At 45.7% G+C, this 143,772-nt stretch overlaps 4 protein-coding genes and 1 pseudogene across 8 annotated transcripts; 1 reads left to right on the top strand and 4 right to left on the bottom strand.

Moving 5' to 3' along the window:
• Positions 1-26,168: 26,168 nt before the first annotated feature.
• Positions 26,169-27,894, bottom strand: LOC311584784 (xyloside xylosyltransferase 1-like; annotated as a pseudogene). Its single transcript has one exon. The product of its transcript is annotated as a xyloside xylosyltransferase 1-like (transcript).
• A 12,085-nt stretch (positions 27,895-39,979) lies between these two features.
• LOC311584782 (olfactory receptor 10H2-like) lies at positions 39,980-42,083 on the top strand. Its single transcript, XM_084759418.1, has 3 exons — positions 39,980-40,014; positions 40,775-40,896; positions 40,989-42,083. Exon 3 carries the CDS (start codon positions 41,000-41,002, stop codon positions 41,948-41,950), a length of 951 nt encoding a protein of 316 aa, XP_084615544.1. The 5' UTR covers positions 39,980-40,014; positions 40,775-40,896; positions 40,989-40,999; the 3' UTR covers positions 41,951-42,083.
• A 16,495-nt stretch (positions 42,084-58,578) lies between these two features.
• On the bottom strand, positions 58,579-63,842 carry LOC311584200 (cytochrome P450 4F4-like; the record flags this gene model as incomplete). The annotated part of the gene is made up of 5 exons (XM_084758301.1): positions 63,600-63,842; positions 60,564-60,708; positions 58,936-58,989; positions 58,681-58,847; positions 58,579-58,590 (listed from the first exon to the last, which is right to left on the bottom strand). Exons 1-5 carry the CDS (start codon positions 63,795-63,797, stop codon positions 58,579-58,581), a joined length of 576 nt encoding a protein of 191 aa, XP_084614427.1. The 5' UTR covers positions 63,798-63,842.
• Positions 63,843-73,242: 9,400 nt separating this feature from the next.
• Positions 73,243-92,549, bottom strand: LOC311584776 (cytochrome P450 4F4-like). 4 transcript variants are annotated; one of them, XM_084759407.1, is made up of 14 exons: positions 92,276-92,549; positions 91,553-91,769; positions 89,809-90,007; positions 87,277-87,421; positions 83,324-83,377; positions 83,105-83,232; positions 81,241-81,362; positions 79,327-79,591; positions 76,261-76,327; positions 75,957-76,086; positions 74,595-74,728; positions 74,441-74,505; positions 74,221-74,303; positions 73,243-73,885 (listed from the first exon to the last, which is right to left on the bottom strand). In XM_084759407.1, exons 3-14 carry the CDS (start codon positions 90,004-90,006, stop codon positions 73,696-73,698), a joined length of 1,581 nt encoding a protein of 526 aa, XP_084615533.1. In that variant the 5' UTR covers position 90,007; positions 91,553-91,769; positions 92,276-92,549; the 3' UTR covers positions 73,243-73,695. The 4 variants fall into 4 exon arrangements, with proteins under 4 accessions (XP_084615533.1, XP_084615534.1, XP_084615532.1 ...); XM_084759408.1 differs by lacking the exons at positions 91,553-91,769; positions 92,276-92,549 and adding an exon at positions 90,696-90,810; XM_084759406.1 differs by lacking the exons at positions 91,553-91,769; positions 92,276-92,549 and adding an exon at positions 90,386-90,493.
• A 10,302-nt stretch (positions 92,550-102,851) lies between these two features.
• Positions 102,852-141,665, bottom strand: LOC311584199 (uncharacterized protein). The gene is made up of 29 exons (XM_084758300.1): positions 141,527-141,665; positions 141,084-141,282; positions 136,864-137,005; positions 134,805-134,858; positions 134,588-134,715; positions 133,114-133,235; positions 130,356-130,626; positions 129,949-130,015; positions 129,633-129,759; positions 127,030-127,163; positions 126,893-126,957; positions 126,645-126,727; positions 126,244-126,417; positions 122,276-122,375; positions 121,366-121,441; positions 121,013-121,191; positions 120,293-120,324; positions 114,990-115,188; positions 111,648-111,792; positions 109,379-109,432; positions 109,165-109,292; positions 107,892-108,013; positions 106,384-106,660; positions 105,999-106,065; positions 105,675-105,804; positions 104,005-104,138; positions 103,850-103,914; positions 103,603-103,685; positions 102,852-103,362 (listed from the first exon to the last, which is right to left on the bottom strand). Exons 2-29 carry the CDS (start codon positions 141,279-141,281, stop codon positions 103,185-103,187), a joined length of 3,534 nt encoding a protein of 1,177 aa, XP_084614426.1. The 5' UTR covers position 141,282; positions 141,527-141,665; the 3' UTR covers positions 102,852-103,184.
• Between the last annotated feature and the right edge of the window lie 2,107 nt (positions 141,666-143,772).

Here is a 143,772-nt window from a genome sequence, read left to right as displayed (position 1 = left end):
GACATTGCCAGACTCACTGGAAAGGGGCATCCACATGCATGGGTGGCTTGGGTTGGTCCCTGTCATAGCTGTGATTGTTCTTGTATTGTTCCTAGACATTATTTTAACACAGAGATAAGCCATGACTGTATGAGGAAGAAATACTTCAATAGGGGAAAACTCCAAGGGGTGTGTCCATGGACTTCCATAGGTTTGGGCTGGGGCTGTGTATTGTGTTTGTTTGTTTGTTTGTTTAAGAAAGAGGAAAGTGTGATAAGCAAGGATAAACAAGAGCAAACAAGGAGAAAATGCCTCAAGTGTTAAAAGGGGGAATTACTTCCTTGATTGGAGTACATTCTCTTTTCTTCTGAGGTCCTCTTGTTTTGAGCTTTTACAGTAAGGGACTAATGTGTCTTGTCTCAGGGTGGGAGGAAGTCACAGATCACAGGCTTTGAACAGAGAGACAAACTTCAGGAAATGTAGCAGTCAGGTATTTTGTTTCTTCTCCTTAGTTCAGGGATTTGATGTTGGGACTGTTAGAACCCAAGAGTTGCCACACAAACCAGTTGAGCACCAACCTCAGTGAGATATTGATGGTTGTTTAGAACATCATGTCCCAAGACTGGCCATGTCAGGTACATGATAGACTCGGGAGCTGAACTGTGATATTGGGCTGCTTCTAAGGCAGCTTTTTATAAGAAAACCCCTAACCAGGTAACCAGGTAGGAAGCAATGGGGAGGGCAGCATTACATCATTTTGACAAGTTAACCACAAGAAGAATTGATTTTGTTCTGAGCACAATGTCTAGGTAGCTAGACAAAGCATTTTAAGCTGATTGGCTAGGGTTTAGGGTAGGAGAGCTCTTGGGGGCTTTCCAGCTCTCTGGAATTAAGAAACATAGTGGCCTTAATTCGAATAGAACATCATTTATCTTTAACCCAAGCAGAACATGCATTTATCACCTATCGTTTTACTCTAAGCAGCAAGCATCGAACCTTCCTGGTTCCAGGCACGTAGGGCCTGAGAACTTGAACTTAACTTCACCTTATAATCAAAATGGAGATTTAGTCAAAATGGCTTCTGATGTACTAAGAGCTGGTGTTAACACAGGAGCTACAGTCATGCTGGGAACTAAAGTAGGTCTCATCAGAGGGACTACAGAGCTTGAGCCGGTTAAACAGGTTCCAACAGGGACAAATAATGGGACTCTGGAAAACCTTTTTTGTGGGATTCTCTGAGATGACAAGTCTTATCTATCCAGGACAATATATTATTTCCTAGAACAAAAAGTACCAGTTGGGCTGGGCAGTGGTGGTGCACACCTTTGATCCCAGCACTCAGAAGGCAGAGGCAGGCAGATCGCTGTGAGTCCAAGGTCTACAGAAAGAGCTCCAAGACAGCCAGGGATACACAGAGAAACCCTGTCCTGTGACCCCACACTAACCTCTGCCTCTTCCCACATTCTACCCTGACCTCCATTCTCTTCTCAGAATCCCTTTCTGAGCACCCCTCACACTGGCTCCCGTTCACTTAGCTGCAGATTCCCCTTCGGTTCTTCCCCTCCAGCAGGCGCCACTTACTCAGGGTGGAGGAAATAACCCTTCCTGGGTCTACAATCCTTTCACCACTAGTGACCTGTGCAACTGAAAAACAAGAAACAAAATCCCCCTTTCTCTGAAAAACCTCAAGGATTTATCTTTCTTTTGGAAACTGTGTTTTATAACCACTCAAAGTGGAGAGAAAGCCAATTGACTTTTTTAGTTGATACTGAGGCTCAATTATCAGTTCTTCAATATCCAGAAGGTTCTCTGACCAACAGGCCGACCTTAGTTCGTAGGCTACCAGAGCCTTTATCCCTGGACTACAGGACAACAAGTAGACCTGGGGAAAGGTACTGTGGCCTATTCCTTTATTGTTATTGCTGAATGTCCGATCCCAAAGGAAGGTGAACTCATGACTCAGTGGTCAAACATATGTGTAACCCTCCCCCCTGGGAGAGGAAGACCTCGCCAACAAACCCAGATGTTGATCAAGTGCCACTTCATTCACATTATAAGAGCTTCAACATAGATAGCCCAACACAGGACCTAAAACTAACCAGGGGCTAGCAACACATTGGGCTCCAGTAATTGCACACTTACAGCCATGTTATAGTTCCTGGCCAGGTCAAATAGTATCCAGCATCTTCAGAAGCCATGACAGGCATCAAAATTCACACCAACCAGCTACAGGATACAGGAATCCTGGTTCCCTGTCAGCCCCCATAGAATACTCAGCTGTTGCCTGTGTGGAAGCCAGTTACTACTCTAGAGCAGCCCAGGACCTAAGAGAGGGAAGCAGACAGGTGGAAGCTATTCATCCCATAGTGTCCAACCCATACAACATCCTCAGTACGTTATCACCAGAAAAAACAGGTATGTACAGTCCTGGACTTGAGAGATGCATTCTTTAGTCTTCCTCTGGACCCCAGAGCCAACCTCTGTTTGCCTTTGAATGGATGAACCTAGATACAGGTTTTAATGGAAAATTGGCATGGACTTGTAAACCGAAAGGGTTTAAGAATTTCTCCATTCATTACAGTTAAGCAAACTCTGCTCTCAGCCCCAGCGTTAACCCGGCCTGATATCTCCAAGCTTTTCTAGCTGTTTGTAGATGAACATGACGCTATTAACAAGGAAGTGCTAACCCAAAGACTTAGGATACATCATCGTGTTGTGGCCTGCTTATTGGAGAAACTAGATCCTGTAACTACCAGATGCCCCCCCCCCTTGCTTGAATTATTGCATCTACTGCTCTACTAACTAAGGACTCCAACAAATTGATTTTGGGACAAAATTTGATCATTACAACCCCCGCCCCCGCCTGTGCAATAGAGAGCCTGTTAAAAAGCCCTCCTGACTGATGCCTAACTAATGCTATAAGCCTTCTAACTAAACCAACCAAAAGCTACCTTTTTGCCCAGCCCTCAGCTTTCAAACCAGCCACTCTGCTCTCAGAGACAGTCGAGGGTTTTCTACATGATGACACACACCTTCAGAGGCTGAGATCTAACCTGACCCATAATCCCTTGGGAAGCCCCTGAAGTGGAACTGTTCACCAAAGGAAGCAGTTTTATAGAACATGGAGAACAGCTGGCTAGGGCAGCAGTAGTGACCTAAGAGGGAGTTCTGTTGGCACAGGCTCTCCCTTTCGGGACATCTGCTCAAAGGGCTGAATTGATAACTCTGATACAAGCTTTCAAACTGGGAAAATGTAAGATTGTTAACATTACACTCATAGCCCATAACCCTTCCAGCACCAGAACTGCCTGACTTTCCTATATATTCTACTGAGGACTATAATTTTTTCCCAACCTTGATCAAAAAAGGATGGAGATACACCACCAATGGGCAGATCATCCTTCCCAACGTCCTTGGAAAGACTTTAGCCGAACAACTTCATGAAAGTACTCACCTGGTTAAGACTAAGCTAACCACTCTTTTAAAACAGAAATTACCTTATTCCCTTCCTGGACTCAAGGCTCCAAAATATTGTCTCCAGATGTCCTGCCTGCCAGGCTACAAATCCTCTGTCCCAATCTAATTGGAACCAGGGAAAGAGGTAAAGAAATACTGCTCCTGGAATCTCCCAGGAGGTTGACTTCACTAAGGTAAGATTAGGACAATGTGGGTATAAATACTTGTATTTGTGGACACTGTCTCTGGATAGACTGTGGCTTTCTCTACTAAATTGGAAACAATTCAGATTGTTGTTCCTTTTCCTTTACGTGATGGGCCTATCCCCCTCATGGGTAGCCCCAAACTATTACTGACCTAAAAATCTATAACTGGGAACTGAAAGATATACAAACAGGTCCGATAATAACCGAGGGCCTACAGTGCTCTCATACAGCCTCATCCATTTTTAAAATTGACCCCTGTACCTTATGGTCTGAGTTAGGTCAATATCTTACAACCCTAGGTACCTCAATGTTGGGAGCATCATCAGCCAAAGTGTTCTGCTATGGATGTGGAAATCTAGATTTTAAAAAGTCTTTATGGGAATCATCCTTTTATTCATGCTTTACTGGACCTGATTCCATTTGTAACACTGGGAGTGAATACCATCTCCATCATTGGGCATGTGAGATATGCGCCCCAGATAGAAGGAAGATAGAGATCCTTACCTTTCCATCATCATAGAGGCCAATAAGACATGTAAAGCACCCAAACATTGCAACCCCATGACTATAACCCTGAGGACTTGGGATGCATTTGTCCCTGGAAATATTTGGGAAGGAGGACAAACTTGGGGTTTTAGATAGGCTGAGACCCAGGAAAAGAATTTACTATCCAAAGACAACCTTTTAGTCTCAGGCCCAACCCCATTGAGGCCAAATAGGGAGATCCTCATTCATTCATTACCTAGACCAAAACTGAAGCCAAAACCCCTGACAGAGTCAGAGACCAACACCAAACCCATAGTCTAAAAGCCAAGCCCCTGTTTCAAAACCTCCCAAAGGCAGGCAGCTGGTTATCATGACTCCAAAGACAGACGGTCATGGAGATGCCACCCAAGGGAGGAACAATTGCTTACTCCCATGAGCTCCTCCTTAAGATCCTTACTGTTACTTTTCTTACTTCAGTGCTACCCAACCTAGCATGGATTGTTGGCTATGTTTAGACCCTAGCCCCCCCCCACTATATAGATATTGCTGTTATTGCTCCCCCAGGACAGGACTCAGATGTAAGCATGATACCTTTATGCCAGGCAGATAACAAATAGTCTTATTATGTACCTATCGCCCTATGAGATGTCCAAAGAACAGGAACCTGCTTAAAATCTGCTGTTTCCCCCTTATCTGAATCTCCCTACAATTTTTATTGTGATGATAAATGGAACCCTCCTAATGAGCCCCCGGCCCACCACCACTTTCTTCCCCTGCCCCTTTAGCATTATTACCCCTTGCCTGACCCTCACCAGTTTTTCCACAAATTCTGAACTTTGAATCTTGGTTCATATTATACCCTAAGTTTTGTATTTCAATAGATCAGTGGGCTGTACCCACACTGGCCTAACTCGGTCCGCTTGGTTCCAAAGAGGCCACCTCCCCCATTCTGGTACCCTGCTTGCGGGTGCTGGCATTGCTTGAGACAGCTTCACTTATAGTTGGGGAAAAACATCTGCAACTCCTAAGTGAACAAGTAGACAAAGATCTAAGCCACCTTAACTTTCCATACAACAATTAGAAAAACAAATAGACTCCCTGGCAGAAGTAACATTACAAAATAGGCGGGGCTTGTGTCTGTTATTCCCCAAGGAAGGAGGCCTTTGCATGGCCAGAGGAGAAACCTGTTGCTTCTGTGCCATTCATTCTGGGATAGTCAGGGATACCTTAGCAAAAGCAAAACAAAACCTGTTGGGTAGGGAGGAACAAAAGAGACAGACCAATAACCAGTTCCGGAATCTCTTTTATTTGTCCCCTTGGCTAACCACCTTGTTCACTGCCTTAACAGGACCACTGACCCTCCTTTTCTTCTTGTTTCTTTTTTTTTTTTTAAGTATATTTATTTATTATGTATACAGTGTTTTGCCTGCATATACAACTGCACTCCAGAAGAGGGCACCAGATCTTATTGTAGATAGTCGTGAGCCACCATGTGGTTGCTGGGAATTGAACTCAGGACCTTTGGAAGAACAGTCAGTGCTCTTAACCTCTGAGCCATCTCTCCAGCCCTCTTCTTGTTTCTTTCTTTCTTTTTAAAGATTTATTATGTATACAATAATCTGCCTGCATGTACACCTTCACACCAGAAGAGGGCACTAGATCTCATCACAGATGGCTGTAAGCCACCATGTGGTTGCGGGGGATTGAACTCAGGACCTCTGGAAAAGCAGTCAGTGCTCTTAACTTCTGGGCCATCTCTCCAGCTCTCTTATTGTTTCCTTCTTTTTTTTTCAAGTTTTTATTTATTTATTATTTATACATTATCCTGCCCGCCACAGGAAGGCACTGGATCTCATTACAGATGGTCATGAGCCACCATGTGGTTGCTGGGAATTGAACTTGGGACTTTTGGAAGAGCAGCTGGTGCTTTTAACCTCTGAGCCATTTCTCCAGATCCCCCCTCCCCCTTTCTTGTTTCTTATATGGCCTTTCATTCTCAATGCTTTGGTTAAATTTATTCAATCAAGATTTAACTTGGTTAACTCATGGTCCTAAAAACACAATATATAATACTTTATACTCTGAAACAGATAATCAAAGGTTTGAATAATGTACAAAGACAAGGGGGGAATGTAAAAAGGAACCAGACTGAAGCCATTTTGAATAAAACTTCCATTTTGAATAGAGGTCAAACAAATTTTAAGTTCCTAAGCCCTCCCTGGGTAACTTGACATCTGGTTGGCAAGTTGAGACATGAATGCTAGACAAGTCACCCTGCCACAGTTGAATAAACCAACCAATGGGAGCAGGATATGTGTACCACAGAGACATGTTCTTAAGCACGTCCCTTATCCTGATTGGTGGGAAAATGTAACTGTAACTTGCCACAGATGTTTGTGGCTTTCAAGCTTAAAAGTTCTGTAACATTTTGTAAGGTCACAGTTCAGTAGTGCATTGCTGACAATAATTTTTTGTCATTTGTATCGACCTGGTATATGAGTTTTGTTGGATCTAAATGGACCTCATAACAAAATATTATGCATATTTCCAATTACAGACCAGTTATCCTTGACTCACGTGTTTAGATACTGTGATTTCTGACTCTGATACACCATTTTTTATTAATTATTCCAATTTTCTGTTTCAAGATGTCCAATTTAAGATAGTTTTCCCATATGAATTGTTTTCATTCTGTGTTAAAGGAGCTTTTAAAGACATTGCAAAGTAGGCATAAAGTTATTGTGTCATTCAAATGCTGATTTCTATACCACCCATATCTGGTTTCAATCCTTGTTCTGAGAATCTCCTGTCTCAATGTTGTGTAAACACTGTTCCCAAATTGTCCCCTGATACGTCAATAAAGCAGCGTACAGCCAGTTATTGAGCAGGAGAAAGAATAAGGCTGGACTTCCTGCCAGCCAGGGGAGGAGAAGTTAGAGGAGGAAGTAAGGGATTCAGCCACGGGAGAGGTCCAGAGAGATTAGGAGAAGGAGCTGGAGCAGAAAAGCTACAAAGTGCAAGAATCTCCAGGACGTACACAGGGAGGAAGCCAGATTAGCTTAGAGGGTTAAAAATAGAGTAATACCTGCTCAGAGATTGTACTGTGAAACTTATTATTAAACAAATATAAGACAGTCACAATTATTTGTTTGATAGTTGGATTAAGAAAGAAACTAAGAAAGAGTTTTGTAAAAATAACATTAACATTGCTAAATGTTTTTTAAAATTTGTATTGTATTTTTATTATGTGTCTGTATAGGTCAAAGGACAACTTGTGGGAGTTAGATTTCTCCTTTCACCCTGTGGGTCCTGAGGATGAAACTCAGGTACCAAAGCTTTGGTAGCAGATGTCTTTATCCATTGAGCCATCTCACTTTAGAGTAATGCAGTTTTAGTCTTTTATCTATATTGGGCAAGTTATCACTTTCTTATTAAACTATTGATTGTTTATTGCAGCTACTTTGTTTGGTAAAATAAATTTTGCTATATTTACCACTTGTCTTGCTTGTTTCTTGCTGCTGTGGTAAATATCCTGTCACACAAAACTTAAGGGAGAAAGAATTTACTCTAACTCACAGATCAAGAATACAATTCCTCATTTTCCAAAAATCAAGGGACTTGAGCATCTGGTCAAATGACATTCACAGTCAGGAAGTTCTCATGTCATTTTCTTCATTTTCTACAGTCCAGGATCCCCTGTCCAGGGAATTGTCTTGCCTGCAATTAATTGCTTAGTTCCCTATCAATTAATATAGTCAACATAATCCCTCAGAGATGACCTCAAGAACAAACCTTAATCTAGATGATTCTTCCCATCTGTGAGTGGAGGCTTATCTCACAGATCGTTCTTGATTCGGTTGCTAATAATCCTAACCATTGTCATGGCTAATCTTAGCTATCAGCTCAGCCACATTAGAGAGCGAAGCTCACCAAGGTACTAAGCCTTCGTCAGGGGAGTTCAGCCTTCCTGGATGAGACTGACACCCAGTTAGTTCACTCCAGTTACTTTATTCAATTAGTATACAAGTTTAGTTGGGACTAGGAAAGATTCCAACTACCAGTTATCTTGCCCTTGCTGTCCATGAGAGCAGACAACAACCGACACAAATCTCAGTCCCCTTCTGACCATGGCTAGCCACAACCAAAACAGCAAACTCCAGGTTTGCCAGGAGTGTCTTAGGACCAAGGTTGGTGCAGCTTCAAGCTCTCATGTAGAGCAACGTACAGATTCTCTAGAGAGGCAACCTTTCTTCAGATTTCAGACAGTTTCAAAACAATTGCCCAGCCTCTGCTGATTGACCAAGCGTAGCAAAAGCCTACTGAAACATTTCACTTAGAGCCAGACATAAAGGGTTTACCAGACCTTTCACTACACTGCATCTAGAGTCAGTTAAAAGCCAAGCAGCTCTGCACACCCGTGAAGGATTTCTTTTTGTTTGTTTCACTCTTTTTAAAAAAAATTTTTTTTATTAATTTATTCTTGTTACATCTCAATGGTTATTCTATCCCTTGTATCCTCCTATTCTTCCCTCCCTCCCATTTTCCCCTTATTCCCCTCCCCTATGACTGTTCCTGAGGGGGATTTCCTCCCCCTGTATATGCTCATTGGGTATCAAGTCTCTTCTTGGTAACCTGCTATCCTTCCTCTGAGTGCCACCAGGTCTCCCCCTCCAGGGGACGTGGTCAAAGGTGAGGCACCAGAGTATGTGAGAAAGTCATATCCCACTCTCCACTCTACTGTGGAGAGTGTTCTGTCCATTGGCTAGATCAGGGTAGGGGTTTAAAGTTTACCGCCTGTATTGTCCTTGGCTGGTGCCTTAGTTTGAGCGGGACCCCTGGGCCCAAATCTGCCTTTCATAATGTTCTACTTGTAGATTTCTAGGACCCTCTGGATCCTTCTACTTTGCTATTCTCCCATGCTTCTCTCACCTAGAGTCCCAATAGGATGTCCTCCCCTCTGTCCCAGTTTCCTGGTAAGTGATAGAAGTCCAATGTGCTATCCATTGTGCCACAGAGCCAGCCATTAAGGATTTCTTGGTTGAGTCATTTGAGGTCAGAAGACCCATGGAAATCTGGGCCGTTCCTTCTGGTGGCAGTTCTCATAAAAGAATGTGGGAGAAGGAAGCTTTTGCTTGTTGCCCACTTGCCCTCATTTTCGCTGGCAAGTTCTTCTCGACTGCGCCTTAAAACCAACTTCTTCAGGATTCCAATGCAGGCTGGAGGCCAGCTGAGCCAACTGAACACCTATGACATTCTTGGCCTTTGTGTTGTGTGACAGCCTTTGTTTGACCAGCCAGACCGCAGCCTGTAAGCCACTCTAATAACTCCTCTAATCATGACTAACGCAACCATAACACGACTTAAAAGTTTGTCATAGAAATTATAGAATGTTATTCATTTCTGTGAAAGGTCACATAGCGCTAGGCTAAAGATGTTCTTCTGTAGAACGTACTCAAACTTATGGCGCACAACGAAAGCAGTGCTAAGGGGGACAAATGTTCACAGCACTACGTGGCTTCATAAAGAAACTGGAAAGATCTCATCCAAGCAATTTCAAAGCACACCTGCAAGCTCTAGAACAAAAAAGAAGCAAACACACCCAAGAGGAGTGGATGGCAGGAAATAACCGAACTCAGGGCTGAAATCCGTAACTTAGAAACCAAGAATTAAAAGATCGAGCGCTGTTTCTTTGAGAAGACAGACAAACCTTCCCAAGCTAACTAAAAGGCAGAGATACAGCATCCAAATTAACAAAATCAGAAATAAAAAAAGGGGGCAATAATGCTCTCTCCAGCCCAGCAAGATGCCCGGGGGAAAGAAGGCCAAAGAGGAAGAAGGTGGCCCCAAACCCCGCCACCATGAAGAAACAGGATGCCAAAAAGGTGGTAAATCCTTTTCTTCAGCACTGGGCAGGATATCCAGGCCAAAAGAGATCTCATTTGCTTCGTTAAATGGCCCCTGCTACATCAGGCTGCCCCAGTAAAGGGCCAGTCTCTGTAAGCCGCTCAAAGTTTCTCCCACCATTAACTAGTTCACCCAGGCCCTGGACCCACAAACAGCTACCCAGCTGCTTAAGTTTGCCCACAAGTACAGGCCAGAGACAAAGCAGAAGAAGAAGCAAAGGCTACTGGCCCGTGCTGAGAAGAAAGCTGCTGGGAAAAAGGATGGCTCAACTAAGAGAGACCACCTGACCTTAGAACAGGAGTCAATACAGTCAGCATCTTGGTGGAGAACAAGAAGGCCCAGCTGGTGGTGATTGTCCATGACTTAGACCCCATTGAGCTGGTGATTTTCCTACTTGCCCCATGTAAAAAGATGGGCATCCCCTATTGCATCATCAAGGGAAAGGCCAGGCTGGGACGGCTGGTCCACAGGAAGACTTGTATCATCACTGTTACCTTCACACAGGTTAAGGGTGCTCTGGCTAAGCTGGTGGAAGCTACTAGGACCAGTTACAATGACAGATATGATGAGATACTAGGGAAGAAACGTCTTAGGTCCTAAATCTGTGGCTTGCATTGCCAAGCTGGAAAAGGCAACGGCTTGAGAAATGGCCACTAATGTGGGTTAAATGTATCCTACTAAGGTTTCTGTACATAAATACAATTACAAAAATTTTAAAAGGGGGGAGGGTGTTACAACAGACACTGAGGAAATCCAAATAATCACTATGTCTTATTTCAAAAGCCTGTATTCCACAAAATTGGAAAATCTAAAGGAAATGGACTATTTTCTTGATAGATTTCACTTACCAAAGTTAAATCAAGATCAGGTAAACAGTGTAAACAGTCTTATATCCCTTAAGGAAATAGAAGCAGTCATTAAAAAAAAAAAAAAAAAAAAAAAGCCCAGGGCCAAATGGTTGTAGTGCAGAATTCTACCAGACTTTCCAAGAAGAGCTAATACTAATGCTCCTCAAATCTTCCACAAAATACAAACAAAGAGCATTGCCAAACTCATTCTATGAAGCCACAGTCACCCTGATGCCTAAATCACACAAAGATTCAACAAAGAGAGAGGATTTCAGACCAATTTCTCTCATGAACATTGATGCAAAAATACTCAATAAAATACTCACTGACAAACCCAAGAACACATCAAATATATCATCCATCATGATCAAGTAGGCTTCATCCCAGAGATGCAGGGATGGTTCAGCACACGAAAATCTATCGATGTAATTCAGCATATAACAAACTGAAAGAAAAAAAAAATCACACAATCATTTCATTAGACGCAGAAAAAGCCTTTGACAAAATCCATCACCACTTCATGATAAAAGTCTTCAAGAGATCACAGATACAAGGCCCATACCTAAACATAATAAAAGCAATCTACAGCAAGCCAATAGACAACATCAAATTAAATGGAGAGAAACTCAAAGCAATACCACTAAATTCAGGGACAAGACAAGGCTGCCCACTTTCTTCATACCTCTTCAATATAGTACTTGAAGGTTTTGCCAGAACAATAAGACAACTAAAAAAGATCAAAAGGATACAAATTAGAAAGGAAGAAGTTAAAGTATCCCTGGTCCCAGATGATATGGTAGTGTACATAAGTGACTCCCAAAACTCCACCAGAGAACTCCTACAGCTGAAAAACACCTTCAGCAAAGTGGCTGGATAAAAAAATTAATGACAACAAAAACCAGTAGCCCTCCTGAATACAAATGACAATTGAGCTGAGAAAGAATTTAGGAAAACAACACCCTTCACAACAGCCACAAATAATATGAAGTATCTTGGTGTAACTTTAACCAAGCAAATGAAAGATATATAGGACAAGAATTTCAAGTTTCTGAAAAAAAAGAATTTGAAGAAGATACCAGAAGATGGAAAGATGGTCATTGATGTTAATCAGTATGATTAACAAAGTAAAAATGGTCATCTTACCAAAAGCAATCTATATATTCCATGCAATTCCCATCAAAATACGAACACAATTTTTTTCCAGACCTTGAAAGAATAATTCTAAATTTTATATGGAAAAACAAAAAAAACTCAGCATAGCTAGAACAGCCCTATACAATAAAAGAACTTCTGGACGTATCTCCATCCCTGATTTCAAGCTGTACTACAGAACAACAGTAATAAAAACAAAACACACTGGTTTATCAATGCAATCTAACTGAAGACCCAGAAATAAACCCACACACTTGATTTTTGACAAAGAAGCCAAAACCACACAATGGGAAAAAAGAAAGCAACTTCAACAAATGGTGCTGGTATAAATGGATGTCTACCTGTAGAAAAATGTAAATAAATGGATATTTATCACCCTACACAAAACTCAAGACCAAGTGGATCAAAACTTCAACATAAAACCAGAAACACTAAATCTTTTAGATAACAAAGTGGGAACCAGCACTGAGCTCATTGGTACAGGCAACAACTTCCTCAACAGAACACAGCCTTAGGGGTGGGAGAGTGGGAGCAGCGGCGGGCGGCGGATAGTTTCACAGTGTATAAACTGTCTAGCCAGAAGTTTTGGCCTTGGGAGAGAGACGCTGCACAACACGTGGGGATGCCACTCTTCTGTAGTAGCCATATTAAACGCCTGTGTCTACGGTGAGGAGAGATTGCTGGTTTTCCTCCTCCGGATCTGCGTCACTTCCACCAGCTGCTGGAATCATAGGACACCTGGTGGCTGAAAATGGTGGCTGCAGCCGGGCGTCCTGGGTGTGAGGAGGAGGCTGTGGCAAGCGACCACAGCGGTCGGGTTGTAACCTCCCCCTCGAAGCTGTAGTCTAGCTCCGCTTGGTCGCGCTGCTCCGGTTCCTCTGGCGGCAGCAGGGCTGCTGCCCTACCCCGACTCAGCGCTCAGTGCTGCGGGTTCTCTAGACAGCTGGGTGCCCGCAGCTGGAGTCTCCACAGTCTGTGGCTGAGGTTGGTCAGGAGAGTCTCGCTAAGGTTGAGGCTTCGTGCGAGAGGTGTGGTGATCTCGGGTTCTGAAGGTTTTTTTTTTGTTTACATCTATACACCAGAAAATGGCATCAGACAGTTGTGAGCTGCCATGTGGGTGCTGGGAATTGAACTCAGCACCTTTGGAAGAGCAGTGAGTGCTCTTAATCACTGAGCCATCTCTCCAGCCGCCCCCCCCCCCCGCCGCGCCCCCGACGATTTTCTAACAATGTAATCACTAATATTTACTGGCAAATCACACATAAATGTTTCACGCAATTATATGCAATAGAGCGTGCCACAGAGTGGCTAAGAAAGGGTTAAACAAGATCAAAGAGTCTGTCCTAAGTCAAAGGCAGAGAGTTGAAATTGGAGCAAGGAATGCAGAGGTGGCAAATGTGTGTGCAGAGAGTGGCTGGCTGTTAGCTTGAGGGGAGCTGAGTGGCCCAGGCAGGAGAAGCTGTGGGACTGAAGTGGCAGGAATCCTTGCCTGTGCTAAGTTTCCTGGCTCTTGACAGTTGACAGGAGATCAATCTGTGTTTCTGCCACACTTTGGTCTTGGGGGGTCTTCCTTCTTTTCTAGTCGCAGAAAATGGGTTGTACCTCATGTGGGTAATAATCTCACCTGGCCGGAGCTTCTGATATGATTTATATTTTCAGAAACTATTTATTGGTATAAATAGTTGTTGAGTTTGTGTCTCCTGGTGTGCTGCGAGAGGGTGGCTTGTTTACGTGTGTAAGCAAGGTACAAGGGTTACTTTTCTTGGCACATGTTCTAAAATGAAGCAAACCAGGGAAGGTTGTTGCTTAATCAAAGGAGGCATTAATTCTAGGCTTGACACAACAACAAAGCTGATATTTCCTGTAGCACAGAGTAAACCAGAGCTGGCAGCCTGTCTTCCTCACCCTGTCCCTCTGTTATCTCAGTGGCATCTGCTTTTATAGGAGCCTCAGAGACCTAAGGGAAACTTTGTAAATACTATAAGCCTGTGCCTTTCCCGAAGTGATTCTTAGCACTAGTAACAGTGACCTGAATTCCCAATATTGCTAAACTAATTTGTGGATGCAAATGGGGTATGAACTGAGTTGCCCTCTGTAGTCATTGCTATTGCTTTTGGACTGTTTCTTAGACATATTTACTTTTTTCTTTTTCTTTCTTTTTATTTTATTTATTTATTTTGAGACAAGGTCTCACTATGTAGCACTGGTTGGCCTGGAACTCTGCCTGCCTCTACCTCACCAAATGCTAGAATTAAAGGTGTGGCCACAGTGCCTGGATTTAGAAATCCTGGTAGAGGTCGGCCATGACTGCATGTTAAAGGTGTGTTGCAGTAAAGGAAAGTCCAAGTGTTATGTCCACAAAGTTCCCTGGGGCTATGCTATTGGAGAAACTGAGGTTCTGTCTGTCTGTCTCTCTCTCTCCTGTTCTTGGTCTCATTAATAAAATAATTTAGAAAAGGGCACAAAGACAATTCTGCATAAAAATTTAAGAGAAAACAGGTGCGGGAGTTTGGATGAGAGTGTCCCCATAGGCTCCTGTTTCATCCTCAGTTGGTAGAGTTGTTTGGGGAGACATGTATGAGATTGCCCTTTTTGGAGGACGTGTGTCACTGGAGGTGGGCTTTGAGAGTTTAAAGACTCATGCCACTATCAAGTGTTGTGTGCTTGTGGTTCAAGATGTGAGCTCTCAGCCTTCTGCGCCTGCTGTCGTGTCTGCCACTTGCTGCCGTGCTTCTCCACCATGAGCTTCTGGAATCATAAGCCCAAACAAACCTAGGTCATGGTGTTTCATCACAGTAACAGAGAAGTCGCTAACACACCAAGCAACATGTACATCTTGGCAGCTGCCGGAGTGGGAGGAATAGGAAGATGGAGATGAGGGAGAAGGGAGCCATGCTTTTTACAGTGCAGATCGGTAAGCAGCAGCACGGTGGAAAGTTGGGGGCTAGGGGAGTATTGCGAGTCAGAGACTGAATGAGAGGGCCCAGAGCATCAGGGAAAGCACACACAGTGTTAGTTCGCAGGCTGATCTGCTAGCCTGCTAGAGGAGCTGAGCTGCCTCTAGGTTGCTTAGCAACCTCCGACATCCTCATCTGCTGCCCACCAGAGGCACCAGATATAAAGGACCAACCAGCCACCTCTCATTCTCTCCTCTCTCTCTCTCTCTCTCTCTCTCTCTCTCTCCCCCCCCTCCCTTCTTGGCCCACTCAGGCCCTTACTCCTCCCCCCTTCCTTTATCTCCCCATGCTTCTACAATAAATAGCTTCACACCAGATATGCTGTGTTTTATGCTTAATAAGATGATAAGATACCAGATGTCAGTCAGGCAAGAGATATTAGATTATATGAGGTTTACTAAATGCGCATGGGGAGAAAAAGAAAGAAGAGAGGAGAGGTACCCGAGAGAGAGAGAGAGAGAGAGAGAGAGAGAGAGAGAGAGAGAGAGAGAGAGAGAGATTCCTTTTATATGGTCCTGGGCAGGGCCACACCCCCATGGCCGGTAGGCAATGACATCACAGGTAGGCCAACTGAACAGAATTCTAACACTGTCTCTCACTCTATTTACTTTTAATGACATGTGCTTTAGTCAGTATCTAAGAGAAAAAGACAGATTAAAAAAAGAAAAGAAAAGTCACGAATACTAAATACTAAAAGCTAAATACTACTACAATTTGTATTTAGCTATGCTGTAGCTCTCCCTGATTCCCTGGGGATCATGGCCATTGGTCCCAGACTGACCCAGAGAACAAGAGAACAAAGGGAGCAGGGGGATGTGGCGAAGGAGGGTGGAGGGGGGGGATGGCCAACAGGGCCTGGGGGGGGGGGCGCATGAGCATACCAGAAATGACCTTCCAGGATCAGCTGAGGGGAGGCAGATCGATTTTATTAGGAGCATAGAAGGGTTAAATAGGACTTTGGGGAGGGGGTAGGGAAATCCAGGGTAAGTAACTGTCATTGGCTAGGGGCTTAAGGTACTGAGATGCCTAATTTACATAGAGAGGTATTCCAGGAATCCCAGATGCGGGCTAAACAGGTTCTACTAGAGGAAAGAGAGTTGGACCAGTAATTTCCCTAAGGGCTCCATCCCTCAAGTAGAGGATGTGAGGATTCAGGCTCCGCAGATCAGGCAGAGAAGAGGGAGCCCTGTTGACAAAAGGAGTCTGCCTTTTTTCACCAAGCTCAGGGCTTTCCAGTAATGTCAGACTTTGACCTTTGCAGTAAGATTTCCTGACATTATGCTCAAACCATTTTTGCAGAGCATATAGTCTGAATGTGTTAAAAATTTACAGATCATGCTACCACTTGTTATATAGCAAATCATTAATAACCCAAAATCTTAGTAATAGTTTTGTTTTCTCCATTTTTAATGGCAACCATGTGGATGGAGGAGAAACCATGTGGATGTAAAGAAGATCATCAGTGTGCAAAAACCTTCAACAGCCATTTCAAAGCATGCTGTGGATCCAAAATCACATCCAGAAGTGCCCATAAGTTAAACTCGAGTGTTCAGACATACACTATTAATTTTATATCTCTAAGTGTACTCCTTAAAGCTCATCCAGGATACAAACCATATGAAGATCAAGAATATGGAAAGAAATGCATAAACGTAAGGAATTAAAAAAAAATAAGGAATTTGAGACCATCTCCAGTTCCCCTCGACCTTCCAGAAGCATAAAGGGACTCAGGGTTAGGGTTAGGGTTAGGGTTAATACGTATAAAATAACCACCGTGGTAAGAGTTTTAACAATTCAAGTAAGGGCAAATCATGCAAGGACTTTCATTAGAGAAGAAACGCCATGAGTATAAGCACTGTGAGAAGTTTTTATTTCTTCAGTTCCTTTCAAAGACATGAAGAATGTCACAGTCAAAAGAAATTCTTTGTATATGTAAACAATGTGAGAATACCTTCACTCCCCCTCCCCCCCATTCAGAAAGAAAGGAAGAAAGGAAGGGAGGGAGGGAGGAAGAGAGGGAGGGAGGGAGAGAGGGAGAGGGAGAGAGAGAGAGAGAGAGAGAGAGAGAGAGAGAGAGAGAGAGAATTCACACTGGCATACAAGGTATGTGAAAAATTCTTGTCTTTGAAAGACATGAAGTAATTCACAGTGGCAAGAGACCCTGGTTGTGAGCAATGTGGGAAAAGCCTTCAAATGGCTGGGTAGTTTTCAAAGATATAAAAAGAAGCAACACTGAAGAAATCCTGTCCCTGCACACAATGTGAGAAAACTGCAGTTCTGCTTACTTGAAAAGAAAATGGAAAGAAAGGTCACAGTAGAGTGAAACCTTTAGCTAAAAAGTGAGCAGCAGAGGTTAGAAGTGAACGGCGGAGCTGTGCAGAGGGATGAAATCACACTATGCAACAGATCCACTTAAGAGGTTTAATAAGGAGATACAGGAACTGTCTCTGGAGATACATGTGTGTGGGGAGAGAGAGTGAGAGAGAGAGAGAGAGAGAGAGAGAGAGAGAGATAAAGAGGTAGAGAGAGAGAGATAGAAAAGTAGAGAGAGCACCGCCATGTGGAGGGTGTCTTTCATATGGCCCGGGGGCAGGGCCACGCCCCCGTGGCAGGTAAGCAATGACATCACAGGTAGGCAGACTGAAGCAGAATCCTAACATTCTTTCCTTTTCCTATATTCAAAAAATGAGGAACCTTGGACTGGTTTTACATAAGGCAAGTTAAAGTATATAAATGTGGGTAATGGAGAAAAGAGATAGAAAAAAAGCAATATCCATTCTTCTATTGAGGGACACTTAGGCTGTTTCCATGTTCTGGCTATTATGAATAAGGCTGCTATGAACATGGTTAAGCAAATTTTCTTGTTGTGTGCTGGAGCATCTTCTGGATATATTCCAAGGAGTGGAATAGCTGGGTCTTGAGGAAGCCCTATTCCCATTTTTCTGAGATAGCACCAGATAGATTTCCAAAGTGGCTGTACTAGTTTGCATTCCCACCAGCAATGAAGGAGTGTTCCTCTCTCCCCACATCCTCGCCAGCATGTGGTGTCGCTTGAATTTTTGATCTTAGCCATTCTGATGGGTGTAAGATGGAATCTCAGAGTTGTTTTGATTTGCATTTCCCTGATGATTAAGGAGGTTGAGCATTTCTTTAAGTGTTTCTCAGCCATTTGATATTCCTTTGTTGAGAATTCTCTGTTTAGTTCCTAGCCCCATTACTATTCAGCTATTAAAAACAAGGAATTCCTGAAATTTGTGGATAAATGGATTGAGCTAGAAATGATCATAATGAGTGAGTTAACCCAGAAGCAGAAAGACTCAAATGGTATATACTCACTTATATCTGCATACTAGCCCAAGGGGCATGTCCCACGAAAGCCTTCACTTACCAGGAAACTGAGACAGAGGGGAGGACATTCTAGTGGGACTCTAGATGAGAGAAGCATGGGAGAATGGCAAAGTAGAAGGATCCAGAGGGTCCTAGAAGCCTACAAGTAGAACATTATGATAGGCAGATTTGGGCACAGGGGTCCCGCTCAAACTAAGGCACCAGCCAAGGACAATATAGGCGGTAAACCTTAAACCCCTACCCAGATCTAGACAATGGTCAGAACATTCTCCACAGTAGAGTGGAGAGTGGGATATTACTTTCTCACATACTCTGGTGTCTCACCTTTGACCATGTCCCCTGGAGGGGGAGACCTGGTGGCACTCAGAGGAAGGACAGCAGGTTACCAAGAAGAGACTTGATACCCTATGAACATATACAGGGGGAGGTAATCCCCCTCAGGAACAGTCATAGGGGAGGGGAATAAGGGGAAAATGGGAGGGAGGGAAGAATGGGAGGATACAAGGGATGGGATAACCATTGAGATGTAACAAGAATAAATTAATAAAGGAGAAAAAAATAAATAAAATAAAATAAAAAGAAACTTCAAAAAAAAAAAAAAAGAAAAGAAAAAAGAAATAGCAGCAAAATGTTTAAATTATATAGTGAGGGGGAAGGAAAAGTTCTGTCCTGAAAGTTTAAGGTAGAGGGCAGATTATGTCAACCATGTCCTGTAGCAGATAGGGACTGAGGAATGCTGAGGGAGCCTGGAACACACCATTTCAGTCTTTTGTAAATGGATAAGGGGTGAAGTAATCACTTTAACTACTTCCTGCTTACAGTAGGGTGGTGATAGGGGATTTAAAAGGCTGAAATGTTGGCCAGGTTCCCGAAGAACAGGCTGTTGTATTTGCCTTAGCTGGGAAGGGTAATGCAGGTCCAGCTAAGAGGAACAATGCAGGTCCAGCAGGCATGATTTCTGAGGTTGGACGGGAGCACTTGTGGTAGCTGTTTTGAAGATGTCTCAGGTTTAGGAGGTCTGGCAGGATACTGGAATGTATATGTGGGCAGAAGACAAAGTTAGTAGGCCAGGGAGAAAATTTTCTTTAGGTGTAACATTTGAAACTCTTGGGAGAGCTAAGAGAAAAGGCTTAAGACAATGTTGACACTTTGTGAGAATTTTGGGAGAGCAAAGAAAAACTCTAGATATGGGAGTTTCGTTTTATTTACCTGATTGTTGGCAATAATTAAAACAGTTTAGTTCTGGCTCTGTTCAAGTTTGGTTGTAGAGGCATGTAAGCTTTAAGGTGGGTGTTCCCAAAGGCATGTCAGGAAGAACGGATGACTGGACATTTCCCATGAGGAGGTGAGGTCAGTTAGCCGTCAGGGCATCCCCCAAAATGGACAGTGACCCAAGGAACTGGTACAGAGCAGTTAGTAACTCGTCAGCACTAACCAGCAACCAACAGCCTAGCTTAACAGATGAGCTAGCCACAAGCCTAACTCAACAGATGAGTTAGCCGCAGGAAGGCAGCGGCTGTCACTGAACAGCAGAGAAAACTACATCAGGAAACTCACCCAATGGGGACAAGCCTACTTGAGGGTCAGTGAAGAGGTTGGGTACCTCCACTCCCAATGAACCAGAGAGGTGTTGACAGTCTCTCGGACAAAGGGAAGCGTTTTTGCGACTAAGAAGGGAGAATTTAGCTGGTGTTGGGTGAAGAAAGATGGCAATGAGGTAGTTAGGGAAAGGGGAGTCCCAAAACCAGGGAAAAGGAGAAGGAATCCCACCCATAGAGATATGTAATAGTTGAGAAACGCAGGCTTTGGATTGTATTACTTCTCTGGACTTAATTTGACCTGAGAGGTGGATTTCCTGTAGTTTACAAGAATCCTTTTGAGTTTATAAAGGGAGATAAATTTCAGACACATTAGCATCATCACTGTTTGAAATCCGAAGTGAAATACACATTGTTAGACATGAACACATTGTAGGAAAAGACAATAGACACACAGTGTAGTATAGGCTTGGGAAAAGAACTTTGTGTTAAGAGTACAAATACTCTGAGTTAAGTTCGGAAAGGCAGAAATCTATTTGGCCTCTGTGGAACAGTAACAAAAGGAAAATTAAAATCTTGGAACAATGGTGGGATTGTATAGTGGAATGATTTACCATAATTAGATTAATAAATTAGAGCTCCATTGACCAGTCTCAATACTTTGAACAGTTAATACAATAGCATAGTAACAGAAGAAATAAAGCATTTGTTTAGACATGTTGGCCTTTATAACTTACATTTACTAACTTTAAAACATGTTCTTAAAACACCTTCTTGGAAGCCTTAAGCAATAGGTGAAATTGATAGTTAAAGTTTGGTCTCCTGCACATGAAGAGGCTGGGAAGGTACCTACCTGAAGTCTCCCATGCTAGAAGCTGGCCATGTGACTATGTAACCTGAGTATGAATTTGAAACAGGCCTGTAGCATTATCCTGGATGGCAAGGCTGTTGAATTTAAGAGCCATTTGTACTCTGCCAGGTCAAGGAGCTTGAAGGCTGGACGTGTCCACAGCTCTTGTGCTCCTTGAACCTCCAGTGACTAGGCACAGAGAACAAGCCTGCATGAGAGCATTGACATCCATAGGCCAAATTTGTCAGCAGGCTAGGCTGTGGGATCAGCATCCCATTCTGGCTGCAGCAGCTGTGAGACCTGTGTCTCCTTTTGGCTGTATCTGAAACAGGTCCCTGGCAGAGCTGGCTCAGGCTGGACCCCGGTGGGAAGGGGTGTTGCAGATCTCTATTTTTTTTTCCAGGAGTGGTGGCTAAGGCCTGGAGTAAAGTTTATCATAACAGAGCCTATGAGGAAGGCTCCTTTCGGGTTTTAAAGATTTTACCCACATACCCTAAATAGGAGAGAAAAGAGATAGGAACAGAAGAGATAGACTTTTTTATACTCAGTTCCTTGGAGGATTCTAATAGACCAGTTAAACAGTAAACCAGCAATTCAGGGAAGGTGACTGTAACTGCTGCAGTGGGGGCCCAGAGCAGCAGCCAGAAACCAGAGCTGCACCTGGAACCCGGAGCTACAGCTGGAGCCTGGAGCCTCGAAGCCTTTGCTGAAGTGGTTCTCTCTAGGAGCATCTTGAAGTGGAGTGATGAACAGCCAAAACCAAAAGAGCCCCACCTCTTGTTGGATATGTATGTATGTATGTATGTATGTATGTATGTATGTATATGTGTATGTGTATATGTATACGTATATGTGTGTGTATGTGTGTATACACACAGTCTGTTTTCAGCAGAAAAACACCACCCAACCTCACACAACTCTGTTTCACATACCACACTTGGGATCAAAACCAAAACATGTTTACATCCACTACAGCACATGGTTTGGTTCCTGCTTGCTGCAGAGTGTGGCTGTGTGGCTAGCATACCCTACCTTCTACCCTGAATTGCCCAGTCCAGGGGCAGGACTCCCCCTCTTCCAGAGGCCCTCCACTGTATAATCCAGACATTTTTGTACCCACCCCTTTCTGCATCCCTCCTCTCTCTCTCTCTCTCTCTCTCTCTCTCTCTCTCTCTCTCTCTCTCTCTCTGTCTCTCTCTCTCCTCTCTGTGCATGCTTGGTGGTCTTTCTGTCTCTCTCTCTGTCCCCTTTCCCTAGCCAAGGTATTTGTCTTTAAAAGTGTCAAATGCAGAGATGGCTTGAGTTATCCAGATAATACGCAAAGGGCAAGCTTTAGGAATAGCCAAGGACACAAACAAAGCCACTGCCCTCATGGGGGCAGCCAGCTCTAGGGTTTGACTACTTGGCCATCAGAAACGTAGCAGGGAAGCCCTCAGCATAGAGGAGGCTGCTGCAGTGCAGGGCTGTTTTGAAAGTGAGTCAGTGGCAGGGTGTCCTCATTGAGAGCTCTGCCTTCAGGAACAGACACTGATTGTCCCTGAAGGCCGTGGAGAAAAGCGCCTTTTGGGCCACAGACAAATCTATAGCCGAACCGTTCCCCAGCCACCTTCCACATGATGCCCTTTTCATTTTAACAGCATCGAGATCGGCTCAGATTGAAGTTCATGACTGACCAATTCTTCTGGATGCCTCAACACTGGTCCTATCAGCTTAAATTCGATACCTCGCTCCGTCAAGGCAGTGAAGTAGGGATTGGCAGGGTCACCAAGAAAGGTGACAAGGAACTGACACGACTGAAGGGAGCCTCGCCTCTGCCAAGGCGCCCTCATCTTGATGCATGGTGAGCTCCTGCTTGGCCCTGCCTTCCGTTATTTCAGGCACCGTCCAAATGTCATCAACGTTGTCCTCAAGCCATGCTGCCAATCAGTCAGTCTCCACATGCGCAAAAACCTCAACAGGGAATAGAATTCATAGTTCTTCTGATAGATGATTAATAAACAAAACCCAAAGCCAGATGTGGTGGTGCACGCCTTGAATACCAGCACCTCGGAGGCAGGGGTACGTGGATCCCTGCCTTTGAGGCCAGCCTGGTCTACAGAGTGAGTTTCAGGACAGTCAGGACTACGTAGAGAAACCCTGTCTTGAACCACACTGCCCGCCCCCCACCTAAATAAATTTAACAAAATTTTACTAATGTGCTTTTATTTAAAAAAAAAAAAAAGAATAGAAATGGTGGAGAAAACATGAATATGAAAAAGGTATGGAGAAATAAGTCACTCACGCCAACTGTGTGTCTGATACGTCATGAAAGACACAAGCCAGAAGCATCAGCAACATGAGGAAGAAAGTGTAAGCAATTTGAGAACACTTCATTTTCCTCTCAGGGCAATCAAAAGCATGAAAGTTCACATACTGGGGAGCAACCTACGGATCACCCTGGAATGATCTTTGTTTTAGTACTGGTAACAATCATGAGATGATCCACACTGGAGGAAAAGACCATAATATAATATAATATAATATAATATAATATAATATAATATAATATAATATAAATTATATATACATATATATAATAAATATAAGCGGCATTGAAAAGTATTTCTTTCGTCCAGTTCCTTTACAATACACCAGCAATTTCACAGTGGAGAGAAGCCCTATGTGTGCAAGCAATGATTTCATTACAGTTGCCTTTGATGCCACCAGTCAACACATAGTGGTTGTGTGTGTGAGCCGTGTGGGAGAGCCTTTACTTCCAATTACATTCAAATGCATGAGTGAATTCCCACTGAAGAGAAGCCCTATGTATGCACCCAGTGTGAGAGCCTTTTTGCAAGCATCAAACGATTCACCACGAGTAAGCTTAAATACAGAACTGGGGAAGGCTTCATCATCACCTAACAGCGCTCCCCCATGGAGAGAAATGCTATGAGGAGAAAACATGTGGGAACACCTCTCAGTTCAACTCGTAGACTTCTGGAGAGCACGTATGTCTAGAAGAGACAAACATACAAAAGTCTTCTGTTTGCACACAGGTATGAGATCCTTTGGTTGTTAAAAACCACAAGAAAATTAAGCCTAGCAGCCATCAGTGCCGTTCCTGTAGATGTTCCTAATATGTTCAGTACTATTAGTGAAAGTCATAGGAAGGTCTTGACTTAAGTTATTTTTTTAGATGCTCCAGATAATATACAGTCTGAATAAATGAACCAAAAGCTATAAACATATTGTGGTTATTTGGAGAATGTAAGGTATTTTTCTCCTTTAGTTTCCAGGAAGGGAAACCCAAGACACTATTGAATTGATTATCCTCCCATTTCTGTTTTTTGGAATATTTGGATTAAATATGTCTGTTTCTACATGTAGTATGCATAGCTCAGAGTAGCTATCTAGACTGTCTATTTATAATTTTAGCTCTGGAAAAGACGTGTGAACTATATAAGAGGCAAGTGACTTTGTTGAAACCCAGAGATATATTCCAGTAAGAATTATAGCTGAAAAATAACCATAAGGACAGAAAGTGCACTGTACTAATGGGATATAATATGATTAAGCTTATTAAAGTGACAGTGTATGGGCTTAGTGAGTTGTGTGTTTTATATCAACTCATGGAGGGTATTTTTTTCTTTCATTTGAAATTGGTTACTATTTCACAGTGAGTTATAATGCATCAGTAGGCACATGTGTTAACCTTAAACCATTGTAGCTAATGGGACATTGAAATGATATCTTGTGAATATTAGGATTAGGGCCTAGGCTATATCTCAGTTGGTGGAGTGCTTGCCTTGCATGCATGAAGCCCCGGGTTTGACTCCTAGCACTGCATAGACCAAGCATGGTAGCATACACTTGTAATCACAGCACTCGGACAGGAAGATCCGAAATCCAAGGCTGTCTTTTGTTACATAGTGAGTTTGAGGTCAGCTCAGTACCAATAAGACCCCATCTTCTAAAAAAAAAAAGCTATCATTCATTTTCATAAAAATACTTTTTTAAAATGTACTTCATATTTTCCACTTTTGTGTATGTTTATTTTTCGTGCTGTTGTTTCTTGTAAGTAGTATCTGTCTCTTTAGAATCTGAACAATTTTCAAACGATTTGTAATTAACGATGTTATTTTTTAATCTATTCAAAAGATAGACATAAATATCCCATCATAACCTTTGATCAGAGATGATTTATAACTTTATAGACTTGGAGAGAAGGTTCAATCAATAGTTAGGAGCACACACTGCTCCTGCAGAGGACCCAAGTTCAGTTCCCAGCACCTAAACTCCATCACTGCCTGCAGGTCTAGAACCTAACACCCTCTTCTGAATTTTTCAGACTCCTATACCCGCCTGTGCCCACATACACATACATATACATATAAATCGCACTAAAATATATCCCTTAAAAAGTGTATAAGTTCACCTAGTTTTTAGTTCCATGTTGAATCTCATTATTGGGCTGGCGAGATTGCTAAGCAGGTACAACACTTGCAGACAAGCCTGGTGATTTGAGTTCAGTCCCTGTGGCCCACATAACGGAAGGAGAGAACCATATCCCTCAAGTCATCCCGTGATGTCACACACATGCTGCATCATGAGCATCCCCCTCCCCAATACGACAAGGAAATAAATAAAGTTTCATTTTATTTTTGAAATTATTATACACATACAATCTTGGCATTTTTTCAATCATGTAAAATTTGCATTTCATGCATATATTTTATGCCTTTTCTTCTGGTTGCAATTTCTCCTTTTGTCACTACGGTGAAACATACTAGTGTTAGCACCTCATTGCAGACACTTAGGTACTTTCTTAGCTACTAAAGGAATACTAACGTATTTCCTAAAGTCAACATACAGAGATGCTTCTTGGATCCCCATTAGGGAGGCAAACAAAACCCATGGTGAGGTGAAAATGGAGCAGAAAGCATTACTTTCTGGCAGGGAGCATCAAGCCTTGGACTAGTATGCTTGGAACGGTCGCTCAGGCCAAGCACATATTCTGAGATTTGGAAAAACTAGGGTTTTTTTCTTCTGTGCATTCTCTTTGTTCTCTAAGTGTGTGTGTGTGTGTGTGTGTGTGTGTGTGTCTTTAGTAACCAGTTGTGCAGTGTAGTTTCAGAAACAAACAACTCATGAGAACATAAGCATGTACCTTAAGCACCTCTCTTTCTCTCTCTTAGGAAGTCCACATCCACAACCCAGGGTATGACTGTCCTTTTCTGCAATACTTCTCTTTTCTACTTAACCCCCCTATGCAAATCTATTTTTTTAAAAATCTCTTCTTTAAAAAAAAAAAACCCAATTCTGTTTCATATTGACTCACTGAAGTTATTTCTGTACTGAAGTCACAACTGCATCTTTACCTGAATAGAAGTCTGGAAATGACGCCTCAGGCTGCTGCAGGCGGCACAGGTATAGAAATATTATTTATTTCTGTGAAGGGATGGGGTTTGGCATGGTGTAATAGGAAATTATGGGTTTGCTTATTTTTTTTTCCCAGAGATCGCAATGAGACCAGTAGGTCACCCCTTTCCAAGCCCACCCAGTTGTATTTGTGAACTCTTAGGCTGCTCCCGTGTCCAGATAATTCTAGTGCGTGCCTTGGCATGGCCAATCTCTGTTCTTTGATGGTGGATTTCATCCCTTAGTAGAGTCAGGTCACCTGGAGCATGTGAATGGACAAGGGAAAATGGGGTTCTGAGATATAATGGGGAGATACGAGCTGTGAATGCTACAATAAGGGCATAAATATGTGCTCAGGCCTTATCTGAAGAGGTACGGCGCCTGAAGCCTGCACTGAGCTAGGTGCACATCCTGAGGAGGTGCAAAGCCTCCTGGGAAAGGATGTGACATTCCTTTGGCCGCTTAAGCTCTGGGCTGCTTGTTAAAACCCTAACTCATTCATTCAGTGCTCACTGGGAACTACAGCAGCACTGCTTGTTCTTTCTAACAAAACAGAAGCCTGTCGCTCTAAATGCTTACGGTATTTTTGCCCCCCCCCAAAAAAAAGTGTGGGGGGGCATTAGGGTGCACCTCCTGGTCCAATTACTATTTTTACTGTTTTTCTTGTTTTACTGCTTAAAAATCTGGATGTGTCTTACGGTCAGGTGCGTCTTATAGCCCAAAAAGTACGGTTCTTGATCTAGCAAAAGCAAGTTATTTAAAGAGGGTTTAATTCCATGTGTAGGGTGCAATTTTCCTTCCTTCCGTATTTTCAACTACTTACTGGAAGTCATCTGTGTCTGTCCTTCATGATGCCCAGGAGGGCAACAGCCTGTGAGCACCAGGAGTGCTCAGCAAAGCTTCTTTGCATGGCCGCTGGACAGGGACTGGCCAGCTGGGAGGCCTGCAGCACCCTGGATCCTAAAGGGTACCCCTGCAGAGTCAACTCTTTCCTCCCCAGGCTCAGATGCCCCATGGGCACAGTGGGTAAGCTGGTGCCTAATCCTCCGGGACAGGAGTGGTGCTGTTTCCATGGTAGATCTCGACATGGCCCTCACAGTGAAAGTGAGCCTGGAAGACATCGCTGTAGCCGTGGTCCTTCCACCAGGTACACGACTGCCGGTACCAGGTGCAGTCCAGCACGTGGGAGAGCTCAGGATGCTTCAAGCCAATCATGGTAAAGAAGTCCTGGTCCGCCGAGGTGGCTCCCGGAAGTGGTACTCGTCTGAAAGCTGCTGTACTCACGCAGGCTCCAGCAAACGGCCGTGGAGCAGATTGGTGCACGGCCTCCAGGTTCAGCAGCATTACTCCACTGTTGAAGCCAGGAAGCCCTTCAGGAGCAGGGTCCCCAACTCTGCTCTTGGGGTTCCCATGGCAGAATGTGTGCCTGTAGACGGGCTGCATCTTTCTGGCTGTGCCGTTAGCAGCACGTGGCAGGAAGTTGTCAAACTCCCCGAACAGCTCTCGGATCTTATACTTCCAGTCAAGGTGCAACTGAACGATCTGCAGGATCTCTGCCATCTTGGTATCACTCTGGCGCCTGTTTCTTCACCCGCGTTCGGATAGTGGCTTCCGGTTTCCTTTTTAAATACTGGAGAGCGTGGGATAATCAAGAATCATGCGCTCTAGAGGAGACTCATCTGGTGAGCATCAGTAGCCAAGCAGAGCTAGTGAGGAGAGAAGCTTAGTGAATTCTTCTCTGTCGTTGCACCATCTTGTCCCCGTGATAGCAATCGGTGTGACAGAGGCTACAGCTGCCACTATTTATTCATCACGGTTCATTCATGCCAAGTTCTGAGCAGGGGCATGCTGTGGCCTTTTCTATCTGAATAGCATTCTATTTGGTCTCCTTATGGGAATTCGACTTCTCTACAATCTAATTAAATTCTTTATTTGGTCTTTTCTGCCCACTCACTCACAGCAATGCTCAACTAGACAGTCTACCCCACCGCAGGTGTAGCGCCCACATGTGAAGGCTCTCCATGGCCAAAGGATCACTCACCTCTGGGTTTGTGGTAGCTAGATGTTGGTGGGACACCTCACAGGAGGCCATGTATGTCTGTAGAGCTGAAACGATTCAAAGGAACATCCACCGGACATTGGCCAAACTCAACACCTGTAATAATAATCTTAGCTGCCATTTAGCCAATGCTCCTCATACTGCGCTGGACTCTGATTCCTTCTTAAACTGACAGGTATGTGTCATTGCTGTCACCATTCCACAGGTCTCCGGTGTTTGTGACCTGACCACATAACCTTTTTATTTTTTATTTTATTTTATTAATTTATCCATATTACATCTCAATGGTTATCCCATCCCTTGTATCCTCCCATTCCTCCCTCCCTCCCATTTTCTCCTTACTCCCCTCCCCTGTGACTGTGACTGAGGGGGATTTCCTCCCCCTGTATATGCTCATAGGGTATCAAATTTCTTCTTGGTAACCTGCTACCCTTCCTCTGAGTGCCACCAGGTCTCCCAATCCAGGGACGGACCACGTAACCTTTAACCTTAACCATAAAGAGAGCGTACTCAAGTCTCCCTAAAGTCAAGTGCATATTAACTCTTTTATGGAGTCACCTTAATTTCTAGTTCTATCTATGGCCACTCCTGTTTCATGACTTAAGCCATCCTCTTCCCACACAGATTTTTCGTCTCGCTTAGCATAATTAATTTGAGTTGCTGAGTTGGCCTCAGGAGACAGTATCTAAAGGACAAGCACGTGTGGCAAGATGACTCAGCTCCCACCTTTGTGCGGGTGTTACTTGCTGGATTCAGAACCCTTCGGTCCTGGTGAGGTCCCACGCAGAATGTGGAAAGTTTCTGTAATTAGTAGTTTCTCAACTATGTCAAGAATCTAATTTTGGCACAAACAAAACCACTTGGTCACTTCTCATGTTGTCCTGGTTAATTTTATTGTGATTTTTTGCATGTGTGTGTGTGTGTATGTGTGTAAATGTATGTTTGTCTCAACTTTAGATTAGACAAATGTATTCGTGTGAGTATGTATACCATGCTTTTATTATGGATTGAACATTAAGCAGAAGTCCAGTGTGTGTGTGTGGTTCTGGGATAGAGCCAAAGGCCATCCAGCTCAAGCACTGATCTATATCTAGAACAATAAATTCCTTGTTTAAGAAAAGCACACTGGAGTAATGGCTCAGTTGTTAAAAGCGTTTGTTACATTGGCAGAGGACCTGGGCTCAGCTTCCAACGCAGCTGCTAACAACCATCTGTAATTCCAGTTCCAAATGATTTGATGCCCTCTTCTGGCCACTGTGAGAACTGCACACAACTGGTACACTGACATATATGCAGATAAAACAGCCTTACGCATAAAATAAAAATAAATGAATCTAAAACAACAACAATAACAACAACAAAACACCTGGGCAGTGGTGGTATACACCTTTAATCCAACACTCAGGAGACAGAGGCAAGTTGGTCTCTGTGAGTTCAAAGCCAGTCTGGTTTACAGAGAGAGAAAAACCCTGTCTCAAAAAGCCAAAAATAAATAGATAAATAAATAAATAAATAATCTAAAGAGAGATAGTATGTGCAATACTTCTAATGTATTAACGAATGGTGTGAAGCTTCAGGAACAAAATTAACAATGTCTTGGTTAACGTTAGTGAAGACAAGGGCATCTTCACATGTCACCCTCAAAGCACACGGGCAGAAACACTGCTGCAGGACCCCAGCCTAACTCCTCAAAGTGGAACTCAGTGACACTCACACTGTGGCTTCTGCTACCCTTGAATCTCCACTGATTTAAACTGCTTCCATCGGAACATCATCTGCCCTCTTGGACCGCCCTGGGTTATATTGATACAGGAGAGACTGTGGGTCCCTTCTTGGGGGTTCTTATATTTATTAGTAAGGTAATTTAAGAATAGACTCAAATGGAACCTTGAGGACAGTCATATTGAAACCAAAGAAAGGAAAATCCCTGAGGGCAGAGCAGCTGGAAATCTCAGCAGCTGCCTAGAAGAACACGGGAGAGAAAATCCACTCTGTTAAGCTGGTGCAGAGTTAGACACACAGGGAACAAGAAGCCAGAGTGCGAAGGGAGGCATCAGAGAAACCGTAAGGAAGCCCCAAAACGCCCAGGGACCCCAAATGCTAAGCAAAGCCTGCTTAGTAGACAAGTAGAAAGAACTAATACAATATTCGTTTGCCTGCTTTTTTATTTTTACTGTTTATCTGAGCTGAGGGGAAGAGAACACAAGAGGGGTTTTTGTTTGTTTGTTTTTGTTTTTGTTTTATGTAGACACTTAAGAATAGTAACTAGCATGGATGTTATTTTTTCCCTAGAACATCATTCTTTTCCCAAAAAGTAGAGGACAGATTCTCACCTGGGGCCCTCACTGTTAGAAGGGAACTTCTGGAAGGCTTGGCTTCTTACCCCACTAGCTCATTGCAAGAATTGGCTGGTACTTATATGTGTTTTCACAGTAACTGGGAGGATTGATACTCATGTCCCTGTGACTCTGTGTACCTGACGACATCTGCCCAGAGCTGCACTGACAGTTGTGCTGCCCTGTGTTGGGTCAGGGGCTGTCTATATGTGAAGCCACAGATCTGCTGGCCCTTCCTGTCCTCTCTCTGTGGCAGGCTAGGCAAATCCGCCTGATGTGTGGTCTCATTCTCACATCTCCACTGGACTCATCATTTTCAGGAAGGTCCACAGGCTAGAACTTTTGTTGTGTCTTTGTCCTTTCTGGACTCTGAACTACAGAGAAGAATGTGAGGTGGGAATGGTAACGGGATAGGCAATGAGACTGTATTATATGAAGGATTTAATATAGGAAAATAAATTAGCCAGCATAAAGAAATGGTGAGGATAGCGATTGCGGATCTATAGGAATGTGTTTGCTAAGCACACTCAGGGTCCCAGGTTTTATCATACACAAAAGGGGGAGGAGCATGAAGAGAAACACTTCTTAACCAAGTTTCTGTTTAAAGAAAAAAAATCCCGGAGAGAATCCAGCTGAAGGGATGCTATGACATCCATGTGCCAGGCAGTTACAATGTGTTGTAAGAACCTGCCATCTCTAGCCCTGCTCAGAAATATTCTGTGCGCATCAGTCAAAGCCCCTGGGCTTCTATCCTGGAGGACACAACAGAGATGAACAAAGTTCAATAGTTTTTACTGGCTTTAAAAAGCCAAATGGGACATCTTTCTGCAAACTGCCAAACTTTCCTGCCATAACAGTCCCCGGGAAACCAATTCCAAGTTTTGCCTGGACTCACAGCAGGAGGATTTTCAGTATCATCTGGGGCCTCGTTAAAAGTTGGCAGGCAATTGCAGTCTCCACTTCATTAGCACAAATTACAGAGCCTCTGAGGACCAGGCACAGGGATGCAGGCATCTGAGGTTGATGCATACACAGCTGTGAGCTAAGATGGAGAAATCACAGCTACTCACTGTGGAGCAACAGTTCCCAGGCGATTTTTCTGCTTAGTTTCAAGCCTAAACTCTAGTGTCTGCCTAGGAAGCAAGACCTACAGTATTGGAGGTGGCTCTCTGTTTCCCCAAGACACAGAAGTCCCAGGGACCCAAGGAGCCAAATGCTACAGAAAGCACTGTGACATTGTGCAATGCAACACATGGCCTCCGTGAGCACTCCATGCTTCTGGCACACAGTCCTGCAGGCTCTGACACCTCTCCCTCTACTGTAGCACTTAACATCCTGTCATGTAAATAACTCATCTAGCAATGCCCTTCTCACTCCACTAAAGTACACAGCCTCAAGAGGACAGGAGCACAGTGGACTTCTCCAAAGATGTGCTCTCCCGACTCCAGTAGATGCTGGGTTCAGTAACCACGGGAAAACAAGCAGAAGGCTGGAGACACGGCCCACTAGGAGAGAGCCTGTCTAACTGGCACAAGGCTCTGGGTTTAACCCCCAGCATGGCAAAACAGCATGTAACAAACCATAACAAAGCAAAGCAGAAAAAAAAAAATCCACTGGCTCAGGAGTTAAAGGTCTTTGCTGCCTAATGACATGGGTTCTGTGGCCTTGAGTTCAATCCCATGTAATCACATGGTAAGGGAGACCCAAACTCTGTAAGGTGTTCTCTGACCTCCACACTCATGCTGTGGCACGAGCACAGATACACACACACAGAGACACACACACGTGTGCACATACAAAATAAGCAAGTATATGTACTACCTTAAAAGTTAAAACAAAAAGAAAAACAAGATAAGCCAGCTAACAGGGCCTGGAGGCTGGCATCGTGGCTAAGAGCACATACCGCTCTAAGTGAGTTCCCAGAAGAGGATTCTCACACCTGCTTGAACTCCACAGCCCCAGGAGAACCCAAAGCCTCTGACTTCCACAGGCCCTTGTCATTCAGCATCTGCCCAGCGGGTGGGCCTGGGTTCCGGGTTCCAGGGGTCTGATCCAGGCACCGGGTGCTTGCAAATGAGAAAAGATGGACCTCGAGAGCAAAGGTCCCATTTCTTGGTCAGGGATGCTTAGAGCACTCAGGGCAAGTCGCATGCACTAGGCCAGGGCATGGAAAGAGTTTTCCTCAGAGTGTTATGGTTTAGCTCTTTTAGAATGGCATCGCTAGTATTAGATGGCAGTGGAAACTTGGGCGTTCTAAAAGCCGGTGGTGACATTAGTGTTATAGCTCTTTAGTTAAGCTGCTATGGTAAGCATGCCAGGGGCTGGGTGTGGGGGTGGGGGCTGGGGGAGGGGGAGGGGGAGGAGGGATGCTGCAGACACTCCTGAAGGCAGGTTGGTGAAATGCAGGCAGCGGGTGCTTCACCAGAGGTCAGCACCAATCTTTCCACCGTGAACTAGGCTTCAGCCGCTGGGCAGAAGCTCATAGAGGTCAGCGGCACATGGCAGACTGACCAGCAGTCAAGCCCCGGGGAAGTCTTATTCTTCACGAGCCAATCCTTCCCTGGAATAAATGACAGATCGCAGACAGTCATGGTGGAGGGAGAGATCAAGCCAACCTTTACTCAGGAATCAGGAATTTATAAACCTTGGGCAGAAGGCAGGGGTTTGAGGGAGAATGTGTCTGATTTGCTAGGGCTAGAGGTGACAGGATTCTTGATTTACATGCAGTGGCAAAGTACCTCATTTATATGCAGAGCATGAGGTCCTATCACAAGAAGTAGAACATTGTATATAATATCTAATAGGTGGGGGAAGAAATTCCAGGTACAATTAAAGATCATTTGCTTAAGGCTAGCATCTCCTTAGCATAGGGTGGCGTATTTCCAGGCGCTTGCTGAACAGTTTCTATCAGGAAAGATTAAGGCCTGTAATCTTCCGTGCTGGCTATGTGATGCTCCTTAGAGTTTCTAGGGTTCAGAGAGGTGACCCCGCTGAGAAAGGGAATGCCTTCACTGTTACTGAGCTCAGAGGCTACCCAGAAGTGCCAGACTTTGCCCAGGGTCAGGTGAGGAGGGCTGCAGAGCCAGACTAGCCCTCTGGTCCCTGAGGTGGTGTTGAGGTGTCAGTGGCCACAGATACGTCCTTGGTCTGCTGGAGCTGGAGAAGGACCCAGGTTCTAGCCCTCAGCAGCAGAGTAAGGGGGTAGAATAGGCCAGCAAAGCCTCACAAGCACTGATGTGTGCACATAGCCCTCCGCCAACACAGACACATGTACATACACATAATTAAAATTAAAAGTAAATTCTTGTTTAAAAAGCAGCAAGTAAATTACGTTCTCATTCAACTGGGGTGGCTGGATACCATGAATTACAAAATCCTATAAATGCTTTTTATATCATTGATTAAATAATTGAAATAAATAAATGATTACTATTCTTTAGTTTTCCTGAGAGGCATTTTCCAGGTGCAGGTGGCATTATTTGAGTCCTGCCCTGTGCATCATCATGTCAGCATCCTCAGCATCCCACAGATGATATGGGCTGGGGCTGCTGGGATGATGGGGGAAAGTCCTTTTTATGTGGAGCCTTGTCTGTCTTCTTGAGCATCTTGAGCCACTGTACACCTTTAGACCTGAGTTGCCTGTCCTAATGACCTTTTCTCTTTCCTTAGATGAGAAACTATCTTCTGACCTCAGATCTTTCGTATATGTGGGTCTTTCTGATTGGTGAATCCTTTACTCCCTCCCTGCATGTACCAATTATTTTCCTTATTACTGGGACAAAACCACCCAAGCCAAGCGACTTAAGAAAGGATGAGATGGTTTTGGATCACATTTTGAAGGGAGTTATCTCACAGCTGGGAAGGCATGATGGCTGGGGCTTGAGGTAGCTGGTCCACACGGCATCAAAGTCAGGAATCAGAGAACTGTGGTTGCCTGTGTGCAGCTCTCTTTCTCGTCTGTAGGACAGTCTAGGTCCCTGGCCCGTGGAGCGGCACCACCCACATTTAGGATCGACCTTCCCACTTGAGTTAACAGAATCATGATAATCCCTAACTGTCAGGTCCAGAGATTTAGAATCTTGGTGATTCTTAAGTTTTATCTAGATGATAAGATTAACCATCACACCACCTCAGGAACCCACTTCCTCCAAGACGTCCTTGCAGATCAGTCTGCCCCGGTCTCCGAGAACGTTGTTTTCCTGCTCTTATAACTCCCGGATTCACCTCCTCACATGCCTTTACTGTTGTCTAAAATTTGAGTGCTTATCACCTCTCTTGTCTCTGCGTTGGTCCACAGGAGCAGGTGACCTGTGCGCACTGTCCACAGCACTCTCTCCATCTCCTGGATTAGCAATGGACTCAGATATTGAGGACATGTCATCTGTCAAGTGTGTGGTGACTGGTGCTGAGTCTCCTCTCAGTGGTTTTATAGCACATTGTCTTTAGGTGTCATTGTCTTTATCATGTGAGACAGCTACCCCTGCAGTCCCCACATTTCTCATTTCCTTTCATGAAGGACCAGATCACCTATGTGCTTTGATGACTGTTTATAGTCAGGCAGCTGCTTATCTCAGGAAGAAGAACCCTGCAAAGCAAGACATTGACAGAAACATGACTCTTCAACAACCAGATGCAACCACCTTTTGCTTTAGTTGAAGGCTGCTTTCTTCTTCTTCTTCTTCTTCTTCTTCTTCTTCTTCTTCTTCTTCTTCTTCTTCTTCTTCTTCTCTCCTCCCCCCCTCTCTCTCAACATTTATTTAATTATTTTGTATGGGTGTGTAGGTATGTGAACACGCACCTCCGTGACTGTTTTATGTGTTGTTGGGGATTGAATCTATGGTCTTGTGCATGATAGGAAACCATTCTACCAACTGAACTACCAGAGATGCTTTTATATGTAGCCCAAACTAACCTGGAACTCAAGATCCTACTGTCTCAGCCTCCCAAGTGCCGGGATCACAGCCATGGGCCACCAAGCCCTGTTACCCTTTATTCATGGAATACCTACTGTGTGTTAGTTATAAAAGACATTTCAGACTCAATGCTACCTTTCAACATTCCCAGGCAAGGGAGAGCAAATGTCATTTAGCTACTTCAAGATAAATGAAAGAAAGACTTCATGGCCTGAGCTCATTGTAACCATTTTTTCTTCTCTAAAACTTCTCCAGGTTAAAAAAGAAGACTCACGTGTTTGGAACTGGACTGAAAAGACAAGGGAAACTGCCACACAGTCTCTGACCCAAGTCTAGGAAAGTGGGCTGTGACCACAGCACTGAACACAGGCTCTATGCACAGCAGGGGCTGATGTGTGCCTGAGATAGAAGATGGCTAGAACTGCTATTAATTGAACATCCTCTTGATTCAATTAATAAAATAAGGAAGCCACAAGACTCTTGTGCAAAGGGACTCTGCTTATTTCTTACTGTTTCTCCAGTGCCCACCCATGATTGGCATACGGTAGGTGCACAGTGAACATCTGTGGCCTGAAAGAGAGCAGAGCCCCCAGGTCAAAGAAACCTTGATATGAGGATAAGGAGAGGAGCTTATTCCAGGAAATCACATATACTGTGTCAGACTCCTCATACCAATGTGTTTCATTAAAAGAAAAAAAAATTGCTCTAAGGAGATGTCTCCATCGGTAAAGGTGCTTCTCACCAAGACTGACAACTTGGGATGGATCTCAGGAGCCCACGTGGAGAAGGAGAGAAATAACTCCAGCAAGTTGTCACCCAATAAACACATCCGCCCCTCGCCCTCCCCCCAAACACACATGTGTATGCACACACGCCCACACCCACACCCCCCCACACACACACATACGAGGGACAGAAGGAGAGAGGGAGGGACTGGGGGCGAAGAAGAGGTAGGAAGGGAGACAGAACATGTAAATAAACAAAATCTTTATTAAAAAAAGTAATTTAGGCTTATTTACCAAAGAGAAAATAAATCCCAGAGGCACCAATTCAAAATGCCCCCACCAGGCAGGGCTGCAAAACACTTCTGTACCTGTAGGTGGGCTTCTCCACTCTGTGCTAGGCTTACCTCTCACAGTGACTCCAGCCCCTTGGTGGGTTATCTCTGGGTACCCAGAAACAACCTTAGAGCCCTTTTCTGTAAGTCATGGCTTCATTTCTTCGGCAATTGTTTCTCCCCCTGGTTTGGGCTGGTGTATGTCAAACAAGTGTTTCAGGAGAGAGCATATGGGGGTCCAGGCCAATTCCTCCAAATTCGTAGTCTCTGATTCATCCAGGAGGCTGAAGCTTAGGTCACAACCATTACTAATCTCTTTCAGGAAGTCAAAGAGCCCAATGGAGCTTCAGGACTGGCCCAAAGCCTTGCCTGCTCAAGCTTGCTCTTGTGTGAGCGCTCTCTCTCTCTCTCTCTCTCTCTCTCTCTCTCTCTCTCTCTCTCTCTCTCTCTCTCTTTCTCCACACTCTTCCTCTTCCTCCCCGTCTCCTTCCCCCAGCATTTAATCACCAATCAACATTTATTAGGACTTAGTACAATGAACTAGGCTTTAGTTTAGAAACAGTATTTTTATTTTAATTTTGAAATATAGTCTTTTTCTTTTCTTTTCTTTTTTTTCAAGACAGGGTTTCTCTGTGTAGTCCTGATTGTCCCGGACTCACTTTGTAGACCAGGGTGGCCTCGAACTCACAGAGATCCGCCTGCCTCTGTGAGTTCTGGGTGCTGGGATTACACTTGTGCCGCTGTGTTTGGCCTTGAAATAGATTCTTTAACACCCGCCCCCCCCTCCCCGCCGCCACACACACACACACACACACACACACACACACCGTGTCCTATTGATACTATTAATTCACATTTCTTTTTTCTGTCCCCTTCCAACTCATTCAGAACTCTTCCAAATCCATCCCTCCTCCTACTTTCAACGCCCCTTTAAAAAAAAAAATTAACCCACTGAGTGTAATTTGGCCTCCTGTCTGTGAACTGCATCCTAAGCAGGCCTCCTTTTCTAAGCCCCTCCCTTTTCTGTTCCTTCTGTGGTCCAAACCACGTGCCAGCATCACTCTGTCCCTCAAGGTAACTCTTCAACTGTGTGCACTCAAAAGGGGCTTTGAGGGGCGCACTAAGCCAGGGCGGGCTGGTCCTAGTAAAGCTGGCACCAAGAAGGCTCCAGAGGCCTGGGGTTGCCTCTGGAGTACCCAGGCAAGCCCAGAGCGCATGTTCCTCGGGCTCTCCAGAGAGTGTTTCGCGAGGAATTTCAGGAGAGTACAAGGATAAAACCAGGGTTCAGCCTTCAGCCCACGCGCCCTCTTACACAGCCTGTTGTGTGAGCTGGGCGGGGGGCAGCCTCTCCTCCGCTACCCCTCAGTGCAGCCCCTGCAGCCGCCAGCAGAGGTCAGTGTGACTCTCAGGCTGCCTTCCTGCAAGAGGCGCAGCCAGAGGGTTGGGGCTGGGGGAGACAAAGGGATTGTTAGGTGTGAGCCTTGACCCCCAGTGGGAAGCTAAGAGCGATTCACGGGTGTGGCTCCTCATTCCAGGATCCTGCACCCAAGGCTTCTCGCCACTCCTGGTAGTGGAAGACTTGCACTAAAGCACCTGTTTCAACCTGTGGGTCTTGACCCTTGGTGTGGAGGGTCGAGCTACCCTTTCACAGGGGTCATCTAAGACTTTTGAAAAACACAGATTGTACATTACGATCCACGATAGTAGCAAAATTAGAGTAATGAAGTAGCAACTAAAGCAAATTTGTGGTTAGGAAACTATTAGACGGTCTCAGCATTAGGACAGTTGAGAATTAGAGGGATATGACCCTGGCATTAAGCTATCTACCGTCCTCTATGCTGTGCCCAGAGTGCGTGTGCCTGTGTGCAGCGCCGACTGCACACCGGGCTTGGCACTGTGAGGGCGTGGCGTGTATCTCAGTGGGTGAGATCTTGCTGTTGGTGTAAGGCGCTCAGGTTCCAGCGTAACTCATGCGCCTGTGAAGCCTGTGAGTGTGCTCGGCTTACTAACAGCCCAGTTTGTGGGAAGTGTCAGCAGGTGCGCGTGTGAGAGTGTCCTGCCCCTAAAGCTGCACAACCATGAAAAGTGCTTTCCTTAGGGAAAAGTGCAACCTCACATCTATGCTAGGTCAAGGGGTTGTGTTTTCTTTCTCTTCTCCCCCTCTCTTCCCCTCCCCTCCCCTCCCCTCCCCTTCCCTCCCCTCCCCTCCCCTCCCCTCTCCTCTCTTCTCCCCGCCCTCTCTCCTTCCTCTCATTCTCTCTCCTCTCTTCCGTTTTTTTTTCTATCTCGAGTTCTCCTGCCCTCTCTGTCTCTGCGCATCTCATCTCTGCTCAAAAGCCATGTCACTCCCTAACCTCTACCAGACTCACTATATAGTCCACGTAGGGCTTAAATTTCCTATCCTCCTGCCTCCACCCTCCCATGCCCAGTGCTGGGGTTTCAGGTATAAACCACTACACCCAGATTCCCACTTCTTTTTTAAAGGTGAGGTAAATGTCATGTAATGTACAGTTCACCTTTCTAAACACAACAGCCCAGAGGTATATAGTGCGGTCGCTGTGTTGGGCGACTATCATTTCTATTTGGTTTTAAAGCCTTTGCATCACCCCTAAGGCACCAGCAGTAGTCACTTCTCCTTCCTGTCCCTCAGTCCTTGGCAGCCATGGGGTCCGTTTTCCATCTCTCTGGAAGTCTGTGAAAGACGTTTCCTAGGAACAGAGGCAGAACCCACACGGATTCTTTTCTGTGTTCTTTCATTTGCCATCAGATTTTTCAGCTTGATCATCTTGTACCATGTACTCTATTCTTTTGATTCAGATCTCATTCACTTAAGCATAAAAAGAAGCATTTAATTTTAATGAAATAATTAAGCATTTAATTAGCATTCACAGTAATATACAAGTATGACATTTATTATTTCTAAGACCTTGCCACCGATACAAAGGAAAACGCCACATTCAAAACAAAGAAAGCCAACAAAACAGTAGAAATTTAAAAAAAAAAAATTAAATTCTAGCAGTCTAAAATCCGTTGGCAACCGCTCTCCACTCTACTTTACCCCCGTTTCCTGACACTGCTCTGCTTTCTTTCCCTAGTTGGGCTTGCCTAGTCAGAACATTCCAAACACATAAGGCACGCGGCGCTGTGTGCTCCTTCCTGTCTGGCTTCTTCCACTCAGAACCCCATTTTCTAGTGCATTCCATATCGCAGCAGGATCTGTATCCTATCCCGTCACTGATTTGCATATCAGCCAACTGCTCAGATGGGCCACCTTCTTAACCCGTCCACCTGCGCTTCCCTTTGCTCTGTAAAATCAATACGTTTTTCGCATCAAGACTGTTTGCAGCCTGGAGACCAAGCGGGAAGAAGCCCAGAGCAGAGAGGAAGGAGCCTGTTAGAACACAGGGTAGGAGAGCCCGCCATTCCCAACCCCTGGAAACTGAAGGCAGATGTGACCTGTTGTCACTCAGGGACAAAAAAGAGAGAACCACAACTGCCAGCCTCCTCCTGTCCTGCACCAAACAGGAGGTTGGTGATGGGAGGGTCTTAGTAGGGATCAGGGAAAGGGAAGAGAGGCAGACTAGCTTAGCTGCCAGGGTGGTGACGGACACCTGTGAGAGTCATCGGGAGCTCTAGCTCTTCTTGGGCTAGATGCCAATTCCAGGTGAGACTCGGTCCCCCCAAAGCGTAACAAACAAAAAGTCACAGAGAAGAGATGGCACTGGCAAGAAGCCAGAGGCAGAAGCTCATCTAGTGTCAGAGGATGCGTCTCTGTGGGGCTGCTGTCATGAGAGCAGCTCCTGAGCATCGCACGGCAGCACATCTCAGGACTTCCTGTTCATCACCCCAGCCATACACCCCACAACCCCTGCTGCACACGGGCCATTGCTCATTTGCAATGAGTCTTAGCGATGGACGCAAACAGCCTGCGTCACACAGCTAGTGGGGTGGTGCAACCAAGCAGAGTCTGCATTTTTTTCTCCATGTCTCAGTGAAGAGGTGACTTCCCCGGGAAGCTGCCGGAGGAGCTGTCCTTAGTCCTTGCAGGATCTGAATGTGTGAAAACGGGGAAAAGAGAGAGAGCCTGATATGAGTGAAGGCAGAAAAGCATGGAAGGCGTGGGGTGGAGGTGTGTGGGACTGATAACAGTAATACAACCAGAAGCGCAAAAAATAATCATCATTCCTATTGTTTTATTAAATTCTAACTGTGTGTCAGGCTCTGCACTGATCCCTTAAGGTGTGTAATGTTATTTAAACCTCAACAGATTATTTGTTTTATTTTACAGGGTCTTGCTATGTAGCCTAGGCTACCCTTGAACTTTATGAGCTTACTGCTTTACCTCCCGAGTGCTGAGAGATTAAACATGTACAAGCAGCAACCAATTCTTTTAACTGATCACTTGGACAGGTATATTACTTTCTCTAGGAAACCTCCCCGGACAATATTCACAGATGATAAGGCTTCTAAACATCTTGCTTAATTCTACTCTCTTCTTTCAGACGCAACCAAGATGCTAGGACCGAACTACACCTCAGTGTCTGAATTCGTCTTCATTGGCTTCTCCAACTTCCCACAGCAGTTCACGCCTGTCTTCTTTGTGGTGATCCTACTGATGTACCTCTTCACACTGCTGGGCAATCTGTTCATCATGGTCACCATCTGGAGTGAGCGGAGCCTCCATACGCCCATGTATCTCTTTCTGTGTGCTCTCTCCATCTCTGAGATCCTGTATACGTTATCCTTCATCCCGCGCATGTTGGTTGACCTGCTCTCCACCCACCACTCCATCGCCTTCTTGGCTTGCGCCAACCAGATGTTCTTCTCCTTCATGTTCGGCTTCACCCACTCCTTGCTGCTCACCGTCATGGGCTATGACCGCTACGTGGCCATCTGTCACCCACTGCGCTACAATGTGCTCATGAGCCCCCGTGGCTGCACCCTCTTAGTGGCTGGGTCCTGGGCTGGAGGCTCAGCTGTTGGGCTGGTGGTGACAACGTCCATTTTCCACCTTCCTTTCTGTGGACCCAATCAGATCCAGCATTTCTTATGTCACGTGCCCCCGATGTTGAAGTTGGCCTGCGGAAGTAATGCGCCAGCTGTGGCTCTGGGTGTGGGGATGGTGTGCATCACAGCCCTCCTGGGATGCTTCCTCCTCATCCTCCTCTCATATGCCTTCATCGTGGCTGCCATCTTGAAGATACCATCAGCTGAGGGTCGACACAAAGCCTTCTCCACCTGTGCGTCCCACCTTACTGTAGTGATTGTGCACTATGGCTTTGCCTCTGTCATCTACCTCAAGCCCAAGGGGCCCCACTTTGAGGAAGGGGATACTCTAATGGCAACCACCTACACAGTCCTCACCCCTTTCCTCAGCCCCATCATCTTCAGTCTGAGGAACAAAGAACTGAAGAATGCCATGAAGAAGGCCTTCCTCAGGAAGTTCTGTTCTTCAAACAACTGAGTGGTCAGTACGGAATGATTGGCGGGTGTAGAGCATCACCTCACACATACCCAGTAAATGTACAGAACTTCAATTTCTGCTCTCTTTTTGATTTATGGATTATGGATTTATGATTTATGGATATTTACTAAAATTTAAGGTGTTTGCTGTGATACAGTTCATGTTTTATATAGTTTATCCATCACAGTTCATATTTCAATCGTTTTAGTATGTTTGGAAGTTTGCAACCATCAACACGATTAATTTTAGGAATATGCTCATCACTTAAAAAGAAAAATGGGATGGAGAGATGGCACAGTGGTTAAGATCACTTACTGCCCTTCCAGAGTTGCCAAGTTGGGTTCCCACTGTCAAATGGCCCACAACCTCCTCAGGCACTGACAGGTACTAATACAGGCACTTCTGTGTACATATAAATAAAAATAAATATTTTTTAAAGAAGAAAAAATCATATCATGAGCCATTTCTTCCCATTTTTGATGTATGTGTATGCTCATTTGTTTTGTGTGTATGTATATACATATGTTTATGTATATATACCATATATATACCCATATATATACACAAAAGAAGGGGGTAGTTCAGGAGTGTCTATCTCAATCAACCTTTGACTTGTTTTTTTTTTGTTTTTTTTTTTTTTGGTTTTTTTTTTGAGACAGAGTCTCTCTGTGTAGCCTTGGCTGTCCTGGACTCACTCTGTAGACCAGGCTGGCCTCGAACTCACAGCGATCCGCCTGCCTCTGCCTCCCGAGTGCTGGGATTAAAGGCGTGCGCCACCACGCCCGGCATGACTTGTTATAAACAAACAAAGAAAAACCTTGTTTTTGGGACAGAATCTCTTTATTTTGTACCTCTGGCTGTCCTGGAAGTCTCTACGTAGACCAGGCTGGCCTTGAACTCACAGAGATCCATTTCTGCCTCACAAGTTTTATAATTAAAAGCATGTTCTACCATGCCTGGTTTAAACAAAAATTGTAACTTTATTTTTTGTGTGTGTGCCCGCATGAAAGGCATGGAACAAGTTATGGGAGGTTCTCTCTCCATCCACCCTTTGGGTTCCAGGGATCAAACTTCGTCACCAGGCTTAATAGCAATTTGCATTACTTGTTCAGATTTTTTGTGGGGGTGGGGCACTTCCGTCTTATTCTTTCGTGGGGCCTGGCAGTTACCAAATCAGCTAGGCTGTCTGCTAGCAAGCTCCCCAGGTTGACACAGAACTTGGGTTATAATAGAAGATCACTCCACCCAGATTTTTACATGGGGAACTTTCCAAATATGCACTTTACTGACTAATCCATCTCTCAAGAGCTTCACTTTTTCTCCATTCCCTGTTTCTGCCAACTCCCCTACCCTCCAGATGTATATACCAAGATCCCATTTTCTGTATAAATTTGTTTATCTTGGGCATTTCACAATGTGCGGTCATAAGAAGAATGACCATCTTTTCAGCTGGATTTAACCTATTTCCCCAGCATAATATTTCAAGTTTCTCCTGTGTCAGTTGTTTGCTCCTGTTAGTGGCTACATCATTCTCTTGCATAGACACAATATATTTTACTCATCAATGAACTATTGATGAATATTTCAGCATTTCTAATTTTTTTTCCTGTTTTGATTACTGTTGCTGTTAATGGCCCCGGGCAAGGCCCCCCCCCCCCGAATGTTTTTCTTTTTCTTGGATATATAGCTAGAAGTAGGATTGTGTCAGACAGTGTGTCTAATGTTTTAGAAACTGCCAAACTACTTCCAAAGTGTCAGGACCACTCTACATTTTACCAGCAAAGGCAGGGTTTTCAGTTGTTCCAGGTTGCAGGTGGGGGTGAGTGCAGGGTGGGGCACAGCATGTAACATGTCAGTTCTTGTAACAGCAACTGAAAGAGCAAGGCTGAGCGAGTGGAGGATGGGCATGGAACCTGATCTATAAAACAGCAGTCAATCTATATCTCCCTCCCTCCTCCCTCTTCCCTCCTCCCTCCTCCCTCCTCCCTGCTCCCTCCTCTTCCTCTCTCCCTCCTCTCCCCATATGTCTCCACCTGACATAAGGTAAGAGTCTCTGGCACAATATTTTTATTTTCTTTCCTTCACTATGGGATCAGAATACAAAAAGCAATATGCTATGGACTGAAATCCCTGAAGCCAATAAAAACTCAATCTTCTCTCCTTTCAAGTTGGTCTGCCAGGAGTATTGTCACAGTTATGAAAAGCCTAACATAGTATAGTGCCTTGTCCTATGTACAAAGCAGAATTCCTTTAGGATTTTAGATCACTTTTGTAACCCTGATGAAGGATACTGATACACCATGATGTGAACTCAATGCTCTTTTGATTGGCTGAGAGTAAAGCAGCTCACTGACCACCATTTGCATAATATAAACAGACCTCTTCTATTTATTTTTATTTTCTTTTTTAACTTTTTAAAAATGGTGGCACATGCCCTTAATCTCAGCAGTCAGAAGGCAGAGGCAGGTGACTGTGAGTTTAAGGCCTGGTCTACACAGGGAGTTCTAGGCTATTCAGAACTACACACACACACACACACACACACACACACACACACACACACACACACAATCTCTCTCTCCTTGCTGGAGCCATGCAGTATGCATAAGCAACATGTCAGCAGGCACTAAGTAGAGACTACTCATGAACTAAGTCTTCTGCCTCACACGGTAGAATTTGCTCCCTCCCTCAGAAACCTTTACAGAGAGATGCCTTCCTTTGTTGAGGGTGAGCCTGTCATCTGTCTATCTGTCTGTCTAGCATCTATCTACCATCTATTTATCTAGGAAAAGAGCCAGGGACAAAGGAAAATTAAAAGGTCTTGGCACCTTTATTTTTATAGTCTAAAGGCTACACAGGGGTTTAGGTTTTTCTTCACCAGGAAACATAAGCCTCTAGTCTTCAACATTTGTCACACAATGTCTGTCTCCTTCCATATTTCCTGGTGAAAGACCTTCCTCCTTCTCTTTCCCAGAATTCCCTCTTCTCTTGCAGGAAGTCCCACCTTCCATTTCTCTCTTGACAGCTGCTACATCCAGACAACACACAAGATATTTCTCTACATGACTTGCCTGGTAAGTGACTTGTGAGGCTGACTATAAGACAGCCTATGCTTGTCATTGAGGAGTGTAAATATCCCCTCACCCATGAAGATGCTGCCATAAACCTTTTATACAAGCAGTTTAGAGCATGTGGGCAACAAGTGAAGCCATAATCAAAGGTCTCATCCAAGTCAGTTTATGCATGGATGCCTATGGAGAATTAACACTGAAACAAGGCAGTCATTTCACTAACGTGAATGCACAACTGAGCTGAAGAAAATTATGTCCAATGGCACTAACATCCACTGCCCAGCCCTACTGGAGATGGGCTAATTGCAAGAAAAAGTTTTTTTTTTTAAAGAAAAGGAAAAAGTTCCCTCCCAGACAATATAGACTATTCCCATTTCTCTTGCTGTCCCACCAGCACTTGATGGTAAGGCTCTACTGCTGAAGATACAACACATATTGGTCTCAGAACTTGGAGAAATCAAGTTGGTACTGACCAGAAAGTTTTCTCCCTTGCATACTAGATATGATTTACTGGAAGGAGTTATGTATCCTGTCCATTGGGTTCAATAGCAGCACAAATGGTATGGAGTAACCATGGACTTTCAGGATGGATTTAAATCCTGTTCCACAGGAGCAAACACATGCCTGGTGCTGAAAATCTTGACAAGAACCCACAGTTGAGAACTCATAGGTCTCAGATGTTTTCTTATTTTACAAGACCGGGGGAATTCTTGTAAAGGAGGGCATTTAGTTGAAGGCTTGCTTGTAGTTTCCGAGGGTTAGCCCTTGACCATCATGGCGGGAAGCAGAGAGGAATGGCACCGGAGCTGGGGCTGAGGTCTTTCATTCTGATTCGCAGACAGCAGGCAGAAAAAGAGATACTGCGTCTGGTATGTGCTTTTGAAACCTCAAAGCCGTTGCCTGCATGTGTTGTCCTAGGGCTTTGAAGTTTCAAAAGCACATCCCAGGCAGGACATTCTCCACAGTTGAGTGTGGAGAGTGGGGTCTGACTTTCATACGAACTCTGGTGCCCCATATTTGACCATGTTCCCTGGAGGGGGAGGCCTGGTGGCACTCAGAGGAAGGATAGCAGGCTACCAAGAAGAGACTTGATACCCTATGAGCATATACAGGGGGAGGAAATCCCCCTCAGTCACAGGCCTAGGGGAGGGGAGTAAGGGGAAAATGGGAGGGAGAGAGGAATGAGAGGATACAAGGGATGGGATAACAACTGAGATGAAATATGAATAAATCAATAAAATATATTTTTTTAAAAAGAGAGAGAGAGAGAGAAAGAAACCTCAAAGCCCATCCTCAGAGACACACCTCTTCCAACACAACCATACCTCCTAATCCTTCCTAAACAATCTACCAAATGGTGACTAAGCATTCAAATATAACTGTCTTAGTTACCATTACTATTGCTGTGATGAAACACTATGCCCAAAGCTACTTAGAAATAGAAGGGTTTATTTGTCTTATGCTTACACATCACACATAATTCATTATCATAGAAAGTCAGGACAGGGGCTCAAACGGCAGGAACGTGGAGTCAGGAGCTGGTACAGAGGCCATAGAGGAGTGTTGATTACTGGCTTGCTCCTCATGACTTGCTCAGCATGCTTTCTTATACAACCCAGGACTACCAGCCCAGGGATGGCACCTCTCATAATATGATGGGTTCTCCCTTATCAATCACTAATTAAGAAAATGCCCTACAGGCTTGCCTACGGTCTGCTCTTCTGAAGGCATTTTCTCAATTGAAGTTCTCTCTTTTCTACCTTGTGAATTGACTCTACCTTGTGTCAAATTCACATGTAACGAGTCAGTACAATGAGTCCACGGAAGGCACTCTCATTTAAAGCAGCACAGATGCTATCAAAGAACTTCCTTTGTGCATTGAATGGTGTTAATGCAAAAACTCACCACTGGTCAAAGTGGAGAGAGCTATGTAGCTGTGAACTGCCGTCAGTCACAGACGGAACATCTATGCCATACCACCTAGGCTCAGAGGCATCATGGAAGAAGAGGTGGAAAGACTGTAAAAGCCACAGATCAGGGAGAACTGGGGCGATATGTCTTCCAAACAGAACAGGACTGCTGCATTCGTGAGCTCACAGCGGCTGTGTTGCCTGCGCAAGACCTCTATGAGTGCAATCCTGTCAACATTCTAGTACAGTGTAGGAAGAGGTTTATGAGTATACACACACATCTAAAGAACTATACACAGTTTGTGGCTTCCACAGGAGTGTCAGTTTTCTTTAAGGGTATGGCTACTGGTAAGTCAGCCATTTTCCAGCGGTTAGCCGAGTACACAGAAGTACATAAACATCATGAAATGGAGTGAGGGGAATATTAAATTAAATAAAAGATGACATGAAGCTGGTAGTATAGGGAAGTGGTGTGGATGAAGAAGTTAACAGAAGGAGATGGAGGTTCATGTGGTCAAAATACACTGTGTAAAATTTCAAAGAATTAATAAAATACTAAAAATAAATACTATTTACATACACATATATGAAAATAGCATATGCACCTCATTAATAGAAATCATTTTAATGGTTTTATTTATTAAATAAATTTAATTAAATATGAAGGAGAGGAAATAATTAAAGAGATTAAGTATGGAGGCACCCTACACTGGTGGAAGAGGTGATTCCCAGAGGCCACTAAGTTGATAAATATAAACCTCATTACTAGAGGTAGGCTACCACCCTATGAATTTTGGCCAGGGAGGTCCCTGAGACCCCATCCCTGTGTGCCAGGAACATGGAGTGCTCATGGAGACCATGCACTGCATGGTACAATGTCACAGTACTTTCCGTAGCATTTGGCTCCTTGGGTCCCTGGGACTTCTGTGTCTTGGGGAAACAGAGAGCCACCTCCAATACTGTAGGTCTTGCTTCCTAGGCAGACACTAGAGTTTAGGCTTGAAACTAAACAGAAAAATCACTTGGGGACCATTGCTCCACAGTGAGTAGCTGTGATTTCTCCATCTTAGCTCACAGCTGTGTATGCATCAACCTCAGATGCCTGCATCCCTGTGTCTGGTCTTCAGAGGCTCTGTAATTTGTGCTAATGAAGTGGAGACTGCAATTGCCTGCCAACTTTTAACGAGGCCCCAGATGTCACTGAAAAGTCCCCCTGCTGGCAAAACTTGGAATTAGTTTCCTGGGGACTGTTATGGCAGGAAAGTTTGGCAGTTTGCAGAAAGATGTCCCATTTGGCTTTTTAAGGCCAGTAAAAACAATTGAACTTTGTTCATCTCTGTTGTGTTTTCTAGGACAGAAACCCAGGGGCTTTGACTGATGCGCACAGAATATTTCTGAGCACTACTAGAGATGGCAGGTTCTTACAACACATTGTAACTGCCTGGCACATAAATGCCATAGCATCCCTTCAGCTGGATTCTCCCAGGGCTTTTGGATTGGCTGAACAGTTTTTGCTTCATGTTTTTCTTTTATTTTGTGGCACTATCAATGGAGCTCATGACACAGAATTTTGGCAAATGCTTTATTACTGAACCACACCCAGAGTTATCTTCAGGTTTGTAACCACAGATCAATAGTCAGGCATTGCTACAATGAACAGATCAAAGATTTAGAAAAACTGTGACTCCTACATTAAAGTCTGTAATACATCGTATGCAAGAACAGAGAGGGAGGAGTCATCTTTTCCAGTAATGTAGCCAATGATAAGTTACCCATAAATGACTCCGTACCCATGCTCACAAAAGCAGTTCTATTAAGACTCAATGAGCTATTAAAGAAAAAGAAAACAATGAAAAACTAGACATGCATTCTCATTATGAGGATGCCAAGTCCAGCTCTGCCTACTATCCTTTGAGATATTGAAGGTGCATTAGAAAAAAAAGTATCATCTACTTGACTGAAATGTCTTTATCTTAGAAATGTCTTATGCTCTCTGTTTCCACCAGCTGATGGAATAGCAAGAGAAGTGTGAGCGAAGGAAGATCCAAAGAAACACAATTACAAGCACCCAATAGAGATTCAGTACTGAAGTGAGGTTATTGATCTTTAATGGGATGAGACAATCTAACTAGAGGACAAATCTCCCAAAAATGTAATACCTATACTACAAGTATTCAATTAAGGACATTTGTATTAGAAAGACTGATGAACCAGCCTGTTTCTGTTTTGGGCTTGAAAGCCATATTATAGTAAAGACAAACTAGGTTCATTTCTGTTTATGACTAAATCTCTATTTGGTTCTGAACTACCTGTGCCAGGAATGGCAATAATGTCTTTGTTTCAGAAGGTTATTATGACTACCTGTTGTTATGACTACCTGTTGTTATAACTACCTGTTGTTATGACTACCTTACTATCATTTCTTTGTTTTTGAAAGTCATTATGACTAACTTGTTATGCTTATTCTGCTTTTGTAACGCGTCTCTTTGCCTGCCTAAATCTCCATTTGGAAACCACCTACTCCTGAGCTTTAAATGTGATCTTGTCCACATCCAATGGGGCCATCTTGAAACCCACTACAGGGAGAGGCAAGTTGTATATATATGGATTTTAAATCTTGTTTTGATTTTAAATCTTGTTTTAGTTAATTGCTTTCTTTAACTAAGTTGGCCATGATGGTTCGAGTCATGGTTTTTCTCCATGCACCTTCAGGATTAACAAGACAACATAGTAACATCCTGCGAGGAAAAAACACCAAAGATGAGTTATCTGGCATCAAGTGAGATGAGTAAGTGAGAAGGACTTAGAATGTAGGTTGTAAGGATGGGAGTTGATGGTACCATTGGATGGTGCCATCATGAAGAGGCTAACATTTCACCCAATGAGGAGTTAATAGATTCAGTTAGGAAACATAAGGGGCCCTAGGTAGGACTGTGAAGTGATAGGCATTCTCTGCTGATAAAATGAGCCAATTTGTATCAAATTAAAGTATAAAGGTGGGTTTATTGGAGGCAGCTCTCAGGTGAGTTCACTGGCCCCAAGAAATGGGGTTGGGGAAGTCGCCATGCAGACCAGAAGACAGAGATCTGGGAGAAAAAAAGAGCATAAGCATGCAGAGAGAGAAGGAGAGAGAGAGAGAGGGAGAGAGAGAGAGAGAGAGAGAGAGAGAGAAATATCTGGAGTATATAGGAAAGAACTTCTGGGGGAGGGGAAGCCCTAGCCCCTGGGCTTAAAAGTTCAGGGTAGAAGGGAGGCTGGCAAAGAATGCCACAGATTGTAAGAGGTAGGGATTGAGGGATGCTGGGAGAACCTGGAGGCCAGGTCTGTTTTGATATCTTAAATAGGCACCTCAACTGCTTCTTCCAAGTCTGAAACCCTGAACATGGAGTAAGGTTGTCCCTTAAGGAAACTAAGACAACTGAATTTCAGGGGCAAGAGACATTATCCATTGGAAGAGTTAAGTACACTGGTTGAAAGCTCATAGCTAACATTCACAAGAACCATTGTTAAGGTCTATGTGGTTGGCCAGCTCACAAGGACCTGAGGCATTGAGGTCCTAGTCTGTAAAGTGAAGATAACGTTAACAATCGCCCACTAGATTCAGTGGAGGGACAAGAGCATGGAGTGATGCTTAGCTGTGTGTGGGGTAAATGGAAATTAGGATCATTATTACAGGTCCACTTACCAAAGTTGAATATAGATCAGGTAAACAAATTAAATAGTCCTATATCTCCTAAGATGTAGAAGCAGTCATCAGAAGTCTCCTCACCAAAAAAAGCTCAGCACAGAATTCTGACAGACCTTCAAAGAAGAGCTAATACCAATTCTCTTCAAACTATTTTACAAAATAGAAATAGAAGGAATATTACCAAATTCATTTTATGAGGCCACAGTCCTCTTGATACCTAAACCACACAGAGACCAAGAAAGAAAATTTCAGACCAATTTCCTTTATGAACATTAATGCTAAAATACAAACCAAATCCAAGAACACATCAAAAGCATTTACCATGACCAAGTAGCCTTCATCTCAGCCATGCAGGGATGGTTCAACTAAAAGAAAAAAAACCACATGATCATTTTCTTAGATGCTGAAAAAGCATTTGACAAAATACAACACCAATTCATGTTAAAAGTCTTGGAGAGATGGGGGATACAAGGCATGTACCTAAACATAGTAAAGGCAACATACAGCAAGCCTATACTCAACATCAAACTAAATGGAGAGAAACTTAAGTCAACTCCACTGAAATCAGGAACATGACAAGGCTGTCCACTCTCTCTGTATCTCTTTAATACAGTACTTGAAGTCATAGCTAGAGCAATAAGACAACTAAAGGAGATCAAAAGGAAAATTGGAAAGGAAGAATTCAAAGTGTCACTATTCACAGATGATATGATAGTATACATAAGTGACCCCAAAATTTCTAATAAGGAACTCGTTCAGTTAATAAACACCCTCAGCAAAGTAGTTGTATACAAAATCAACTCAAAATAAATCAGTAGCCCTCCTTTATACAGAAGGCAAACAGTCTGAGAAGGAAATTAGGGAAATAACACCCACTGTTCACAATAGCCACAAAACCCATAAAGTATCTTGGTGTAACACTAACCAAGCAAGTTAAAGACTTGTGTGAAAAAAATCCTAGTCTCTGAAGAAAGAAATTGAAGAAGGTATCATAAGATGGAAAGATTGGAGCTGGAGAGATGGCTCAGCAGTTAAGATCACTGTCTGCTCTTCCCGAGGTCCTGAGTTCAATTCTCAGCAACCACATGGTGGCTCACACCCATCTATAGTGGGATCTGATGCCTTCTTCTGGCATGCAGGTGTACATGCAGATGGAACACTCATATACATTAAATAAATAAATAAATCTTTAAAATATGGAAAGTTCTCTCATGCTCATGGATCAGTAGGATAAACAGTAAAAATGGCTATCTTACCCAAAGCAATCTACAGATTCAATGCAATTCCCATCAAAATGCCAACACAATTCTTTACTGACCTTTAAAAAATAATTCTCATCTTCATATGAAAAAAAACCCCAGAATATCTAAGACTATCCTATACAGTATAAGACTCTCTGGAGGCATCTCCATCCCTGATCTCAAGCTGTACTATAGAGCAACAGTAATAAAAACTGCATGGTACTGGCATAGAAATAGGCTGGTTGATCAATGGAATCAAATCAAAGACCACACCTGTGGACACTTGATTTTTGACAAAGAAGCCAAATCCATACAATGGAAAAAAGACAGCATGTTCAACAAATGGTGCTGGTCTAACTGGATGTCTACATGAAAAAAATGCAAATAGATCCTTACTTATCATCCTGTGCAAAACTAAAAAACAAGTGGATTAAAGGCCTCAACATAAAACCTGACATACTAAATCTGTTAGAAGAAAAAGTGGGGAAAAGCCTTGAGCTCATTGGCACAGAAGACAACTTCCTGAACAGAACAGCAACAGCTCAGGCTCTAAGATCAACAATTAATAAATGGGGCCTCATGAAACTGAAAAGCTTCTGTAAGGCAAAGGACATTGTCAACTGAAAAAAAAAAAACCAGCAGCCTACAGACTGAGAAAAGATCTTCACTAGAGGGCTGTTATCCAAAATATATTAAGAACTCAAGAAATTAAACACTCCCAAACCAAATAATACAATTTTAAAATGGAGTACAGAGTCGGGCATGGTGGCACACACCTTTAATCCCAGCACTCGGGAGGCAGAGGCAGGCGGATCAATGTGAGTTCGAAGCTAGCCTGGTCTACAAAGTGAGTTCAGGACATACAAGGCTACACAGGGAAACCCTGTCTCGAAAAACAAAACAAACAAACAAACAAACAAAACAGGAGCATAGAACTAAACAGAGAATTCTTAACAAAGAAATACTGAATGGTTGAGAAACACTTAAAGAAATGCTCTACATCCTTAGCCATCAGGGAAATGCAAATCAAAACAACTCTGATATTCCATCTTACACCCATCTGAAGAGCTAAGATCAAAACCTCAAGTGACAGCACATGCTGGCGAGCATGTGGAGAAAGGGGAACACTCCTCCATTGCTGGTGGGAGTGCAGACTTGCACAACCACTTTGCAAATCAATCTGGGTGCTTTCTCAGAAAATTAGGAATTGTTCTACCTCAAGACCCAGCTATACCACTCCTAAGCATATACAGAAAAGATGCTCCACCATACAACAAGGACATCTGCTCAACTATCTTCATAGCAGATTTATTTGTAACAGCCAGAACCTGGAAACAACCTAGATGTCCCTCAACCAAAGAATAGATAAAGAAACTGTGATACATTTAAACAATGAAATACTACCCAGCTATTAAAAACAAGGAAATCTTGATATTTGCAAGCAAATGAATGGGACTAGAAATGATCATCCTAAGTGAGGTAGCCCAGACCCAGAAAGACACACATGGTATATACTTACTTATAAGTGGATATTAGCCACATAATACAGAATAGCCATACTACATTCCACAGACCTAAAGAAGCTAAATAACAAGGAGGATCCTAGGAAGGATGCTTAATTCTCATTGAGAAGGGCAAATAGAACAGACACTGGAAGATGGGAGCCTACCATAGAGGTCCTGTGAAAGACTCCACCCAGAAGGGCATCAAAGCAGATACTGAGACTCTCAGCCAAACTTTGGGGTGGAGCACAGAGAGTCTTAATGAAGAGTTGGGGGACAGAAGGACTTGGAGGGGACAGGACAGCCTTGCCAGGCCACAGAGGAAGAGGATGCAGGCAGTCTAGATGAGACTTAAGAGGCTGAGCTCAGATGACAGGGGAGGAGGGAGGCGGGAGGGAGAGATGGTGGGACTGGGAGTTGACAAGGGAGGAGATGTAAAGTGAACAAATTTTTAAAAAATGCTAACTATACCTAAGTGGTCTGCCACATAACTGTAATTCCAAAGTTCTCAAGGTGAGGGTAAGAAGAACACGAAGTCAATGTCAGCCAGGATTGTTTAGTGACATTCTATCTAAAAATAAAAAGTTACCCTTACAAACACAAAAGACCTATTTAATAATAATAATAATAATAATAATAATAATAATAATAATAATAAATAAAAATAAATTATATTATGATATAATATAATTAATTAATAAGTTAATCAATAATTTTTGAGACAGGGTTTCACTGTTTAGCCTTGACTGCCCCAGAGCTCAATATGTAGGCCAGGCTAGCCTCAAACTCACATTGGTCTTCCTTCTGTTGCCTCTGGTGTACTGGGATTAAAGAAATGTACCATCACGCCTGGCAAATTAAGTTTGAGTGGCATCATTCCACCCTTTGAGAACCCACCTTGGTGAGAAGCAGCACATCAATGAAATCCAAAGTTTTGGACTTGGCCTTGCCCTTGAGGATGTCGTCACCATGCTTGCTGGGCAGAGTGTGACGTCGATCCTGGATAATAGCATTGGTGAGGTCGTGCACTACATGGCAGGCCTCATGGAAGTGCTGCCCATTAGGGGTGAGCTGGTAAAGTGAGTCTATGTGCAGAAGAACTTGCTGGCACCATTTGGACACTAAGGTACTGAGTTCCAAGATGGCAGAAATGTAGTTCACTGGGCTGCATGCATGAGTAGAACATGAAGGGGAAGCAAGAACTCAGCACAAATGAACCCCAGTGTTCCCCAACAGGATACTCAGTAGTCAGAAACAGATGGTCACACAAACACATGAGTGCCATTAGCCATGAGGTTTGATTGTGAAGTCTTTTATCTCTCTGTATCCCATACGCATGCGTCTCAGTAGCCCAAGGCATCCAAGCACAGAGGAGACATCATTCCTTTTCTTCTCCAGACCTAGTTCTGACCCACCAGCTCTCCAACATTTCCACTCAGCTAAGAACTCTTCCTTCTTCCAGTTATCCAGTCTCCTCTATAGGGCTCCTGCATTTAGTGACAATTCCACCTTCTCTCTACAAGTCAGTGTCTACAGAGCTCTGATATGATCACGTCTGTTTACTGTGGTTTGAAGCTGTCTCCCAAACACCCATCTCAGGGGCTGTTAGAAAATGACAAAAAAACATTAAGAGATAGGGCTTAATAGAGGATGGCAAGACCATTATAAGTGTGCCTTGGAAAGGATGTTAGGACCCTACCTTTTCCTGTCTTGAATCTCTTCCTAACTGCCATGAAGTAAACCTTTTCCTTAACACATGCTCCCCCCCACCAAAAAAAAAACCTTAATGGAGTAAAAAAAAAAAAAACCATCCACAAAAGACATTGGAACCATGAGCCCAAATAAATGTATCTTCTGACTAACTCAATACACTCAGAAATTTTGTCACAGAAGTGACTACAAACACAAGCAACCCTTGGTACAAACTATGGGAGAACACTCTGGCCATTGGCTGGCTTTCAATGTCCTTGTAGTTTGGACACTATGATAGTGTATACTGACTGTCAACATGACAAGATCTAGCATCACCTCACAGACAAATTTCTGATCACATCTGGATTCTCTAGGTTGAGTTAAGATGACAACACCTACCTTAGTAAGGGCAGCGCTATCCCATGGCTGGGGTTTCCCAGACTACACAAAAAAGGAGAAAGCTGGTTCAGCATCACCATTCATCACTCTCTGCATCCTGACTGTGTGTGCACTGTGACCGTCAGCCTCACACTCCTACAACTGTAACTCTCCTACCTTGATGGGCTCCTCCTCAACTTGAATGCAAAGTGAACTCTTCCCTCTTCAAGTTGGTTTTTGTTGTATCGACGAGAAACACGGGCAATGCATTAAAAAATGGCACCAGAAGTGGGGTCATGATTGTAATAATCCCAACCACGAGGTTCTTAGGCTTTTGAAACTTGTTTGTAGAAGAAACAGACGAATCCAAAACAAACAAACTTAGCTTTGGAAGCTTACAGGGAAATTATGATTGGAGTTTGGGAGACCACAATGTCAAAGAGAAGCACAGACAATAGAAACCTAGAACATAGGGAGTTTTGGGGGGGGGCGTCTATTAAGAGCTAGGATAGAGCCCATTCTTGTTGCTTTTCTGGCAATGAATTTAGCTGCATTCTATCCATGCCCTGAGAACTGGTGTGAGCTGAATGAAAAGGTAATAGACTGCCTGGTGGTGTTGACGCACGCCTTTAATCCCAAAACTCAGAAGGCAGAGGCAGGTGGATCACCACATTCAAGGCCAGCCTGGTCTACAGAGTGAGTTCCAGAACAACCAGGGCTACACAGAGAAACCCTGTCTCGAAACACAAAAACAAAAACAAACAAACAAACAAAAAACCAAAACAGAATAAAAACGAGGAGAAAGGGTGAGGGAAATCTCAAGACAGTATAACATTCAGGATGTGGAATGGCTATTTCTTTTTGTATGCTTGTTTGTGTTTGCAGTGAGAAGGGGGTTTCAAAGTACACAAAAAGGAGGGAAATAGTTGAGCATAAGCACTCATTACTCTTTGCTTCCTGACTGCAGACACAGTGTAGCCAACCTGCTGCCTCGCCTTCAGTGCCATGGTGGGGTTTCCCTCAAACTGTGAGATGAAGTAAACCCTCTGTTAAATTGTTTTCAGTTATTTTGTTGCAGCAGTGAAGAAAGTATCTAATTCAGTGTCAACCTGCCAATCTCATGTTTCAGGTGTGTCCTTTATGTCCCGTGATCGTGATCTCCTCTTGAGCATCCTTGGGCCTCGTTCTAAATTACTTCTTCCAAGAAGCCCCCTGTTTTGTATTGGGGGGCCAGCCATCCCTACTAAACCTCCTCCCTTAAGCCCATAATCCAGATTCTCAGGCCAAAGAGAGAGACTCACTCCTGGCAGTGGCCATCAAAACTGAAGACACACTTCTGCAGGCTGTCCAAGGTCATCAGGCTGATGTTCTCAAACGTGTCCAGACGGGCACTGCCGCCTGAGGCCAGGCGCTGCCATTTGGCCTTCACAGAACAAGAAACAGTATCACAACCCGGTCTCAGCTCCTCGAGATCCTTCCCAATCAAAACAACAAGAACGGATACCCAAAACAGCCTCCCAGATCTCTGCCCAGAGCGCTTGACCCCAGGGTTAACCAGACTTGAGTGAAGGTGAAGCAAACGTGTAGGAGATGAAGACCCAAGAATGGAGACCAGGAGCTGTGAGTTAAAGCATCAGCTCTGACTACCGTGCTCTGTGTACCCTCAGTCGGCCCATTGCCTTCTGTCTCACTTGATATGTCCACAGCAACAAGGTGAGCTGTTTCTGCTGAACTACCATGAGGCCCATGTGGCACTATTTCTACATCACTTACTCTCTGGTCATAGTGGGACAAGCTCCTTTATGCTTCCAAACTTCAAGTCCTTAATGAGGAAAAAGTAACCTTTATCTCACAGGTTTGTTAGATATTAAAATTTTTCAGCATAAATTATGGAATTGGGTCCTGACCATCAGTTCTAAAACATGTTAAGAATTCAATAAATGCTATTGTTCCTTATCTGAAGTCCCATAAGTTGGACTCAAAGCACGGGAAAATCTCCATTGTTTTTCTAACTATCCTTTCTAACTGTTCCAAGCAACAACAACAACATCCTAATGTTCGTTTGTTTTTGTTTTTGAGACAGAGTTTCTCTGTGTGTAGCTCTAGCTGTCCTGAACTTACTTTGTAGACCAGGCTGGCTTCAAACTCACAGAGATCTGTCTGCCTCTGCCTCCCAAGTGGCAGGATTAAAGGTATGCACCACCATCGCCTGGCCATCCTAATTTTCTTAACCTGGACTATCTTACAGATATTGCAGAAACCCTGGAAAGATCCAGTGATGATCCTCCATGGGCAAATATCGGTCTTATTTCAACTTGTTATAAAAGCAGCGTCCCTAAAACTAAGTTATGCAGCATTGGGCATAGGCTGCATCTGTTGAGGGCCACCTCTGATACCCCATGGAATTTTGATGCTTTCAAGAAAGGACTGAAGCCAGGAGTTCAAAGCGAGTACCTGACTGCCTTTGATATTTGAACAAGCCATATCACGTGGACTGGCAGAACCCACAAGTAAACAATCCAAGCAACTACCTAGCAAGTAGAAACGAAAACCATTGGCCCTTCACGTGACACTCACCCCCGTGCCTATCTTGCTCCTCAACTCAGGGTAATGTGAGTTTTCAGCAATGTCCATTACATACTTGAGCCTATTCTATCACCCTTTGGTTTTATGTTAGATTTATGACTTCAACTAATATACTTTAGTAAAAGGAAGAAACTGTAGCTTCAATGAAACCTAAGCTCCAAGTAACTTCCTGCTTCTTTGTGCCATGGAAACAAGCCCAGCATGCCATCTGGAGAGAGATCCATAGAGACAAGAGTCCAGCTTGTCCTGCTGAGACCGCCCTAAATTAGCTTGAAGTTGGTAAAATCAGGAGTTTTGACAGGCTCAAGCGAGCTAACCCACAGCTGGTCATATGCCATAGGTAACCCGAACTCTGTCCAGAGAACCAACATCCTGGTCTACACCCTGTTAGCAACATCAGACCTCATTGTTTCAAAACTAATGTATGTGGAAGTGCATTGCTTCTTATTAGCATTTTCTAGGTAGTTGTCATCAAGTCTGCATTTAGTTTTCAGGACAACCATCTAAGAAAAATAGAAACTAGCTCTTTATAAGCACTCATCATGTGTGAAGACTTTGCTCTATGGTATCATCTTGGGTACAAAATGAAAAGGAAAAATAACACAATGGCCCGAGCTTAACCCTTTAGAAAATAGAGTAGATCTATATGAATTTTTTTTTGCCACAGACTCCAGCTGAGAACCTGGGTTCCAGGGACTCATGTGCATGATGTTGGTGCTGTCATTGAAAATCTTCACATAGAGCTTCAGGGTGTTGAAGTAGAAGGCGGGTGTCAGCATGCGACGGTGGCGGCTCCACTTGTCACCGGCACTCACCAAGAGCCCATCCCCTGGTAGGGCAGTGCGGCAGTGAGCCATGGATCACATTCCCCTCTACCCCCAGGCGTTTTCCTAGTCCCTTCATCTAAAGCTGGGTACCCAGCCAGGGTTTCAGGAAACTGTAGAAGATTACTTCCTTTAGGGCAACTGAAGCTGACATGAACAAAGATGATCAGGGGTCATGAAGAGGCTAGGGGATGAACTTGCACAGAGTGTGGGGGCCTCGGCAAGGTGTGCGCACGTCGGCCCCAAACCCAGCATAACAGGGTTAGAGAAAAGGGCATAGGAAGCAGAGAAGAGGAAGGAGGAAACAGGATGTTAGATGAGACAGAAGCAACTCTTACCATCCTTTCACTTGGCTTCAACATAGTCTACCATGTTTGCCCTTCAAAGTGTAGCATAACATTCTACAGACCTGGCCATCCCAGCATACTATGACATCTTCTGACATAGATATGTGTTATGGACATGGGCTAACATGGCTGAAAACACGCGTGACCTACACTAAATTACCCCATCTGCTTTGAAATGGAAATAGATGGTCTGATACATCTCAGTGTGCCCCATAGGCAAGTCCCAGACAAAAATTTAAAATAGTAACAATAATCTCACAGACATGGCATTGATGTAGTCTAATTAAACATCAGACTTGTCTCAAACAAGAAACCTCAGCTATGTTTCTATTTCGGTGGGTCTCTAGATGACTTGTGCCAGAAAATCTCCCAAGTGGTCAAACTGTTTTCAGCAGGACAAAAATTTAATTTCAAACAACTGCTCAGGCAAGAAACAGATGAGCTCCAAGTATCCACAGCTCTGTATCAGTCCCATATAAGGCCATATTCATATGATTAAACTTGGTTCGTGCCTGGGACAACATACGCCAGGTGTTATATGAAACAAACACCCTCAACCAGCTTGTGTTTTTGAAAGATTTAACCCTCAGATGCTGACTATGTTTTGTAAGAATCTAGAAATCTTAGGAAGTGGGGCTTTAGCTGGAGAAAGTAATTCATTGTAGTAATCCCTTGGAAATATCTTAAGTTGAGCGTTCCTTCCTTCCTTTCCCCCTCTTTCTAGCCACAGCTATGCATCTGTCTCTCTTTTATCACAATGAACTCTTCCCTCATTTAGGTTGTGCTAGTAATAGCAAAGAAAAAATGCAATTTAGCTGTATCAGTCTAGTTCCACACAGAAGGCAAAGCAGAGGCAAGGGCATCACCGCCACAGCCCCATCTGTCTGCACTCGGTCTGCACTCAGGTCACCTGTACCAGCTGGTGACAGCACAGAGACCTTAGCCATGGGCAAACAGGTGATTCCAAAGTCCACCTGGATCAGAAAACAGAAGGCGCTTTGAGGTGGGTGGAAGATATAGATAACCACCTACTAGGTATACATCCACCAGTAGCCTATAACCCCAGTGGTGCACACCATGTCAGGGGTGCACAGGACACCTTCCCGTCAGCTCTGAATGGAGAGGAGAAGATAAGAATGCCAAGTCCTTTCGGCTTTCCAAGAAAAGGACTACCAGGGCAGAGTCCAGAGTGAGCCCTGAGAATTCTACTCAACATTCTCTCATCCTCTGTGCTGAGCCACGCTGGGGCTGCCTTCTGAAATCTTCAGCGGAAAGCAGAGAGAGCCAAGAGAAGGAAGGACTGAGCTACTTCCTGAATTGCACCGAAGCCCTCAGTTTCCCACAGCCACACCGCCACCAGCTTCCCCTGAATACCTGAGGCATTGAGAACAGACCGAATGGTGTCAGGGTGACACAGAGTGACGATGGAGAAAATGGGCCCCAACCATGTCATGAAGCCCTGGGGGTATGTGGCCACCGGCTTAGTCACCTCCTTCAGACCGTGCTCACTGAGAGTGATCTACTAGCAAGACAGAACAGTCACTTCCTGAGATGGTTTTTCAGGAGTCAAGTGCATTATGCTAGGAGCTGCTCAGGGAGTTGATGCGGCATGACTTTTGGAGAGCTCTGGGATGATGTTTCCGGAAGGCGTTAGTGTTTGTATCAATAGTCCCAGTCAGGGTGGGCAGCAGCATTCAAGGCACTGAAGCAACATACAGAGCAGCGGTTCCCAATCTCCCTAATGTCACGACCCTTCATGTTATGGTGACCCCCAACCAGAAAACTATTCTGTTGCTACTTCATAACTGTAATTTTGCTGTTATGAATCATAATGTAAATATCTGGTATGCAGGATATCTGATATGTGACCCCCAAAGGGATTTTTGCCCACAAGTTGAGAACTGCTGATACAGAGCAATTAGATAAAGGAAGAGAAAAAATTCAATCTCATTTCCAGACTGGGGCACTCATCTTCTGGCCACAGACATCACAGTCCAGGATCTTGACCTTTGGACTCTACCCCATCCCTTAAGGATCGCCGTACACAAGATGCCATGCCTTTGGTCTCAGATTGAATTCATTACAGCCTGGCTTCCCAGTTCTCCATCATATAGATGGCATATTGTAGCATGCTTAGAAACCATAATTACATAAGCCAGTGGCTATAACACAGTCTACCCTTCTCTTTCTGCCCTCCATCTCATGTTAATGTTTTATAGTTTATATATGTATCATGTGCATGTCTATATATCATATATATGTATATTTAAGTAACTATATGAATACAATCATGTGCTCCATAATGATATTCTTATCACTGACACATTGCATATGTATGTGACCATGGTCCTATAAGATCACAATGGACATGAGGAATTCCTATGCATAGTATCTTTTATTATTGTTTTCCTATGTATAAATGCATTTAGACACATAAACACCATTGTCTTACAAATACATACAATATGCAAAACAGCACCATAATGTAAAGATTTGTGCAAGTAGCCTACACCATATAGGTTTGTGCAAGTGCACCATATGGTGTGGGCACATTGACAAATTAACCTCATACATTTTTCAAAATGTGTTCCTATTGTTAGATTATGCATGGCTCTCTCTCCCTCTGTGAATGTGTGTGTATGTGTGTTTGTGTGTGTACGTGTGTGTGTGTACGTGTGTGTGTGTGTGTGTGTGTGTGTGTGTGTGTGTTTCTTTGACTCTGGAGAGCACTGGTTAATCTCCAGCACCTTTAGCAAAGCTCCCCTGGAGCCTCTGGAAATGACACAGCCGCTGCAGTGGACATGCATGGGGATTTGTGCAGAATGGAAGAAATCTTTTCTTCTTCCTGTTCCATTCCTTTCAGGATCATAGCTGAGTCTCAAGGATCTTTCCCAGTGCCAATGGAGAAGTTGCATGACCCACTTTGGCTCAGGTGGTATTAATTGCCGCCCCAGGGAAAGCTATCAGGAAAGGTTTCAACTGGGGGAAACGTCTAGGCAACATTGTAGCCTGTCCTTGTTAGCTTTAATCATCAGCTTAACATTGTCTATACTCAACCGAGAAGGGAGTCTCAATTGTGGTATTGCCCAGATCCGAGTGGACTGTGGACATGCCTTTGGAGGACTGTCTCGATTGTTAGTTGACTTAGAAGGACCCAGCCCATTCTTATGTGGCACCATTCCCTGAGCAGATGGTCCTGGGCTATTTTTGTTTTGTTTTGGTTTGTTGTTGTTGTTTTTGTTTGGTTGGTTGGTTGGTTTTGTTTTTCGAGACAGGGTTTCTCTGTGTAGCCTTGGCTGTCCTAGACTCATTTTGTAGACCAGGCTGGCCTCGAACTCACATCGATCTGCCTGCCTCTGCCTCCTGAGTGCTAGGATGTATTTTTTTTTAAAAGCTTGAGAGTGAACAAGCAAACAGTGTTCCTCTATGCTTTTTGCCTCAAGTTCCCGCTCCAGTTCCTGTCCTGGCTTCCCTCAATAATGGACCATGGATCGTGACCTTTAAGTACAAATCAAATAAACACTTTCTTCCAGAAGTTGCTTCAGGTCACTGTTTTATCACAACAACAGAATGCAAATAAAATGTGGGTTCTCCTCCATGTTTGTTTTGGATGCTCTAAGGCTCTGCTGTTGCAACTACACAAAAAGTCTGTCTTTACAGCAGGAACTAGTCATCCCCAGAGAACAGAAGGGACCTCTAACTCTCCAGGTAGCCAGCCGTTCCCACCCATGAACACCCCTGCTGTCACCAAATAGCACCCTGTAGACGATGTCACTGACAGGTATGTATGTTGTGACATGTATGTTGTGCTATTTGCAAATGAAACAACTGATACCAAATTCCAAAAAAAAAGGAGAGAACAGACTTGGCCAAAGTCCAAAGTGTGAAGTCAACAGGATTCACTGGCCCAACTTAGGGGAGAGCTGCCCCCTTAAAAAATAAATAGGGTGCTTCAGAAACAAGAGGCAGGAAGACAGCCCATAGCTCTCCTGCTCCATGTGTGGTAGGAGAGGGATGCCTAAGGTCACCCTGAGAAAAACACAGAAGCCTAGAGGTGGACTGACAGAAAAAAAAAAAAGGTGCTGACCTTGGACAGGGCTTCTCAAGAGGCCTCAAGTCTAGAAACAGACAGTGTGGGAGCACCAGGAGTCCTCACATTGTATGATCCACCCTGTAAACCCCTCAGTATCCACCAGTGTAAGAAAGTCACACACACACACACACACACACACACACACACACACACACACAAGAAAAAAAAGAAAAGAAAAGAAAAGAAAAGAAAAAGAAAATCCAGAGCAAACTAGGGGTGGAGAAGAGGAACGTGAGAAAATCTGGAAAGCATACTGGAGGACCTCTGCCTCCCTGGGCTCCGTTACCCATCTATTCACTCCTAAACACAGGAGACACCAGGCCCAGATGACCCAAGAACCGATTGCGTTCGGGGGGTTGAGGGAAAGCGCGAAGATGATGATATGTTTTGTAGAAGACATAGGTCTCAGTCAGGATGCGGGCCAAGAGCCAGGAAGCTCTGATCAGCAGCAAAAGCAGCCACAGCGAGGATGCTTCCAGCCTCAGGCCCAGCCAGGACAGGTCCAAGTGTGGCATCTTGTGGGGCAGATGGATAGGCTGTGAGACTTGGAGGCCTTGAAGAGGGATGGGGCCAACAGGGATAAAAGGCAGGGGTAGGGATAGTCAAGGCTGTTGGTAGGAGGAGCAATCCAAGGGGAGGAGAAAGGCAGGAAGAAGGAAGAAGAAGGAAAGAAGAGACAAAGTCCCCAAAACGCCTGAATCATAATGAGGCTGCCAGGGAATGTTATGTCTGAAGCCAACAGGACCACTCAGGCTTTTTGGCTTCAGACAGCAGGCTACCTATAAACATAAACAGCCAGGCTCAGAGGTCTCTCTACCCGAGTACAGGACCCCACAAACTCTACCTTGTTAGCCTGGCATCTTGGCTCAGAAACAGTATATTTCCCACTGTTCTCCCTCCTCTAGAGTTAATTTGTTCCTGGATGGGGCAGAAGCTCAACCGCGTTATCTAAGCCTTCCTGGGCAGATGGCCAAGCTGAGGGGGTTGTGCCTGCGGGGCTACAGAGTGGAATCAATTCAGGGTCACAGAGCATGGACACCAGATCCTGAGAACTTGGTCCTTCTCACAGGATGTGGGGCAGGGGATGGGTGAGATTTGGGGGTGGACAAGATTCTGAGGTGAGCAGAGGAAAAGTCTGAGCCCTACGTTTATAGCTGTCGGTACTCTTCTAAGACCTGGTAAAATCATTAACAGGAGGAGTTCAGGTGCCAGGGGAATGCAGCCAGGCCAGGCCTGTCACAGATCATCTCCCAAGGTGCTCTGCACTTCACTACACTGTCAGCACGAACCACTTAGTTTTTTTAAAAAAAAAATACATGCACAGTATTTTTTATTAATTTGTTGAGAATGTTATGCATGCATAAATGAGGTTGAAACCAGCAGAGAAAACAGTCACTGTAGGGATTTCTCCACTGCCTCAGCCACAGCTGGATCAAGGCCACCACTGCCACAGCAGAGATAGCCCAGAGAGGTGGCACGCCACAGCACTGAGTCAAGACACCACTACCACTACCACCCTCTCGCCAAGGTGAAAGCCACGGTGCCCTGCCTCAAGCCTCAGTCTGGGGCAGCAATAGTAGTTGGTCCCAAAACCATGGCAATCCATCCTCAAGCCTTACAGCCCCCCTCCAAGCTGTGGTGGCCTGCTGCTATCCACTGCTCCCACCCCCAGCCCTGTGTCAGGATACCTTTCCCAAACTTTGGGGAGCCCGCTGTGCCCTCCCCCACACCCTCAGTTCTCCAGCCCACTATATTACCGTCCCCAAGAGCCCTTGAGCAGAGGATCACTAAATTTTAAAGTGGATCACTGCCAGTCCGCCTTCCTGCCTGCAGGCAGCCAGCCCCTCCTTCCCGCCCTGGACCTGTGGAGTTAGGAGACAAAATGGCTTTTCCTATCAGCGCCTCAGCGGGAGCTGTCCATGGTGACTAGTCCTGCCTCCGCCAACTGCTCTATGAAAACTGGACACCTTTCCTGCCTCAGAAAGCCTGCAGCCTCCACCATGGGAGCTGTCCACGATGACGACACCCTTTCCTGCTTCAGCCTAAAGTCTTCACAGCGGACTCTTCGTAAATTTTGGACAGATGGTAAACTTCGTTTCTCCTCAAGGCAGAAAAGTGGGCAGACGTCTGCCTGAGAAAGCTCCAGCAGCCCACTCCTCCCAGCCCCATCCTCTCTGACTGCCATTTCCAGCCACTCAGTAGGGCTCATCCCAGATTTTGCTAATTTAGGATGAGAAATCTGGACAAAACCCCACCAATCCCCGAGTGTCCCCCAGCTCAGGCTTGAAATCCCACTAATTCACACTCTGGAAATCCCTGCCTCAGAAAGCTCCGTCCCCTAAGAAACCCTATATAAAGGCTGCATCTGCCCAGTTCCCTGCTGTCTTCTCCTGGGAGCAGAGGCAGCTACTCCTGGATTTGTCCCTCCAATAAATATCTTTTAAAAGATTTACTGCCTGATGTGACTCCCTTGGAGGAAGAAGAAGAAGAAGAAGAAGAAGAAGAAGAAGAGGAGGAGGAGGAGGAGGAGGAGGAGGAGGAGGAGGAGGGAGGAGGAATGAAGGAACAAAGCTTGGCTTCTAAGGCTCCTCTTTGGGGTAACCCTTCCCTGGGAGCTGCATCGTTGCTGTTGAGGAGGCCTCCTCTCAGAGATGGGAACTTCCTGGACTTCTGTTCCTCAGGGTACCCTTGGGACACTGTCCTACCTCAGAACTGGGACACCCTTTATCACTGGTGCCCAGGGCTTGGCTGCCTGACCAATCGCTACTGGCCACATCTAGCTTCTGCTGTTCACAGCCTGCCAGCAGGGGTCACTATCGCTGTCCACTCAGCTCCCACAGCTGTGCCCATCTGTGGGAGGACACCTCAGGCTGTTCTGGAAGCAGTCATTTTGTCTGGGCTCTCATCTCTGCCTCTTTTGGTTTTGGAGCTCCCAGCAAGCCTCCATTACTGGCTGCTCACTAAGGAGCCACCTGGGCTCACCCAGTCTGGGCCCTCATTGCTCCTTGGACCCTGTACTTCTCCCTTTTCTGCCCAGAGCGCGACAGGGCCTTACGGAATGACAGGGATAGTGAAGGAAATGAAATAAAATAATGGGGGAATAAAAAACAACTAAAATTCACTTTACACATACTTGACACTGTCAATGAATTAAACTGCCACTGCTGTTAACTGATAAATGACAATTGGTGTGTGTGTGTGTGTGTGTGTGTGTGTGTGTGTGTGTGTGTGTGTGTCCATGCCTTTGGTTCTGATTCTTTCGAGAACACTAATACATTTCTCCCAGTACCCTTACAGGCCCCTCCTACAGCCTCTAGAGGTGACAAGGCTCTATAAAGACCACACCTGAAATTTGTAAAGATGGAATCAACCTCTGTCTCTCCCTCATCTGTCCCTGTCAGGGCCATGTTGAAGTCACATGGGTAAAGCAAAGGTCCAGTGGTAAAGCTATGTTCTCTGCCTCAGAGGTTCCTGGCTTGGTTTGAGAAGATGAATTCCTCAGTTAGAATTCATTCTATCCCTACCCCTAGAGAAAGCCACAAAGCACGATCCCAACTGGAGCAATGTGTAGACAGCATTGTGTCTCAATGTCTCAGGGTTTATCCCTAAGGTTTGTCACACACCTTCTTCTGACTGCATGTGCCAAAAACCCACGGTTCTAACGATACAAATAATCCCAGGTTTGCCTCAGCAGGCTCTAGGACAGCAGAGGGAACCTCTGAGCCTCAGTGAGGTTGGCTGTCCCTACCCACAAGAAGCTGCTGTCCACAAGACAGGATCCTGAGCAAGGTGTCCTGGCATGTGCATGCTGTGAGCTCTGTTGTTTGTAAATGAAGCTGAGACCAAGCTGACCAAAGGAGAGGACAGACCTCAATTAAAGTCCATGTGTGGGATAAAGGATGGGACCCAGAGAGTCTCACAGTAGGATGAGTGGACACTCTGATCCAGGTTGTGTAAAAGACCTCACAGATCCATCTTAGAGGAGAAAGGCTGTCTAAGGAGGATGTAGTAGTTTAAAGAGAATACTTGTTCCCCAGTAAGTAAGTAGCACTGTTTGGGGAGGTTAAAGTGATGAGCTCTTGTTGGGGGAAAATGCATCAGTGGGAGCAGACTTGAGATGGAAAAGTCTCACCTGCTTCCACTTTGCTCTCTGCTCAGTGACTGTGGTTCACAGTGTGAGCCCTCAGCTTCCTGTTCCTGCTGCTGCCATGCCTCCCTGCCGTGAGGAACTCGTATCCTTCCAGAACACAAAGCTCAAAATGAACATTTTCTTCTCTAAGTTAACTCATCAGTGTGTTTTATCACAGCAACAGAAAAGTAACTGAACTGATACAGAGGTCATAGCCCAGGAATGGAAGAAGATGGTGAGTCAGCTTGGGACCCTCCTATAGCCTTGCTGTGCCCTGAGTGTGTGTGTATATTGGGAAAGAGACACCAAAAAAAAATCTTTCCTGTGGCCTGGTGGTTGTGGTGAATACCTTTAATCCCAGCACTCAGGAGGGAAGGCTGGCAGATCTTTGGGTTCAAGGCCAGCCTGGTTTACAGAGTGAGTTCCCAGGACAGTGAAGGCTAGACAGAGAAACCCTGTCTTGAAAAACCAAAAGAAAAAAAATTATTTCCTAGAATAAAACAGAAACCTTAACAGGAACTGGCAGAAAGGATGACGTAGTTAGGAAGCTGATGATGGGCCAGAGCTCTTCGTGCTAGGAGCCACTTGGTCTGTACCAGAGTCGGGAAAATAGGTTGGAAATGGAAGGATAACAGGGATGTGAGGGCCTGAGGAGAGCAACCCAAGGCCCCATCCATCCTATCCCCATCTCCCTGACCTTTAGTAGGTCCCTGAACCCTCCTATCAACACCACAAGCCATCTTACCTCCAGTTTCATGATGCAAGAGAGGTCCATGCACCCTTATACTCAGACCCCAGACCATCTGACTCGCAGCTCCCCAACCCTTGTGACGTTCATGAACCCTCATGCCAAAACCCTGGCCATCCTATCCACAACTTTCTGACCCCTGGGAGATTCCTACACCCACAATACCCAGAAACTAGCCCATCTTGCCCTCAACTCCTTCAACCCTGGGAGGTCCATGCACCCTCATTCCCAGATACAATCCCATCCCAACCCCAACTGGCATGACTTTTGGGAGGTCCCTGCACTTTCATACCCTGACCCATCCTACTGTCACGTTCATCATCACATCCAGGTGACCCAAAAAAATTTTTTTCCTGGATGACTAAGAGAATCCGTGGAGGTGGTGATGCTTTTCATACAAAGTGTAGATCTGGGTGAGGCTGTGGGTCAAGAGCCAGAAAGCCCCAACTGAGAGAGAGAGTAGTTGTGGTGGAGCTGGCATGGACCCCAGCTGAGGAGTTCTTCAGGGCAGATAAGAAAGTGAGTTTCTGAGGCTCAGGAAATATAAAGGGATGTCCCGAGGCAGGCCACTTGGGAACTTGGAACACTGCTGACAGAGCAGGTGGGAGCAGAGATGGAAGGCAATACAAAGAAGAAGCACTGCAACCAGACATGAAGAGGATGAAGAGGACGTAGAAAACAAAGAAGCGATAGAAAGTAGTCTGTAACATTCCAAATTGCCTGAGTGATGCTGAGGCTGTGTTGCCCAGAAACTACCACCTCCAGAGCCAGCTGGAGCACTACAGCCACCCTGTCTTAACCAACCGCTTCCCTAACAACAGGCAGAGCTTTTCCCAAGCCACGACAGTACTCTCCAGCGTCACCTCCCCTAGCCTAGCCACCTTCTCTCAGGAACGGTGTCTCTCTCACAGCCCCGCTCCCTCCTCTGTGGCCTAGTTGTTCCCTGATCCTGATCTGAAAGAGGTGATGGAAAGCCGATTCATCTGTGCCAGCCAATCCCTCCCAGGTGTAGCTGCTCCCTCCCATCCTGGGCAAGAGGCCAAGGTGAAGGAGGTTAGGTCCAGCCACCTGCAGAGTGGAACCAAGTCAGGGTCACACAGCATAGGAACCAGCTCCTTAGCATTTGTGGGAGATGTGCAAAGGTGATTACGAACCCCACATTTGTTGTTGCCCCTGCCTTTTCAAGGACAAAGTATATCTAGTAAAAACATTAACATGAGACATCAAGTGCCAAGAAACCCGGGGCCAGGCCTGTCGGTGAACTTTTCCCTCTGAATATTGGCGTGGGCAGAGTCTCTTAGTGCATAACTGGGAGGTTTCAGAATGCCTGTTGCCAGACGTACAGCCAGACAGAGGTCAAGTCCCACCTATAAGAAGCTCAGGGTCTTGGTGTTCAACTATTGATTTACCGGGTCAGATTTCTGGCATCAACAGCCCAGCCAGGAGAACATAGCTGAGGCTGGTCTGATTGGAGACTGAAGATGGGGAAAAGGGAAGGTGTGTGGGGTGAGCTTGAGAGAGGACCTCAGTGCTGATGGCGAAAGAAGGGGAGGATGGACCCAGGTGTCCAGCGCAAACTATGGCACTGGCCAAGGACAATACATGCAGTAAACTTCGAACCCCTACCCAGATCTAGCCAATGGACAGGACATTCTTCAATGTCCTGTTAAGTGGAGAGTGAGGTCTGACTTTCACAGGAACTCTGGTGCCCCATATTTGACTACGTCCCCTGGATGGGGAGGCCTGGTGGCACTCAGAGGAAGGATAGCAGGCTACCAAGAAGAGCCTTGATACCCTATGAGCAGATACAGGGGGAGGAAGTCCTCCTCAGTCACAGTCATAGGGGAGGGGAGTAAGGGGAAAATAGGAGGGAGGGAAGAATGGGAGGATACAAGGGATGAGATAACAATTGAGATGTAATATGAATAAATTAATAAAATATTTTTAAAAAGAAGGGGAGGACAAAAGGGCTGGAAATAAAAATAACAACAAATGGGAGAAATGAGTATAAACCAAATGGTTTGTAATATTCAATTTTAGAGAAAAGGCAAAAATGACCACTGATGCACTGATTTGGCAATCTATGCCTTTGCTGTTACTTTAAATTCCTTTTTGGTTTGTTTGTTTTTAAATTTTTATATGTATCAGTGTTTCGCCTGCATGCATCTCCATGTGAGAGTATAGGACCCCTCTAGAAGAGGAGTTGCAGGTGGTTGTGAGCTGCCGTGCTTGAAATCGAACCCAGGTCTTTTGGAAGAGCAGCCAGTGCTCTTAACAGCTGAGCCATCTCTCAAAACCCTGTGTTTCTTGTGTGTATGGGCATCTTGTCTGCATGTATGTCTGTGCACCACATGCCTGCAGTGCTCAGGAAAGGTAGAAGAGGGTGTTAGATCCCCCAGAACAGGAACTGCAGATGATTGTGAGCCTCCATGTGGATAATTGGAATAGAACCTCAGTTCTTTGCAAAAGCAACAAATGTTATCAACCTCTGAGCCATCTCTCCAGCCAAAACAGCAGGGTTTTTTTGTTTTGTTTTGTTTTGTTTTTTGTTTTTGTTTTAGATTATTTACTTATTATGTATACAACATCCTACTTACATGTGTGCCTGCCTGCCAGCAGAGGGCAACAGATCTCATTATAGATGGTTATCAGCCAATGTGTAGTTGCTAGGAATTGAACTCAGGACCTCTGGAAGAGAAAGAAGCCAGTGCTCTTAACCTCTGAGCCATCTCTCCAGCCCCCAAAAAAGCAGTTTTTAAAAATCCTCTGATCGTAAGAAATTTCTGTTCGTTTTTTTCCTATAGGCTGGAACTTGTACCCCTCTCAAACTTCCTATCTCCAAGACTAAGACACAGAGCCTCATCCAGTGAACCTCTTTCCCCATCCTAGGCTCAGTCACATAGAATTTTTCTAACTGGCATTCTGAGACAAGCAGGCACCAGACACCAACTGAGGGAATGAGAGATCTGGCAGCTCCTGTACCTCTAGTGAACTCTAAGCATACCTCATATTGAAACCAGATATAACAATCTATTTCTTTTCAGAACCCTTGGTTTTATTTTATCATCATTGTTATAATCTCATTTCACTATATTATTATATGTTATCATCCTTGTATTTTTGGAGAATTCTTACTATATTTAAAAGTGAGTGTATCAAATTACCATATTCCTTTCAGTTAGTTACTCCTGGTAACATCTTTCTTTTATATGAAGGATGGATGCCACTTATCTACTATTCACTGTTCTGTATTATTTTCATTTAAATTATGAGAAGAAAACTATTTCAAGCCATTACTAGCATATGATAGGACCCACACGTGTGATTTCTGAATAACACACAGATTGTGTGGTCTTATCAGGATGACTTATGACTTTGGACACTTCTATTTGTTTTGATGTTTTCTCACACACAGACGAATATTAAGCAACTTAAACTGAGAACGGGCTAAAGCAACACTCCCTGTTACACAGCCAGCACCGAGCTCTTGTTTGTCATTTTTACCTTGTGACAGAACCAACACATAGTTTGGTTCCCATCGCCACATTCATCAGGAAACTACCTCTTTGTAAACATCCATTGTATATTCCATGGACTTTGGCAATCCTTTACAAAAGAGCACTTGGCTTTGAGTTAGAAACTCCAAAAACCTGTTTCCCCCCCGCCCCCGCCCCCATTTGTCAGCTATGTGATCATGTATTCATAAGCTAGCCTCTCTGAACCTCATAGAAAAGGATTGCTGCATGGTCACTTTGTAAGTCCCACTCTGGACTCTGCAGAAACAGACCCTGATGTGAGAGGTCAAAATCAAGAGTTTATTTGGATGTTATTCAAAGGTAAGTTTCAATTGCCACATGGCTCTTTGGGAAAGAATTTCTGGAAACAAGTAAGACAGTAGGGAAGTCACATGGAAGAGGAGGCAGGAGATAAAGGCAGCCGTGGAAGAAGTTTGCACAGAGGCAGTCAAGACATGGTGGGGAGCTCTGGAAGACAGAAAGCACATACATGCACCCCAGAGCAATGCTACTCAGAGTGTGGGGGTGCATTTACTCACCCTCATACATTTCTGTGGGATTGGGTTAGTATTTCTCCGGAGTATGTGGTCTCAGTTATAAGAGTCAGGCCTGGGGACAGTGGCAGGGGACTGTGATAGCAGCTGCAGCCATGAGCACAGCCCTGTGCAGACAGGTTAGTCATTCATTGGTTTCAACACACACACACACACATACACACACAACCACCATGCCCTGCCCACAATACATCACACACACACACACACACACACACACACACACACACACACAGAGCTACCCATGCCCTGCCCCCCCACATACACACACACACTTTAATAATTAAAAATAAGAAATAAGATACCAGGAAGCAGATACTAGATTATATGAGGTTTATTAAGTAGCATGGGGAGAGAAGGAAAGGGGGGGAGAAGGGGTACCCCAGAGAGAGACAGACAGAGAGAGACAGAGGCAGAGAGAGACAGAGAGACAGAGAGAGACAGAGACAGAGAGATAGGGAGAGAGGAAGAATGCCATGTGCAGTGGCTGTTCACAGCCATACTGGCACCCGTCATCATGATCTTTACCTCCTTATTTCCTCTCACAAACGAAAAGGGACACAACCACACAATGGTCAGTAGTTATATTTAACAGTAGTTAAATATAAAGTAAGAACCACACAACATGTATGGTATAAGATTTATTGTAGAAAGGAAGAAAGGAAAGAGGGAAGAGGGGCGGGGCTCCGCAGGGGGAGAGACAAAGAGGGAAAGAGAGAGGAAGAAGGAGAGAGAGAGAGAGGGAATAAGAGAGAACAAAGAAAGAGAGAGGTGGCCTGGTGTGTTGGGTTGTGATAATATCAGAGGTTGCTAGGCAACCTGGAGGCAGGTTTGTGAAGCTGCTTATATGATAACACACTCTATATAAGAACCAGGACTAGTCCGATATGGCATCCCAAATGCTGCAGTCTCGGGTGATTGGGAGGCTTAGGCAAAGTTTCCTTTAAGACCAGCGTTTGAGAATGAATGATCCATGGCAACACAGTGAGGCACCAGTTCAAAAACAAAGCAAAATGATGGCTTCTTAGATTTAATATGCATAGTAATTTAGAGCCCACAGAAACAGAATTCCGGTGTGAGAGAAGATGCTCATATGAGTTTAGAATGGGGGTCAAGGTGATGCTAAGGGTTTGCCTCTAGGACTCTGAATCTCAGTCTGGCCCTTCATCCGGCCCCTCTCCTGCTCAGTCACAGCCAGTCCCCCTTGGCTCCCAATTGCCCACAGTAGCGCAGCTTCGCTAGAAGAAAATGAACCCTCACCATCAGAGCCTGTGATCATCCAGAGGAAGTCAGGGATCTTTGGCTCAAATCAACCAGCTGGACTCCCTCAACCTAGCTAGCACCTGGATGGATCCCTTGCAGCTCCTGCTTGCAGGGTGGGGTGACAGTACTGTTTGTGCTTTGCAACCTACAAGGGCAGAGCCACGCCTATCTAACTACTAAGAAGTCCAGGACAAAGTGGGTGGGTCACTGCGCAGGGGTGGGTGGGGAGGCGCTCAGCGGCTCCACTCGCAGCCACAGCCCGCCCTCCGCACGCAGGATCAGCTCCGGTTTCCTGCGAGGCTCCTTGTCATCAGGCAGGACCCGGAAGCGCAGCAGCGTCAGCGCCAGGACCACCTTCATCTCATTCATGGCGAATGTCTGACCTATGCAGTTCCTGGGGGGGGGGCGGTAAGAAGACTCTGTGCCACTCAGGCAGGTGCCCTCAGATCTAATATGAGCAGGTGGGTCCCTGTCAGGACGCTAATATACTGGGGACCCCCCTACACACACTTAATGCTTACTTCAAACCTTGCCCAGAGTTTAGGTCACAGTATAAACAAGCGAGGAGAGTGGCCCTCAGCAACTTCCCAAACTTGCTCCTTAAACCTTAGTTTTTACTCTGATTAGGAGGTGGGGAAAGGCGACTAGAGACCTCGAACATCTGAACTCTGCCTTTCCTCACCACCAGGCCGGGACCCTGCTCCAAGATCCTGAGCTTGTTGGCCTCACCTGGGTCCCGCTGAGAAGGGAATAAATGCCAGAGGCGATCTATCCTGGATGGCCTCTGGATCAAAACGGAAGGGGTCATAGACCTGCAGAAGAAACTAGTCTTGGTGAACGAGTCTCATCCACCAGTACAACCAGAGCCAGAGTCTTGAGTGTGTCGGGGAAAGTGACGTCTGAGAACCGGGGACCACTGGGGACCACTGGGGATGATAACACAGCGCACCTCAGGGTCCCGCCACACAGTTGGGTTGTGATGGGTTCCAAAAATATTGATGACGCAGATGACACCTGTAGGAAAGAGGGGCGAACAGGGTACGCTTGCTGCCGGATAAACCTTGCTGTGTGCCCAGGATCCTTCCTCCCTATTCTGTGGCTACCTTTGGGGATGACTCGGCCATCTGAGAGCGCAACGTCCTGGGTGCAGCGTCGGGAGATGACCGTGACTGGAGGATGCAGCCGCATGCTCTCCTTGATGCACATGGTCAGGAAGGGCAGCTGGGCCAGGTCGTCCCTGAGGAACACAGCACACGGTTATCCAGGAGCCGAACAGAGGCTGCCAGCCCCTATGTTGCCCACTTACCCTTTCCTCACAGTGGTAAAATAATCCCGAGAAGAGAAAGAATTAGGAAAAGTACTGGAGATAATTTACCCAGGCATTTCAAGAGAAGTTTTGTTTTTTGTTTTTTGTTTTCTTTTTCTGAGAAACTGTTCAAACCACCCACTGTTTTAAAAACTCAACAAAGTTACATTAAAGTGAATATATCTATATATCTATGGCAAAAAAAAAAAACCCCGCAAAGAAAAAGAATAAACTGGTCTGACTTGTTTGCTCTTCTGTCTCTCTCCCCTGTTTATATAAACCCCTCTTTCCCTCACATATCCTAGTCACTCTTGCCCGCCTCTTATCTCAGAATGGTTTCTCCTTTCCCTGCTCCTCCCTATCACCCCACCTCTTCTTTATCCTCTGTCTCCCCTTCCCCATTGCTCCTTACACTGCCCCTCTTTTTATACCCCTCCTGCTACCAATCACGCCCCACCCCCAACCCTCCTGTCTTCCTCCTCCATCAGCCCACATCATCCTCAGGCCTTGCCCACACATATTCAGTGACTTTCTCAAACATATCCTTTCTTCCTTCCTGCATGTTGCTTCTCTTTTATACTCTCCATCCAATGCCTGCCTAGGTGCTCTGGGGGTGTCTTAGCCCAAGACTGTTCCTCCACCAAGCTGTGAGCCCTGGGAAGACTAGACCCTGGGCTGAGTCCTCAGCACAGACTAAGCTGGGTCCAACATTGGGATGAAAAGGCAGTGTGAGAGGAGTTGATGAACGAAGACTAGATGCATGGATATTCACAGCTTCAAAAAACATAGATATGACTTTTATTCCCAGATGCCTCCTGTGAATACCTAGGAAGCAATTAGGGAGGAGAACAACCACTCAGGAAGGAAAGACGTGAGGGAATGCTATTTAGGACAGAAGTGGAGAGAAAGGGGCGTTCATTTACTCAGCAAATTAGCATCATTCGCCTTCACATAGCGTTAAATCTTGTCAATAAAAAAATTTTTTTTGAAGCCCACATCTTCTTTTTCCAATGCATAAACCTTTTCCTTGCTGATGAAGTAACTGCCTCACTCACCAGCCAATAATGAAAGAACTATTTAAAGAGTTCCCTTCCCCACCTGGAAAACAAAACCAGGCAGGAGTAGAGCTCAGGACCAGTTCACCAGGACCTGTGCTCACCATTCAATCTCCTCAGGCTCTCGGTCCCTCAGGAGCTCCCGCACTTCCTGCCGGCAGCGCTCCTGGTGCTCAGGGTGCCTCGCCAGGTTGTACAGGATCCAGGAGAGCCCGCTGGCTGTGGTGTCGTGGCCTAAAGAGCAGACAGACTGGCTTGGGTGTCTGGGCTGTACCACTGAGTACACAGCACTCAAGCAGTTAAGCCCTCAGGAGGTTGGGGAAAAGGTAAGATACAGAAGAGGGGAACCCAGAATCCTGAGGTGCAGAGATTCCTATGCCTTCTCTGGCCTCACACTGAGACCCTCACCCCTGAACATGAAGGTGTCAGCCTCAGCTCGGATGTCCTCGTCTGACAGCTGCCTTCCATCTTCATCCTAGAGACAAGGCAAGGTCTTACATCACACCGCTTCTGAAGGCTCCTGTGTCTAATAATGTCTAAAAGCCCTTTTCCAACCTGGCACACCACACCTTCCTACTCCTGCGTTTCTCTTGAACACCATCACCAGAGTCCTCAACACACAGACATTTTTCTTGGCTGCCCTGGCTCCTATCTTTTTCCTAGTTAGAAGAAGCAAAATCCCATGGATATTTTCTGCATCTGAATGATGGGTGATTTCTGCGGGAAAGCCACCTTGCACATAGATTGTTGTATGGCAACTTGTCTTGGCAATTAGAAATTAAACATTGCTCTAAGTCAGTGTTTCTCAATATGTAGCAAACCTCTAGTTCCAAAAGTACTTACATTGCAATTCGTAGCAGTAGCAAAATTACAGGTACGAAGCAGTAATGGAAGTAATTTGATGGTTGGGGAATCACCACAACATACAGAACTGTACTACAGGGTCTCAGCATTGGGGGAGGTGGGGGACCACTGCTCTAAGTCTTTGATTTTGATCACTACATGGGAAGAGTGGACTTCCTTTCTCCCAGTTTCTCCTATACTGCTATTTTCTTTGTCACAAAAGCTGTGCCTTCTGGACAGGAAGATTTCAGCTGACAGGAGAAATAGGAACAATATGGCGATGTGTGGGGACAGGTGATGCCACAGTGTTTGTGGTCAATACGCAATTTTTCTTTTCTCCTTTCTTTTTCAGTGACTATTTTTCAAATATGTCCCCTCTCTGGCTTTCCTCATCTTGCCTTCTGATTACTTCCCCACTCTCCTGCCCCACTACTTTGATCTAAATCTAGAGAATGTAGCTTATTTCCTTTACAAGCTGTCAGGTTTGCAAACCTATAAAATTTACCTTAGCACTTGGTTAAAGTGTATATTCAAAAACAAAGTACCAAGCCAGGCGTGGTGGCGCACACCTTTAAACCCAGCACTCGGGAGGCAGAGGCAGGTGGATCGCTGTGAGTTTGAGGCCAGCCCGGTCTACAAAGTGAGTCCAGGACAGCCAAGGCTACACAGAGAAACCCTGTCTCAAACAAGCAAACAAACAAACAAACAAACAAAAATAACCAAAAAAGTACCCTCTTTACTTGAGAAATGTCACAAAAAAATGCACTATTTATAACTAATAATTAATCTTAATATCCCTTGCTTGCTCTTTTGTCTACCCCCCTTCCTATCATCTGTTTTCCCTCCATTTATTTCCCCTTTCCTGTTCTCTTCCCTTGCCCTCTAATTATTTATCCTATTTCTCTCTCTCTGAAACAGAGAAGACACAGATGTGCTGTCTGACAAGCTTCCATGGCTCCGTGGGTCTTTCTCGTGTTGTGTAAGTCTTGGTGTGGTGGTTTGAATGAAACCGGGCCCCATAAGCTCATATGTTTGCATGCTTAGTCCTCAGGTGGAAAGGATTAGGAGGTGTGGCCTTGTTGGAGGTAGGCTTTGAGGTTTCAAAAGCCTACACCAGGCACAGCCCCCTCTCTCTCTCTCTGCCTGCTGCCTGTGGATCAGGATGTAAGGCTCTCAGCTCTTGCTCTGGCTCCAGCTCCAGCCTATTTGCTTCCCGCTAAGATGATTGTGGACTAAGCCTCAGAAACTGTAACCAAGGCCCCTAACTAAATGCTTTCTTTTATTAGAGTTGCCTTGGTCATGGTGTCTCTTCAGAGCAATAAAATAGCATCTAAGATACCTGCTTCACATTCAGGCAAAATAATCAGGTCAACTGGGAAAGGAAGATCTGGTCCTATCAGGATTGCTGTGCTGTGCGAGCTGCACTCATCATGAAATTATGTGCAGCTCTCAACAAAGCTATACAGCCAAGCGCAGACGCTATCATTAACTAATTCGCTGAGGCCTGTGTTTCACTTTCTTCTTTTAGATGGAGTCTCACTTGTGTAGGCCAGGCAGGCCTCAATCTCCTATCCTCCTGCCTCAGCTTCCTGGGATTATTACATTGATGTGTCAGCCTTTTTGGCTTGAGGCAGCTTTTTTGAGAGGTGTCTTACTATGTTTCCAGTGACATACTCTTCAGTAAGGCCCTTCAGTTTCAGACCTAGAAAGGCTGTGCTGGCTATACCCCAATGGTCCCTCTACAATGTGTTTCTCTCTGACTTGCCTCTGTTTTCCTCAAATGCTTTTCATAGCTTCTTGGTGTTCTCTACCTCAGGCCCAAGTCATCACTGAAAATATAAAAAGTCTTTTCATCTCACATTCAATACAATCACCCATTTTATTCTTTATAAAGTCATAAGGAGTCGGGGCTGGAGAGATGCCTCATTGATTAAGAGCACCCATCATCCATAACTTCCCATAACCCCCCATAGTGCATTGGTGGCTCACAATCACCCATAACATCAGCTCTAGGCAAGCCATGTTCCCTTTGGGCCTCTGCAGGCCCCAAGCATGCACATGGTACACATACATACATGCAAGCAAACACTCATACATGCAAAACAAAAATAAATGAATCATTTTTTAAGTCACAAGGACTGGTACACGTAGTGCCAGAACTTGGTGCAGAGGAGGATCCATTCATTCAGCCCTGAAGATGAGCCTGGCATTGTAAGACACATCTGAAAAGAGCTTCCTCAACCAAAAGGGATGACTCACAAGTGTAATCCCAGCACTGAGGAAGCTGAGTCAGGAGAAATGTGAGATTAAGACCAGCCTGGCCTACACAGTGAGACTCCATCTAAAAGAAGAAAATGAAACCAAACCCTCAACTAATTAATTTTAGAAGCTCCATTGCACCTCTTAAGAAGCCTTCCTTGAGCTAAGTGCAGTGGTGCACACCTGTAATCCCAGCACTCCAGGGAAGCACAGGCAGGCAGATCTCTATGAGTTCAAGGCCAACCTGGTCTACAAAGCTAGTCCAGGACAGACATGATAACACAGAGAAACCCTGTCTCAAAAAACCAAAAGGAAGAAGAAAGAGGAAGAGGAGGAGGAGGAGGAAGAGGAGGAGAAGAAGAAGAAAGCTACCTTAGTTAGCAGCAGCACATCAAGAAAGTCCAAAGTCTTGGCCTTGGCCTTGATGACATCATCAGCACCATGAGTGGGCAGAGTGTGACGCCGCTCCTGGATGACGGCATCGGTGAAGTCATGGACCAGGCGGCAGGCCTTATAGAAGCGCGTCCCATCAGCTGTGAGGTGGTAGAGCAGGTCCATGTGCAGAAGCAGCTGTTCACGTCTTTTCACAGCCAGGGCACTGAGCTCTAAGATGGCAGCAATATACTGGCTGGGCTTCCTGCACAATGAGACCATGAAAGAAAACAGGAATACAATAAACCTAAAATCTGAGGGGCGTCTCTCAGCAGAAGGAGGGAAGTGTTTCTTAACAGGATACCAAGCAGCCCACCTAATCTGAAGAAGATGGCAACACGAGATAGGCATGGACCTGATGGCAACATAGTAAAACACATCTCAAAAAAGCTACCTTAGCTGGGCATGGTGGGGCATGGCCTTAGTCCCAGAATTCAGGAGGCAGAGACAGGCATATCTCTGTGAGTTCGAGGCCAGCCTGGTCTACAAAACAAGTTCCAGGACAGCCAGGACTGGTACACAGAAAAACACTGTCTCAAAAACCAAAAAAAAAAAAACAAGCAAAAATGTTACCTCAAGCCAAAAAGGCTGACACACATATGTAGTTCCAGCACTGAACACCCAATTTCTTCTTTCCCTTCATTCCATTCCATGAGCCTAGGCATTTCCATAGGGATACACTGCATAGTACAGACACCACACTCCTCTCTTTCCTTTCTGATACAGGGTCCTGCTCCCAACACTGCCCACCAGCATCAGAACGCACCAATTCTTCCAGTTGGCCTATAGCCAGCTCCCCTCCCTTATACAAAATCAACTGCATTGTCTTCTTTTTTTTTAATTATTTATTTTTATTTTTTGTGCATCAATATTTTGCCTGCATGTATGTCTGTGTGAGGGTGTCAGATCTTGGAGTTACAGACAGTTGTGAGGTGCTATGTGGGTGCTAGGAATTGAACCTGGGTCCTTTGGAAGAGCAGTCAGTGCTCTTAACCGCTGAGCCATTTCTCCAGTCCCTGCATTGTCTTCTAAAAGTCAGTCATTGTCTACAGAGCTCTTCTCTGATCATGCTCACTGTTGGTCTACTATGTTCATTCCTGGCTGAGAAGTTATTTGGGACATAACTTGCCAGTTATTTTGGTTAATACATCTATGCCCTAGTCAAGGCCATGGAACTCTCAAATGTGTTGCCAAGTCAGATGTGGCCACTGAGGGAAGAGGCTCTAGAGAGCTGAGAAATATCTAAGCAAACACTAAATAGAGTCAAAACAGAATGGCATTACCTTGGTCATTTCGACTATGGGTGTGCCTTCAAAGGGGTGTTAAAACCTTGACATTTTTCTGCCTCTCTTTACTTCTTGGCTGCCTGTATTTCCTCCAACAAATGCTCCCTCCTTGATACAATTTTGGGCACAGATCCAAAAGCAGTGAAATTAAATTACATTAAAAGCATAAGCTGAAATAACTATCTCCTCTGTTTAGTAACCTTGAACATTCTGATATAGTGATAGAGCTAACTGAGACCCTTCACTGTTTCCTAAAGACTATGAACTTATTTCACAGAATAAAGTCTCACACTTTTCTTGCCTTTCAATGTCTGTATGCTTTAGTTACTGTCTGCTCCCCAAACCTCATCCCAAAATGCCTCATGTCAGATGCCCGGGGATCTGTCTCACCTGAACCTCTGTCCCATCCTCTGAACAATTTCCTCTCACAGGCGGGGTTACTCAGTCCCCCATGGGCTTGGTTCAATGCCACTTGCTCCATGGAGTCTCTTCTGCTTGCTCTGGCCAGCCTTCCCTCCTCCACCTCCTGCCTACGGACCAGGTCCCAAGGCCCAGAGTTGGAACTTACTCCTGACAGTTGCTGTTGAAGCTGAAAACACATTTCTGCAAAGTGTCCAAGGTCATGAGGCTAATGTTCTCAAACATGTCCAGACAGATGCTACCCCCTGAGGCCAGGCGTAGCCACTTAGCCTTGGGGGGGGAGGAGGAGAGAGAGAGAGAGAGAGAGAGAGAGAGAGAGAGAGAGAGAGAGAGAGAGAGAGAGAGAGAATTAGATCTTGAACCCCTGTTGGGCTCTACCCAACCCCAACCATGAGAATGGGCACCCTCAAACCAGACTTCTTGATCTCAGCTCCAGCTACTCAACCTCAGGGATAACCCAAACTAAGTAATAGAGGAAGTGGTTACTATATCAGATGGTGATGCAAGCCTGAGTCAGGAGTCCTGCAGGGTTCAGGTCCCAGCTCTGTTTCCCATGCTCCCTCGGTCAGTTAACTTCCCTCTCCTGACCTGATTTGGTGTCTGCTAAACTAAGTGGGGACCCCTGGGCCAACATTTATCACTCACTTCCTACAGGACACTGTGAACAAGGACTCTGATATATACGGCCCTCAGGATTATCATTGATCACGGAACCTGACAGGCGTGTGGAAATGAAGTTGACCAGCACAGATTTCTGAACTGGGTCTTAGCATCGGTTCTAGCCTGTGACAAGCACTTAGCATACAGTACCCTTCTCACTGTCATCGCCATAGGTTGATTTCAAAACCATCCCGTTGTTATGAATGTTAGACTTCCATTGTTCCTTGAGATACTTTGTTAGACCTGCCAAGAATAAACTATAATGGTGTTCTTAACTTGGGCCATTTCTCAGAATGTCATTGCAGAAAACCTGTGGATCCAGTGGTGACTCTCCATGGGTAAAAATAAGACTGAATTCTGCTTGTTATAGAAGCAGATTCCCTAAGACTCAGTCATATTATTCATATAATATTTAGTGTTATAGTTTATTATTAAGATTCCCTAAGGCTCAGGCATATTATTATATTACATAGGTCATGAGGTGCTCCTACCGCACCCCACTGGCATTGCTGTCATAGAGTGTGGGTACACTGAAGAAAAGACGAATGCAGCAATGATGCACATGCTGCTTGCTGTGCAGTGAGCAAATGACTGGCTAAGAATCTGGTGTTTCCTAGCAGAATCCACGAGAAATAGACCAGCTGATACATCACTTGGCAAGCAAGGAATCATTCTGTGACCATCCCTCCAGCTCTTCTCTTGTTCAGGTGCCACATCCAGCACAGTGTGGTTTTCCAGCCATGGCCAATAGGTTTTGACTCTCTTGTGATCTTGGGTTTGACTTATGATTTGACCAACAAAAACTCATGTGACGATAAGGCTTCAGTTTCAGCTAAATCTACATTTTAGGCCATATCCAGCTTCTCTTGTTTCCATGGAAGCCTGTCTGTGCCACAAGCCTCGGGGAACAACTGCTGTTCCTGGTGAGTCCAGTCTAAACTATCTTGACGTCTGCAAGCTCCATACATGAGACAACTGAGCCAGAATCAGTCGAGCAGCCCGCTCGATCCACAGCTGATCATAAGACACCAGTGACCTGGACCCTGTCTAGAAGAAACAGCCAGTGTGTTTGGAAGTGCCAGACCATATCTGTGTCCAGTTTTAAGGGCACCAATAATTAGCACCTGAGCACCCACCACACAAAGGGCCATGATTCTAACTCTATGGTATCACCGTGGACACAAAGCAAAGATTTTTAATCCTAAACCACACATGGGGAATCAAGCCTTGGGTGAAAACTGCAATGAGCCAGCATGGCCCTTCAGAGCCAGTACTGTGGACTAGATCTGTCTACAGTCTCTTTTCTACCCCAACCCACACTCCAGCTGGGAACCTGGGTTCCAGGGACTCACGTGCATGATGTTGGTGCTGTCGTTGAAAATCTTCACATAGGGCTTCAGGATGTTGAAGTGGAAGGCGGGTGTCAGCATGCGACGGTGGCGGCTCCACTTGTCACCGGCACTCACCAAGAGCCCATCCCCTGGGTAGGGTGACCATTGGCAGTGGGCAAAGGTGGCACCTTTTCCTGGGCCCCAAGGCTGTTCCCAATCATCTCACCTGCAGGGACTTACCCAGCCAGGGTTTCAGGAACCTGTAGAAGGTGTCATCCTTCGGGGCAACCGCAGCTGATGTGAACAAGAGCCATCAGGGACCAATGGAGAATGCAGGGGATGAACTCGGGAAGAATTTGGTGCCCTCCTAAGGGGTGTGTATGCCCAGCATGGCAATATCGTGGAAAAGGACAGAGGATGCAGGGAGTAGGGAAGGGGTAAGTAGGAAGCAGACTGAGCTATAGGAAAGGGTAGGATGTAAGTGTGGCCTGACACTGCATTACACACTTAAATATGCATTCACATGGCTCTTACATAGTCAAATATGTCAATACAGCAAAGCACTGTGGAGGCCTTTTCATAGACCTAGCACACCCATCTGTCCAGCACTTACTTCCTGTCACCTCCTGATACACCCATGTGGCACAAATATACACAGGACATGCATCTGTCTTAGTCAGGGTTTCTATTGTTGTGACCAAATACCGTGACAAAAAAAAAAAAAAGCAAATTGAGGCAGAAAGTGTTAACTTGGCTCACACTTCCAAATGGCTGTTCATTATTGAAGTAAATCAGGACAGAAGCTGAAGCAGGGCAGAAACCTGGAGGCAGAAACTGATGTAGAGGCCATGGAGGGGGTGGTGCTTACTGGCTTGTGTCTCATGGCTGGCTCAGCCTGATTTCTTCTAGAACCCAGGACTACCAGTCCAGTGATGGCATCACCCTCAGTGAGACGGGCCATCCTCCATTGATCACTAATTGAGAAAATGCCCTACATTTGGACCTCATGGCAGCATGTCCTCAACTGAGGCCCCTTCCTCTCTGATGACTCTAGCTTGGATCCAGTTGACATACACACACACACACACACACACACACACACACACACACACACACACACACACACAAAATCAGCCAGCACAGCAGCATTCTAACACTTAACATGTGCTAACATGACTAAACACACATCATCTTCCTTTCCCAATGTAACATAGCATTTAAGTTAGGGTTTCTATTGCTGTGGGGTGACACCATGACCATGGCAACTCTTATAAGGAAAATCATTGAATTTGGGGCTGGTGTACAGTTCAGAGGTTTTAGTCTATTATCGTCATGGCGAGAAGCACAGTAGCATGTAAGGAGACACAGTGATGGAGAAGGAGCTGAGAGTCCTACATCTTTATCCCAAGGCAACAGGAAAAGATTGATGCACTGGGCATAGCTCGAGCATCTGAGACCTCAAAGCCTACCTCCTAGTGACATACCTTCTCCAACAAAACCACACCTACTCCAACAAGGCCACACCTCCTAATAGTGCTGTTCCCTATGGGCCTACTAGGGCCATTTTTATTCAAACAAATAGAGACAGTCTGATGGTTCTCAGTGTGGACCAGAAATTATCTTAACGCCATCACTGTAGGGTGTAGGGAGACGGCTCCTTTGGCAAAGTGCTTGCCATGCGGGCATGAAGACCTGAGTTCCAACCATAGCACCCACATAAAGGGCTGAGTGTAGTGGCATGTTGTTTGTTAGTTAGTTTGTTTGTTTGTTTTTCAAGAGAGGGTTTCTTTATGTAGCTTTGGCCGTCCTGGCTCACTCTATAGATCAGGCCGGCCTCGAACTCACAGTGATCCGCCTGCCTCTGCCTCCCCTAGTGCTGAAATTACAGGCGTGTGCCGCCGCACCTGGCTGGTGGCATGCACTTTAATTAATCCCAGTTCTGAGGAGGCAGAATCCAAGCAGATTCAGGCTATCCATCGCAGTCTAGTTAGTGAGCCCTAAGTCACAATGAGCCTCTCCTCCCCAAAACAAGGTGTGTGGTTCCTGAAGAACAACACCCAATGTTGGCCTCTTGCCTCCTCAAACATGAGAACACAAATGCAAATGCATTCTCAGAAAAGCACACATGTATTTGTACATAGATTTTAAAAAATAATAGTCACATTAAACCTCTCAGACGTGTAACAGTGTGATCCAACTGGACATCAGACATGGATATCCACTAAGCCCTGCCTCTCAAGTGAGGTCTCAGTCGTGTCTCCGTGGGACTCTGGATGACATATATCAGATGCCCCTAAACATGGTCAAAATGTTATCAGAAGGATAAAAATACAACCTCAAACAACTGCTCAGCCCCAGAGATCCTAGCATTCTACGTATGTCTACGACCTCTTAGGAGTCCCAGATAGGCCCATCTTCACAGGATCCCAGGTATAAACCATATTTAGCCAGGGACAACATGTATTGTGCCCCACCAGCTTGCCTTAGATCACCTGACCAACTAGACACAGCACAGCTACCTCAGCAGTGGGCCAGCTGGGGCTGGGGCAGTGCCCACTTGGAGCAGAGAGGAGGGCCTTCACAAAAGTAGGGGGGCTCTACAGATGACCTCCAACCAGGGCCCCTACCACCAGGAGTATGCTTTCCCACAGCGCACACCAGCATGGTTGTCCTCTGAACTGGAGGAAAGAAAGAGAACCTGGAGTTTCCTTCTTTAGGCTGCCAGAGAGGAGGACTAGCTTTGCCAGAGGCAGATGGAGCCCTGGGAGTCCTACCTAACCCTTTCTCATCCTCTGTGCTGAACCTGGCTGGGCTTCCTCCAGCCATTGGCAATCCTCAAGCCTCAGCTGGAGGGACAGAATGACACATTTGCTCCTAGGATCCCAAAGACGGCTTTTAACTTGGGTTCTCTTCCATCCCATTCTCCAGACTGAAACCCAGGCCCTCGAGGCACTTGCTCACACTTTCCCACACAGTAAGAGACATATCTGGAACCGGAGCCTGGGGCTGTGCATCAATAGCCTGAACTCTTAACCACGCGTCTGATTTGTGTTTCCCCAGACAGACTTCCCCAAATCAAGCAGAGGTTGAGTGACCACAGGACTCTGTCCTGTGGCTCGGGCAAGCCAAGAAAAATGAATTACAAGCCCGGAACTCCTGGGAAGTCCAGGAGAAAGGCAAGCTGCCCCATGGTCCAAGACTCATCACGTAGACCTTGATGAAAGGGCTTGCATGAAAAAAAGATGACCCACAGGAAGGTAGAACAGTCCTGAAGACAATCCTGCCAGGTCTTTACAGTCCACAGATTCCCACTATTTCTTTCAATCAAACCAGATGAGTTTTTAGTATTCACACATGACGAAGACCCAACCATGCAGAGAGAGGCAGAGGCCTTCCTGGCAGATGTGAGAGCCATGGTCGCTGTGGAACACTGTCCCCCTCTCTCCTCAGCCTGGTCTGTGCCAGTATGGTAATGTCAGAGGACAAGGTAAGTGGGCCAGGCTGAAGCAGAATTTCCTAAAAGAGATTCTGGACCTAGTCAGTGAGCAAGAAACATATGCTGGGCAAACCACAGGAAGAGGAAAAATATAGGAATACCAACTGGATCCCACATTAGCATACGCTGTCTCACTGCTCTGCCTGGGAATGTGATGAACTATGGCCCTACAAAGGCCCTGCACAACCTGCCCCTACATCAAATCTTCCTATTATCAGGGTAGATCCATCTTTGTTCCAGATCTCCAGCATTGTCTCTCTTAGGTCACTGGTCTGGCCTTTCTTTGCTCATATCTGGTCTGGTCATTTCTCCTCCTCTCTACCTACACTAGAGAGATCTCACTTCTCCTTTCAACCGTCTCCCACCTTCCTCAGGGCCACTCCTGACCACGGGCTGTAGAAGTGTCCTTGTCAGGACTCGGTTCTCCCGCATTGGGTTCTTCTGGGGACAGAACCTTGTTCGTGATCTCCTGGCATCCCAGGAGTACCAGTAATGCTAGGATGGGAAGGAAGGCAATGACAGCAGTGGAGGAAGAGACCGACATGGGGGTGGTGAGTACATGAAAGAGCAGAAAGGATGAGAGAGAAAAGGGGAGGGAAGACTGGGCCACTGCAGGGGCCACACACAGAAGCACGGACGCCGGGGCTAGAAGATGTTGGATTCCCACAGCCACACCGCCACCAGCTCCCATGGGTACCTGAGGCGCTGAGGACAGATCGGATGGTGTCAGGGTGGCACAAAATGACGAGAGGAACTATAGGGCCTAACCAGGTCCTGAAGCCCTGAGGGTAGGTGGCCACCAGCTCGGTGATCTCCTTCATGCCTTCTTCCGTGGGAGGACACTAGGGCGGGGGTGGGGGGGGGGGGGAAGACAGATGTAATCCTTCCTGAGATGGCTCTTTTCAGGGATCAAATTGGCTGGGCTAAGGGATGCCCACATAAGCTCACACAACATGACTTCTGGATACATCTGTGATGGTGTTTGCAGAACAAACACATTGGTATTCACATTGGTACACTGAGTCAGGATGACCCGCCCTCCACAGTGAGGAGCCAATGAAACGAGAGACAGAGGAAGGGAAAATTCACCCTCCCTACCAAAGCCTGGACACCCAGCTTCACTTGCCCTCAGAGAGCCGCATTCTGGTTCTTCAGCTTTGGACTCCAGCATTTAAATCTGACACTCCACTCCACTCCATCCTGGGCCTTTGTTCTTAGACTGAATTGTTCCTCCACCAGCTGCCTCCAATTAGTGTGTGGTATTGGAAGATTTTCCAATCTCCCTTATTACATAAGTCCAAATTATCTACTTGTATATTTCTCCCTACCTTCTTCTCCTTCTCACTTACATACCTATATATGCTGTATGTATATATGTGTGCATTTGTATATCTACACAACTCTGTATAGGATTGTGCTACATAATGTTTATTTTTGTTGCTAACAGGTTGTATGTATTGCCTTGGTCACATAAAACTAAAACACACCGGAAGATTATATATGTCTCGCAATTTTTGCTATTATTCTTACATTTAGGTGCATTTGGCTAAATAAATACCACGATCTAAAAATTGTCTGCAATCATCTCAACAGTGCCACGAAGTGCAGGCTTGTATGCTGGGACCAAGAAGCGGTCTCGCGTAAGCCAGATGTGCAGTATGCTCTGTCATGCTGGTTTCACTAAGTATACCCCATGGCAATGGTAAGATGACAAAAACCACCCAGTGATGAATTTTTAAAATTTGCATAACCAATGGAAGATGGTGTATCCGTGTGCCTATGAAAATGTGTGTGTGCACTTGTGAGTGTGTGTGTGTGTGTGTGTGTGTGTGTGTGTGTGTGTGTGCGCGCGCGCGCATGCAAGCACGCATGTGCTCATGCTTTGATTCTGGTGCTCTGGAGAGCACTGATGCACTTCCTCAGCACATTTAGCAGGTCCCCTCCTGAAGCCTTGGAGGCAATGAAGCTTCTGCAGTGAATATGTCTGGATGTTGCACAGTGGAGGAGGAAATGCCTGCTTCTTCTTACTCTGTCCTTATCAGTCATGGCTCGGTGTCAAGCCTGCATCTTATGGTCAATAGAGAAGTCGTATGGCCGTGTTGTCTGCCTCAAAGAAGCCCCCTTTGTCTTGAGAAGATGAATCTCTCAGGTGGAATCAATTCCAGCCACAGGAAGAGCCTCAAGGCAAACTCCTACTAAATAATGCGGGCTCAGGGTTTGTCCCCAAGGTTTCTCTCACAAGCTCTTCTGCTTGCCAAAGCCTCCAGTCACAACTACACAGAAGGGCTCAAACACTGGAGCCTTTAGAGGCGACCCAGCCTCAGCAGACCCCAGGTCAGCAGAGGGGAGTGGCAGCTCCCTCCACAAGCAACTACTACCCACGAGGTAAAGGACCCTGTGCATGGCTTCAAGGACTTCTGTGCATGCTGTGAGCTCAGCTAGCTGCAAAGGAAGCAACTAAGACCAAGTCAACCAAAGGAAAGAATAGACCTACGTCAAGGTCCAAGTGTTGGGTAAAGGTTAGAGTCAAGGACGACTCGCTGAAGGATGAGCCTTCTACTCTAACCCGGGTTGTGCAACAGGCCTCAGTGATCCATCCTAGTGGAAAGAGGCAAGCTAAGGAAATTATGACCCAGGAAAGGGAAGTGAGGAGTCTGGACAGCACTCTCCTATGACCCAGGTATGCCAGAGATATATGGGGGATGGGACATAAAAAAAACCACCTTCTGGAATAAAGCAGAAACTCAAGGACAGACTAACAGAAACAAATGGGCCAGACAGGAAGCTGACTCTAAACCAGGACCCTTCAGAAGGCTGAAGCGGCAGACGGTGTGTGGATGTGAGGGACCCTGGTTCTGTGTAGCCCACGTTGGGAGCCCCTCAGTGTGAACCAGAGACAGGAAAACAGGCTAGAAATAAATTTAGGGTGGACGGGAGATGGAGGACATAGATCTGAGAAAAACTTGAAATGGAGCACCCAAAGACCCTAACCCATCCTACCTCCAATTTCCAGAAACATGGGGATCTCTGCACCCACACACCCCAGCTCCTAGCCCACCCAACCCCATGACACTGTCCATGCACCCTCATTCCGAGAGCCCGGGACAAGTTACTAGCAACTCTTTCACCCCTGGGGGGTCCCTGCATTCTCATATCCCGGACCCATCCTGTTGCTATACTTTTTTTTTTCTTTCAGAGACAGGGACTCTCTGTCTGTTGCTATACTTACCATACCCAGGTGGCCCCAAAACCAGTTCCTCCTGGGTGGCTGAGGGAAACCGCAGAGAAGACGGCACTTTTTATACAATGCGTATATGTGGGTGAAGCAGCGGGCCAAGAACCAGGAAGCCCCAGCAAAGAAAAAGAGCAGCCATGGTGAGGCTGACACAGGTCCCAGGCTCAGCCAGGATAGGTCCAGGTAGCACATCCTACAAGATAAATGACAGAACGTGAGTTCCTAAATCTCAGGGAACCAACATGGATATCCTGTAACGGTGGACAGGGGCGGAGACTGCATCCTGATGTGGAACCAGGTGGTAGTGGAGACCCAATGTGGGAGGGAGGCAGTGAAACGAGACAGGAAGAGTAGGTCAAGAGGCAGAGGACAAAGAAAAAAAGAGGGGGAGGGTCTGAATAGTGTCCCAAATCGCATACATGGTACTAAGAGTGTCTGGAGCTGTTACCCAGAAACCACCATATCTTCAGGGCCAGCTGGACCACTTGTGATCACCCTGTTTTAATCATGTGGCTCGCCACCACCACCCCAGACATGGGCAGAGCTCTCTCTCACCCAGGACAGTACCTACCTCCCTAGCTTGGCACCTTCTCTCACGAGCAGTGTCTCTCACACAGTTCTCTCTCTCTCTCTCTCTCTCTCTCTCTCTCTCTCTCTCTCTCTCTCTCTCTCTCTCTCTCTCTCTCCTCTCTCTCTCTCTCTCTCTCTCTCTCTCTCTCTCTCTCTCTCTCCCTCCCTCCTCCCTCCCTCCCTCACACAGCTCTCCCTCCCTCCCTCCCTCCCTCCCTCCCACAGCACTCTCTCTCTCTCCTCTTTGGCTCATTGCCTGAAGAACGCAATGGGAGGTTGGGCTCATATGTGCCAGCCAATCCTTCCCAGACCTGATGGTTTCCTCCTGGCCTGGGCAAGAAGCCAAGAAACTTCGGATGAGTAAGCAAGCTACACAGTGGAACCGAGTCAGGGTCACACTGAGCAGGAAAAAAATCTTCAGGACTTGACCCCTCCCATATGATTTGAGAGACAAGATTGGTGTGGGTAAAGTCTCCACCTTTATTGCCTCCTCCTGCCCTTCCAAGGACAAAATATATTGTGGGGTTTTTTAAAGAAATCATTAACTTGGGACTTCCGGTGCCAGGAGACCAGGGCCAGTCTGTCCCTGAACCTCTCTGGAGCTTCTCGGCATGTTGGTGTGGAAGGAGGTCCGACAGGATTTTTTTTTATATTTAAAAAAATTTACATATACTTTTATATTATTATACATATATAAAATAAACTACATAAAGCAAGAAGAACCACGAAACAATCAGGAATTATATTAATGTTACATTCATAGTGTTTTGGCTATTTGTACTTGGCAACGTTGAAGAAAACATTTTCCTATCTTGGTGAGTCTAAAATTCTGAATGTAAATCAATACCTATCTTATCTCTATCAGCTTAAAACATCTATCTAGACATAAAAGCATCTTAACCCCTAAACAGCTAAGCTTAATTGTGAGACTAACCTAGTTGGTCTTCAACCCCATCAAAGACTTGAGAAGGAATAACATTAATTACCTGAATAAACAGGAAGTGCAGATTAGCAGCTTCCAATTTGAAAAAAAAAATGACAGAGACAGTTTGCTGCCTGAACAGTCTCCCATAACTCTCTGTAATGTTGGAGCATCATCTTCGGCATTCCGGCCTAGTATATCTGACAGACATATTTGTGAGGAAGGAACTACTGAGGACTTGCTTACCTCCGGCAGGATTTCTTGATGCGGAACTGAGAGACTCTGAAAAACCTCTGCCTACCAGCTGCGCAGTCAAGCAGCAGTAAGTCCTGAGTCCAAGCAAAGCAGCGTCTTGGCACACCTGTTTCTTTTAGAAGTCGTCCAACAATTGATTTCCCAGATCAGATTCCAGGGACCAACAGGCCAGCTAGAAAAACACAGATGAGGCTGGGCTGGGCTGGATCTAGGATATGAAGGGAAGAGGGCGAGGTGTGTGAGAACGAGGCTATCAGCAGAAAGGGTCCGGGCAGGAGAGTTCAGGGCCTTTCTTGTTCTTATATAAAGCATGGCTAGCACTTAAAATAATATTTACTATTCTGTTAAGTTCGTTATTTATATTTTCAAAAAAGAAACTGTTTGCCACCATGCTTGGTGCAAAGAAAAACTCTGCTGTCTGCTTGGGAGACAGCAACGTACTTTGCTATAAAGGCTAACGTGCAGACCATGCGTTTCCTGTTTGACCAGCTGTGGCCAGCGCCTAGACTGTGCTTTCTATTATTTTTGTAAAAGAATGAAGACATGATCAGACACAGGTAAGATGCCTGGGTCCCTTGGCCACATGTCAGGAAATATGCTAGCTTCCCATCCCTCCTCATGCATCCTCTGACCCTCAGAAGCCTTCTATGAAAGCTCTGAACATCAGGCATGGCCCCAGACAAGCCCCAGACAAAGTGAGGCTCTGTCACTCACCAGTCCTGTGACCTTAAGCAAGTAAGCTGCCTCTCTGGGCCTCACACACCCCAGTGATATGGCCTTGGTGGTACATAGGTGAGGGATGCTGGAGCTTGCTGACGTGTATCCTAGTTTGTGTTCCCCAGAGTTTGAGCTCTTCTTTTGGCAGTGACCCTAAGACATAGTCTCAACTGCCATGCAATTTCTTTAGAAAGCTATCCAAAGAAACACCACCAGCAAGACAGAGAAGGGGGATGGAAAGAGGACACAGGAGCTAAAGGCTGCATGCTGAGCGAGGTGTGCACTGTGGTCATTGGAGCTCAGCTTGGTGGAGGTGAGGCTCTGGGAGACACAGTACTGAGCATGCTTTTTTATTGACCCACTTAGATCAAAGGAATATGGACATTTATTTGTCCAGCCCCACCCCTGAGAACTTGGGACTACTCCCAAAGTATGGAGCTTGCACTGCAAAAACCTGGCCTGGAAATAAAGCCACAGGACTCCAATAGCAGCTCTGGCCATACATGTAGCCTGTGTGGACAGTTTAGTCACTTAATCACACAGACACCACACACACACACACACACAATCTCCTCAGGGCTACACACGATTACCTCCCCCATGCACATATAATAAAAATGCACACACTCAAAACATACTCATAAACACACACACACACACACACACATACACAGCCTTTCACATTGAACTACTAATAAAACACCTTAAGGAACTATTATTTCCTTAAATTAATATTAATATAATTAAGGAATTTATTGTTTCCTTATGTTAGTATTTTTGTTATTCCCAATCCTGTCCAGCAAAGTGGAACCTCCTCTCCACCCTCAGGAGACCAACATGCTCCACAGCAGACCAATGACAATCAGTCCTGGGCTTGTTTTTGAAAATGACTCAGGCAGCTGTAGCACAGCTTCAGGGACCCACAGATCTACAACCCTCCACTCGCCTTTCATTCAGCATCCCAGTTCAAAGCAGACACTCCAAGCCTGCTCAGAGCAGGAAAGGGGATATTTCAGTACCCGCAAATATCCATTCCTATATGAAGCAGCTTGCTCCTCAATAAAATCAAGCTTCCTTTAAACCTGGTTTAAAATCATGGCAGTGGTCTTATTCTCTCCTGGTGGGATTAACAGGGCAACTAACCTTGTTTCTAGAACTGCTATTGAACATATGACTTCACAGCAACTGTCACCTCATGCACAAGATCAAGTCATACAAAAACCCCAGCGCCCGGCCTGGAGCCTCAAAGCCCTCACTGGAGTTCTCTCTAGGAGAGTCTTGAAGTGGAGTGATGAACAGCCAAGATTAAAAAAAAAAAAACAAACCTGCCTCTTGTGTGTGTGTGTGTGTGTGTGTGTGTGTGTGTGTGTGTGTGTGTGTGTATACACTCACACACACACATGCTGTTGGAATCCATACTAGGATGTTTATCAGTTGGCAAAGACCATGCTCCTACAAGAGGCAGTTCCTCCTCCAGTGGACAAACATTACCTGTTCTCTCACAAGTCTGTTTTCAGCAGAAAAACACCGCACAGCCTCACACAAGTCTGTTTCACATCCCACACTTGGGATCAAAACAAAAACATATTTACACCCACTACACATGCCTTCCCCATAGTGATGGACTGAAATAATGTAAAATAAGTCCTTCTTCCCTTGGGTTCTTTCTGTCAGGTGTTGGGTAGCAACAGTGTGAAACCTAATCAATCCAGAGCTCCAGAAAGCATTCCTGTGAGCATTTGTGCTTAAGCACATGGTGTTGAAAACATCCCTTAATGAGCCACGTAAGAATGTGGCTTTGGGGGCTGGAGAGATGGCTCAGTGGTTAAGAGCACTGCCTGCTCTTCCAAAGGTCCTGAGTTCAATTCCCAGCAACCACATGGTGGCTCACAACCATCTGTAATGTGATAGGGCACCCTCTTCTTGCTTGCAGGAGTACATGCAAGCAGAGCACTGTATACATAATAATAAATAAATACATCTTTTTTAAAAATGTGGCTTTGCTTTTCATGTGAAGTTCGAAGTCTTGGACTTGACTTTATCTTTGAGGAAGTCATCTAAACTCTGGGGACGATGTGCCACCTCTTCTGCATTACAGCCTCAGTGAGGTCACGCACCATGTTGCAGCTTTATGGAAGAGCATCCCATCTGGGGGTGAGATGGTACAGCAGGTCCATGTACAGCAGAGGCTGTTCCTTCTACACACTAGTGCACTCAGCTCCAAGATGTTGACAATGTATTTGCTAGGCTTCCTGCAGGATTTGGGTATAGAGAAGGAAAGAACTGAACATATGTGAATCCCAAGGGCCACCTCTAGCCAGCAGCCAGGAGATTGACTCCATCAGGAACAGATGAGGCAGATGGCCACATAGATGCTGTATGGAAATGGGGGCCGAGATGTCTCCCCACAGTCTCCTGTTCATTGTATATGTGAGCTGACTCCATCTCTGTAGATCCTAGAGCAGTGTGAAGAACAGACTTCTCTCCTTCCTCTCCCCTCATGATCTAGACTGCCCACTTTTTTTCTTGAAACTCCCACCTTGATGGGCCTTATTCTTTTTCAATGGCTAACACTCAGCTCCCTCCATGATGTCCCTGAATTGAGTGTTGACTGATCAAGGGTCTGTAGGAAAATCGGTGGTGACAGCTCAGTTATAATAATTGCCATCATCAATTCTACTAAAATTTGAGTCTCCTAAAGGCAATGTTTTAAATAAAGCCTGGTACCCCTAACTGTGAGAGCATTTGGACCCATAGAGTCTTAAGACATGGTGTCTCAGCAAGGGGATAATTTACTGGGGATGGTCATAATAAGGTATTGGAACTACGGTCTCCTTTGTGTCTGTGTCTGTCTGTCTGTCTGTCTGTCTGTCTGTCTGTCTGTCTGTCTGTCTCTCTGTCCCCTCTCTTCCTTTACTTTTCACATATCAGCCTCCTTCCCCACATGCTCCTAGCTGAGACATACTGCCTTTCCACAGGCCCAAAAGCAAAGGACCCGGCTGTCCTATTTGCCTTAATTGTAAATCTGACACAGCCTACAGTCATCTGACAGGACAGCCTTAATTGAAGAATTGCCTAAATCATGTCTACAGGGGTTCTCTTGCCTACCCTACTGGGCAACAACATCTCTAGACAGGTAGTCCTGGACTGTTTAAGAAGGCTAGCTAATGCACAGGCCTGTGATGGACTGTGACCTGGAAGTGTAAGGTATGGTAACTTTTTCCTCCCCGAGTTGTTTTAATCATAGTATTTGTCACAGTAACAGGATGAAACCAGAACACTAGCGAGTGCATCATTGACTAAAGTCTTTGAAATCCATAGCCACAATAAGCCTTTTCTCATCTTAACTACATTATGGAGGCTCACTCTGCCTGGCCTTTCACTGTCCCTATGATTAAACCACTGCGGATCACTCTGCCTTCACTCTTTCTCTTCCAAGGGAACAAAGGAAACAGTAAAGGAGAGCAAACTTGGGGAGCTGACAAGGCAACAACAAGCAAAGCAGAAATACCGCCTGCTGTAGTAATCATGTCCCAGCATGTCTGCACATGGCTTCTACATAGACCAACATGTCTGCTATACCTGAGAAAATAACAACACTCTACAGGCTTTTACAAGGTCTTATTGCCCCTCTGATGACCCTAATAATCACTTACATCTCCTAATATAAGTGTGGAAAACATGTCTTGAACACACAAGAGCTAACATGACATGACTCAGTCTCAACACACATGACTTGTCCCATCATGACACCACATGCTATGACAAGGACCAGAGATGGTCTGACAGATATCAGTGTACCCCAAAGACAAACCTCTTATAGGATTTGAAAAGTATATCATTAGTTCATTGTTGGGGTGTTCATTTGTAATTCACAATCAAGAAGTTGCAACAGGAGAATCAGCCCAGGCTAAATAGCAAGACCCTGTTACCAAAAAAAAAAAAAAAAAAAAAAATCCATCAGTATGCCATATGAAGCCTAAGTGTGACAGATTGAGCCACTGGTATCTCCTGGATTTACTTAAAAATCCTTCCCTAAACAATACACAGAGAAGCTCTGGGTCTCACACTTTAATACAAGCCCCAAACAGAACCCAGATGTAACAAACAAGAAAAAAAGAAAAAAGAAAAAAGAAAAAAAGAAATCCAAACGCCTGCTCAAACAGCACCTAACATGCTTCAGATGTCAAGGCTGCCAACCTAGGCAGGGCATGGCCTTCTCCCTATGGTCCCCAGTACAACATATACCAGGTATATATGGGACCCATATGTACAAGTAACTGTGACCTTATAGCAGGTGTGGCTACACAGAAGACATCAACAGAGTTATGCTCCAGACAAGCAACATGACCAGACGTAAGATGATGTCCAGGTGTGACAGAGATAGGAGCATTACTGTCATGGCCTAGCCTTCCTGCTCTTGGAGTACATGAGACAGACATTACTTCAAAGTAAAGGGCTGGAAAAATGTTGTCAAAGCAAACAAACCCAAGAAGCAAGCTGGAGTTACCATCCTAATATTTAATAAAATAGACTTTGAACCAAAATTAATCAAAAGAGATAGGAAAAGACACATCAGTGTCATCAAAGGAAAATCCCACCAAGAAGACATCTCAATCCTGAACATCTTTGCCACAAATACAAGAGCACCCACATTTGTAAAAGAAACATTATTAAAGCTTAAATCACTCATCAATCCCCACATATTAATACTGGTAGGCTTCAACACTCCTCTCTCACCAATGGACAGATCATTGAAATGGAAACTAAATAGAGAAATAATGAAACTAACAGAGGTCATGAATCAAATTGTCCTAATAGATATCTACAGAACTTTTCACCCAAACACAAAAGAATATATTTTCTTCTCCGCACCACACAGAACCTTCTAAAAAAAATCAGCTATATTGTCAGCCACAAAGCAAACCTCAACCTATACAAGAAAATTGAATTAACCCATTGTTCTTTGTCAGACCACCATGGATTAAAACTAGACCTCAACAACAACAGAAATAACAAAAAGCCTACACACTCATAGAAACTTAACAAGTCCCTGCTCAATAACCACTGGGTAAGGAAAGAAAGGAATAAATTAAAGACTTCCTAACATTCAAGGAAAATGAAGACACACATGCCCACACTTAACACATGAAATCAGAGCTAAGAGGAAAATTCATAGCACTAAGTGTCTTCATAAAGAAATTGGAGAGATCTCATAGTAACAACTTAACAGCTCACTTGAAAACTTTAGAAAAAAGAAGCAAATGCACCCAAGAGGAGTAGGCTGCTGGAAATAATCAAACTCAGGGCTGAAATCAATAAACTTGAAACAAAGAGAACAATACAAAGAATCAACAAAACCAACAGCTGGTTCTTTGAGAAAATCAACAAGGTTGTCAAGCCCTAGCAAACTAACAAAAGGCAAAGAGACAATACCCAAATTAACAAAATCAGAAATGAAAGGGAGGCATAACAACAGACACTGAGGAAACCCAATGAATCATTAGGTCTTACTTCAAAAGCCTGTATTCCACACACAAAAAAAGAAAATCTAAAGGAAATGGGTGAATTTCTGTATAGATTTCCATTACGAAAGTTAAATCAATATCAAGTAAACAGTTTAACCTGTCCTATAACCCATAAGGAAATAGAAGCAGTCATCAAAAGTCTCCCAACCAAAAAAGCCCAGGGCCAGATAGTTTTACCAGAGAATTCTACCAGGCTTTCAAAGAACAGCTAATACCAATACTCCTCAAACTATTACATAAAACAGAAACAGAAGAAACATTGCCAAACTCATTCTATGAGACCACAATCACCTGGTATCTAAACCACACAAGGACTCAACAACAAAAGAGAATTTCAGACCAATTTTATTCATGAACACTGATGCAAAAATACTCAATAAAGAACTCACAACCCGAATCCAAGAACACATAAAATACATCATCCTACATGATCAAGTAGGCTTCACCCCAGGGATACAGGGATGGTTCAACATACAAAAATCCATCAATGTAACTACCATATAATAAATTGAAAGAAAAAAAATCACATGATCATTTCATTAGATGCAGAAAATGCCTTTGGCAAAATCTAATATCCATTCATGATAAACATCTTGGAGAAATCAGGAATACAAGGCCCATATCTAAACATAATAAAGGCTGTATACAGAAAGCCAATAGTGATCATCAAGTTAAATGGAGAGAAACTAAAAGCAAGCCCTCTAAAATCAAGGAAAAGACAAGGACGCCCCATTCTCTTCATATCTCTTCAATATAGTACTAGGAGTTCTAGCAAGAGCAATAACACAACTAAAGGAGATCAAGGGGACACAAATTGGAAAGGAAGAAGTCAAACTATCACTATTCTCAGATGAAATAATAGTATACATAAGTGATCCCAAGAAATACACCAGAGAACTCCTATAGCTGATAAACACTTTCAGCAAAGTGGCTAGGTACAAGATTAATTTTAAAAAGTCAGTAGCCCTCCTGTGTACAAAAGACAAACAGGTTGAGAGAGAAATTAGGGAAATCACACCCTTCACAATATCCACAAATAATATAAAGCATCTTGGAGTAACTCTAACCAAGCGAGGCAAAGACCTGTTTGACAATAACTTCAATTCTCTAAAGAAAGAAATTGAAGAACATTATTGGAAGATGGAAAGATCTCCCATGTTCACGGATTGGTAAGATTAACATAGTAAAAATGGCTATCTTACCCAAAGCAATCTACAGATCCAGTGCAATCATCATCAAAATACCAGCACAATCCTTTTTTTCCCAACAACTTTATTATTTATTCCACAGCTTATATATCTCACCAAAATCTTCCAAATAGTACAAAAACCACAATGTGGTTACATTCTATTTTCAGTGAATGATTACAATAAGTATACACAAGAAAAACATGCTCCCCAATAACCTCACATCATCAAATGCTTAATATATTTTGTGTGAGAAACAAACATGTAAAACAAGTTATTTCCAGGAACCCATATGCATTTGTAACTAAGCAGCTTTTTATACATTAACAGAGAATAAGCAAACAATGCAATTTCTCTGACCAGCACAATTCTTTACAGACCTTGAAAGAACAATTCTCAACTTCATATGGAAAAAACTTCATATAGCTAAAACAATCCTACACAATAAAAGAACTTGACTTCAAGTTATACTCCAGAGCAATAGCAATAAAAAAATGCACATGGAAATAGATTGGTTGATCAATGGAATCAAACTAAAGACTCAGAAATAAACCCACATACCCATGGACACTTGATTTTTAACAAAGGAGCCAAAACCATATTTTTTTTAAAAAAAGACAGCATCTTCAACAAATAGTGCTGTCCAACTAGATGCCTACCTGTAGAAAAATGCAAATAGATCTGTATATATCACCCTGCACAAAAGTAAAATGCAAGTGGATCAAAGACCTCAACATAAAACCAGATACACTAATTCTATTAGAAGAGAAAGTGGGGAAGAGCCTTGAAATCATTGGCACAAGAGACAAATTCCTGAACAGAACACCAACAGCTCCTGAAACTGAAAAGCTTCTGTATGGCCAAAGACACTGTCAACAGAACAAAATGACAGTCTACCTATTGGAAAAATATCTTCACCAATCCTACATCTGAAAAAGAGCTAATATCCAACATATATAAAGAACTCAAAACATTAAACAAACAACCCAATTTAAAAAATGGGGCACAGAGCTAAACAGAGAATTCTCAACAGAGATGTCTCAGATGACCAAGAAGCACTTAAAGAAATGCTTAATTTCCTTAGTCATCATGGAAATGCAAATCAAAACAACTCTGAGATTCCATCTTACACCCATCAGAATGACTAAGATCAAAAACTGAAATGACAGCACCTGCTGGTGAGGATGTGGAGAAAGGGGAACACTCCTCCACTGCTGGTGGGAGTGCAAACTTGTACAACCACCTTGGAAATCAATATGGTGCTTTCTCAGAAAATTGGGGAGCAGCTCTACCTCAAGACCCAGCTAAGCCACTCCTGGGTATATACCCAAAAGACACTCCACAATACAACAAGGACACTTGCTCAACTATGTTCATAGCAGCTTTATTCATAGTAACAACCTAGATGTCTCTCACGAACATATGTAAATGAAACTGTGGTACGTCAACACAATGGAATACTACTCAGCTGTTAAAAACAACAAAATCATGAAATTTGCAAGCAAATGGATGGAACTAGAAAAGATCATCTTGAGAGACGTAACCCAGACCCAGAAAGACACACATGGTATGTGCTCACTTATAAGTGGATTTTAGCCACATAGTACAATTAACAGGGGTCATGACAGAGGTGGTGGGCAAACTTCTAAAAAGCCTCAGGGCCTAGCTGTTCTAGGGACTGATCTCAGCTGGCTACTGCTAGTGCTTGGCATTCTCCTGCCCCCGTCTCCGGCAAGACATGCCTGAGCCACCATCATCTGACTCAGATAGGTCTGCAGGGCTCTCAGAAGAATAAGTGGAGAGCAGACCATGTGAAGACCACCGATGCCCACCAAGCACAGCTTGCCGCTGGCTGTTCATATGTTCCACTGAGCTGGGCTGGGCCACAGGTAGGAGACATTGTAACCAGAGAGCCTGATGCCTGAAAATCATCAGCCCTCACTCTTCAAGAATGGAGGGAGATGGAGGAGCGTTCAAAATCCATGTGGCCAAGTTTCTTTCTTTCTTTCTTTCTTTTTTCTTTCTTTTTTTCATTAACAATAAGAAGAAACCACACCAATGGCTGGTTGTTGAAATAAGAAATGAAAATAAGATCTCTCTCTCTCTCTCTCTCTCTCTCTCTCTCTCTCTCTCTCTCTCTCTCTCTCTCGTTAAGAAAAGGGTGAAATCCCCACATTGGGATTTTTCCTCTTGTAGGCGTCATTGAGAGACAGGTTCAGGGCTGGAGAGATGGCTCAGAGGTTAAGAGCACTGACTGCTCTTCCAGAGGTCCTGAGTTCAATTCCCAGCAACCACATGGTGGCTCATAACCATTTTTATATGATCTAATGCCCTCTTCTGGCCTGCAGGGGTACATGCAGACAGACTATTGTATACATAATAACACATAATAATCAATAAATCTTTTTTAAAAAGAGAGATAGGCTACAATGACAGTCACTACGCGCTGATGCCTGTGACAAGCAGTGCACAAAGACACCACACTTTGCAGAGTCACTTCATCCATGGAGTTGATGGGCTCTGGGAAGAACCAGGAGAGGTTCTGGCTGTGGCAGTTAGAGATGGGGATCTGTTTGTAGGTAAATTCGCCACCATGCTCAAAGGCGTTGGGTGGGTTGGGTGTGATGCTGAGGACAGAGCTGATGCTGTGCTAGCCAAGAGTCCTTGGCATAGCCAAGATAGAGGTAGGGCAGGACCTGTCTGGTTAGATATCACACTGCTGCAATGCACCTTGGTGGCACTGCCGGACAGCTCCCAGGTTGAGTCACCCGTCTGTAAGAGAATTTTAGCAGAACCAATGTATCTGACATGAATTCTGGAGTGGTGGCACCTAGGCTTTGAAGTAGGCTTTTGTCAGTGATTGGTATCTGAGATTTCATGGCAATGTTCTTTTGTCTCGGGCTTGAGATATGCCTGGCAAACCAGCAAGTCTCATATGCCTGAGACCTGCTTAGGGTGGTGGCTCTTTTCAGGACAACCCCCAAGCTCAGAGAAGTTTTGGTATTGGGGGCTGGAGAGATGGCTCAGAGGTTAAGAGCACTACCTACTCTTCCGAAAGTCCTGAGTTCAATCCTCAGCAACCACATAGTGGCTCACAACCATCTATAATGAGATCTGGTGCCCTCTTCTGGTGTGAAGGTGTGCATGCAGGCAGAACACTGTAGACATAATAATAAATAAATGAATCTCTTTTTTTTTTAAGTAGTTTTGGTATGCAAAAACTGACTTGCTAAAGGTGTCTTTTGTGTAACAATAAAGAGGCTCTGCAAAAAGAGTTCGGGGTTCGGTCCTACAGAGGCTGATCTCCCGGCTGCTTGAGAAGTCTGAATTCATCCTGCAGTGTCTCTCTTTCAACCAATCATTCTGAGTAACCCAGAACACTGATACAGACAGATTATGCACAGTCCCCCAGGGCCAGCACCGAGGTGTGTGGCGAGGGAGCCGGTCAGGGAAGATGAGCTCGCACACTGCTGAGGACTCCGTGTGGAAACACCCAGGAGGTAGTAGGCCCCGTAGCCTTTGCTTCGCCACCTCTGTAGAAGGTTGAGAGCTCTTGACTGCCCTCCTAATTACCTGTATTGGATCCAGATTCCCACACCTGGTTGCTGCTAGCCCCAGCCTCAGCTTAATCCCCACCCCAGCCCACCCGCACATCCCGCTGTGCAACTCAAAATTTTCACTTGGCTTAATTTTTAGTATGGAAACACAGTTTCACTCTGCAGCCCAGGCTGGCCTCAAACTTTGTAGTCTGTAGTGTAGCAGCCCAAAGTGCAGGAGCCCACCCCTGTCAGTGCAGCGCTGGGAAGACAAAAAAACTGGAGGATCGCTTCAAATATGATCAAGAAGAGAAGGAGGACATAGAAGAAAACGGAAACAGTACGATTATAATGCTCTCTTTCAGTGACGAACAGTCTCAAGCAGGCGTCTCCCACTCTGCTCAAGAAGCTACAGTGGCTCTAATAGGATAAAGTTCAAGCTTGAGCTGGCAAAGACTCAACAGCAGCAGAAAGCCTTGCTGGGCTAATCAGCGAAACCAGAGTTCAAAGACACAAGCCCCGCCTCCTCTAACCGAGACCATAGCGGGTTCTGAGGTCCTCCAGCGACACCTGCTGGCAGTTGGTGGAGACCTGTTAATTCTGGGCTTCGCAGAGGTCCTTAGGGCCGTGAGGAGGTCCCAGGCCAGGTGCAGGGTCACTGTTCGCCCCTGGTCAGTGGCTCCACCCGTAGCCACAGCCCGCCCTCTGCGCGCAGGATCAGCTCCGGCTTCCTGCGTGGCTCCTTGTCATCAGGCAGGACCCGGAACCGGAGCAGCGTCAGCGCCAACGCCACCTTCATCTCTGTCATGGCAAAAGTCTGTCCTATACAGTTCCTGCGGGAGGGCGGGGTGGGGACTCTGACTGCTCAGGGATCCAGACAGGCGTGCCCCCACCCAAGGTGACTCGGTCCCGGCCCTGGTCAGCCCTTCACCTTCCAACCTCCCGGTTCTGCAGACTTCTACAGATACCCTGAGTAGGGGGTGCGAAGGAGACCCAGAACACAACCACCCTAACCCGGATTCCGACGGACAGTCCCAGACTCTGCCGCATCACCCCAAGCTGGCAGGCCTCACCTGGGCCCAGCAGAGAAGGGAATAAAAGCCAGAGGTGACCTCTTCTGGGGGTTTTCTGGGTCAAAGCGGAAGGGGTCATAGACCTGGGGGAGAGGCAAGATTAGACTTCCAGGTTGCGGCTCTGAGCAGCGCACTCAGCCAGCCCCAGAATAGGCAGACATGGAGACAGGAATGACAGCTTCTTGTTACCTGGTTAAGGTCGTGACCCCCCACCCCATGTACCCGAAATGCCTGGAGGAGCCCCTACCTCAGGATCTGGCCAGACTGAAGGATTGTGATGAATTCCAAAGATGCTGATGACACAGATGTTCCCTGTTGGGCAGGAGGGTCAAGTCAGTACCAGATTTGAGCTACCCAGGGCCTCTCCTCTGCCCTTCCCATCACCCATGCCTCTGAGGGCACCTTTGGGGATGACCCGGCCATCAGGTAGCACAATGTCCTGGGTGCAGAGGCGGAGGAGGTCCATAGCTGGGGGATGCAGCCGCAGGCTCTCCTTGATGCACATGGTCAGGAAGGGCAGCTGGGCTAGGTCGTCCCTGAGGAACACACCACGTGGCTATCCAGGAGCCAAAGACCACCCTGCTCAGCCTCACTCGCATCCGGTTGGATTCTAACCTCTCCCCTCTCATCCTCAGTTGTGTAACAAATTGTATTCCAGATGAATCAAAGCTGTTTGCCAGTGCCTTTATTTGTTTCTCTCTAGCTGTTAAGAACACCCTCTCCAGGTCCCAAGTTTTGAGGTCACAGGGGTCAACTAAGACCAGTGGCCCTGGGTCAAAGATTAACACCCCCTCCCCCAAATCACAAAAACTTAACCTGAAATATTTCTACTTAAAGCATACAACTCCAAAGATATCCTTAAACCCCTTGATAAATTTGCAGTGCAAGAGGCCTTCACATTTTTATATGATGACCAGGACATGGTGGTACATAGGAAAAAGGAGCGTGGAAGGTCAAGAATAAATAAATAGCCAACCTGAGCTACAGAAGACATTGCATCAAAAGTAAATTATACAGTGATGTGGTTAAAAAGCAGGAATAAAAATCCTTAGTGGCCTATAAGCTTATTTAAGTGAATATTTGCACTCCATAGGAGAGTAGCAGGAGGGGAAATGACCCATTATTATAAAATTATAAGGGTGTCATTTCTTTTCCCTTTTGTCTTTTATAAATGCATTTATGTTTTCAGACATGTGCGCAATGTATATTGATCGTACTCACTCTCCGTTACTTTCTCGTCCCCCTCTGCCTCCCGCTGAACACACTTTGTCCTCCTAACCAGTCTCCCTTCTCCTGTGATGCCTTTCTATTTGTGACCTGAGAGAGTTTATTTAAGTTGCCTGCAAAAGGATGAGTTGTGGGGGGAGGGGAGACAGAGACAGAGAGACAGAGAGAGAGACAGAAAGACAGACACACACACAGAGAGACAGAGACAGAGAGAGACAGAGAGAAATGGAGAGACAGACAGACAGACACAGACAGACAGGGGGAGTGGGGGTGAGAGGGAAAGAGGGAGGGAGAGGGAGAGAGAGAATTCTTATTTTACGACCTGGCAAGGCTTTCCCTCCTCTGTACTTCACAGAGCCTTGCTTCATAGGCAAGTGTCCACCGCTAACCGCATCCCGACTCAAAACTCTCTCTCTCTCTCTCTCTCTCTCTCTCTCTCTCTCTCTCTCTCTCTCTCTCAATGTACAAAATGTTACTTAAAAATAGACAAAGACACACCATGGGATTTCACAAGGGTTCAAGAAGAGGTATCCATAAACTACAGTGAGAAGAATGGTACAAAAGCCAGAAGGAAATTCACAAGATGGGAGGGAGAGAATCAAGAAAAACAAAATGGGCCTCAAAACCCAACGGACCCGAGCTTGCTATGTGAGACATAGTTAATTAATTAAACGAAGAGATGTCCAAACTGGTCGTGTAATCCCTCAAAACAAAGGTGTTGAGACACTGTAAGCCGGCATTAGCTACACAGACACGCCCTATATGGAAATCTGAAAAGCAGCAATGACCATCGTGGGTGACCAGCAGCTGGGATGACCGCAGAGACCACATGGACCTGCGCTCACCATTCAATCTCCTCAGGCTCTCGGCCCCTCAGGAGCTCCCGCACTTCCTGCCGGCAGCGCTCCTGGTGCTCAGGGTGCCTCGCCAGATTGTACAGGACCCAGGAGAGCCCGCTGGCTATGGTGTCATGGCCTGGGGGGTAGACAGAGAGGCAGGTGTAGGTCTCCGGCCTATATCAGCACAATGGGGTGGAGTACCCAGACACTAAGGCCCCCCAAAAGGGATGGAAGGAAAAGGTAGAGGGATTCTAGGTCTCCCTACGATACCTACTTGGGTTTAACAGACCTCCCTTGACCTCCTCTGGAGTTTCACACTGGGACCCTCACCTCCAAACATGAAGGTGTCAGCCTCTGCCCGGATGTCCTCATCTGACAGCTCCTTTCCATGTTCATCCTGAAGATGAAAACCAGACCCTCAATTCAAGTCACATCCGATGTGGTATAAGACAGAGTCTTGACACCCACTGTGCACACAAGATGCCTCCTCTGACCTCTCCAGAGCTTGCTTCCATTTCTTCCTTGGTTTCTTGCCCACTGTTTGCTCTTTTAAGGGGGCCTTCAAAAGAGTCATGTCTATGAATCTCTGTGTGGTGAGTAGCTTTCATAAGCACCATCTTTAATTCCCAGTATCCTCCTGGTCAAGTCTAGCTGCTTCTATCTAACACTGAGCATGAAGGTTCCTGTAACCCAGACGGCAGCACATTAAGCCCACCTTGGCCAACAAGAGCACATCGATGAAGTCCAAAGTCTTAGACTTAGACTTAGCATTGGCCTTCAGGGACCCATCAACACTTTGGCTAGAGAGGATGCGGCGTCTCTCCTTGATCACGGCATCTGTGAAGCTGTGCACCAGGTCGCAGGCCTTGAGGAAGCGCCGCCCATCAGCAGTGCGATAGTACAGGAAGTCCATCAACAGGAGGAGCTGCTGGGACCTTTTTATTATGAGGGCGCTGAGCTCTAAAATGGTGGCAATATATTCACTGGGAGACCTGCAGGGTGGGCCAGAGAGGAAGCAACTTAGAACACACACACACACACACACACACACACACACACACACACACACACACACACACCCCACAAAGAAAACCCAGCCAGAGTCCCAGGACCATCCAAAAAGGAGTATCCACAATTCTGTTTCTGGATCCCAAGGCGTATGTGGGCATCATTTCTTTCTTTCCCCTCATTCACTCAGCATCTCTTGGTCTTCATCCTTGGTTTCCTGTGACTCCACCCAGGCCTAGACCCTCCTCTCCAGGTTCCCTGCATCCTGTATCTCTATGAAGGTCCCCTATTGATTAGATAGCCCAAGCTCACTGTGACTAGGACACCCCCCTCCCCCGTACAGACGCCTCCTCTTAGGCTCTGGGAAACTCGGGGTGGGGTTCACACCCCTCTGGCTGCCTTTCAACATCTTTAAGATGAGTGGATCTGGTGGGTCCTGGAAATGGTGGTTCCTGGCTGTGATTCCCAACACTCAGGACGTGGGTGCAGGAGGATCAGAAGCTCAAGGCTGATCTAACCTACATAGTGACTTTCAGGCCACATTAACTACAGACTGAGACGATGACAAGAAGAAAGAAAGGGCATGGAAGGGAAGGGAGGACGAAGAAAAAGAATAAAAATGTGTGGCCTGTCTAATGCTCATAGTTAATTAATTTTGAAAACCTACATTACACTGGCATGTACCAAGGAGAATCATAAATCACATTTCTGTATATGTCAGAGATGGTGCTTTGTTTCCACAGGGAATTAAGTGAGTGTGTTGAAACCTGCGGTGAAGATGTACAGCTTCTTCCCACAAGGGAAGCAGGAAGAAGCTTGTTGGCATGGGCAAGTCCTCTATGCTTCTCTGCCATCGTGGCGGGAGCCGCTTTGCCCCGTTAGAGTCACCATGATGGACTGAAACCAGTGGGCAAACTAATCACAAGACAACTTTGTCCCAAAACTGTAACACGTCCTTCAATCTCCTTTCAAAAGTGCCTCGCTTTGAACATCCTCTTTCATCCGCCGCCCACCCGTGCTCTCTTGACTTTATGCAAATTGTTCCCCCTCCCTTGAAGAACTGCTCACTGTCTCCTTTCCACGTCCGGCACTGCCAATTTTGAGCCAACTCCTTCAGAAGACTACGCTCTACTCCCTCTAGACAGTACTCCTTCCTGAAGCCACTTCCGCGCGCAGTATTGTCGCCCAGGTCCCAAGGCTGCGATGGGGACTCACTCCTGACAGTTGCTGTCAAAGCCGAAGAGGCATCTCTGCAGACTGTCCAAGGTCATGAGGCTGACGTTCTCAAACATTTCCAGACGCGCGCTGCCCTCTGAGGTTAGGCGCTTCCACTTGGCCTGACCAGAGAGTGAGGAAAGACATGAGGCTGAGCCTGCTAGCCCCAAGTCCCCTCCCAACACTAAACACCAGAATAGGCACCTGATCCCCCCCCTCACCCCCCCCCAGGGAAAATCGGACTCTGGTGTGAGCAGGAGATGTTACTGTCCCCAGTTAGGAGACAAATGCCCTGAGTTTAAGTCTACCTCTGTGTGCCCGTGGTCAGTCAGCTGCCTTCTCCTAGCTTCAGCCCCAAGGAAGTTGACATGACTTATTGCCCTGTAAACTACACGTCAGTGCTTTCTCTACCTTTCATGCTCTTATTTCTTGTAAACATGGAAGAAGACTGACCTCTCTGACCTTTGACCTAACCATCCAGAAGACAAGAGTCATGTTCCCCACTACCACATAGCAATATGGAAATTACGCCAATCAGCATAGACTATTTGGTATGCAGACGGTGGTCACCAAGTAGTACCGTGAATACCATCCTCACTAGCATAGCTGTAGTTGGCTATGGAAATGTCTCCAGTTTGCCATAAGCCCTCCGTTCTCAGCCTTTGCAATGGGCCCCTGGGTTTCTGCCTTCTTCCTTTTGGAACCAGAATTTTCCATGCTTGAAAACCAGAGTGAACTGAGTGCTACACAAGACGTTTGGTTTGGGTCCGTTTGGTTGTTTTGTTTTGTTTTTTTTCTTTTTGAGTTTTGACTATATTCACCCACTCCCCAACAAACTTCTCCCAAAAAGGACCTTAGTTTTTTGAGACAAGGTCTTGTTAATGTAGCTTGGACTGGCCTGTAGTTCACAATCTTTCCTCCTCAGCCTCCTCAGGCTGGGTCTAAGGAGTGCATCTTCATGGTCAGCTTTGGGGCAATGAAGTCTAAACTAGTATCCTACACCGAAAGAGCTGATTCTGTAGTTAACATGAACTGGTAATGGACTGTCCAGTGCTGCTGGGAGAAAGACTGGGGTCTACTACCAACCCACCCACACACTAGGAGCATGACTCCACAGTGTCATCCCCAAACCCTTTAAGTACAGAGTATGATTCTCAGTTTAAAGATGGGGGAACTGAGACCTGGAGAGGAAACACACGTTCAGACTACATCTGTCTGAAGCCATCCCTTTTCTACAAGGCTCTGCATGGGAGGTTGAGTCTGAGGAACTCACATGCATGATGTTCACGCTCTCGTTAAAAATCTTCACATAGGGCTTCAGGATGTCAAAGTGGAAGGCGGGTGTCAGGAGACGGCGGTGGCGGCTCCACTTGTCACCAGAACTCAGTAAGAGCCCATCCCCTGGGTGGGCAGTGATGGCAGTGGGCAAAAGTTGAACCTTCCTCTGACCCTCAGGTGTCCCCTGACCCTCACCTTCAGGTACTCACCCAGCCAGGGCTTCAGGAAGCCTAAGAAAGTCATGTCCTTGGGGGCCACCAAAGCTGCCATGGAGGAGGAGAATCAGAGGCCATGTAGATGGTGAATGGTGGACGTTGGGAAGAGGTGGGGACTTCCGGCCCCAGGGCTGTCCATTTCCCCTCCAAGCACAGCAAGGCGGGAAGGGGACAGAGACAAAGGAAGCAGGAAGAGAAAGGAGGTAAGGCATGACCAGATCAGGCTGCAGCAGCGAGGAGAGCAAAGGTCAGCCTCACAGGGCACAACATGCCTCAGCACAACTTTGCACAGCTGCTACATGGTCCACCGTGTGCCATTGCAAAGACCTAGGACACACTGTCAATTGTGGCTCTCTGACATGTCCTGACACACCTTGGTATATATGACAGAGACACATGTTGTCACGACCTGTCATAAACAACGCTCATAGTATTCGTGACATGACACAACATGGTGTGTAACAGTCTGACATGACCTGATTGTGCCCTTCAGATGATCCCAGATTGGGCACTTAAATATGGCTCCATTCAAGTCCCAAATGTGACCTGGATATGTCCCAGACCCCCTAGGTCTCCCCAGACCCCTCTATGCCATATTAACCATTAAGTGTTCAGAATTAAGGGCTCCTCTATTCTCAGAGCCACATGCTCACCGTGAAGAGTTGCTTCTGCCCTCACCGGCCACCAAGCTGCCCCAGGGCCTACCAGACACAGTTGCCCATTCTGGACTCTGGTCAATATTTCCCTCAGTTCCCTGCATGCCATCTCTATCCCAAACTGCCTCCAGCTTGGGTCACTTCTATCCAAGGTGGCTGGAGCAGCCAAGACTCTTTGAACTCAGGAGGTGGAGGAGACGTCCCCCAAGCTCAGCTGTTCACCCAGGAAGTACCCATCTTGCAAGAATGCCACTGGGGACACAAGAGAAGTAAAAGGGCACTCTGTTGCTCTCTACTGTGTAGAACAATTTGCATGCCAGACTGTGAAAGGAATCTGCGTGTACACATTGTAAACATCTCAGGATGCACACAGTGCTAAATAGTCTGCTATTCTGAGTTAACCAGTCCAGAGAGCACCAAGAAGAATAGAAGACCCCACATCCCAGAGCCTTATCAAATTCGTTGTCTTTAGAAATATCTGAACCCAGTGTCACAGAGGGTTGGTAACGAGGAATAAATACAGGATATGCTCTGCAAGGCCTGTCTGCTTCTGCTGGCTGCAGAGGAGCTACAAGGTAGTTTTAAGGCAGTGTCTGCATGCCTCTCACTCGTCTCAGATCACAAACTTTCCAAACAAAACACAAGTTAAACAATCCCTGGGGCCAGGGAGATAACTTAGGTTTAGCTCACAACCACAAGTAACTCAAGATCCAAGGGATCTGACGCCCTCTTTTGGCCACTGAGTGCACTGCATACATGTGGTACACATACATCCATGCAGGCAAACACTCATACATATACAATGAAAATAAAGGTCCGGCATAGTAGTGCACACCATTAATACCAACACTCAGGAGGCAGAAGTAGGTGGGTCTCTATGGGTTTAAGGCCAACCTGGTCTACAAAGTGAATTCCAGCCAGCTAGAGCTACATAATACCTCAAAATAAATAAATAAATGCTTTTTATTTATAAGTAAAAAATAAAAATAAGTAAATATTTTTTTAAACGCCTGTATGATGGTGCTACTGCTGGGAAGGTAGCAATAGAACGGTCTCTGGGACTTACTGGCCAGGTAATCCAGCTTAATGGGTGAGCTCCAGGGAAGTGAGAGATCTGGTCTCCATAAAGGAAGATAGAGTTCCCAAGTGACAGCAACTCAGGTTATCCACTGTCCTCTACAAGCATGCACACACACACATGAACCTGGACCCACACACATGCACTCACAAGTGTATGCACACACATACACACTCAAAAAGGCTCACCAAAGAGAAAGGTTTCTTTTTCCCAATTCAAGGATGGAACCTTCCACTTTGTTCACGGTAGGCAAGTGTTCTACCACTGAGTACATCCTCAGAAAAATACATTCTCTTTCCTGGCCTAGAGCACACTGGGTTCAGCTTCCATCACCCACAGCTCAAACTGATTTCAGCAGCAAGGGAGACTCAAGACCTTATCCAAAGTCACTCAACAGGTTAGCTGCAGAGACATGGTTGGCAGTTGGACACAGCCCCATCTGCTGCTGCTGCAGCCTGGAAAATCCAGGGATAGAAAGAGCTTGGATAAGAGACAGAGAAGCCAAGAGTTGAGATCCTAGAAAAGATACCTGGAGCCTGCAGCAGGGGGGCAACAAATGCAGGGTCCACAAGCCTCAGCATAGGGATGATGGGTCCCAGCCAACAGAGATGGACGTCTCGGAAGGTCTGGCCTATTTCAGTCACCAGCTGCATGCCTTCCTCATTGTTCTGGATCTGGGGATGGAGAAGGTTGAAGCCAGTCCAGGCAGACTGTCTCAGGCGTGCCTGCCCTCTGCCCACCATGCCCCATCCCTCTCACCCTCCCGCTTGGGTCATTCTTCTGTGTCTCTTGATGAGTCAATAATTCACGTACACGTGCCTCTTCCTGAGTCCATGTGTCTATCTACATCCGCCCGCCCCCCCCCCCGCCCCGAATGCATCATTCTTCTCACCACTTTGTTTTGTGACCCAGATATAGATACCTGAAGGATCAATGGCTAGATAGAGGGTACATTTATACACATGTGCTTTGAATTTTAGATGACAGGTGTCTAACTACTTGATAGAGGAAGTTATGATACACAGATACACAGACAAACGATAAACAGACAGACAGACTGCTAATAGATATATAGAGGATACGGACACAGATATATGATAGATCACATAGGTAGATGACATTGATAGATGTGATGAGTAGCCGGTAGCAAAAGAAAATGGTTAGAGAGATAGAGGGGTGTGTGTGTGTGTGTGTGTGTATGTGTGTGTGTGTGTGTGTGTGGTGTGTGTGTGTGTGTGTATGTGTGTGTATGTGTGTGTATGTGTATGTGTGTGTTGTGTGTGTGTGTATGTGTGTGTATGTGTGTGTGTACATGTGTGTGTGTATGTGTGTGTGTGCGCGCGTGTGTGTATGTGTGTGTGTATGTGTGTGTGTGCGTGTGTGTGTATGTGTGTGTGTATGTGGGTATGTGTATGTGTGTGTGTATGTGTGTGTGTATGTGTGTGTGTGTATGTGTGTGTGTGTGTGTGTGTGTGTGTGTGTGTGTGTGTGTGTGTGTTTTCCTCACCATAATTCTGCTTTCTCTGTCTTTATTTCGATTTCCTTCATCTGGCCACTCTCTCCCCTCTCTTTGTCTGTGTATCTTTTTTTTCCCTATGGGATTTTTTTTCCTTCAGCTGAATCATCTATCTCTCCTCCTCTTCCTCCCTCACTTCTCCTTCCTCCACTCCAGTTGGGAGCGAACTCTCAGACAATTCCATTCCACCCAACCGTCTCACTTGTCCCTAACTCCAGCTCAGCCCATTAACACCAGCTCTGGGTAGATACCTCTCCAGATTTGCAGCAAGGAATTGTGGAGGCTTCCAAATCTTAGTTCCCAGCTCAGGAGAGATGTGAACTTGGACGTCGTCTAAGGTGGGAACTGATGGCCAACTTAGGAGCTGGCTCCCTGGGGTAAGGAGACAGCTTCAAAAGAGACAGAGGAGGGAAGAAGAGAGGGTGGCAAAGGAGACATGTGAAAGGCCAGGAAAAGGGATGGACACGGAGGGGCCTCAGGGAAGATAAGTGAGGATGTCATTCTGGAACCAAATAGAAAGACGGAGAAAGCCAAAGCACCAGAGAGCCGGGAGGAAATGAGAGAGAGAGGGAGAGAGAGAGAGAGAGGGAGAGAGAGAGAGAGAGAAAGAGAGAGAGAGACAGACAGATTCAGGAACCTGGAATCACAAGTGTGACAGAGATGAGAAGCAGGAAGGGGAGGGGACAACCAATGACGATGATTCTTTATCCATAAGAAAGTGGCAGAGGTAGGGTGGTGGTGGTGGTGCACACCTTTAATCCCAGCACTTGGGAGGAAAAGGCAGGCGGATCTCTGAGCTCAAGGCCAGCCTGCTCTACAGAGTGTGTTTTAGGACAGCCAGGGCTACACAGAGAAACACAGAGAAATCTTGTGTTGAAAAAAACAAAGGAGGAGGAGGAATAGGAGGAAGAGGAAAGGGGGGGGCAGGGAGGCAGGAGAGCAAGCTGACTGGAGGTTTAGTGCCGAGAGAGCCATATTGAAGGTAGATGGAGGGAACAGTCATCTGAATGTACAGTATCTCTGTGGATAACACACCAGAAAACATGAGAGTTTGGGGTCATCAAACGCAATGATGTTCGGGGCTGGAGAGATGGCTCAGAAGTTAAGAGCACTGACTGCTCTTCCAGGGGTCATGAATTCAATTCCCAGCAACCACATGGTGGCTCACACCCATCTATAATGTGATCTGATGGCCCTCTTCTGGTGTGCAGGTGTGCATGCAGGCAGAGAATTATATATGTAATAATAATAAATAAATAAATCTTTTTTTTTTTTAAAAAAAGGTTTTCCAATGGTTTTCCAAATGTCTAAAGGAAAAATGAGTTATCCAGAACTTCAAAGTATGAGTTTTGATAGGTACCTGAACTACGGGGAGATTAGCGACAGCTGTGTGCGTGCAAAGAATGGTGATGCTGAGAGGGCATCGGACCAGAGTCTCCTAAATGAGAATGCTGAAAGGAAAGAGGGCTGTGTGGACAGAAAGCAGGACTTCAGTGAAAAGCATTGGTAGCAACATCTATCCTATGAGTGACATCAAAACCCAAGCTGAGGTTCTGCAACAGGGAGGCAGTGCAGCATGGAGCAACGAAGCCTGTTGACCAGGGATGGGTGCCGAGCAGCAACTCCTCCCTCCCCAAGAAGTGTAGTCATTATGGGGAGACCAGAGAGAAGTTGGTCAGGCTGTGATGTAGGCCTGGGATAAAGTCGTTGCTTAGCACGCACAAGCACTACCAATGTTAGAAAGCATTCACCTTTGGCCTAGAGTGCATAAGGGAGCTCACTAATGCATCCTCCAGACATTAGCAAGAGTCTCTCTCCTCCAGAGGGGAGAGCAGCCAACGGGTTGGAGGGAAGAAAAAAAAATTACAATCTCTCTTCTGCTCCCAAAAAACCCCTGTAGATGGAAGTAAAAATCTCACGCTGGTTCCTATAGGGCAAGTATCAACCCAAGAGGCGCAGGCACTGACCTAAAACCAAGAGAGATGGGCCAGGACGAAGGCAAGACCTTCGACCCACTGCAGGAAGGCCTCAAATCCAACAACAGTGAGACTGAAAATTACCAGCCATGTGGCTACTCTGTGCTCCTCACCATGGGAGCTGCTGAATGTGACAAGCATCCAGGAATGAGGGAAAACCTCACCACGGTGAGAATACGACCCATAGTGCCGCTGGTGCCAGGTAAGGAAAAGGCGAGGCCTCTGAGCACAGGTTTGACCGAAAGGGAAACAGATGTGCTGGTGTGATGAGGCGAGAGGGGCTCACTTTGCTCTTTTTGCTTCTGGCTCCAGACCTTTCCTGACTTCTGAGGAACATATATACCCCCAGCACCCCAGTCCTGTGTGCTCCCATACTCACCTTGCCCAGGTGGCCCAAAAACCAGTTCCTTTTAGGGCCCTGAGGGAAACATCTGAGGCGGGAGCAGTTCTCACAGAATAAGTAAGTCCAGGCAAGGATTCTGGCCAAAAACCAGGAAGCGGCTCCAAGCAGCAGAAGATGCCACGGGGAAGCCACCAGAGAGCCCAGGTCCAACCCAAACACACTCAGCCGCAGCATCCTGCAGAGCAGACAGACACAGAGGTTCAGAAGAGGAGGAACCGGGAAACTCCTGAGTTACTGAACAAAGAAAGGCTAAGACTGTGGTTTGAAAGCAGAGCAAAGACAGGAGGGAGATGCAGGGAGAGAGATAGAGTGAGATAGAAAAGGAGGGGAAGGAAGACACAGGAAAGAGCTGCTTTAAACAGCATGGCTCTGCCTGAAGTACAGGGAAGTGGCTCCAGAAACTCAGGGTCACTGGTACCGATTGGCTGATAAACTTGTCCTGGTCAGAGCCAGGACCCTTCTCCTGCCTCATAGCCCCAGGCGGGTGGGTACCTTAGTTCAGGAGCAGCCTGTTCTCCAAGACCTCTTCTCCTCCCCAGTGAAATGCATTTATCCCCTTCCTAACTGCAGGGGGCTGGGCTTGTCCCAGGCTAAACCAATCAAGCCCTCCCAGGCTCACTTCTTTCCTGCCTGGGCAGCAGGCCAAAGCTAGGGGGGAGGGTCGGGGGGGGGATGGGGGGGTGGTTATGGCTGACTGAGTGCAAGGGCGCCAGACACACACAGAGAGGCAGATAGATGATCTTTAGAATGCCTGCCACCCCCACCCACCCCTCACAAGTCAGGGCCAAAGATGACTCTGGGCCACCAAATTTACAGCCACGCCTGCCTTTCCAAGGCCAACAGTCTGCAGATAATCAGCATGAAGGCGGAAGTACAGGTTCGAGTCTACCTGGTCATGAGCATCCTGTCAGCTTCTCTGCACATCTTGATGGTGGGGACGTGCAGAACTTCTCACTGCTGAACTAGGGCAGGGGGAGGGGGGCGGAGCGGGAAGCTGGCTCTGGACCGCTTCTGCTCACCAGCTGCACAGTCGGGCAGAGTTCAGTCCTGGCCTGTAGCAGCAGCCCAGCCCCTGGGTGGAACCAAGAAAACTAGACCAGAAAATCCAGCCATGATCAGGCTGAAGAGAGAAATATCCTAGCTGGGAAAACACACCTAGAGGCTGAAGGGTCAGAGTTCAAAGGGGAAGTGTGGAGGAAAGGAGTCTGACTGAAAGCCTATGAGCAGGGGCGGTCAGGCAAGAAAGAACAAACCAGCAGGGCATTGTCTTCTCAGCACAAAATGGGGCACTGCCTTTAACAGGAGCATGTGTTGTCCAGAAACTATCCTACATCACCATGTCTTGGACTTAGCAGTCACTGAATCCATCCGTGAGGGACCAACAGTCCTCCAAAGCCAGGGCATAAAGGAAAATTGGGTGGGCCAGCTCAAATGTTGACAGATAAAAGCAAGCTCAAAGTCCTGAAATAGAGTGTGTAAAGGTAGTTGGTTGGTGACTGAGATAGAAAGATAAGGGCAGTGGTCAGTGGATAAGTCCAGGTGGGTCAGCTCAGAGCCCCTCAAACCAGAAGTGAGGGCCTATGGAGCTAGCGGTCCACGATAGATCAGAATAAAGCAACTGCATGACTTCCTCCCCAGGGGATTTTTCACAAAGTGTTGTTCCCCTTTCCCCTAGTAAATTATTCAACTTTGTGGATACTTAAAAGCACATTCTTGTCATTGTAGTTGGTGCAGTTACACAACTACTTGTAACACTGAACTCTGGGTCAAGTAGACATCTGAAGGAAACATTCACTTTTCTAGAAGAATCTACACGGGAGGAGGCACAAGGAAGGACACTACAGGGAGCAGAGCAGGATAAGGCTTGTGAGGATTGAAACCATGGCTGTTCAGCTTGATCTAACTTTTTTTTTTTTTACTTTTTATTTGTGTGTATGGATGTTTTGTTTGCATGTGTGTGTGTGCACCACATACATGCCCGATTCCATATGACTACAGAGAAAAGCAAGTCAGATGCCCTGGGACTGGAGTTACAGAAAGTTACGAGCCACCATGTGGGTCCTAGGAATTGAGCCTGACTCTTCTGGAGGAGCATCCAGTGCTCGTAACCACTGAGCCATCTCTCCAGCCCTGGGTGGTTCTTTTTCAAAGACTGTATTCTTGCTTCCTTCCTTGCTCTGACTAAACTCTTGACTGCTTTTTCTACTACTGTGTACCAACCAAACCCTTCTCTTTCAGGAGTACAAGAATTCAGACTGCTGCTGGCGTTGAGAACAAAGGAAGTTGGAGACCTCCTCCAGACATTATGAGTGCTTGGCAGGACCTGGGAGCAAACACTGATTTTCACAGTCTGACTTTCACAGTCTGGACAAATGTCTAGTCTGAAAACACAGCTCAAACTGCTGTCTGAAGTCCTATCACCTGTCTAGAGCCAATACAGACTTTGGTCTTGACAATCCCATAACCACAGGTGCCAGTTTCTAAAAATAAGCCTGCCAGGCTATAAATAAACCAAGGATTACATCTATATTCAGGCCCTTTGGGAGGTTGATTCGGGAGGAATATGAATCAAGGACAACCTGGGCTACTACATATGATAAGATAAATGCAGGACCTATGTCATATCCTCAGATAAATATAGACACTGATATAGCAGTCATAATGGTCCACCATCACTGTCCCTTTGACTGCATCTAAGATCACCATGGAAGCTGACTTCTGGGAGTGTCTGTGGGAGTCTTTCAGAAAGGCTGAACCTAGAGCAAAGATCCACCCTGAATGTGGGCAACTTCATCCCCAGAACTGTGTTGCCTCCTAGACAAAAATAAGAAAATGACCCAAATAAGCAAATTCTCTTTGCTTAAGATCTCCTGTGACTGGCTGCCTCGAGTTCTTGCCACCACGGCTTTCCCACCATGATCGACTGGACCCTTCAACAGTGAGCCAAGGGAATCCCTTCCTTGCTTACCTTACTTTTTTCCAGCTGATTTATCGCTGAGAAGAGATAGGTAACTAATGTAGAAAAATTGGATGAGGGGAGAGGTCATTGGTTAAGAGGAACTTGGGGTGATTTGCTGAAGGGATGTGGAAGAGATTGAAATTCTGGGTTAGAAAAACCCCTAGATGATTGTAAGCAGATCTGAGTGGGATATTCTGACTACGATGGCTAACGTTATGTCCTAAGTTCAAGTTGCTTAAGAGATCAATGATACAAAAACACCTCTAACCTGTAACCCAAGGAAAGATAACTTGCTGGAATACTGGGGGCTATTTGTTCACGTAAGATGAACATGTTCATGTACATGTTCATGTACCATGTGGTTTGTTAACCACGTGTTTTTCATTTTTGTAAACAAGGTCAGTTGCCCCAGTTATACAGGATGTGTGCTTGATCACAGGTAGTCAAAAAGCATATGAGGATGTGCTTGCCTCTGATTGCATGAAGGCAGGAAGTACGTAGCCTTGATCCCCTGACTAATGTAATTTAGTGTCATACTCTGAGCATGAGTTTTAGGTATGGACCTAGCCAGTACCATGGTCCTGTCCAGTGTTTAATAAACCCTCTTTTTTTAAAAAAAATTATTTATTATGTATACAATACTCTGCCTGCATTATACCTGCAGGCCAGAAGAAGACATCAGATCACGTTATAGATGGTTGTGAGGCACCATGTGGTTGCTGGGACTTGAATCAGGACCTCTGGAAGAGCAGTAGTGCTCTTAACCTCTGAGCTATCTCCCCAGCCCCAATTAACCCTCTTATTTTTTTTTTTAAAAATGTATTTGTGGTCACTCTGGCAAATCTCAGACCCATAGCACTGATTAGTGTTCAGAGCACCACAGTGCTGATGGGAATGAAGGTGTAGTCAGTCACACAGTGCTGATGGGAATGAAGGTGTAGTCAGTCAAATTTCTTAGAGGAACAGGACCCCTTTGAGAACCGGGACACAGGGCATCCGCTGGCTTCATTCTGTCCTTGTTCTGAGAAGCTGAGTGGAGTTGCATTCAAACACCATGGACTGATTTGATTGGCAGAAGAACTCTGTGGGTAGACAACGGTTCAGGTTGTATGCTATAGTGGTCATTTTTTTTTTCTATCAAGGTCTCCTCTGAAAGAGCAGTGATCAGGGCAGAAAGATGAAAGCATGGAGTTTAAAAAAAAACAGTGTGAGAGAGTTTAAAGTTGCAGACAAGGATGATGAAGGGCAAACTGCTGTCGTGCTCAAGAGATTAATCCATTAAAGGGAACCCTCCAATCCTGACTGGCACGCTAGGGCAGGCGCCTTGAAGGCAAAACCCCAACCACCAATGGCTTCAGCTTGAAACAATATAACTACATTTGAAAAAAAGAAGTTTGAAACGAGAATGCTGCAGAAGTGATTCCTTGTTCCAAAACGGTCACCTAGAACTTGTTTTTCCCAGCATCAACTTCACAGGCAAAGAGAAGCCAACGGACACAGCAGAACCTGTCAACAACATCACAAACTACTGGTTGATGGGGGACGCTTGGAGGCTTGCACCAGGCTACTAGAAAGCCTCTGCAGCTGGGCAACGTGTCTCAAGAAAGCCTTGACAGGTTGGTGCACGGTGCTGGGAATTCTGATGCTTAGTTGATACGAAGACCCTAGTACATCGGGAGATTGCAGGAGAATGAGATGTCTACCATGGAATACTTGACACAAAAAGTAGAACTGACCAAAAAAGAAACTGTTTGCTCCCCCCCCAAAAAAAAGCAGCAGAAGGGACAAGACTTCCAAGGGTTGCTGGAGCAGAGATGCTTTCATCAGGAGTCCTAGATGCTGCGTATGGAGCTGCAGAGGTTTCTGCTGTTGTTTCTTTCTTCCCCTGATGTGTTTCTATTTTCATTTTGTTTTTCTTTTCCTATTTTTCCTTTCCATGTTCACATTACTCTACCTTGGACTGGGAAGTTTATTCTGCCCCATGCATATTAGAAATACTTTAGTAGGTGGGTTTTCAGCTTCTTGTTTGTTTCTTATAAAACCTTACAATTGAGGTCTCTGGAGAAGCTGTGGAGTTAGTAAGGGCTCCCCTCACATCTCCAAAGAAACTGTGGAGTTAGAACTTTTGAGTAATGAAGGATTTGAACATTTTCAAAGCTACTTTATTCAGTTTTTTTTTTTAATGTTTATACGTCCCTTCCAACCCACCTACCCTAGCTAGGAGAGAAAAGAGGCTAAGAGGGACAGGAGAAGTAGACCGTTTTAGATTCAGTTCCTTGAAGCCATCCACTCTTTGTTGTTAGGATTCGAGTAGACGCACCAAACAGCAAAGCAGCGACTCAGCAAAGGTGACTGCAAGTGAAGCGGCCAGAATCCAGAACCTCGAAGCCGTCTCTGGAGCATTTCTCTTTAGGAATGTCTCGCGATGTGGAGCAGTGAACAGCCAAACGATGGGAAGCGATGCCGAAATCAAAAAAGTCCAGCCTCTGGATCTGGGCTCATATGTACATCTCCTCTCAGAGTCCGTTCTAGGCTGTTTATCCGTTGGCAAAGACCATACCTTTACAAAAAGCAGTTCCACCTTCTAGTAGACAAATACTGTGTGTTCTCCTACAAGTCTGTTTCCAGTGGGCAAATGCCACACACCCTCACACAAGTCTGTTTCACACCTTACACTTAGGATCCAAACAAAAACATGTTTATTTCCACTACATAGTAAGTGCTGGAATTATCTTAAACGATGGCAGGTTTGGAAACTAAATAAGTGCATTTTGCACTGAGGTCAAAATTACAGCTTGTAGGACAGAAGTGGAATGTTTGCCACCCTCATTGTACCCCTGCAGGTAGATGGGAGGTGGGTTCAGGATAATCTCTAGAGCAAAGGCTTCAAGCTTCCTAATGCTGAGACCCTTTAATATAATCCTTCGTGTTGTGGTGGCCCCCAACCATAAAGTTATTTTTGGTGCTACTTCATAACTATAATTTGTTACGTTTATGAATCATAATATAAACACCCGTGTTTTTTACAATGGTCTTAGGTGACCACCAAAGGAGTAAATGACTCACGGGTTGATAAGCACTGCTCTACATGCTGAAGGACAGCAGAAGGCTCCAGAACCTGTCTCAACCCCGGTGGAAAAGTGGAGATCAATCCAGATTGTCCTCGGACCTCCACACACACACATTCATACTTGCACACATGAAGAAACACACTCAGACCTATACAAAAAGTATTAAGATATTAAATACTTACATCAGGACTCTCTGTCAAAATAAATACCAGTATAAGTATACATACATACACACACACACACACACACACACACACACACACACACACACACACACAAGAACATGGGGCTGGAGAGTTGACTCAGAGGTAAGAACACGTACCATTCCTGTCGAGAACCCTAGTTTGTTTTCCAGCAGGCATATCTGGTGGCTCACAACTGCCCCCTGGGCACACACACTAAAAGAGGGAGAGGGAGAGAGAGGGGGAGGGGTGGGAGAGAGGGAAAGAGGGAAAGAGAGAAAGAGAGAAAGAGAGACTGATTGATTGTTTCTGTGAAGAGCCCTGACTGATTCAGGGATGAAGTCAAGTCCCGCTCTCCTTGAGTCTACACAATGTCCACGACTTCTTGGACAGTGAAGTTTATATTATAAACAGAGTACAACTTTCTCTGCATCCCACTGGAATACACAATCTTGGCTCCAGCATACATGTTAAAGGGATGCCCAAGCAGCCCCATGGAGAGGCCTTGTCTGAAAGGGCATGAGCTCCTCAGCCATTTGTCCATAATGGGAGCTAGCCATCTTGAAAATGTCTCCATCCCCCTGAGATGACCTACCCTAGATAATGTTCAATAAAGTATAGAAGGCCATCCCTGCTAAGCCCTGCCCCAAATGTATATTCTTACATTTATAAACAAATTCCTACACTTAACAGAGATGGGGGAGCTCACAGTATTCCTTAATACATGGTCATCAAAGAGCATGTCTTTGACACCTGCTTTATGACAGAGTGATGGCATGGGCACCAGCTTTGATGCTCATGTCCTCCGGCACACAGTCAGGGAACCCACCACTGTGAATAGCCTTATGAATTTTCTGACTCTTAGCAGGCTGTTAGGAAAGAAATGAGCACCTGCCTTGGCATCAGACAGACCAAGGTTAAGGCTGGTCCTTGCTACTTACCAACAGTGTATGACTTGAGCAAGTGACTTCCCCTCCGAGCTCAAAGCCCTCCTTGTTAATCGAGACCCAAAAAGGAGCCATATAGCACAACATCTTAGTTTGAACTCACCGGCAGCAGACCCAATGCAAGGACTCCAGGGTAACCAGACAAGGTTCCCACTGCCAAGCATCTCTTTGGGAGGGGATCCCAGGAAACACCAGGAACAACTCTGGGGGGAAGTGGGATGGAGATGGGAGACAGGAGGTAAAGGCAGCTTGAAGGAAGTTTGCACTCTGGACAACCTGTGTTCAGTTCAGAGCAGCGACCACTCATCTCAGAGTCATCCCAGCCGTAATGTAGACCCAGGGCTGCTTCCAAGGGCAGTGTCTCTCCGGAGTGTGGAGCCTGAACTCCAAGGGTCAGGCCTAGGTACTGGAGCAGGGAGCTGTGACACTGTCTGTTGCCATGAGCACAGCTGGTGTGGACAATTTCTTTACTCAATGACTCTGACGCAAATATGCCCACACACATTAATATGCTAGGACACCAATACAATGTATAAACTCATTTAGAACATAATGAACTACATGTGTGCATACACATATTTGCCCAAATGTACATATTCACATACACACAGTTGGAACACGTTAAGGGGCCAGTTCTGCTGACCCAAAGCTGCAGGATATCCATAGCATAGGGTAGCAATGGGATGACCCAGAGGAGTCCCGATGAATATACAAAATTGATGGTGTCACAGAAGCCAGAGATCTCGGGCCAGACTGATGACTTATTGCAATGAACATTTGCAAGTGAAAATGTGTGGTCAGAGGGTTGTACTACGGACACACTGTGACGCACTACAGCTTCCACGGCAAGATGTTTTTTATGCTTTGTTTTGTTGCTGTTTGTTTGTGTGTAAGAGTTTTATTTTGAGGAGACGGAAAGATGCGTGGGACTGCGGTTCATCATATGAAACTCACAAGGAATTGATGGAAAGACGAAGAAAGGCAGGGGCTAGAGAGATGGCTCAGTTAAGAGCACTGGCTGCTCTTCCAGAGGACCTTAATTCAATTCCCAGCACCCATGTGACAGTTCACAACTATCAGTGGCTCTGACTCCAGCATACCCAGCACCCTCACACAGACATACATGCAGGTAAAACGCCAGTACACATAACATTAAAATAAATAAATTACTTTTGAAAAGGCCATGGGAAAGGCATTGTGATTATGGCCATGTCACTGTACTCTGATTTCTATTTCTATATCCAGTGTTCAGCAAACTGTGGCCACCCATGCATCAGGCGTCCTTCTATATTGTTTATGGACTAAGAATGGTTTTTAAATTGAAAAGATGTTAGAGTGAGAGAAGGGAGTAAGTGCAGCCTAATTTGGAAAAATAGAGCATGCAAGCCTAAAATGTTTATTATATTCCACTTTAAGAAAAAAATAACTGAGGGCTGAAGAGATGGCTTAGTGGTTAAAAGCATTGCCTGCTCTTCCAGAGGTCCAGGGTCCAATCACCAGCACCCACATGGTGGCTCACAACTTCCATAACTGTGTGGGATCCAATTCCCTCTTCTGGTATGCAGACAGATATACATATACACACACAAAACAACCATATATGTTAAACAAATAAGTAATTTTAAATGAAAAAATATTTCAACTCCTATGTATAACAATAAGTGGTAAGTAAATTTTTCCAAGAATCATTACTGAATATATATTATGAAAGAGTACTCAGATAAAAATCTAACAAAATATATGTGGTATATCTGTGATGAAAACTTCAAGATATTAATGAAATAAATCTTGGCAAAGGCGTACCGCGTTCATGGACACGTTAGCTCAATATGGTGAGATGATGATCATACTCAAACTGATTCTTTAATGGAACAAAAACTCAAAGTCCCAGCAGGACTCTTTGTATTAATAGATACATTGCTTGTGACATTTTTATGAAAACACAAAGGACATAGGTGACCCAAAAAATATTCAAAAGTGAAAATACAACTGCAAGATTCAAGACACACTATAAAACCATTAGAGTGTGGTAGCTATAATTGCACAATTACCAGTTACTGAAATAGTCCACCCCAAATGTCTTCCAAAATACCTACTGTGTGCTCTCCCTTGCAGACAAGCATTCCCAAGGAGTCAAACCCAAAGGCCACCTGTCACCTCTATTTTTCCCAAAGTCCAAGACCTATGCGTGATGAGTAATGCTCCTCTCACATTCTTTTTTTCTTTAAGGGAGGGGTGTTTAGACAAGGTTTCTCTACATAGCTCAGGCTGTCCAGGAACTATGTAGATGAGGCTGGCCTAGAACTCAGAAAGATTCATGTGCCTCCCAAGGCTGGGGTTACAGGCGTGTACCACCACAGGCAGCCTTCCCCTCAGGTTCCAATGCAGATGACTGTGGTCTAGAAACTTTTTTAAAAAAGTAATTATCACCTTGTACATCCTAGAACAGAGTCACTAGTGGCAGTGGATTGTGCCCATTTAAAATCACACTTAAGGGGCTGGGACCTGGCTCTGTGAATAATGTGTTTTAAGGGTTCAATCCTGAGAACCCTCCTAAAATTGGGTGTAAAGTGGTACGCATGTGTACTCTCACCAGGGGGAGGACAGGGGCAAGAAGATTCCAGAGTTCACTGACTATTGTGGTTAGCTTAATTGGTGAGCTCCAGGCCAACGAGAGACCTTGTCTCAAAGAGGGTAACAGCATTGCTTAACATCAACCCTGAGCTGTCCTCACGCATGCATGCGCGCATGCACGCACGCACACACGCCACTGGAAAAGTAACAGATTCAGGAAGATATGTAGCTCAGCAGTTTGCCTACTATGTGCAAGGACTGGGCTTCAACCAAAGGGGTACCAAAAACCCCAAAGATACTCCGTAAATAAGAACAGAACACTAGAGATGGCTTAAGGATTATATTTTTGTTGTAAGTCATTTCTCAAGTCAAAGATATATAAAACTCTGGTTGTATGTGTGTTTAAGTTTTGAGATAAGGTCTCGTGATGCTGGCCTCAAACTTTCTATATCTAGCCCAGGCTAGTCTCTAACTCATGAAACTGTTTTCATGAGAGAGGGAAATCAAATGCTAGAGGATATATATATATATATATATATATATATATATATATATATATATATGTGTGTGTGTGTGTGTGTGTGTGTGTGTGTGTGTGTGTGTGTGTGTGTGTGTGTGTATGTGTATGTGTGTGTGTGTGTGTGTACATGACACACAGAGACGTGCTTATGAGGTCAGAGGTTTATGTGACGTGTCTTCATTCATCACTTTCCACCTTATTTCCTGAGACAGAATCTCTCAGGGACCCTGGAGCACTCTGATTCAGCTGGACTGACTGGCCTCTGAAGCCATGGCATCCTCCTGTCCCCACAACTGAGTCACCTCCCGCAGCCCCAAGAGAAATAAGTGGGGAAGGTGAAAGAACAGCAGCGCACAGGGAGCCTGCCTAGTGTGGCGCCATTTTAAATGTAAGCTGCTTTAGCGTCCTTGGGACATCACAAGCCCCCAGCGACATTTAACATCATTGTCAGGGGCTCCCAGACAGTATCCTAAGAAACTGCCCTTCATTTCTACAAATATCCTTTCACATACGACAGGCCAGCCATAGCGGCCCACTCTTCTCATTACAGCCCTAGGATGGTGAGGGCAGAGCTTTGCTGCAAATTAAAGGCCAGCCTGGTCTATGCACTAAAAGCTACATCGTGAGACCCTGTGTCAAAATCAAAAGAAAGAAGAAAACAGTAGCGTAGTGACAGAGCCTCAGGCCTGTCAGTAAACCTTGTATCTCCTGCTTTAAAATCTATGGTGCCTCCTTATCGTTAAAAGAATTAAGTCCACGCTTGAGTTTGGGCGCAAGTCTCGTCAGCCTGCAAGCCCTGTGCATCACCCAGGAAACAAACGGGAAGGCTCTGGGACTCAGCCTCCCCTTCTGTCATCCAGGCCACCAGAGGATCTCTGTTGTCCTGCAGCGCCCCCTGCTGGCTCTCGGTGAGGCTACGCTTATTCTGGTTTCCGCCGAGCAAAGTGAGTGGGACAGGCCTAGGCTGGGTCACTCACTGCGCGCTTGCGCTCAGCGGCTCCACTTTCAACCACAGCCCGCCCTCTGCGCGCAGGGTCAGCTCCGGCTTCCGGCGCGGCTCCGTGTCATCCGGCAGCATGCGGAAGCGCAGCAGCGTCAGCGCCAGAGCCACCTTTATCTCACTCATCGCGAAAGTCTGTCCTATGCAGTTCCTGCGGGAAGGTGGGGGTGAGGACTGCACTGGGACCCAACCAGCCCCCAAGGTTTAAATTTGACAAGGTCCCTGTTGCTCCTGGCCAGCCTGAGAGGCAGGGAGCGCCCAAGACAGATCAGCCCTGCCTTTCACCTTCCAACCAGAACCTAACCATCCCAACTTCTCCTGTCCCCAGCGAAAGCCCCCCACACCACGGTCTGTGCACCCCAAGCCTTCTCGCCTTACCTGGGCCCGGCAGAAAAGGGAATAAAAGCCAGAGGTGACCTCTTCTGTGGGTTTTCTGGGTCAAAGCGGAAGGGGTCATAGACCTGTGTGGATCAACCAAGACTAGGCTGATGGGTCGCATCTCTCTGCACGCCCAGCTATTCCCGAACAGATGGATATGGAGACAGAAGAGTGACAGCTCTGGTTTTCCAGGCAAGGGCTGCATCTCTTCCCTCGGTCCCAGAACTGGGGAGTAGGCAGGGTCGCACCTCAGGGTCTGGCCAGACTGAAGGGTTGTGATGAACCCCGAAGATGCTGATGATGCAGTCGCTCCCTTTTGGACAAGAAGGGAAGTCAGTGCTGCCCCTGGGGACCACCAGGAGCCACCTCCCCATACAGTCCACACCTTTAGGGATGACCCGGCCATCTGGGAGCGTAATGTCCTGGGTGCAGAAGCGAGAGATGTTGGTAACCGGGGGATGCAGCCGCAGACTCTCCTTGATGCACATGGTCAGGAAGGGTAGCTGGCCCAGGTGGTCCCTAAGAAACCACCACATAATTATCCAAGGAGTAAAAACAAAGCCCTGGTCTGCTAGGTGGCTTGTCATTAAAAGGGTTAGCACCCACTCTTGATAACCTGAATTCAATACCCAGCCCGCACAAGGGGATAGAAGAAAACCAAGTCCCAAGACTTGTCTTCTAACCTTCACACATGCACCATGGACTGCATGTACACATGCACGCGCACACACATGCACGCATGCATGCACGCACATGTGCGCAGGTGATCATTAGTCCTATAACAAAGTTAATTTAAAAAACAAAATAATAATAATAAAAATTTTAAAGTTAATTCAAAATGAATAAAAAATATTTGTTCATTTTATTATTTTCATTTTTATGTGTATGTGTTGGGTAAGCCAGAGGCATCTTCCTCTCTCCCTCTCCATCTACTGTTTTGAGACAGTGTCTTTCACTGAACATAAGAACTGGGTATTTAGGTTAGACTGGCTGGCCAACACAATCCAATTTCCTGCCCCCTGAGCTCCAGCAGTGGGGTAGCATTTTACATGGATTCTGGGAATTCAAACTAAAGTCTTCATGGTAGCAGTAAGTGCATTACCCACTGAGCCATCACCCCAGCCCTGTTTTATGGATCTCACTTTGTTTTTGAGACAAAGTGTCACTATGTAGCTTGACTAGCCTGGAACTTCCTGTAGACCAGGCTCACCTCAAAACCAGAGATCCACCTGCCTCTCTGTCTTCCAAGTGTTCAATTTAAGGCTTGTGCTGCCGTGCCTGGATATAAGGTTCTTCTGTATGTTTGTTTGTTTGTTTAAACAAGGTCTCATGTAGCCTAAGCTGGCCTTGAACTCCCTGTATAGGCAAGGATGGCTTTGAACTGATCCTTCTGCCTCCACCTCATGACTGCCGGAGAACAGGAATGACCCAGTACCCTCAACTCTGAACAAAAGATTAAAGCACTAGAAAAATCAAAACAACCACAAAAAATACTGAGGAAACTGACTTGACATTTTTAGGAACATTTCTAAGAAAAACATACTTATCAAAAGATATCTTTACCCAAAAAAAGAAGATATCTTTAAATGTTTTCATATATTTACATGAGAGACCTGTAAAAAGTAAATGGAGGCAGGCCAGATTCAGAAGGGGGAGGCAGGAGGATCAAATTTTCAAAGGCAGCTGGGCTTTAGGAGACTGTCTATTGTTGAGGACCTATTGCACTTCCTAACACCCACACTCATGTGTACATACCCACACACAAGCAGAAGTGAAAATAAGGGCCGGGCGTGGTGGTGCACGCCTTTAATCCCAGCACTTGGGAGGCAGAGGCAGGCGGATCGCTGTGAGTTCGAGGCCAGCCTGGTCCACAAAGAGAGTCCAGGACAGCCAAGGCTACACAGAGAAACCCTGTCTCGAAAAACCAAAAAAAAAAAAAAAAAAAAAAAAAAAAAAGAAGTGAAAATAAATCTGTTTAAAGGTGAATAAGTAAAAATAAATGTTTGTCTGTTCTGACTAGAGGATGGAGTCTTTCTTCCACATCTGAAAAGCTGAACCTATAAGGTTCGTTATGACATCGGCCATTTTCAAAGTTCGTCATTTCTGTGTGGCGAGAGTAAATATACAGCGCATTATTGTTAACCACAGATGGGCTAGTGTGGCGAGCGCCACTAACCGTCTGCAATTCTGTGCCTACACACCAATTCTCCATCTGCCCAACTCCTTAGCAGACTGGTTAAGGAGAATAAATAATCTATCAAGGCCAAATAAGATAGCATAAGAAGCATTTTTGTGACAGAACACTGGGAATTCTTAAATTTCCAAAAGTTTGAACCTAAAAGCCCAAAAGGAAGGGGCAGTCACAAAAATGGAGAGCCTGTGTATTAAGATACCGTGGACCACACAGTATTCAAAGGAGTCATTCAGGGCTGTCTGTGATCCTACTATCATGTGGGGTGTGTGTGTGTGTGTGTGTGTGTGTGTGTGTGTGTGCGCGCGCGCGCGCGTGCGTGATGCAAATCAACAAGCAAAGGACACATAACCCTAGAGAAAAGTAGGCAGAGGATATGAACTAGGAATTCACAGTGGGGGGGGGGGGTCAGACAGTAGAGATTTAAGAAGCGATGCCCTAGCTGGTCAGGTAATTCCAGGAGGTTGACACATAAAAGAAGGACACTGAGTGCCAGGCCCACTTGAACTACATAACTAGACCAAGAAAAAACAAAAGTGGGGCCAGGGAGGTAGATCCTCAGGTAAGGACACTTGCTGCGGATCCTGACACCCTGAGTTCAATCCATAGAGCCCACATGGTAGAGATCCAAGTCCTAAAAGTTCCTCTGACCTCCACACATGTACTTAGTACATGCACACTCCCAGCACGGACACTCACACATGAATGAATGAATGACGTGTAAGTGTGATTTTTTGATATCAAAAATAGCAACCGCCATCCTGGCTCACCGCTATACTCATGGCACTTGGTCTCACCATTCAATCTCAGGCTCTCCGTCCCCCAGGAGCTCCTGCACTTCCTGTCGGCAGCGCTCCTGGTATTCCGGATGCCTCGACAAATTGTACAGGATCCAGGAGAGTGCGCTGGATGTGGTATCATGGCCTGAGGGGTAGAGAGGAAGGTCCGGGTGTCTGGGATGGTTTAGCACCCCAGAGTGAGCAGTACGTGGGCATCCATGTCCCTACGGAAATAGGTAGATAGTTGGAGGGGAAGATCCGATGTCTCCCCACAATGCCTAATTGGGATTGATAGACTCCTCCCCTCATTGTAGCCCTACACAGGGACCCTCACCTCCAAACATGAAGGTGTCAGCCTCTGCTCGGATGTCCTCATCTGACAGCTGCCTTCCGTGTTCATCCTGAAGACAAAAACCTGGAGCCTCAACTCTTTTCATGTCTGACAAGTCCTGATGCTGACCTACCACAGGCTCTGGTACCCACTGTGCACACAGGATGCTTCTCCTACCTCTCCATACCCTGTGCCTGCAGCTTTTTCCTCCTTCATTCCCTGCTGCCCTGTCCCTTGCTCCTTCATACAGTGTCCAACAGAGTCACCTCTACCACATCTTTGTATTCTGTCCTCACTTATTATAAACAACATCTATTGCTTCCCAAATACTGTCTTGATCAAGCCCAACTTCTATCTAACGTTTAATGTCAAGGTTCTCAGTTCTCAGTTTGGATCCCACATAAACCCACCTTGGCCAACAAGAGAACATCAATAAAGTCTAAAGTTTTAGTCTTAGCCTTGGTCTTGAGGAACTCATCCACACTTTGGCTAGAGAGGATGCGGCGTCTCTCCCTGATGACGGCATCTGTGAAGCTGTGCACCAGGTCGCAGGCCTTGCGGAAGCGCCGCCCATCAGCAGTGCGGTAGTACAGGAAGTCCACAAAGAACAAGAGCTTATGGTGCCGTTTTACAACTAGGGAGTTGAGTTCCTGAATGGCAGCGATGTATTCGCTGGGAGACCTGCAAGGCATGCCAGACAGAAGAAACAATGTAACACACAGGAAACTCCAGAGAGGTTCCAGCCAGAGAGCCCAGGACCAGCCAAGCTCACCTCCCTCTGCTTCCTGCCTCCCATGAGTGGCCTTGTGGCCCCGAATTTAAAGGTAGATATGGTACTGTTCCCATCTCTCTTTCAGTCAGCATTGACTCCATCTGTTCTTTCCTGTTTCCTTACAAAGCTGTCCTGTTTTCTGTATCAAGCTCATATTCTCCTCTTTGGGTCTTTGCATCCTGCATATAACTGGCATTCCTTTACTAGGACAATTGTCCATTCTGAGCTGTGACTGGGACTCCCAACTGCTTATTTAAATGCCTTCCATTACTCCTTGGAAAACTCAGAATGGAGTTGATGCCCTTCTTGCTGGGTATATATCATCCTTAAGATCAGCCCGCTAGCTGGACACGTCCGCTTGTGACTGCAAGCCCAACACTCAGGAGATGGAGGCGATGGGGATCATAAGCTCACATCCAGCCCGAGGTACCTACTCAATTCCAAGCTAGCCTAGACAGCATAGGAAGATACCACTAAGGAAGGAAGGAAGAGGGAAGGAAGGGGCAGATGACAGATAGATAGATAGATAGATAGATAGATAGATAGATAGATAGATAGATGATTTGAAGAGAAGTGTGTCCCAGAGGTCTGTGTACTGAAACATTTGGTCCCTAGTTGATCCAGTTGATATCACCTTTTGGAGCTTATGGAACTTTTAGGATGGGAGCCTCATTGGAGGGGTGGGCTTTGAGAATTTCATCCCTGCCCCACTTGCAGTTTGTGCTCTTTGCTTCCCAGGCTGCAATTGAGATGCGATTGGGTGGTTTTCTGCCTCAGCGATCACCTACCATGGCTTCCTTGCCGTTACGGACTTCCCCTTCAGAACTATATACTGTTCCTTCCATAAGATCACAGTATTTTATCACAGCGACAAAAAAAAAAAAAGGTAAGTAATAGAGAAAGGCAGTGGATCTGGGGCACTGTTTAACTCTGTGTTAGAGAGAAAGGGAGGCACTTTAAGTGCCCTGTGATTACTAACCTTGTATCAGTTTAGATTAAATCACCTTTTTTCAGTGTGTGTGTGTGTGTGTGTGTGTATGTGTGTGTGTGTGTGTGTGTACCTTGTATGTATGTGCTCATATAGTTGCCTCATGTACGAGTGATGGTACATATGTGTGCGCTTGCATGTGGAGTTCCGAGGTTGACAGCAGGCATCTTGTTAAGTTCTCCCCACCTTGGTTTTTGAGAAAGGATCTTTCACTGAACCAGAAGCTCACTGACTCTGCTAACCTACGACCTCCAGGGATTTCCCCGTGTAAACCTCTCTCAGGCACTGAACTGCAGATATCAATCACCCTGGTTTTGCTTTGAATAGAATACTAGGGACCTGAACTCAAGTCTCTGGTCTTGCATGGCAAGCACATTACTAAGTCACATCCCTAATCCTCATAAGGCGCATTTCTGTGTTCCTCTGTAAGGATGTTTCCCAGAGGACTGACTCAAAGGTAAAAGCCCACCCTGAGGTGGACAATCTCATCCCATAGGTAGAGGCCCAGAAGGAAGACCAGGAGATGGAGGAGAAAGCTTGCTGGACAGACCATCTCTCCCTCTCCACTTCTTGGCCTTCTAACTGGGAGGGGCTCCATGATGCCCTTCCTGCCTACCATGATGGGTTCAAACCCTTGAAATCTGGAGCCAAACATAACCTTTCCTTCTCCTGTCCTTTCACTCAGACATTGACAAGAACCCTCTCCTTGCCTGCTTACGCACATCTCCTTGCCTTTAGCCAAACAATCCTAACTCCCTGAAAGGCCAACACACTCTCTCTCTCTCTCTCTCTCTATCTATCTATCTATCTATCTATCTCTATCTCTATCTCTATCTCTATCTCTATCTCTCCTGTCCTCCAGGGAGTCCCCTCTGCTCCTTCTGGCCAGTACTCCCTCCCTGTGGGTTCCCAAGCCAGATGACAAATGGTAGAGCATTGCACATACCCTGGACATCTCTCAGCACAGCAGGAGTGGGGCCACTCTCTACCCAAATAAGGCTTGGGCCTACTCAAACTCCATAGAAACAAAGGCCACATCATAATAAAGCCAATTAAACTTCTGTTTCCCCAGCAGGGAACTGGCTTCTCAGAAATCACGTGACTGGCCGTCTGCTAACCTAGCTGATCTGCTTTGAAGGTCCCTGCCCTCACTGCAACACTTCCTCCACTGTCCTTTTTCCTCTACTCCCCCAGTGACTCCAGCTATATAAAGCTAGCCCCAGGAAATGAACTGTCCTCTGAAACAGTTTCCCAGGTTGCCCATATCCACCGTCCTCACCACTGCCCAGGACCCTGCTCCCCAGCCCCTCAGCATCCTAAGACTGCCAGTGGGGGCAAAGGGGCCACACCTCCCCAACCCCCCTCCCTTGATCTGTACTCAGGGTCCCAGGCAAAGACAGTGACTCACTCCTGACAGTTGCTCTCAAGGCTGAAGACACATTCCTGAAGACTGTCCAAGGTCATAAGGCTGATGTGCTCAAACATGTCCAGACGGGTGGTGCCTTTGCTGGTCAGGCACTGCCATTTGGCCTGGCCAGAGAAGATAACCGAACTAAGCCTAAGCTCCTGGCCAACTCCAACCACCACACACACACACACACACACACACACAGAGAGAGAGAGAGAGAGAGAGAGAGAGAGAGAGAGAGAGAGAGAGAGAGAGAGAGACATACCACTTGGCTTCTACCACATTCAGCTGACTCCTGAATAGGCCAGATTTGGTTGGGACACACACACGCACATTACACTTGGGCCTCTACCCCAGGCAGCTAACTCCATAATAGACCAGACTTGTGTAGAAGAAGACACAAGGCTGGGAGTCAGAATCTTTGAGTTCAAGGTGTCTGGCATGCGCTTCGGCCAGAGCATTTTCCTCTCCTAGTTCCCACTTGGTAAACCTTTAGCAGCAATTCATTTGACCTCATTTGCAGCCTGATAGGCCATACGTCAACGGCTGCTCCGCCACGCATACTCTCTTATGGCAGGTGAGCTTGAATGAGCGCTCGGGCCTCTGTGGCCCGAGTCTCACCATACATAACGTAACTGGCATACCCATTTCTACTTCATGACAGTGTGAAAATTACAACAGACAGTGTAGATCATGGAACTGGCATAGTACCTCTGTGGCCTAGTAGGTATTCAATAAATGTTAATTGGTATGTGGCTACAGAAATTACCCATATGGGGCTGGGGAGGGGGGCTCAGAGGTTAAGAGCATGTGTTTCTTTTACAGAGGACCCAGGTTTTATTCTCATTACTTACATAGTGACTTATAGCTGTCTATAACGCCCATTAGAGGAGATCCAATGCCCTCTTCTGAACTCAAGGAGTTTTAGGGTTTTGGGGGTTTTTTTTTCATACAGTTTCTCTGTTTAATAGCCCTGGCTGCCCTGGACTCACTTTGTAGAGCAGGCTGTCCTCGAAATCAGGAAGCTCTGCCTGCTGCATGTGCCACCATGCCCAGCAAGCACAGTCTTATATTCAAGCAAAACTCCCATACACATACTGCAACAACAACAACAAATATACATATAATAGCTATATAACAAAATATATGCTATATATTTAAAATATATTATATTTAAATATAAACATAAGTCATATTTAAATTTTAAACATATAAAAACTTATATAAATAAAATATTATAAAATAAGATATATTACATATATACGGGTAGTGGTGGCAAATGCCTTTATCTCAGCTCTCAGAAGGCAGAAGCAGGCAGATCTCTGTGAGTTCAAGCTCAGCCTGGGGTACAGAGTGAGTTCCAGGACAGTTGAAACTCTGTCTCAAATACATACATATATTTAATACATATAAAAATAATTTTAATGTTATAAAAGAAATTATCCCATACGGACACATACAAACAAAGACTTACATGCATGGTGTTCACGCTCTTATTAAATATTTTCACATAGGGCTTCAGGATGTCAAAGTGGAAGGCAGGTGTCAGCAGGCGGCGATGGTGGCCCCATTTCTCACCAGCACTCACCAACAACCCATCCCCTAGGAGGGCAGTGAGAGCAGTGGGCAAGGGTGGCACTTTTCCCTAGGCCCAAAAGGGAGTCTCCTGACCCTGACCTTGAGGTACTCACCCAGCCAAGGCTTCAGGAAGCCATAAAATATCATTTCCTTGGGCACCACAGCAGCTGCCAAAAAGGAGGCAGGAAATCAATTAGTGGCCATGGAAAGGTTAAAGGTGAACTTTAGGAACAGGTCGGGACTCCTGGCCCCAGGGTTGTCCACTTCCCCTCCAAGCACAGCAAGGCAGGAAGGGGACAGAGACAAAGGAAGCAGGGAAGAGGAAGGAGGTGAGGCAAGGCCAGACCAGGCTGCAGCAAGGAGGAAAGCAAAGGTCAGCCTCACAGGGCACAACACACTCAGCACGCCTTCTCATGGCTGCGGCATACTCCATCACATCTCCATCTGACCAGTACAACACCTTAAATAAATGCCTTCAACAGAGACCTGGGACACACTGACTGGTCTGGCTCTCTCTGACATGTCCTGACACACCCTGGACCTAAGAAAAGGACACACTTATGAGTGCAGCGTATATGACCCTTCCTGAGATGATACAATATGGCCCAGCATGAGCATACACCGGTCTCACATGATCTAACTGTGCCCCTCAGATTACCACAGGTAGGATTTAAATATGTGCCATTCATGCCCCCAAATGAGACCTAGACACGTCCCAGAATTCCCACGTGCCCATCCTTTATGCAATGCTAAACATTTAGAGTTAAGGGTTCCCCTATCCTCAAAGACCACAGGATTCGGCCCCTATATGTTCCCCCTGAAAGAGCTGCCACTACGCCTTCCAGCCATGACGCAGCTCCAGGGCTGACCAGTCACAGCTCACCTACTGGATCTTCTGAAGGAGTCTGCATCCCTTCTCTGCCTCGCAAGCCACTTTCCAGCTTAAGGTCCCAAGAAGGGCTGAACTAAGGTGGGCGGAACCCCTGGCGCGCTGTGTGCCTCTTTCATCATCAGTTTCCTGAACTTTAAACCTTTCTGCTCTGTTCAATTCTGGCTTATCAGGTCTGCATCAGAACTCGGTAAGAAGGGATGTTAGAGCCTCTGTTACGGGCAATGAACTCTTGGGGAATGTCCTGATAAATTGATCAGACTATGCTAATGACCCCATAAAAATTATGAACGATTGATGATGTTTGGGCATGCTATACTCTGAACCCTATAACATAATGGCCATTAAGATGGATTTGTTTGTTTGAGAAAAATGATTTTGGAGACCAGCTGGCCTTGAACACACAGAGGTCTGCCTGCCTCTGCCTCCCTACTGCTGACCTTAAAGGAGTGCACGCTACACCCAGCAGATCTTCATATTTTTACTCTATTTTGTTACTAGAGACGTTTTGTCAAGGACCAAAAATTAAGGAAAGATCGTACCGTAAGTGTGCAAATGACCTTCCTCTTCTAGCCTTTTGCTTTCATTTAGGAAAAAGCTATGAAAACACACATGTCCACTTTTACTTTGCTACTGTTTAAGACTGCACTCTGAAGTAACGCTTTGCTTATTTGTCATTGTATGTCTAAAATAATCTGAGACAACCAAGCCACGGTAGTGGATGAGGAACCAGTCTTATCTCCCAAAGGAGGCAAAGTGAAGGGGGGTCCCAGAACTCTTCCTGGAAAGACAGGAATTTCCAAAGGGTTGAGCTATTAGGGCTCATCTTTCCCCACATGAGAGTGAAACCATCTCAGATGAAGATGGAAATACAAGAGAGTCACTCCTGCAGCATCATTGAGATCTGAATCCAGCTGTGCTTGAAGAACACTCTCCCTGGACTTTTCTGCCAGAAGATTTCTTTTTTTTTTTTTTCTTCAGTGCCTAAGGTCTTGAATATGACAGACAAGCACTCCACCCCAGAGCTACACCCCCAGCCAGTAGATTTTTCCTTTGCTAAGACCACACTGAGTTGAATTTCTATCACTCACAAATTGAACAGACCTCAGTATCTAGAGAAACCCAAAACCTTGTCCAGGGTCACCCAGGTTAGTGGCAGGGCTGTGGCTTCTCTTAGACATGTCTTCATCCTCCCCTGCTCAACCTGGGCTGTGGATGGAGTAGGGAGGGCTGGGAGAAAAGGAAGAGAACAGTCTAGTAATTGGGATTCTTTGGGGAAATACCTGGGGCCTGGAGCACAGGGGCAATGAACTTGGGGTGGATGATCCTCAGGATGGGGTGGGACACAATCCAAAAGACATGGACATCCTTGAAGAGGTGGCTTGTTTCAGTCAACAAGTGCAGGTTTTCCTCGCTGTTCTGGACCTGGAGATGGAGAAGGCAGGGTGCCCTCAGAGGCTCCCACTCTCTTGCCAACCAAATCACACACCACTCTTGCTCCTCCCATTGGCTCATTCATAAATGTCTCATGCTGAAATCAACCTGGACTAAACTGCAAACATGTTTTTTTATATCCAAGTCTCTACTTGCATGCTTCTCTCTGTCTTTCTCCCTCTGAACACTACCCCCTATCTCTGCTTTGTTTTTAAAGATGTATCGATTTATTATTTGTATATGTGTGGCACTGCATATTTTATGTAAATGGCCACGGAGGCCAGAAGGTGTTGGATCCCCTGGAAATGTGGTTCCAGGTAGTTGTCAGTTGCCTCACAGTAGGTACCGAAGCCAGGTTCTTTGCAAGAGCAGCAAGTGCTCTCAACCAATGAGCAATCTCTCCAAACTTGGTTTTATGGATGGATAGATAGACAAATAGATAATTGGTTAGTGGATAAATATGGATACACAAATGTTTTATCGATGTGATACATAATAGATAAATGGCAGGGGTTCATAATACATAAATGATAGAGGTGAGTCCAGGACAGCCAAGCCAAGGCTATACAGAGAAACCCGGTCTTGAAAAAAAGGGAGAAATTTTTAAAAATGGTCTGGGGTCTGTGTGTGTGTGTGTGTGTGTGTGTGTGTGTGTGTGTGTGTGTGTGTGTAACCAAGCCTATACAGATAATAAAAGCACAGTAATTTACTGAAGAAGATACCAAAAAAAAAACTGCCTATGTTTCCTCTTCCTGTTACAATACCCTCTGTTCCTGAGCATGCATACCCAGCCTCATGAAGTGTGCCCTATGATCTGTTGACCAGTAGACTAGGCATTTGCAAATGTTTCCGCATACTATACATGCACCATCCAAAAGGGGACAACTGCAGCATTGCAGCTTTTCTGTGACAACTCTGAAAGACACTAGGGAAGGAAAATCTTCACAAGTGTGTACAGTCATGTTTTGGCTTGGAAAAGAAGATGGCCAAACACGTGATTATACACCGCTTCATGGGCCAATGGCAGGCTCTTAACAGGTGTCTGGTTAAGAATTGGAAAGACATTTTTGGAAAAGGAATGTGGCTGATCTCTCCAAATGCCTGAAGGCTATGGGGCTACTTGTGTCCTGTGTAACCACTCAGCCATAGGTGATCTCAGCAGAGGTGGGCTTCAGTAATCAGTAGATAGGATGCATGGGGGGGTGTACAGTAATTATCATCTTCCCCCAGCTATCCCTGTCCATGACCAAGGTGGCCAAGGTAGCAGAACAGAAATTATTCATGGGATCAACAACACAGGCTTCCACTCCCCAAGGATGATCGAATCATGGCTGCCATTGACTGTCAGATGTGCCAGCAGCAGAAACCAACACTGAGCCTCCAATATGATACCATTCCCTGGGGAGACCAGCCAGTGACCAGCCAGCTAGTTGACTGCTTTATACCCACTTCCATCATGGAATGGACCTTGCTTTGCTCCTTACTGGGATAAATAAGTGGTTTGATTATGAATTTGCCTTTCCTGCATGTAACGCTTCTGCCAAAACTCCCATCTATTCATTTTCAGAATTCTTTACCCACCATCATGGTATCCCACATAATTTGGGGTGACTTGAAAGAAGAGTGGAACGGCCTTTTAAGGGGACAGCTACTTACAGTGACATAGGAAATAGAAATAATTTGGACAGCTGGACAAGTTTTCCAGAAGGCTATATAGACTCTGAGTACAAGACATGCCACTGTTTCTCCTTTATCCAGGATTTATAGTTCAGGAATCAAGCAAGAGTTTATAAGGCATGCTTCCACATGGGAGGCACTACTGCCACGAGATAAGTACTCCATTGACCCAGAAACTAAGCCTTCCCCTATCAACAGAGCTGTGTTATCCTGTTTTCAGGGGTGACTGATTCAGACTACTAGAGGGAAAGTGGGCTGATTCTCCACAACAGAAGAAAGAGTATGTGTCAGAGGACCCCACTGTCTTACTTAAGCCAAAGGTGAGCGCTCCATTTTCACTCCTCTGTGGGGTTGAGACTAAACGCTGCATCCATGTAGAGTGCAGGAGATCTGTTAAGGCGTTTCTTGTTACCATGATCGCTGGTTAAGGTCAGCGGGGAAACTCCAACAATGCAATCCAGGCAAAACGATAACAGTTCCTCAGGTATGAAAGTATGAGTCACCCCTCCAAGTAAAGAGCCAAGACCTCATGAGATGTTTGCGGAGGGTAGAGGAAACAGAGTGGGTAGTGGAGGAAAGTGGTTGTGGATACCAGCCATGACCATATGGTCAGTCACAGAAATAACTGTTGTACTCATCATGAGTGTTTCTGTTCTGTTTGTTAGGGACATGTTTGTGCACAAATACACTGATATTTGGGTTTTCTTTTTTTTCTCTGATTCCTTTACCATGTAAGACAACATTGGTTGAAATAGTATCAGTAGTGAGGCAGCAATCCTCAAGTGACTGCCATCTACTCTGGAGGATATATATTCCTTTGTAAGTGGGATACGTGATAGGCGGGGTTGAAACGTTAGGATCTTCATTTGGTTATTAATCATGACACAAGAGATGTAATTTGGTGTCACATTGACAATGTGTGGGTTTCCGCTGGTTAGTCTTCACTTGCAACTTGGCAAGGTCTGGAATTAACTAAGAGATACTGCTCTGCTTGAGTCTGTGAGGGAATTTCCTGGAAAGACCCTCCCTGAGAGTGGGCATTGCCTTCTGATAGGTGCCCAGATGTAAAGAAGTCTGAGATCAAACCTGCTGCTTGGCCCCTGGGCCTTCACTTCCTGACAGGGAGTGTCTCTCTTCTTCATAAGAACCGGGCTTCTGACAAGAGATCAGAAACTCTGCATGGGTCTTCTAGGCCTTTAGCACCAGGTCGGAGCTTCTGAGGCATCCCACTTCATGGTCTGGGCAGCTCCTGGGTCCCGAGCTCCCCAACATACAGATATCCATGACTGACTCTCCCAGCCTATTGGCTGTGCGCGGCTCTAGTAACAACTGTATGATGTACCTGGTTCTACTCAGCTGGAAAACCCAGGCTACTACAGAGAGACTAGAAGGAAGCTCCCGGATAAGGGATAGAAAGGAGGAGTCCTGAGGAGATGTGGGAGGACAGAAGGCAAAGACAGGGAAGCTGGAAGAAAAGACACTGTGGTGAGAGGTAGCAGCACATGAATCAACGCCATGGGTGGAGGTGGTGCCCTCACAGGTGACACCAAAATGCTAAGCGTGGCTCTGGAAATAGGAAGTCACTGGCTACGAGAGTAAGAAACCTTTCCCAGGAAGTGTGGCCGTTATGGAAGAGGCCACAGTGGTGCGCTCCAGAAAAACAGGAAAAAAAAAATGGCTGGGCTAGTAATAGGAGCCCATGATTAGGAGCACAGGACATTTAGTGTTTTATCTCAAGCTTTCGCCTCAGAGAAAAGCAGAATGCTCAGGTTTGGCCTTCCTCAGACAGTGGAGTCCTTTGACACACTTGAGGATGGAGCACTAGATAAGAAAGAAAGGACAGAGCCTAAAGAATCGGAGAGGAGAGACGGCATCTTCTGCTGTCAGTGTCCCTGAGTGTAGAGATAGCAGGGTCACAGCTGGTTCCCACGAGGGAAGAGGTACCGCGCAGAGGTACAGGCACTGGCCTGAGGCCAACAAAGATGGGGAGGGAAAGGGACATACCCCGTATATTCTATTAGAAACCTTTAAAGCCAACAACAGAAAGTGAGGACAGCACCCAGGGGAAGGGACGCTGCTCTGAGCAACCTGCCCTGGGGATCTCTAACTACAACACAAAACAGAACGGGGCTGAGCAAAGGACAGAGGAGGCCCTCAGGCCATCAGTTCCAACAAGAGCTGATCCAAAGTTGGCTGGGGACAAGGAAAGGAAGAAAGAAAGGCTTCAGAACATGGTGTGAGCAAAGAGGCAAGCCTGGGTGTGTGAGAAGAGAGAGCAATGCTGGCACCTCCCCTCCTCTCTACTGGTCTGGGGCCCCCAACCCTCTCACGACTTCCAGATTCCTAAGAACCAGACCGCATTCACCCGGACACACCAGACCTCCATACTCACCAAGCCGGAGTGACCCCAAAGCCAGTGCCGGAAAGGGGCCTGAGGGAAACAGCGGAGGCGGCAGCTTTTGTCGTACAAGGCATAGATCCAAGTCAGAAATCGAGCCAAGAACAAGAGGGCCCCAGCCAGCAGCAGAAGTTTCCATGGAGATGCAGCTACGGGCCCCAGTCCCAACCAGGCCAGGCTCAACTGTAGCATCCTGCAGGGCAGAAGGTGAGATTCTCAGACTCTCAGGAGAAACAGGTGGATCTCCAGGGTCACTGGACAGGGATAGTGACTTAGAGGACTAGAATGTGGCAAAGAAAAGGGGACAGCCAGGCCTATGCAGGGGAGAGGCAGAGAAAACAGGAAGGAAAGAGGCAGACGGATTGGAACTGTTCACAGTCTGCATGTGCCCAGACTGAAGCACAGGGAAGCGGCAGAGCAACTGGGAAACTACTGACCTCCAGAGGCAGCTGGCTCCTTAGAAACCACCCCAGCTGTAGACAAGAGCTTCCACTTCCGGTCAGGGTGTTTCCTGTGTGCCCAAGCCTAGCACACAATGAATCCCAGGAGATCTCCGTCTTTTTTCCGGGTTGTTTTCCTTCTTGGTTAGGGTGTGGGAAGATGAGCCAATCTCTGTCCAGAGCCAGGCTTTGGCTCCTCCTAGCTCCGGGCAAGAGGCCAAAATGAGAGATTGGAGCCCATTCTAAGCTGAAGGAGCCAACTCAGTCACAAGCGTTTGCAGACAGGAAAGCCTCATAATTCAGCACCTGACTGAACTAGGACAAAGGTATTTTGAGACGCAAAGTTTACAACCTTTCCCGCCCTTCCCAAGACCCTCTGCCTCGCAGGCTCGGGAACAGCAGGCGGTAGTTTACCATGCGTTGCTGAGAGGCTCTGAGCCTCTGAGCAGCACCAGCACAGCCTAGCAGAACTCAAATTCTCCTGCAAGTAATCCAGCTTCTGGGTGGAGACAAGGCTTCCAGAAAGAAGAATCCAGCTGTGCTGGAACCAACCAGGTCAGATGCTGAAGATAAAACTCGGGGCTGAGAGGTGCCACCAGCTGTGGGGAAGAGAAAGCAGGAAAGGAGAGAGCTGGGTATAGGCTCTGAGCCCCACACATCATATTGAGAGCTGCCGGGGGGGGGGGGGGGAACAAACCGTTCACACATAATGGCAGGCCCACCAGGATAAACACCATTATTCATTCACCTCAAAAAGGTAACAGCCGGAGGATGTCAGTGATGGACTTCAAGTTGTGAGAGATAACACCTGCCACCCCAGACTACTGCACCCAGCAAAACTATCTGTCATAACTCAAGGGAACAGTTAAAATTTCCCATGGTAGAAATAGATTGAAGGAATTTATGAGCGCTGAGCCAGGTCTACAGAAGATGTGTAATATAATCCTTCAGGCTGAAGAGGAGGGAAATCGGTCCACACTGTCCAGGAAAAGATAAAACACACGAGAGTAACATTTAAGCAAGGTGGGGGGAGGGGGGTCACAAGTTGAACAAAATAGCAGGAATCAACACACACCTTTCAATAATAACTGAACGTTATCAGTCTCAGTTCCACCCTAAACAAAAGCATAAGCTAGTCACTTGGATCAAAAACCTGCAGCCATCTATCTGTTGCCGCCACAAAAGACAGGCACTGCCTTAGGGTCAAACAACAGATAGAAGGATCTCAGGGAACAGTGAGGTGGCTCACGGGGTGGATGCCCCTTCTGCCAACCTCAGTTTGCTCCCTAGGACCGGCACGATGGAAGCAGAGAACTGTCTCCACACACACGGCATGAGAAGCATGCACACATGCACACACGCGTGTGCACACCCACCCACACACACACACACACACACACACACACACACACATATAAATACAAAGTTAGATTAGAGACCTTTAAAGGTATCCTAAGTAATGGACCTAGGACACAAGAAAGCAGGTGTTGCTGTTCTGTCGTCTGACAAAGGCATCTACAAAGCAAAGCTAGTGAGAAAAGACAGAGAAGTCACCCATAGACCGATGGGATGCTTCCATGGGTAAAAGACTCTTGCCGCCATAGTTAACACAAAGCTGAGAAGCTTGATTCAATCTAGAACAAGAGGCAATGTCCTCAGTCGGGTGCCTGTTGATATCTGCGGAAGGGAGGGGCGGCTGTAACGTATTATGAACAGCAGCTGGATTCTAACATTACACGTGTGTGTGTGTGTGTGTGTGTGTGTGTGTGTGTGTGTGTGTGCATGTGTGCATGTGGGGGGGGGATGTTGAGACAGGGTTTCTTTCTGTGTGTATCCCTGGCTGTCCTGGAACTAGCTCTGTAAACCAGTCTGGATCTGCCTCTGCCACCTAAGTGCTGGGATTAAAGGCATATGCTGCCACCACCCAGCCTAACATTACATTCTTACAATATCTGAATTAAATGACATTGATCAAATGGACTTAACAGACATTGACAGCACATTCCATCTAAACACAGCCGAATACACATCTTCCCAGTAGCGTATGGAACTTTCTCTAAAACAACCACAAGCATGCTCCAAGGCCCGTCTCTTAGGTGATTCTAGACTGTTGTCAAGTTGACAATCAACACTAACCATCACAAAGGGTCTCTTAGTTGGGGGTGGTGATTACCTAAATCATCGCCTTGGTTTGGCGTTACCATGGAAACATGCATCCGAGTGTGTCTATAACCTTTCTAGAA

This window comes from Acomys minous, assembly GCF_964271855.1.
Source record: "Acomys minous genome assembly, chromosome: 15".
Classification (NCBI taxonomy): Eukaryota; Metazoa; Chordata; class Mammalia; order Rodentia; family Muridae; genus Acomys; species Acomys minous.
Note: the sequence above shows the minus strand (reverse complement) of the source record. Positions and strands in the feature narration are given on the sequence as shown.

Coding starts and splice junctions, on each gene's coding strand:
- LOC311584782 (XM_084759418.1), top strand. CDS start 41,000: ATGCTAGGACCGAACTACACCTCAGTGTCTGAATTCGTCTTCATTGGC.
- LOC311584199 (XM_084758300.1), bottom strand. CDS start 141,281: ATGCTACAGTTGAGCCTGGCCTGGTTGGGACTGGGGCCCGTAGCTGCA. Junction 134,859..136,863: donor CCCTGTGCTCCAGGCCCCAG/GTATTTCCCCAA, acceptor CCTTTTTGGCAG/CTGCTGTGGTGCCCAAGGAA. Junction 104,139..105,674: donor GAGCCTGAGGAGATTGAATG/GTGAGCGCAGGT, acceptor TGTGTTCCTCAG/GGACGACCTAGCCCAGCTGC.
- LOC311584776 (XM_084759405.1), bottom strand. Junction 79,592..81,240: donor TTCAACAGCAACTGTCAGGA/GTAAGTTCCAAC, acceptor CTCATTGTGCAG/GAAGCCCAGCCAGTATATTG. Junction 76,087..76,260: donor TGACACCTTCATGTTCAGGG/GTGAGGGTCTCA, acceptor TCTGCTCTTTAG/GCCACGACACCACAGCCAGC.